This window comes from Pteronotus mesoamericanus, unplaced genomic scaffold (genome assembly GCF_021234165.1).
Source record: "Pteronotus mesoamericanus isolate MK-2021 breed Mesoamerican mustached bat unplaced genomic scaffold, CSHL_Meso_final contig_256, whole genome shotgun sequence".
Taxonomy (NCBI): Eukaryota; Metazoa; Chordata; class Mammalia; order Chiroptera; family Mormoopidae; genus Pteronotus; species Pteronotus mesoamericanus.
The window spans coordinates 5,384,739-5,528,917 of record NW_026555108.1 but is presented as its reverse complement, the minus strand read 5'-3'; the positions used below and the strand labels follow the sequence as shown (position 1 = coordinate 5,528,917).

The 144,179-nt window shown below is 42.2% G+C and overlaps 3 protein-coding genes, 1 non-coding gene and 1 pseudogene across 6 annotated transcripts; 3 read left to right on the top strand and 2 right to left on the bottom strand.

Moving 5' to 3' along the window:
* The first annotated feature begins 21,438 nt into the window (after positions 1-21,438).
* On the top strand, positions 21,439-21,652 carry LOC129071148 (small nucleolar RNA U3). The gene has a single exon (XR_008529215.1). It is a non-coding gene; the product is annotated as a small nucleolar RNA U3 (small nucleolar RNA).
* A 31,692-nt stretch (positions 21,653-53,344) lies between these two features.
* CXCR3 (C-X-C motif chemokine receptor 3) lies at positions 53,345-61,007 on the top strand (the record flags this gene model as incomplete). Its single annotated transcript, XM_054574219.1, has 2 exons — positions 53,345-53,401; positions 59,499-61,007. Coding segments are annotated over 2 exons (1,152 nt in total), but the record flags the coding sequence as incomplete, so codon positions are not given.
* A 2,451-nt stretch (positions 61,008-63,458) lies between these two features.
* On the bottom strand, positions 63,459-78,038 carry GCNA (germ cell nuclear acidic peptidase). Its single transcript, XM_054574236.1, has 10 exons — positions 77,899-78,038; positions 75,879-75,915; positions 74,054-74,322; positions 73,654-73,727; positions 70,947-72,077; positions 69,659-69,848; positions 66,601-66,745; positions 65,303-65,438; positions 64,012-64,216; positions 63,459-63,708 (listed from the first exon to the last, which is right to left on the bottom strand). The coding sequence occupies exons 1-10, from the start codon at positions 78,036-78,038 to the stop codon at positions 63,459-63,461; spliced, it is 2,577 nt and encodes an 858-aa protein (XP_054430211.1).
* Positions 78,039-86,920: 8,882 nt separating this feature from the next.
* On the bottom strand, positions 86,921-136,356 carry OGT (O-linked N-acetylglucosamine (GlcNAc) transferase). 3 transcript variants are annotated; one of them, XM_054574304.1, is made up of 22 exons: positions 136,034-136,355; positions 133,033-133,183; positions 131,748-131,991; positions 123,647-123,715; positions 120,266-120,382; positions 117,815-117,894; positions 117,051-117,246; positions 116,645-116,785; positions 115,193-115,293; positions 114,876-115,029; positions 114,684-114,785; positions 114,295-114,474; positions 113,001-113,159; positions 112,756-112,845; positions 107,709-107,834; positions 106,507-106,677; positions 106,274-106,390; positions 106,012-106,182; positions 104,030-104,182; positions 92,069-92,321; positions 91,707-91,830; positions 86,921-89,136 (listed from the first exon to the last, which is right to left on the bottom strand). In XM_054574304.1, the coding sequence occupies exons 1-22, from the start codon at positions 136,068-136,070 to the stop codon at positions 88,962-88,964; spliced, it is 3,111 nt and encodes a 1,036-aa protein (XP_054430279.1). In that variant the 5' UTR covers positions 136,071-136,355; the 3' UTR covers positions 86,921-88,961. The 3 variants fall into 3 exon arrangements, with proteins under 3 accessions (XP_054430279.1, XP_054430278.1, XP_054430280.1); XM_054574303.1 differs by having other exon boundaries at positions 133,033-133,213; positions 136,034-136,354; XM_054574305.1 differs by lacking the exons at positions 86,921-89,136; positions 91,707-91,830; positions 92,069-92,321 and having other exon boundaries at positions 103,496-104,182; positions 133,033-133,213; positions 136,034-136,356.
* Positions 136,157-140,141, top strand: LOC129071110 (suppressor of cytokine signaling 6-like; annotated as a pseudogene).
* Positions 140,142-144,179: the final 4,038 nt, after the last annotated feature.

Genomic DNA, 144,179 nt, shown 5'->3' with positions numbered 1-144,179 from the left:
TTAAGGGGTATGCAGAGCTTTCATCAGCTTCTCAAAGGAATCCTGTTATGGACTGAATTTCTTTGCACTAAAATTCCTATGTTGAAGCCCTAATCCTCAATATGACTGTATTGGAGGCAGGGCCTTTAGGGAGGTAATTAAGGTTAAATGAGGTCATAAGAGTAGGTCCCTAATCTGATAGGACTGGTGTCCTTATAACAAGAGGAAGAGATACCAAACTGATCTGTCTCTCCCCACCCGCCAATGCGCACACAGAGGAAATGCCATGTAAGGACATGACAAGAAGGTGGCCATCTGCAAGCCAAGAAAAGCACCCTCACCAGGAGTACAATCTGCTGGCACCTTGAGCTTAGATCTCTAGTACCCAGAACTGTGAGAAAATAAATTTTTGTTGTTTAAGCCACCCAACCTATGGTACTTTGTTTTGGCAGCCGAAACAAACTAATACAGGTTCCATAACCCAAAAAAGATTCAGAGCCACTGGAAACCCTGGACATTCATGTTTTACTGCAACTTATTTCTAGATATTTTTGCAGTCTACTTGAGTTTTTAACCTTTTATATACAACATATTTAACATTGTTGTGATTATAGTGCAGATACAAATTTGTTTTCCTTTTTCTGCTCAGAACTGCGCAGCATATTTATTATTGAAACACACTTCATTTTCTAATAGTGGCATAGCTCAGGTTTGGATCTATATAATCCCATAGACCAGAGTTTAAATCCTGATTCCACCACCTACTAGCTGTTTGTTCTTGGACAAGTTATCATATTTTGGGCATCATTTATAAAATAGAGATCTACCTCACATGGCTGTTATGAGAATCAAATGAAATCATGTATGTTGAGGGCCCAGCACGTAGTCGAGTTTCAACAGATATTAGTAGCTCTTATTGTTGTCATTGTTGAACATTTAAGTTATTATCGAGGTTTTTTTTTCTTTTTTTGCCATCAAGCTAAATTTCTTTTTTTTTTTACATTCTATTTTTTAAATTTGTATTGAATTTATTGGAGTGACATTGGTTAATAAAATTATATAGTTTTTAAGTGTATGATTCTATAATACATCATCTACATACTATATTGTATGTTCACCACCCAAAGTCAAGTCTCATTCCATCACCATTTATCCTCTCTTTACCCTTTAAATATAGTACATGTTATCAAAATGCGTTTTCAGTGACCAATTCTAAATCTTTCACAAGCACACTCTACTCTGGTTCTTTTGATTAAACTCCCTTCAATAGTTGTATCTTTTCAGTTTCCCAACATAAGACAATTTTCATTAATCTATGAAATGCAACAGATGCTGCTTTTCAAAAAAGAGGGAGGCCAAGCCCTGGCCAGGTAGCTCAGTTGGTTGGCCCATCACACTGTGCACTAAAAGGTTGCTGGTTCAATTCCTGGTCAGGGAACACACCTAGGTTTCAGGTTTGATCCCTGGTTGGGGCATTCACAAAGGGTTTTGTTTATTTATTTTTAGAGAGAGGGGAAGGGAGGGAGAAAGAGAGGCAGAGAAACATCGACTGATTGCCTCTTATATGCACCCCAACTGGGGACCATACCTGCAACCCAGGCATGTGCCCTGACTGGGAATCAAACCAGCAACCTTTTACTTTGCGGAACAACACCCAAGCAACTGAGCCACACCGGTAAGGACTAATTTTTTTTAATTAATTTTTGCTACCACTTATGCAATCCCTAGTAACCCAGATCCTAACATGAAAAACTCATTCTTTCAGTAAAGCAATAAAGATATGAATCCTTAGCTCTCATGCTGTATACTGATAACTCCCCCAGGAGATGGAGAAGACTCTTACAGCTTTGTGCACAAGTTTGTACATAGTGTCGTTTTACTTGAACCTCACTCAATGCACATAAGGAGTCACTAGGTACAAATTGGCCAGGAGTTTCTGCAGATAATGTTAGTGCAGGAAATATTTGAGAAGCCAGAACCTGAGTCTATTTCTTTGCCTTTATTGCAGATAAAATTTTTTATCACAACATTGATTTGGATTTGGATTTTATTTTTTATTTGCCATTGAATAAATACTTAATGTCCATCTTATAAGGGGAGCTCATATAAGTATAAAGCTTGTATTTACAACTCAAAAAATGCTAATTTTATTACATTCTTTTTCATATCCTCAGAAGTTGATTTTGTTTTTCATGATGTTCTTATTTTGCACTAGATAAATCACTCTTTGACATTATGTTCTGCTGGGCCTAGCAGTGAAATCTGAGTATCATCTTTCCCACCTAAAAGTATCCAAATGCTTTATATGAATATATTTACAACAAATATAAACATGGGCAGGAGAGCTGAATCAGTTGACCAGTCTTCTTTGGCCCTTATCTTCTCTTCCTCTGTGCTACTTTAAAAGAAGGTATGAAGGCTGAAGCTCAGGCAGCCATCTTATTAAGGTTAAATAACATTCTAACATTGTGTTAGCACAAATACAAAAGGAGCCTGGATTTCAGAAAACATCGTGAAGATATCATTTCAGCCTTTGGTTGCCCATCTTCAGACTCCCTTTGAGGCAAAAAAAAAAAAACCCAAACAACATTAACCTAATTTGTTTAAGCCACTGTTTTTGAAGTCCCAATTACTGGAGCTAAATTCATATTCTAACTTATTTAGAATTTGTTACCTCAAAGTTGGAACTGCAAGTTATAGAATCTAAATTTTTCTGCTTGGCTGAATAGAGAGAGCTGGGCTTGGAACCATAATGGTAAAGCCATGGCAGACTGGAATGTGTCACCCTTAGTTTTGTGGTAGTGAAGCATGTGGTCAAATTGTTGCTTGTACTTTAGAAAGCAGACTCTGTACCCAACAAAGTTGTAGGTTAGGGCAGTGGGATTATTTTTCAGTTGCATTTGATTTTTAATATTTCTACATAGAAGGGAATATAATCCAGGAGGTTACAGGGGGAGAGATAGAGATGAAGAAAGAGATAGAGACAGAGAAATTTAAAAAACTATGGTACATATACACAATGGAATACTACGCAGCAGAAAGAAAAAAAGAACTACTACACTTCGCGACAGCATGGATGGAACTCGAGAGCATTATGCTAAGCGAAATAAGCCAGGGAGCGAAAGACAAATACCATATGATCTCACCTATAAGCAGAACCTAACCAACAATACAAAGATGCAAGGAAAATAAGACCAGCAACACTGAAAGGAAAAGAAATCAACAGAGACAAGAGGGAAGGAGGGAGGAGGGCGGGGAAAAGGAAGGGAAGGGGAAAGTCAAGGAACATATAGCAAGGACTCATGGACAAAACCAAAGAAGAGCTGAGGGAGGGATGGGAGGGAGGGGGCAAGGGAAAGTGGTGGGGGGTAGGCAGAGAGAAATGTATTCGAAAAAATAAATTAAAATTAAATTTAAAAAAAAAGAGGTTATCTTGATCCCCAAGGCTCCCCACTACTGCCCTTATACAGCAATCTTAGGTACAGGGTCTCACTCCAGCAAGGCTGGGAAACTTTTTCAAATAAGCAAAAGTGGAGGGGGTTCATTACCACTAGACCTGCTCTACAGATGTGCTAAAGTGAGTCCTTCAAGTTGAAAGAAATGGATGATAAAGAGTAAAATGAAGCCATGTGGAAATATGAGATTCTCTGGTAAAGGTAAACAGATAGACAAATATAATAATACATACTATAGTAATTTTGGTGCATAGAATTAAGTGACAAAAACATAAAAATAACTATAAACCTATGTTAATAGTTATACGATATATAAAGATGTATTGCACCAACCAAAAAGGGTGGAGCTGTAAAGAAGTAGAGTTTTCAGAGACTCAAGATGGTGGAGGAGTGAGTGGAAGTCACACTGACCTCCTCCCAGGACCCGCCTGGAATTACAACTAAATTGTGGAAAAATCACCTGGAACAAACAACTGAACAATAGTGAGAGAGGATCCTTGTAACCTCGGAATCAGAAGAATCGGCTTTAGCGCAATCTAACTGGTAAGGACTGCGGTACAGACCTGAGAAGGTGGGCGGGGCACCCACGGGCAGAAGCTCCAGAAGGATATTGAAATGGCCAGTTGGATCCCCCTGAGAAGAGTAGAGTCTAAACCAAAAGTGGGGATCTCTAGCCCACAGCACCAGAGCCCAAAAAGTACACAGAATACAGCCAGCTGCAAAAAGCGGCAGGGTTGCTTTACCAGAGACAGGCAGCTAGAGATGCAAAGATCCTTCTATAGGGCCAACGCAAAATTTTTATTTGCAGCCACTTACCCTGGTCTCTGGCAAAGACAGAGGCAGAGTGGGTTAGAGATGCCTGGGGAGAGACTGAGGAAGTGGGCTTTGGGGAGAGAACTGAGAGAGTAGCTGGCGGGATCTCAGTGCTGACTCATCCCCCATGCAGCAGCAGCCACCTTGCTCAGGCAGAGACACTTCCCCTGAGTGGCACCAGCGTCAAAAGACCAAATAGCCCCACCCCCAGATGGGAATCCAACCTGCCCCTTGCTGTCTAAGCTGCCTGCTGAGTGCAGAGTGGCAGCCACAGACAGTAAATCCCTGGCAAAAGGGGGCACAGAGAGGTCTGGCGACACCTGAGGAGAGACTGTGGATGGAGGCTTTGGGGAGAGAATGGAGACAGAAGCCGGTGGGATCTTAGTGAGGACTCCTCCCCAACATGACAGCAGCATGAAAAGACCCAATAACCCTACCCCCAGGAGGGACTCCGCCCCACCCTGAGCTGTCTAAGGCGCCCTGCTGAGTGCAGAGTGAATAGATTAACAGCTGAAGGAGACAGCCACAACAGTAGATTCCTGGAAGTCTCAAACAGACTCCCTAACGTTGGACAGGGTCAACATCTGACATCATCAGAGGCAGATCCAGAAAGTAAAAACAGCGATCTCCAATCATAGAAGTTCACACCACAAAGTCAGGAATCAGGACATATCAATTTAAGAAGCAGAAGCAAAAGAGAAGTCTCACAAATAATGGGAAGATAAAGAAATAGGCCCCACTCAAAGGGAAAGGAAGAATCCCCAGAAAGAGAACTAAATGAAATCGAGGCAAGTAAACGATCAGATATTGAGTTCCAAACAACAGTTTTAAGGAAGCTCAATGAGCTCAGTGGGCTCAGAGAGGATTATCAAAATCTACAGGGAAACTACGAGGAACTTACTGCAAACTATGTCAGCATGAAAAAGGACATAGAAACTATCAACAAGACACAAGACAAAATGAATACAGTTTCTGAATTGAAGAACACAATAGAAGGAATCAAAAGCAGGCTCGATGAAGCTGAGGATCAAATCAGTGAGATGGAGGACAAGGGAGAAAAAAGCCCCCAGAAAGAGCAAGAAAATGAAGAGACTCAAAAAGAATAAAGAGGCATTGAGAGAAATGTAGGACAACTTGAAACATAATAATATCAGTATAATAGGGATACCAGAAGGAGAAGAGGATGAGGAAGGGATAGAGAACCTGTTTGAAAAAGTCATGGTGGAAAACTTCCCCAATTGGAGGAGAGGAAAAGTCACACAAGTCCAGGCAGCACAGAGGGTCCCATTCAAGGGGAACCCAATGAGGCCCACTCCAAGACACATCATCATTAAAATGGCAAATATCAAAGACAAACAGAGAATCCTAAAGCAAACAAGGGAGAAAGAGGTAGTAACATATCAGGAAGCCCCGATACGGCTAGCAGCTGACTTCTCAACAGAAACACTGCAAGCCAGAAGGGAATGGCAAGAAATATTCCAAGTCATGAAAAGCAAAGGCCTGCAACCAAGACTGCTCTACCGAGCAAGGCCCTCAATTAAAGGGGAAGGTGAAATAAGGAGTTTCCCGGACAAAATAAAGCTAAAAGAATACACCTCCACCAAACCACCCCTCAAAATATGCTAAAGGGACTGCTTTAAGATGAAGAAAAAGTTTCTATGAATACCCAGTTCCTTTCAGAGTCACCAATACTTGATATTACCAATATTCTTAATACACCTTAATCTGATTGTAACAATGATGTTATTTTAATTCTTCCTTTAATATCTGTTGAAACTAAACTTGTTTTAGCATATTTCTTGCTTATCTATTATTTTTTTAATAAAAGCTTTAAATGACTTTTTGGTATTCTTTACCCATTTATTGATTAAAGGTTTGTAGGACTTTTTTCCCTAAAAAAAAAAAAAAAAAACAAGAAACAAGAAACAAAAAACCTATTAACCATGTTTTAGATGTGTTGCAAACACTTCTCTATTCTATTCCTTGTCCTTTAACTTTTTTATATGTATATTACTATATAGTTAAATGTTTAATATAGTCATATTGTCAATATTTACTTTATAGCTTCTGTGGTTGAATATTTTACTTCAGGTCATGAAAAATATTAGTTCTATTTTCTTCTAAAACTCCTTAGATTCTACATATTGATTTTTAACTCACCTGAATATTTCTTGTATAATGTGTGAAATAGGGCTCTATATTTGTTTTATTTCAAGTAATAGTGGTCCATGCACCTTATTGGTTGAATAAGCCTTATTTTACCCATTAACTTGAAATATCAACTTAATCATACATATATTAATCAGATATATATGTTTGTCTCTAGAATTTTCATTATATTTCATTGATCTACTTGATTATTTCTGTGGTGTCATGTTGGTTTAATTACTGAGACTTTATAATGGTTTTAAATTTTTAAAAATATTTTATAATTAACTTTGACATTTAAAAAATAAATAAAATCAATCTGCATTTAAGAAAGAAAGAAAGAGAGAGAGATGGAATTCCTACCTTTTGTGACAACCTGGATGGAACTGGAGAATATTAAGCTAAGTGAAATAAGCCAGTTGATGAAAGACAATTACCATATGATCTCACCTATACGTGGGCTCTATTCAACAAAATAAACTAATGAACAAAATAAACCACAGGCACAGAAACATGGAGCAGACTGAAAGTGACCAGAGGGGAGGGGGAAAGAGGACAATGGTGGAAAGAAGGGGAAGGTCCTAGACAAAGAACATGTATGAATGACCCATGGACATGGGCCACAGAGTGGGAATTGACTGTGGGAGCGGGGGGGGGGGGTGGGATGGGTGGAGGGGGGTAAAGGGGGAAAAATCGAGACAACTGTAATAGAATAAACATGATTTATAAATAAATTTTAAAAAGAAAAAGAAAAAAAGAAGTAGAGTTTTCATGTGTAATTGAAGCTGTTTTTATCAATTTAAAATGGAATGTTATAACTTTAAGATGTTTGTAATTTCAGTGGCAACCATAGAGAAGATAGCTACAGAATATACACAAAAGGAAATTAGAATGAATCGAAGCATATCACTATAATAAATATAATCAACAAAACACAAAGGCAGGCAATAAGAAGAAAGGATGGACAAAAAATCTACCAGATATATGGAAAAACAATTAACAAAATGGCAATAGTAAGCCTTTTCCTACCAATAATTACTTTAAATGCAAATTAATTAAACTCACTAATCATAAGACATGGATTTGCTAAATAGATAAAAGTAAAATAGACTCCAACTGCAAGCTGTCTGCAAGAAACTCACTTTAGATGTAAGGACACAAGTAGGCTGAAAATGAAAAAATGCAAATGATATTCCAGGCAAATGGCACCAAAAGAGAGCAAGAGTGGCTATACTAATATCAGACAAAATGGACCTTAAATGAAAAAAGTAACAACAGGTCAAAAATATTATATAATATTAAAAGGGTCAATACCCCAAAAAATATAACAATTAGGAACATTTATATGCTAAACCTTGGAGATTCTAAATATAAGAGGGAAACTTTGACATAATAGAAGGAAAAAATAAACTGTAACACAATCATAGTAGAAGATTGCAATAACACAGTTTTAATAATGGACAAACAACCAGACAGAAATTCAAAAAAGAAAAGACCTAACAATGCTGTATGGAATATTCCTTTTTTTTTTTTTTTTTTTTTTTTGAATCTCAGGGAAGTTATTTCTTTTTTTTTTTAATTAATTAATTTATTTTTTCAAATACATTTGTCTCTGCCTACCCCCCACCACTTTCCCTTGCCCCCTCCCTCAACTCTTCCCCTTTGGTTTTGTCCATGAGTTCCTTGACTTTCCCCTTCCCTTCCTTTTCCCCGCCCCGCCTCCCTCCTTCCCTCTTGTCTCTGTTGCTTTCTTTTCCTTTCAGTGTTGCTGGTCTTATTTTCCTTGCATCTTTGTTTTGTTGGTTAGGTTCCGCTTATAGGTGAGATCATATGGTATTTGTCTTTCGCTCCCTGGCTTATTTCGCTTAGTATAATGCTCTCGAGTTCCATCCATGCTGTCGCGAAGTTTAGTAGTTCTGTTTTTCTTTCTGCTGCATAGTATTCCATTGTGTAAATGTACCATAACTTTTCGATCCAGTCATCTACTGATGGGCATATAGGTTGCTTCCAACACTTGGCTATTGTAAATTGTGCTGCTATGAACATTGGGGTGCATAGGTTCTTTTGAATCGGTGTTTTGGTGTTCTTAGGGTATAGTCCCAGCAGGGGAATCACTGGATCGAAAGGCAATTCCATTTTCAGCTTTGTGAGGCAATTCCACACTGCTTTCCACAGTGGCTGCACCAGTCTGCATTCCCACCAACAGTGGACTAGGGTTCCCTTTTGTCCACAGCCTCGCCAGCACCTGTTGTTCGTGGATCTGTTTCTGATGGCCATTCTGACCGGGGTGAGGTGGTACCTCATGGTGGTTTTGATCTGCATTTCTCTGATGGCTAGTGAGGCTGAGCATCCTTTCAAATGCCTCTGGGCCCCCTGTATCTCCTCTTTGGAAAAGCGTCTGCCCAGGTCCTTTGCCCATTTTTTTATTGGATCGTTTGTCGTCTTGGAGTGGAGTTGAGTGAGTTCTTTATATATCTTGGAGATCAAACCTCTATCTGATGTATCATTAGCGAATGTATCTTCCCATACAGTTGGCTCCCTTTTCATTTTGCTGATGTTTTCTTTAGCCATGCAGAAGCTTCTTATTTTGATGAGGTCCCACTTGTTTATTCTTTCCTTTATGTCCTTGCTTTAGGAGACATATCAGTGAAAAAATTGCTGCGTGGGATATCTGAGTTTCCTGCCAGTGTTCTCCTCTAGGACTTTTATGGTGTTGCGGCTTATATTTAAGTCTTTTCTCCATCTTGAGTTTATTTTTGTGTATGGTGTCAGCGGATGATCCAATTTCAATTTTTTGCATGTAGCCGTCCAACTCTCCCAACACCATTTGTTGAAGAGGCTATTATTGCTCCATTTTATGCTTCTGCCCCCTTTGTCAAATATTAGTTGCCCGTATAGACCTGGACTTATTTCTGGGCTTTCTATTCTGTTCCACTGGTCAATGGATCTGTTCTTGTGCCAGTACCAGATTGTTTTGAGTATAGTGGCTTTGTAGTAGAGTTTGATGTCTGGTATTGTGATCCCTCCTACTTTGTGTTTCTTTCTCAAAATTGCTGCAGCTATTCGGGGTCGTTAAAGGTTCCATATAAATTATTGAAATGTCTGTTCTATTTCTATGAAATACGTCATTGGTATCTTAATAGGGATTGCATTGAATCTATAAATTGCTTTGGGTAGTATGGACATTTTGATGATATTAATTCTTCCAATCCATGAGCACGGTATATGCTTCCATGTATTTGTGTCTTCCTTCATTTCTTTCTTCAATGTTGTATAGTTTTCTGCGTACAGGTCTTTTACCTCCTTGGTTAAATTTATTCCTAGGTACTTTATTTTTCTTCTTGCTATATCGAATGGTATTTTTTTCTGATTTCTTCTTCTATTTCATTGCTGGTGTACTAATATGGAATATTCTTTAGGGTAGGTTACATGTTAGGCTACAAAACAAATCTTAACAAATTCAAGAAAACTAAAATCATACAAAGTATATTTTCTGACCACCATGGAATGAAACCAGAAAGCAATTGCACAAAGATGTAATATGTAATAATTTAACACATATGTAATAATTTAACAACACACTCTTAAACAACTAATGAGTTAAAGAAAAAGTCACAGGAAAAATTAGAAAATACCTTGAGACAGTAGAAAATGCCTTGAGACAGAAGAAAATGAAAGCACAACATACCAAAACTTATCAGATATAGTGAAAGCAATTCTAAGAGATTGTAACTATAAATGCATACATAGAAAACAAAAATATTTCAAATCAACAATGTAACTTTACACTTCAAGGAACTAGAAGAAACACCAACTAAACCCAAAGCTAGCAGAAGAAAGGAAATAATAATGATTAAATCAGAGATAAAAAGAAAGATAAAATAGGAAAAAAAACAACAGAAAAAATCAACACAACTAAGATTTGTTTTTTTTAAGATAAACAGAATTATCAAATACTTAGCTAAATTAACTAAGAAAACAGATAAAAAGACTCAAATAACTCTAATCAGAAATGAAAGAGGGTGCATTACTACAAATGCCACAGAAATAAAGGATTATAAGAGAATACTTTGAACAATTGCATGCCAAGAAATTAGATAACCTAGAAGAAATGGATAAATCCTAGAAACACACAACCTACCAAGAAGAGATAGAAAGCCTGACAGACCAATACAAAATAAGGAAATTGAATCAGTAATCAAAAACCTCCCAATAACAACCAAAAGAAGATTAGGGACAGAGCTTTACTGGCAATTTACAAAACATGTAAAGAAGAATTAACACCAATTTTTCTCAAACTCTTCCAAAAAAATGGAAGAGGGAATACTTCTAAACTCATTTTGTGAGGCCAGCATTAGCCTGATGCTGAAGCCAGACAAAGACAACACAAGAAAAAGAAAACTGCATATAAGTTTCCCAGATGAATATATGTGCAAAAATCCTCAACAAAATACCAGCAAAATGAATTCAACAGCACATTAAAGGGATTATATACCATGGCCATGTTGAGTTTATCTTTTGGATGCAAGGATAACATACAAAAATCAATCAATGTGATACAGCACATTAGCAGAATGAAAGATAAATATCACATGATCATATCAATCGATGCATAAATAGCCTTTGAAAAATTTAGCATCTTTTCCTGATAAAAAAAAAAACACTGAAAAAACCAGGCATAGAAAGAAATTTCCTCAACATAATAAAGACCATATATGAAAAGCCCACAGCTAACATTGTACTCAATGGTGAAAAACTGAAAGCTTTTCCTCTAAGATAAGGAACAAGACAAAGATGTCCACTCTTACCACTTCTATTCAACATAGTGCTGGAAGTTTTAGCCAGAGCAGTTAGGTAAGAAAAACAAATAAAAGGCATCCAAATCATAAAGAAATTAAATTATCTCTATTTGCAAATGGCATAATCTTGTAAGTAGAAAACCCTAAAGATTACATACACACATGTACACACAAACCTGTTAGAACTAATAAAAAAAATTCAAGAAAATTGTAGGACACGAAAATCAACACAAAAATCAGTTGCATTTCCTTTTTTTTTTGTTTTTTTTAATTTTATTTTAATTTATTTTTTCAAATACATTTGTCTCTGCCTCCCCCCCACCACTTTCCCTTGCCCCCTCCCTCCCTCAGCTCTTCCCCTTTGGTTTTGTCCATGAGTCCTTGCTATATGTTCCTCGACTTTCCCCTTCCCTTCCTTGTCCCAGCCCCCCCTCCCTCCTTCTCTCTTGTCTCTGTTGCTTTCTTTTCCTTTCAGTGTTGCTGGTCTTATTTTCCTTGCATCTTTGTATTGTTGGTTAGGTTCCACTTATAGGTGAGATCATATGGTATTTGTCTTTCGCCCCCTGGCTTATTTCGCTTAGCATAATGCTCTCGAGTTCCATCCATGCTGTCGCGAAGTTTAGTAGTTCTTTTTTTCTTTCTGCTGCGTAGTATTTCATTGAGTATATGTACCATAACTTTTTGCATTTCTATACACTAATAATGAACAATTTGAAAAGGAAATTAAGAAAATTCCATTTACAATAGCATCAAAAAGAATAAAATATTTAGGAATAAACTTGAGCAAGGAGTTGAAAGACTTGTACACTGAAAACTACAAAAATTGATTAAAGAAATTTTAAAAAGACACCAACAAATACAAAAGCACCTGTGTACATGAATTAGAAGATAATATTGTTTAAAGGTCCATACTACCTGTGATGGTTAGTTTTATGTGTCACCTTGACTGGGCCACAGAGTGCCTAGATATTTGGTAAAACATTACATTGGATTGTGTGGCCCAGATGGTACAAAATGGCTAACCTGGAATATCCTAATACCCACTTCACCTAATCTATTTTTAGCCCAATGATCTGGACTCTATTTTTCAGCTAATATCCAATGAGGAAGGAAGTTTTGCCACTAGACCAAACCAAGTCATACCAGATGAAGGGATTTCATTAACTTCCTTGTAAAAACAAACAAACATTATTCTGGGTGTTTCTGTAAGGATGTTTTGATGAGGTTAACATTTAAATCAACAAATTGAGTAAAGCAGATCCATCCTCCCTAATATGGGTGGGCCTCATTCAATAGGTTGAAGTTCTGAATAGAACAAAAAAGCTGAACTTTCTTACAGTAAGAAATTTCTCCTGCACAAAAACCTTTGGACTGGGACATCAGCTTCTTTTTCTGCCTTCAGACTCAACTGAAACGTTGGCTCCCCAGGTCCTTCTAACTTGGACTAGAACTAAACCATTGGTTCCCTTGTGTGTCAAGCTTCCCAACTCACCTTTAAAGTCTTGATATTTACCAGCGCCTTGATTGCAGGAGGCATTTCCTTATCATAAATCATATGTATGTACACACACGCACACACACATTCTATTGATTCTGCTTCTTTGGTGAACCCTGACTAGTACACTACCCAAAGTGATCATAGATTGAATACAATCCTTATCAAAATCCCAATGGCATTTTTTTACAGAAATAGATAAATTTATCCCAAAATTTTTATGGAATCTCAAAAGGTTACATAAAAAACAAAAAGAACAAAATTGGAGAACTCACACATCATGATCTCAAAACATATTACAATGTTACAGTAATCAAAATGGTGTTGTACTGGCATACTGACAGGCAAATAGACCAGTGGAATATAATAGAGAGTTCAGAAATAAACCCTCATGTATAATGCCAACTACTAAATGGGAAAAGGATAGTATCTTCCACAGTGTTGAGAAAATGGATGTTCACATGCAAAAGAATGAAGTTGTACCTTTACTATATACCATATCAAAAATTAACTAAGAATAAACTGAATACCTAAAAATACATGTAAATTTATGTAAGACCTAAAAATGTAAAACTCTTAGAAGAAAACACAGAAGAATAGCTTCATGGCATTAGGCTTAGCTATAAAAGCAAAAATAGATGAATGAAGGTGCCTCAAACTTTAAAAGTTTTGTGTAGCAAAAAACAATCAATAGAGTAAAAAGGCAACATACAGAATGGGAGAAAATACTTCCAAATTATATATCAGATAAGGGGTTAATATCTAAAATGTATAAAGAACTCCTAAAACTCAATAACAACAACAAAAATCAAATAACCCAATTTAAAAGTGGTCAAAGGATATGAATAGATGTTTTTCCAAAATGATATACAAATGGCCGTGAAGCACATGACAAAATGCTCAGTGTCACCAATTATCAGAAAAATGCAAATCAAAACCACAATGACATAGATGGAGAACAGAATGACAGCTGGGTTGGGTCGAGGAGGTTAGGGGGTGGAGGGATTGAGCAAAAAGGTAAAAGGACTCATGGACATGGATGACAGTGAGGTGATTGCTGGGGGTTGGGGGTTATAAGAGTACTAAGTGGTAAAGGAAAAAATACAATAAATACAAAAAAATGCAGTAATCCAGAGGGATTTCCCAACTGTGAAAGTCCCCTCTGAGGAGCACAAGACTCCCCAGCCCAGAGCACCAGAGCCAGGCTGTGAAAATCAGCAGGGATTCTGTCCACCAGGGTAAAACAGGAGTCTGCTAGAGACACAGATGCCCTCTTAAAGGGTGGACACAGAGAATCTCCTTTGAAACCACTCACCCTGGCCTCCATTGGAAGGAAGGTGGCTCTGAGTGGACTAGAGTCAAAGAAGGAGAGACTGAGTTGTGTGGATCCAAGGACAATGTTCAAGGAACAATCACCAAGGTCCTTGTGCTAAGTCCCTCTCATGCACACAGCAGACATCATCTCTCTTAGGTCCAGCACTCCCCTCCATGTAGCATCAGCCTGGGGAAATGCACTAGTCCCACCCTCTAGATTACCTGTGGCTCTGCCTTTATGAGCTTATACCCTATGGAGGAGTCAGCTGGCTGCGGCCAGCCTGGGCCCATGATGCAGACTTTCTTGGAGGGTCCTTGAAGAGGTCCTGGCAGTCTCAGAGGGTATCAAAGACAGGCATAACAAGACTGAGTTGTGTGACTCTGGAGCAGGGGCTATTTCCCCTTACATGCCTTACCAGCACCACCATTCTTGTGCAAAGCCCTCCCTTTACATGGCCAAACCTTGATTTGTTTTGGCTTGATTATCTCTGCTGACCTCACCCTGATGACTTTCTGAGACCCTGCCCCACCACTAAGGTCCATAGTCCCCTAGCAGGTGGTAGCTGGCCTTGATGTATCCTGAGAATTTTGTTAAGTGGACTGAGACCCAGCACTGGCACTGAGTTTGAATCTGTGTCAACATGGTAAACACAACTAATCCATGACTGGCAACTCACCGAGAACCTGCCTCAAACAACTCGAATACTGACAGAGGATCTTTCAATGACTAAGCCTAACAAGCTGCCAGAAAGTGGAGGCAAATCTCAGGATGCCTTGGGCCTTTTGCTTACCTGCCCCCAGGTACACTGCTGGTGAAAGCCGGTCTTGGGTATGCAGGTTCACCCATCCCATATAAACCCAGGCCTACCAGAGGCAGCCACAAACTGTATATTGTTTTGTAGCTCAGAAGAGGTCTAGCCCAGTGCCAGTCACAGAAAGCATCTGGTATTAACCTGCACCAGAGCTCCTCCCCAAAGACCCCAAAACCAACACACCCAGTGGCAAGCCTCAAACCACATCAGAACAAGATCCAATTAGTTCCACAAGCAGCATACCCAAAAGGACATCTCAGCAGGCATCAGGCCCTACAGGGACAAATTCTATTTCATGGTGTCAGCCCCTGAACAGAAGCTTGTATACTATGTTTGGGGTCTGTCGTCATAGTCAGCCAGTCAACCTAAACCACAGATGGGTCAATAGCAATCAAGACTCAACTACAAAGGAGGACACACAAGATCCACACAAAGGACATTCCTGAAGCACTTAGCTCAGGTGAACAAGGGAGAGAGAGTGCACCACTGAGCTCCACAGTACACCTGCTACATAAGGCCACTATACCAAGACTGGGAGACATAGAAAATCTACATAATACATAGAAACAAACACAGAGAGACAGTCAAAATGAGGAGACAAGAAACATGTTCCAAATGAAAGAACAGGAAAAATGTCCACAAAAAAAAAGAACTAAGTAAAATGGAGCATGATATTTCCAGATACAGAGTTCAAAACAATGGTTATAAGGATGTTCAAGGAACTTAAGAGAAGTATGGATGAACCTAGTGAGGACTTAAACAGACAGTAATCATAAAATAGGACATAGAAACCATTAGAAAAAGTCAGAAATGAAGAATACAATATCTAAAATGAAAAATCCACTAGAAGTAATAAAATGTGAGGTTAGATGAAACAAAGGATCAAATCAGTGATTTGAAAGACCAAGTAGCAGAAAATACCCAATCACAGCAGCAAAAAATAAAACAATTTTTTTAAATATGTATAGTTTAAGGGGCTTCTGGGACAACATGAAGCATAACAACATCCACATCACAGGGCTACCAGAAGGGAAAATGAGAGAGAGCAAGGGATTGAGAACCTATTTGAAGAAATAATGACTGAAAACCTTCCTAACTTGGTGAAGGAAAAAGACACACAAGTCCAGAAAGTACAGAGTCTCAAACAACATGAATCCAACAAGATCCAAACCAAGACGCATCATAATTAAAATGTCAAAGATTAAAGATAAAGAGAGAATTTTAAAACCAGTGAAAAACAGTAAGTTACCTAAAAAGGAGCTCCCATAAAACTGTCAGTTCATTTCTCAACAGAAACATTTCAGGACAGAAGGGATTGCACAAAATAATCAAAGTAATGGAAATCAAGAATCTACAATCGAGACTGCTCTATCCAGCAAAGCTATCATTTAGAATCAAAGGACAGATAAAGAGCTTCCCAAACAAGAAAAAGCTAAAGGAGTTCATTACCACTAAACCAGTATTACAAGAAATGTTAAATGGACTTATTTAAGAAGAAAGAAAAAAAGAGGAACATAGTTATAAAGAATAAAATAGCAATAAATATGTAATTATCAATAATCATTTTAAATATAAATGGATTAAGTTCTCCCATCAAAAGATATGATACCTGAATGAATAAGAAATTAAGACCATACACACAAGGTCTGTCCAGAAAAATTCCAGCCATTGTTACTATAACTCCAACAGTTTACATGACTTTGATGTAACCTCGCTGCCAAGGAGAGTGGCCTGGAATGCACATGTATGAAAAATGATGACTTTGCTATACTAGTCAGTGGGGGTGGTAGACACTGTTGAGTGAGCACGTGTACTCCATGGCCATTGCACTCAAAATGACAGCGAGCAGAGCAACAAGCCTGCATCAAATTTTGCATTAAGCTTGAACATTTCTCCATGGAAACTATTCACATAATTCAGAAGGCCACAGCTATGGGCAGCTGGTGATTGGCAGCTTCAGCACAACATGCCCACTCATGTATCACATCTTGTGCAGAGCTTTTTAGTTAAACATCAAATCACCCAGGTGACTTAGCCTCCCTATAGCCCAGATTTGGCACCCTGCAACTTCTGGCTCTTCCCAATCTAAAATCACCTTTGAAAGGGAAGAGATTTCAGGCTGTTGATGAGATTCAGGAAAATATGACAGGGCAGTTGATGGCAATTGGGAGAACTGTGTGAGGTCCCAAGGTGCCTACTCTGAAGGGGACTGAGGTGTCATTGTCTTTTGTACAATGTTTCTTGTATCTTCTTCAATCATTTTCTCTATTTTTCATATTACATGGCTGAATACTGTCTGGACAGACCTTGTATACTGTCTACAAAAGACATACCTCACAACGAAAGGCACACAGACTAAAAGTAAAGGGCTGGAAAAAGCTATTCCATGCAAATAGAAATGAAAAAAAAAGCTGAGGTTGCAATACTTATACAAAATATACATTAAAACAAGGGCTATAGTAAGAGACAAAGAAGGACACTACATAATGATAAACAGAACAATCCAACAAGAAGATATTATCCTTGTATACATTTATGCACTGAACATAGGAGCATATAAATATATAAAACAAACATTGATAGATATAAAAGGAGAAATTGACCATAACACAGTCGTAGCAGGGGAATTTCGCACCTCATTGATTTCACTGGATGATGTTCCAGACAGAAAATCAACAAGGAAACAGCAACCTTAAATGACACACTACACCAGATGGATTTAATTGGTATTTTCAGAGTATTTCACTGTAAAGCAGCAGAAATACACTATTTTCAAGTGCACATGGAATGTTCTCTAGGATAGACCATATGATAGGACACACAAAAAATCTCAATAAATTTAAAAAGTTTGAAATTTAAAAAGTTAAAAAGTCAGAACTTGATACCAATACAGGCCTACCTCAAGAAGCAAGAAGTTGATGACATGATGCTGTATATAGAAAACCCTAAATATTCCACAAAAAAACTATTAGTATTGATAAATAAATTCAGTAAATTAGCAGAGTAAAAAATATATACCCAGAAATAAGTTGCTTTTTTTTTTTTTCAGAGAAAGTAAGGTGCAGAGGGAGCAGGGAGAGAAAGAGAGACCCTGACCAGACATTGGACCTGCAATCTTTTGGTGTACAAGAGGAGATGATGTTCCAACCAACTGAGCAACTGAGTCATCTGGCCAGGGCAGTTGCATTTTTATACACTAATAATGAACTATCAGAAAGGGAAACTAAGAAAACAATCCTATTTACAACTGCATCAAAAAATCCCTAGGAATAAATTTAACCAAGAAGGTAAAAGACCTGCACTTGGAAAATTATAAGACACTGAAGAAAGAAACTGAAAAAGATACAAATAAATAAAAATATATACTGTGCTCATGCATAGGAAAATTTAACATCATTAAAATGCCCATAATACCCAAAGCAGTCTATATATTCAATGCAATTCCTATCAATATACCAATGGTGTATTTCACAGAACTAAAACAAATATTCCAAAAATTTATATGGAACTACAAAAGACCACAAATAGCTACAGCAATCTCGAGAAAGAAGAACAAAGTTGTAGGAATCATGCTACCAGATATCAAACTATACTACAATGCCACAGTAATCAAAACAGCATGATACTGGCATAAAAACTGACATACAAATCAATGAAACAGAATAGAGAGCCCAGAAATAAACCCAAGCTTTTACTGGTCAATTAATTTTTGACAAAAGAAGCAAAGAACACAATGGGGTAAAAATAGTCTATTCAATAAATGCTGTTGAGAAAACTGGGCAAATACATGCAAAGAAATAAAACTATACCATCTTCTTACACCATACGCAAGAATAAACTGAAAATAGATTTAAGAATTAAATGTTAAATTTGAAACCATAAAAATCCTAGAAGAAAACACAAGTAGTAAAATTTGGGGCATTTCTCATAGCAATGTTTTTTTCTGATATATCACCTCGGGCAAGGGAAACAAAAGAAAAAATAAACAAATGGGACTATATCAAACTATAAGTTTTTGCTCAGCAAAGAAATCCATCAAAAAAAAATGAAAGGAAAAACCACTGAATGGGAGAACATATTCACCAATGATACATTTGATTAATGGTTAATAGCCAAAATTTATAAAGGACTTATAAAAACTCAACACCGAAAAAAATCCAATTAAAAAATCCAAAGACCTTGGACAGACACTTCTCCATAGAGGACATACAGATGGGAAACAGACATATGAAAAGATGCTCAATGTCACTAATCATCAGGGAAATGCAAATTAAAGCCACAATGAGATATTGCATCACACCTGTCAGAATGCCCATCATCAATAAATCAACAAAGAACAAACATTGGCAAGGATGTGGAGAAAAGGGAGCCTTCATGCATTGTTGGTGGGAATGCAGACTGCTGCAGCCACTGTGGGAAACGGTATGGAGTTTCCTCAAAAAACTAAAAATGGAACGAACTGCCTTATGACCCTGTGATTCTACTTCTGGGAATATATCTGAAGAAACATGAAACACTAATTTGCAAGAATATGTTACCAAATGGAGGTTTGGCTGCCCACCACAACATAAGCCTATACTCATGAAACAGGTGCAGGTGAAAAGGAAAGAACTTTATTCAGGTGCCAGAAACCTGAGAACGTGGCAGACTTTTGTCCTAAAGATCATCTTAACATGTTAATCAAGCTGGTGGCTTTTATAAGGAGAGGAAAGGGAAGTTGGGGCATGCAGGCTGTGTTCTCGCTGGTTCAGCATATTGAATCCTTCTGCATAAGCTGAATTCTTTTGGTCGGTCAACTTCCATCCAGATAGAAACTGGAAGTGCTGGTCCCTGCAGAGTACTAAAATAGAAGTTGTAAGCAAAAGTTTTGTTCCTGTTTATGTTCCAACAGGCTTGTGAATTTATTAGTGCATTTAATTCTGGTTGGTATAAAGTTATATGGATATTATATGTTCTTCTACTCTGTTACAAATATTAGCACCCCTATGTTCATTGCAGCATTATTTACAATAGCTAAGATTTGGAAGCAGCCCAAGTGCCCATCAGTAGATGGGTGGATAAAAAAAAGCTGTGGTCCATTTATCCAAGGGAATGTTCCTTGGCCATAAAAAAAAAGAAGGAAATCTTACCCTTTGTGACAGCATGGATGGTTCCAGTGAACATTATGCTAAGTGAAATAAGCCAGTCAAAGAAAGACAAGTACCACATGATTTTACTCATATATGGGATCTAATGAAAAAAATAAACTAACAAACAAGATAAAGACAGAGTCATAGAAAATAAACTGACAGCTGTCAGAGGGGAGGGAGGTTGAAGGGTTGAGTGAAAAAGGTGAAGGGATTAAGCAAAAAAATAAATAAATAAACAACCTCATAGACACAGACAACAGTACTGCAATGACAAGATGGAAAGGGGGTGGGGGGAAGTAGTCTTTTAGTGCTTCGGTAAAGAGGGGCAGTAAATGGTGATGGAAGGAGACAACTTGGGCTGGTGAATACACAATACTATATACAGATGATATATTATAGAATTGTACACCTGAAACCTACATAATTTTATTAACCCATGTCACCACAACAAATTCAGTTAAAAAGTAAATAAAAAAGGAAGAAGGGATTATGAGGAAAAAATAAAATTAAATGTGCAGTGACAAAAATAGGGCCACTGTCAACAAGCACTGGCACACACCACTTCCCACATGTATACTTCTACAACTACTAAAACAGCAAGGCATAAAAAGCAAACAATGGCACCAAGTCTATTAAATTTAACCATCATCCTGCCCCCGGTCTCTTTCAACCATAACTTCACTTCTGACTGTTATAACCGCCATTTCTTACAAAGGATGGCACCACTCCCATCTTCTAATGGAATGAATCTTTTGCTAGTAACATACATATTTCCCATCACATTAAAGAAAATAAAACACAATAAGAATAAATGGCAATAAGAATACTGCAGTTGGTTAGAGTTACCAGGTTTGCAAGAATAAATCTATATTTTGTCCCAAAAATATTTTTAAACTTTAATATTTTGGAAATAAAAATATTCTTAACTTTAAAAAAACAAGAAAAATTTGAAATAAACAATATAAACTTACACCTAAAGAAACTAGAAAAAGAACAACAAGCAAAACCCAAAGTGAGCAGAAGGAAGGAAATAATAAAGATCAGAGTGGAAATAAACAAAATAGAGTCTAAAAAACAATACAAAAGATCAATGAAACCAAGAGCTGCTCTTTAAAAAGATAAACAAGGTTGATATACGTTTAACCAGACTCATCAAGATAAAAAGAAAGAGGACCAAATAAATAAAATAAAAAATAAATGGGAAAAAAGGAAAAAAGTGAAAGGATTATGAAGTGCAAACTGGTAGTTACAGAACAGCCATAAGGACGTAAAATACAGCATAGGAAACAGAGTAGCCAAAGAACTTAATATGCATGACCCATAGACATGGACAGACGTGTGGGGGTTGCCTGAGAGACTAGGGGAGCTGGATAGAGAGGGGCAAAGGGGGAAAAATTGGAACAACTGTAATAACATAAACAATAAAATATAATTTAAAAAAAGAAGTAACAACTGACTCCACAGAAACACAAAGGATTATAAGAAAATATTACAAAGACTATCTTTTCAGGGATCATTTCTATAGTTTGTTACTAGAGAAGTTTCTCTAAACTTGTAGAGCACCCAAAACCACAAGGAGGAGGCACAGTGTTCTCTCCTGAGCATGAAGCCGGGTTTTGGTGTTGCTTTTGCAGCTGCTAATAGCCATTGATAATCGTTCTTTTCTTCCTTTGGAAGAGTAAGAGGGAGGGAATGCAGTCTGAGTAGTACTAATAGTAATAATAATGAAAAAAATACTGCAAACTACTATATACTAACAAGTCGGACAATTGGGAAGAAATGGATAAGTTCCTAGAAACATACAATCTTCCAAAACTGAATCAATAAACAGAAAATCTGAACAGATTGATTACAACTAACAAAATTGAAGCATTAATTTAAAAAAAAAACAAACCTCCCAGCATGCTCTGGCCAGTGTGGCTCAGTTGGTTGAAGTGTTGTGCTATAAACTGAAAGGTTGCAGGTTTGATTCCCAGTCAGGGCACATATCTAGATTGTAAGTTCAATTCCCAGTTGGAGCACTTACAGGAAGCAACCAATCAATGTTTCTCTCTCTTATCCATGTCTCTGTCTCTGTCTCTGTATCTCTGTATCTCTGTCTCTCTGTCTCTCTCTCCCCCCACCTCCTTTCCTTTCCTCCCTCTAAAAGAAATTTTAAAAAACATTCTTAGGTGAGAATAAAAAGAAAACCTCCCAGCAAAAAAGTTCTAGACTGAATGGCCTCACAGGTAAATTTTATCACAAATTCAAAGAAAAACTAACACGTATCCTTCTTAAACTATTCCAAAAAAAAATCAAGAGGAGGGAAGACTTCTAAGCTCATTTTACAAGGCCAGCATTATCCTAATTCCAAAATCAGATAAAGGCACTACAAAGAAAGAAAATCATAGGCCAATGTCCCTGATGAACATAAATGCAAAAATCCTCAACAGAATATCAACAAACCAGATCCAGCAATACATTAAAAAGATAATACACTATGACCAAGAGGGAACTGTTCCTGGGATCCAAGGATAGCCACAAATCAATTAATGTGATACATGATATAAACAAAATGATGGATAAAAGTCATATTATCGTATCAATAGATGCAGAAAGAGCATTTGACAAAATCCACCACCAATTTATGATAAATACTGTCAGCAAAATGGAAATACAGGGAACATATTTCAACATAATAAAAGCCATATATGACAAACCCACAGCCAACCTCATACTCAATGAGCAAAAACTACATGTGTTTCCTTTAAGATCAGGAACAAGACAGGGATGCTCGCTTTCATCACTCCTATTCAACATGGTACTGGAAGTCTTAGCCACAGCAATCAGACCAAAAGAAGAAATAAAAAGCATACAAATTAGAAAACATGAAGTAAAACTATTTTTTTCCACATAACATGATACTATATATAAAAACCCTAAAGATTTCACCACCAAAAAACTACCGCTAGTAAATAAATTCAGTAAAATAGCAGGATACAAAATAAATATTCAGAAATCGTTTGCATTTTTATACACCAATAATAAACTATCAGAAAGGGAAACTAAGAAAACAATCTCACTTACAAATGTATTTAGAAAAAAAGCCCTGGCAAGGTAGTTTAGTTGCTTGGAATGTAATCCTGCACATCAAAAAAAGGTTTTGTTTGTTTTGTTTGTTTGTTTGTTTGTTTTTTAATTTATTTTCTTTTTAAATACATTTGTCTCTGCCTCCCCCCCACCACTTTCCCTTGCCCCCTCCCTCCTTCCCTCCCTCAGCTCTTCCCCTTTGGTTTTGTCCATGAGTCCTTGCTATATGTTCCTTGACTTTCCCCTTCCCTTCCTTGTCCCCACACCCCCTCCCTCCTTCCCTCTTGTCTCTGTTGCTTTCTTTTCCTTTCAGTGTTACTGGTCTTATTTTCCTTGCATCTTTGTTTTGTTGGTTAGGTTCCGCTTATAGGTGAGATCATATGGTATTTGTCTTTCGCTCCCTGGCTTATTTCGCTTAGTATAATGCTCTCGAGTTCCATCCATGCTGTCGTGAAGTTTAGTAGTTCTGTTTTTCTTTCTGCTGCGTAGTATTCCATTGTGTAAATGTACCATAACTTTTCGATCCAGTCATCTACTGATGGGCATATAGGTTGCTTCCAACACTTGGCTATTGTAAATTGTGCTGCTATGAACATTGGGGTGCATAGGTTCTTTTGAATCGGCGTTTTGGTGTTCTTAGGGTATAGTCCCAGCAGGGGAATCACTGGATCGAAAGGCAGTTCCATTTTCAGCTTTGTGAGGCAATTCCACACTGCTTTCCACAGTGGCTGCACCAGTCTGCATTCCCACCAACAGTGGACTAGGGTTCCCTTTTGTCCACAGCCTCGCCAGCACCTGTGGTTTGTTGATCTGTTTATGATGGCCATTCTGGCCGGTGTGAGGTGGTACCTCATGGTGGTTTTGATCTGCATTTCTCTGATGGCTAGTGATGCTGAGCATCCTTTCAAATGCCTCTGGGCCCTCTGTATCTCCTCCTTAGAAAAGCATCTGCCCAGTTCCTTTGCCCATTCAAAAAAAGGCTTTGGATTCAATTGTAGTTGGGGCACATACCTAGGTTGTGGGCCTGACCCCTGGTCAGGGCACGTACAGAAGGCAACCAATTGATCTCTCCCCCCCTCCCCCGGCAAACCGGTGAACATATCCTCAAGTGAGTATTAAAAAATAATAATAAATAAGGTAAATAAATAAATAAATTAAATCCCGATGAATAAATGTAACCAAGAAGGTAAAAGACCTGTACTTGGAAAATTATACAACACTGAAGGAAGAAATTGAAAAACATACAAATCAGTGGAAGCATATACTGTGTTCACAGACAGGGAGAATTAACATCACTAAAATGTCCATACTACCCAAAGTAATCTACAGATTTAACACAATTTCTATCAAAATACCAATGGCATATTTCACAGAACTAGAAAGGATAATCCAAAAATTTATATGGAACTACACAAGACCCCAAATAGCCACAGCAATCTTGAAAAAGAAGGATAAAGTTGCTGAATGACACACTGAATCAAAGAGACTTAACTGACATATATAGAACCTTACATCCCAAAGAAGAAAAACACACATTCTTTTCAAATGCTCATGGCAGTTTTTCAAAGATAGACCACATGATAGGACACAAAGCAAACCTCAGAAAATTCAGGAAAATTGAAATAATACCAAACTTTTTCTCGGACCACAAGGGTTTGAAACTGGAAATCAACCTCAAAGAGAAACTTCAAAAACCTGCAAACGCATGGAGACTGAACAGTAGACTATTAAACAATGAATGGGTCAATAACGAGATCAAAGAAGAAATCAAAACATTCCTGGAAACAAATGAAAATGAACAGACAACAGTCCAAAACCTACAGGACACAGCAAAGGCGGTCCTGAGAGGGAAGTTCATAGCAATACAGGCTTACCTACAAAAGATAAAGAAACATTTCAAATAAAAGACCTAACACTACAACTTCAAGAACTGGAGAAACAACAACAAATAAATCCCAGAGCAAGTAGAAGGAAGGAAATAGTCAAGATTAGAGCAGAACTGAATGACATGGAGGTGAAAAGAACAATTCAGAGGATCAACCAATCCAGAAGCTGGTTCTTTGAAAAGATAAATAAAATGGACAAGCCTTTAAGCAGACTCATCAAGAAAAAAACGGAAAAGACCCAAATTAATAATATCAGAAACGAAAGAGGAGAAATAACAACTGATACCACAGAAATACAAAGGATTGTCAGAAACTACTATGAACAATTATATGCCAAGAAATTTGAAAATCTTGATGAAATGGACACATTTTTAGAAAAGTATAATCTTCCAACACTGAAGGAGGAAGAAACAGAAAGCTTGAACAGACCGATAACAGCTGGGGAAATTGAAGCAGTCATCCAGAAACTCCCAGCACACAAAAGCCCAGGGCCAGATGGTTTCACAGGAGAATTTTACAAAACATTTAAGGAAGAGCTAACCCCTGTCGTTCTCAGACTATTCCAAAAAATCCAAGAGGAGGAAAGACTCCCAGACTCTTTCTATGAGGCCAGCATCACCCTGATCCAAAACCAGATAAAGACCCTACAAAGAAAGAAAACTACAGGCTAATTTCGCTGATGAACATAGACGCTAAAATCCTCAACAAAATATTGGCAAACCGCATCCAGCAATACGTTAAAAAGATTATCCACCACGATCAAGTGGGATTCATCCCAGGGATGCAGGGATGGTTCAATATACGCAAATCAGTAAACGTGATACATCACATAAATAAAAGAAAAGACAAAAACCACATGATCATCTCGATAGACATAGGAAAAGCATTCGATAAGGTACAGCACCCATTTATGATCAAAACACTCAGCAAAATGGGAATAAATGGGGCATTCCTGAACGTAATAAAGGCCATATATGAAAAACCTACAGCCAATATCATACTCAATGGGTAAAAACTGAAAGCTTTCCCACTAAGATCGGGAACACGACAAGGATGTCCGCTCTCACCGCTTCTTTTCAACATTGTATTGGAAGTCCTAGCCACAGCGGTCAGATACGATAAAGAGATAAAAGGCTTCCAAATAGGAAAGGAGGAAGTAAAGCTATCATTGTTTGCAGATGACATGATAGTGTACATAGAGAACCCTGTAGACTCTACCAAAAAACTCCTCAACCTAATAAGTGAATTTAGCAAAACAGCAGGATAAAAAGTCAACATTCAGAAATCAAAGGCATTTTTGTACACCAGCAAAGAAATAGAAGAAGAAGAAATCAGAGAAAAAATACCATTCGATATAGCAAGAAGAAAAATAAAGTACCTAGGAATAAATTTAACCAAGGAGGTAAAAGACCTGTACGCAGAAAACTATACAACATTGAAGAAAGAAATGAAGGAAGACACAAATACATGGAAGCATATACCGTGCTCATGGATTGGAAGAATTAATATCATCAAAATGTCCATACTACCCAAAGCAATTTATAGATTCAATGCAATCCCTATTAAGATACCAATGACGTATTTCATAGAAATAGAACAGACATTTCAATAATTTATATGGAACCATTAACGACCCCGAATAGCTGCAGCAATTTTGAGAAAGAAACACAAAGTAGGAGGGATCACAATACCGGACATCAAACTGTACTGCAAAGCCACTATACTCAAAACAATCTGGTACTGGCACAAGAACATATCCATTGATCAGTGGAACAGAATAGAAAGCCCAGAAATAAGCCCAGGTCTGTACGGGCAACTAATATTTGACAAAGGGGGCAGAAGCATAAAATGGAGCCATAATAGCCTCTTCAACAAATGGTGTTGGGAGAGTTGGATGGCTACATGCAAAAAATTGAAATTGGATCATCCGCTGACACCATACACAAAAATAAACTCAAGATGGAGAAAAGACTTAAATATAAGCCGCAACACCATAAAAGTCCTAGAGGAGAACACTGGCAGGAAACTCAGATATCCCACGCAGCAATTTTTTCACTGATATGTCTCCTAAAGCAAGGGACATAAAGGAAAGAATAAACAAGTGGGACCTCATCAAAATAAGAAGCTTCTGCATGGCTAAAGAAAACATTAGCAAAATGAAAAGGGAGCCAACTGTATGGGAAGATACATTCGCTAATGATACATCAGATAGAGGTTTGATCTCCAAGATATATAAAGAACTCACTCAACTCCACTCCAAGACGACAAACGATCCAATAAAAAAATGGGCAAAGGACCTGGGCAGACGCTTTTCCAAGGAGGAGATACAGGGGGCCCAGAGGCATTTGAAAGGATGCTCAGCCTCACTAGCCATCAGAGAAATGCAGATCAAAACCACCATGAGGTACCACCTCACCCCAGTCAGAATGGCCATCATAAACAGATCAACAAACCACAGGTGCTGGCGAGGCTGTGGACAAAAGGGAACCCTAGTCCACTGTTGGTGGGAATGCAGACTGGTGCAGCCACTGTGGAAAGCAGTGTGGAATTGCCTCACAAAGCTGAAAATGGAACTGCCTTTCGATCCAGTGATTCCCCCTGCTGGGACTATACCCTAAGAACACCAAAACGCCGATTCAAAAGAACCTATGCACCCCAATGTTCATAGCAGCACAATTTACAATAGCCAAGTGTTGGAAGCAACCTATATGCCCATCAGTAGATGACTGGATCGAAAAGTTATGGTACATTTACACAATGGAATACTATGCAGCAGAAAGAAAAACAGAACTACTAAACTTCGCGACAGCATGGATGGAACTCGAGAGCATTATACTAAGCGAAATAAGCCAGGGAGCGAAAGACAAATACCATATGATCTCACCTATAAGCGGAACCTAACCAACAAAACAAAGATGCAAGGAAAATAAGACCAGCAACACTGAAAGGAAAAGAAAGCAACAGAGACAAGAGGGAAGGAGGGAGGGGGTGCGGGGACAAGGAAGAGAAGGGGAAAGTCAAGGAACATATAGCAAGGACTCATGGACAAAACCAAAGGGGAAGAGTTGAGGGAGCGGGCAAGGGAAAGTGGTGGGGGGAAGGCAGAGACAAATGTATTTGAAAAAATAAATAAATAAATATTTTTTTAAAAAAAAGAAGAATAAAGTTGGAGGCATCATGCTACCTGATATTAAACTATACTATATCAAAATAGCATGGTACTGGCATAAAAACCAGATATATAGATCAATGGAATAGAGTAGAGAGCCCAGAAATAAACCCACGCCTAAATGGTCAATTCATGTTTAACTAGGGAGACAAGAACATACAATGGAGTAAAGATAGTCTATTGAATAAATGGTGTTGGGAAAACTGGACAGATACGTGTAAAAAATGAAACGACCACTTTCTTACACCAGATACAAGAATAAACTCGAACTGGACTAAAGACTTAGTGTAAGACTGGAAACAGTAATTCAAATGAATATACACACCCCTATATTCATTGCAGCATTATTTACAATAGCCAAGAGGTGGAAGCAACCAAAGTGCACACCAATGAATGAATGAATGAGTGAAATGTAGTTTATACATATAGTGGAATATTATTCAGCCTTATAAAAGAAGAAAATCTTGTTATATGCTACACTATGGATGAATTTTGGGGACATTATACAAAGTAAATAAGCCATTCGCAAAACAACCAATAGTGCATGATTTCACTTATTCCAGGTATCTGAAGTAGTCAAGTTCATAGAAACAGAAAGTAGAATGGTGGCTATCAGAGGATGGAGGGAGAGGGAAAGGGAATTTGTTATTTAATAGATATAAAGTTTCAGATTTGTTAAATGGAAATTTTTGGAGATCTGTTTCACAACAATGTGAATATATTTAACATTACCGAAGTGTGCATTTAAAAATTATCAAGAGCTCTGGTTGGTGTGGCTCAGTGGATTGAGCGCTGGACTGTGAACCAGAAAATCACCGGTTTGTTACCCAGTCAGGGCACATGCTTGGGTTATGGGCTGGGTCCCCGGGGGGGTGGGGCGTGTGAGAAGCAACCACACATTGATGTTTCTCTTCCTCTCTTTCTCCCTCCCTTCCCCTCTGTCTAAAAATAAATAAATAAATAAATAAAATTTTTAAAAAATTATTAAGCATAATTTTTTATACTTAAAGAAAGGAGATTGCAGTATAGCCCCTGGCTTGAATTGGGGCACAGATTAGACAGGGAATCTAGTGAGGGGGCTGTGACAATTGTCCCCAGGAGAGATGCTAAGGGCTTGGACCAGGACAAATGGTATGGAATGGAGATGAGGTGAGGTTTTCAAGAAATGGTTAGGAAGTAACACTGCCAGTAGTTTAGGGAAGGTGGGAAAAGTCAGAGGTGACTAAGATTTTGAACCTGGGTGACTACAATAATAATGATGCCATTAACAAATACGTAACTCAGGAAAAGAAAATGATTTGAGGTGACAAGTTCTGTTTTGAACACAGTGAACTTGAGGAGTACCTGGGATAGCAAAGTATAGATGTCTTATAGGCAATTGGAAACGCAAGTGGGAAATTCAGCAGACTTCCCTTCAAAGAGGTTGAAGTTGGAGGTGTCAAGTGGGGGTTTTCTACTTAGAGGTGGTGGTTGAAAGCAGGGGTCACCTATAGCCCACACACCAAATCAAACCCACAACCTGTTTTTATAGAGCTTGTGAGTTTAAAAATAATTTTTCCATAAGTACCTACAAAATTGCCTTGATTTTGCCTCTTGGTCCACAAAGCCTAATATATTTATTCTCTGTCTTTTGAGGAAAAAATGTGCCAACTCTAGGTCGAACCCATGAGAGTAAAGGTGCTTACCAAGGGAGTGGTCTTAGAATCGAGGGTATCTGAGTTTGTTATATGCTGAGGAAGAGGAGATGTAGAAAGAAAAACTGAAGAGACAAATTACAGAGGAGAAAGGCCTGTGGGAGACTCTATGCAGTAGGAGATAGGGTGCCCATTAGAGGAGACTGTAGGCAAGGAAGGGGGTGATTCTTCTTCAGCCAGGACAAGAGGACATCAGGGAGAAGCAGACCAGATTTTCAGTGAGGAGAGTGCTCCCATAGCATTGGAGGAAATGACTTCTTCTGAAAATTTGGACATTTGGAAGCTAAAACAGTAAGCAGAGAGTTGTCCTGGCCTGGCAGCCATCCAGAAAAAGGGAGTGTGGAAATTCAAGGTGGCAGTGAGAGCATGGCTAGCCAAGGGGTTCTGGCTTGTGAGAGAGGTGGCTGAAATCAGACCAAGGTGGTCTGGGAGAATGAGGATGGCTTGAGGGCCTAGAAGCCACGCTAAAAATAAGTGACTTGGGCAGAAAGAATAAAATGGAAAGAACCAGGGGTTATACTCAGAAAAGAGGATTTCCAAGTTTAAACTCTTGAAAGTGAAACTCTGAATGAAGGAGGCATCCTAGGTGTGATTAAATGTGTGGGAGGCTGAGTAACAGTAGATATGGAGCTTACTGAAATCGAAAAGAACAGTTAAGTGGCCTCATTTCTTCCTCATCACATGCCTGGGAACTAAAAGATGAAGAGACAGAGACACTGAGAGGTGAAGTAGCCAGTCCAAAGGCATGACACTAGGAAATGGCAGACTTGACATTTGAACTCAGATCTGTAACTCTGCTATCCAGTTGACCATGTCATGGAAGAGAGCTGCTGCTTTTCTGTCACTAGGGAGAGAGTCAAACGATGGCATGGGAAGAGGAGGACGATGTCCTCCAGGTGAAGGCACAAAGTTAGTTTGAACAGTGGAAAGGGAATAAGGAGGGTTCATCTGTAGGACCAGCTTCCTAAATTAGGGGCTGGATTTTTATGTCTCTTGTTTTGGGCCACTTTTAACTAAAGTGCATAACTGGAGGCTATTATTGGTATGTAGCATATGACAATTTGAAGAGCACTTTCACTTCTTTATTTACCTTCATGACAGTCTCTGAGGGTAGCAATTATTATTATTCTGCTCATTTTCCTGAGAAGAAACAGCAGCTCAGACGCTGATTTGTCCATGATGGCACAGGGAGTCACAGATGTGGGCAAGCCATCTGATATTGTGTTCTTCCATTAAGCCATCTAAGTGAATGTTGAATTTACTGCCCCCCCCACCATCCCTCTGTGGTTGAAGAAATCTCCAGCTCCAGCCCCTTCAGCCTGAGGAGATTGAGACCAGAAGGAGATGGTCTGAAAGAATGAGGAGCCCCATGTGCCTGAAACCATATCCCTGGAGAGAACTATTGAGAATTTTACAAAATGGCAGAAATAGTTAGTAACAGGCACAGCATGTACTTTCAAAGAACTCATCAGTGGAGGAGAAAGAATTGTTTTTCAAATTACAATCCAGTATGCTAATTTTCATTCCATACTGGTGCACACTGCTCTGTGAGAGGCCAAAGGAGAAGCAGTTACTACTACATTGTGCATTCAAGGCCAGCTTCTGAAAGGAGCAGCTTCCTGATAGATAAGGAGGTAAATGTGTCAGGGCAGAGCAGGGGTAACAGCATGCACAGTGGCACAGAAAGGAGTGCTGACCCATTTGGTGAACCTAGCGGCATGCTTGGAAAGTGGGGTGGTTTTTAAGGAGCCAGTAATGGAGGTCTTGTGTGGCAAGCTCAGAGCATCAGCCTACATATAAGAGTGGGCAAAAGTAGGTCTACAGTTGCATTGTGATATTCTTTTTGAGTTGATAAAGCTACTGTAATAATCATAAGCTGAATGTCTTTTTCCATGTAAATAGCTGTAAACCTACTTTTGCCCTCCCCTGTGCAGAGGGAAGTGGAGAAGAGCATTGTTGAGTTTTGAAGAGGGAGGTGATATAACTGGGTTTATATTCTGAGCAATCTCTCTATAGATTGGCAAGAGTGGGCACAGGAAAATCAGATAGGAGGCTGTCACAGTGGGCCATGTGATAGATGCCAGCTTGAACCAGGAGGAAGCCTAGAAAGGAGGAAAGTTATTTGAGAACATCCTTGTATGTATATTTTTGAGCACTCGTGCTGTGGGGAGTGCTAAATCACAGAAGTTGTGCTTGTTTACTGGAAACTTCCCAATTGTTCTCCAAAAGGGCTGGCCAGTTTATGTGAGAAATGTTCTTTAGAGCACCCCAACTATTTTTTCATCTACCTATAATGATATTTCATATAAACTGTTCCATGGAGGACATTGTATTCTCTGATTGTGGGTAAAGAAAACCAAAGCTTCATTTTAAGCATGTGATGTCCTATGTAACCATATGGCTCCCTTTTGCCTTCTTTCATACTATGCCCAAGCTCTTCAGCAGACTGAAAGTTGTGTTTCTTTCTTGTTACTATTCCCAAACCGTAATCTAGGCATGGAAGAAATATTGCCTCTTTATCGCTTTTATAGATCAATTAATTTCAATTCTGTACCCCATCTTGGCAGTGTTGGGAAATTCTGCCTGAGTCATTCTTGCAGTTGCTGCCTCCGTGAGATCAAGACTAGGTCTTGGAAACTTCCACGGTTCCAGACATCTGGTTATCGGTTGTCTGGAGGATGAAAGTTGCCATTCAGCTAGTCATCGTCCCCTGTCCATTGCTGCTCTGTGGGAAGCTGAGGAAATCTGTCAGACGGCTGGAAACCCTGTTATATCTGGATGAACCTGAGAGGGCGGGCCACTCCACTTTGGGAAATTACCAGCTCCTCAGCGCACTACTAGGAAGCAAGGTCAAGGAACCCATAGTCTTCACTCTCCTCCCTTTACCAGGGTGATGGAGGGTGGGACTAGAACAGGTAGCCCACTTCTGGCCCTGGCCACATGAGAATTTCCCTATGCATCATGGTCCTGAACTCAGCTATTAGAAATCAATGTCATTTCCTTGCCTTCCAATCCATTCAAAGCCAAGTCTTAGCTAGAGACAAGTACCGATAGTTGCTGGGCCTACAAATGCATCATTCTTCCAGGCAAATGGCAGGACTGCACTGCCAGTCCCCACTGAAGTTAGAAGTGGCCATGAGGCTTGCTCTGGCAAGTGAGGCTTTAGGAGATAATGTGCAATTCATCACATTCTCATCCCACTGCTACAGTGACCATGAGAGCACGTGCCAAGATAGGGTCACCAGTAGCCTGGGTCTTTGGGTGACTACAGTGAGCCACGCTCTCGCCAAGCACTGCTGAACATCTAATGTGAGTGGAAAATAAAGATCTGTTTAGTTAACCTTCTAGGGTTGGGGGATTTTTTCATTATCACAACATAGCCTTGTTTAGCCTATACTGGCAAACCTGGTCTTACCTGGAGCGCTCTTTCCTAGTCAACCTCTTTATTCATGTGGCCACAAGAGGTGGAGCCTGAACTTCCTCACTTTAGGCAAGAACTTGTACAACATGGACTCTGGCCCCAGCCTCATGCCCTTTGCCTCACTTGACTCCAACTGACCTGTGCTTTCCCGTGGTCTACTCTGGAATACTGTATTGGTCAGAATGCTTTTCACTGTGAGTAAAACAAGTAAGTGATAAGGATTTTTATTCTCTCATTTCATAAATCCAGAGTGGTCCCAGGGTTTATTCAGGAGCACAAAGACTTCAGGTTTGCTAAGCATGTTCACGTTTGTTCTCAGGTTTGTCACATCAGAGCTGTAAGACAGCTGCTTTATACAGCCATGTTCAAAGACAAGAAGCTGGAGTGTGGGTGGGAGAGGACACTCCTCACCAAGTTCTCTTTTAAAGCAGGAAGCCCCCTTTCCTGAGGCCACCCAGCCAATTTTTCCTTATGCATCATGGTCCTGAACTCAGCCATTGCACCTGGCTACTCCTACCTGCAAGGGAGGCTTGGAAAATGAGTACCTGGTATTTCCAACCTGTGTTGTGTGAGAAAGTCTCTTCCAGCGGGAAAGAAGGGGAGGAGCATGGACATCAGGCAGACAACCAACAGTCTTCCAGAACCACCATCTGCCCAAGCTTCATCTGGCCTGCTTCTCCACAGGAGCATCTTCAACTGGACATCCTGCTCCCTCTCACACAAGAAGTGACCCCTTGATTCATTCCGAGGTGTAGGTTTGCTTATTCTGCTCCTTTCTACACTGCTGGTGAGATGACCATCTGGGTTATGGCATACCTGAGCCACAAAATGGAATGTGACTTGTAGTTGAAACACTACTTGAAAGTTTAATGGAAGTCCGTAGAGAATTTTGATTCCTCTAACTTTTGTGATTGCTACAGGGGCTAGCATTCCATTGAGGTAAGCAAGAAAGTTAGGGTTACTTTGAGGAGGTTTCCCATACACACAAAGGCGTTTTCAAAAGTGTCATGCAAAGTGTTGATGAGGTACTTGGTGCCTACATGTCTGGTAGTAGCAGAGGGGGAGGTGGAAGAAATGAGGACAATACCGCTTGTAAAAAACTTGCTTCTCAGGCCTAGCCTGGACAGGGAATTCCAGGCAGAAACTTGCTTACCTATTTCTCCCTCCAGCTCCTCCTGGGGGCTGTAGTAGTAATGTTGAGGAATAAATGTGCCTTATTGGAGACCAGGGTGTCAGGAAGGCTTAGGAGGTGGGACACAGACAAGGAGAGGAGAGGGACCACCCCACAACATCTTCCTTTGGCCATAAACAGGCATAAATGTCACTCAGTCAGAGGAGTCCAACCATCTGGCTCAGGGTCAGTGTAGGGGTACTTGTGCAAGATAAAGAGAAAGCTTTCTCCATGAGGGTCTTTACTAGTGGGCCCAGTCCAAGCTCCTGAGGAGGGCAAATGGCCAGTTCACAGGATAGCTAGGGCTTTTGGAGATAGAAAGGTGGACGACAAGGCAACTGCTTCTTTGGAGGCCACCTAGCCCAACCAATGAGTGGGATTTGTGTCAAGCCAGCATTTGAATCCTGCTCTGCCACTGACCTGCTGTGTGATCCTTTCTGAACCTCATTTTCCTCTCCTGCAACATTATTCACAATAGCTCAAAGTTGGAAGCAACCCAAATGTCCATTGATGGATAAATAGATAAATGAAGTATAGTATATCTATATGAGGAATACTATTCAGCTTTAAAAAGGAAGGAAATCATCAGTGAGTCCCAAACAAGATAAACCCAAATATGCTCACACCAAGACACATCATAATTAAAATGGTAAAAGGTAAAGAAAAGAGAGAACCTTAAAGGCAGCAACAGAGAGACAGTTAGTTCCCTACAAGGGAGCTCCCATAAGGCTCTCAGCTGATTTTCCCAACAGAAACTTTGAAGGCCAGAAGGGATTGGCAAAAAATATTCAAAGTGATGAAAAGCAAGGACCACCCTGGCTGGTGTGGCTCAGATGGTTGGAGCATCATCCCATACACCGAAAGTTTGTAAATTTGACTCTTGGTCAGGGCACATCCAAGGAGGAACCCCTCAAAAGCCAGAATTTATTTCTAAAAATTGTGTATTTATTCTTACATGTTTAAACTTCAGTCACCTTCAAAGTGCTCTCCATTTGATGCAATACACCCATTGAGACACTTTTTCCACTGCTCGAAACAGTTTTTGAACTCTTCAATTTTGATGCTTTTTAGTGCTTCTGCTAATCTTTGTTTCACCTCTTCCACATCATCAAAATCTTTCCTTTTGAGGAATTTTCATCTGGGGAAACAAGAACAAGTCAGTCAGGGTGAGATCCGGTGAATAGGGAAGGTCGGGCAACAGGGTCATGCCATTTTTTGGTCAAAAACTGCGGAACACTCAGCATGATGTCAGTAGGTACACTAGTAAATCATCCATAATGAAATGTGTGGATGTGTTGAACGAGTCTTTAGAAAAATTCACTGAAACCGAATGTAGTACCTCACAACAACACCAGCAGGTACATTGGTACATACAGATGGGTTCCTAGAACACTCACCTAGCAGAGGAAACCTGTACTACAAGGGTCCCACCCTCCACAAGATAATTCCTGTTTTGGGGGGTCCCCCCTCATACCTATGTTGCAGGTTCAATCCCCAGGCCGAGAAACCTGCAATAGGTAACCAATCACTGTTTCTCTCTCACAGCAATGTTTCTCTCCCTGCTCCCATGTCTTTCTCTCTCTCTAAAAGCAATTCTTTTAAAAAATGTCTTTGGGTAAAGATAAAAATTTTTTTTTTTAAAAAAAGCAAGGACCTACAACCAATATTACTCTACCTAACAAAGGTATCATTTAGAATCAAAGGACAGATAAGAGAGCTCCCCAGACAAGAAAAAACTAAAAGAGTTCACCACCACCAAACCAGTATTACATGAAATATTAAAGGGTTTCTTGAAGAAGAAGAAGAAGAAGAAGAAGAAGAAGAAGAAGAAGAAGAAGAAGAAGAAGAAGAAGAAGAAGAAGAAGAAGGAGGAGGAGGAGGAGGAGGAGGAGGAGGAGGAGGAGGAGGAGGAGGAGGAGGAGGAGGAGGAGGAGGAGAAGGAGAAGGAGGAGAAGGAGAAGGAGGAGGAGAAGGAAAAGGAGAAGGAAAAGGAGAAGAAGGAGAAGAAGGAGAAGGAGAAGAAGGAGAAGAAGGAGAAGGAGAAAATCGAAAATAGGAACAACAAAATGGTAAAAAAAAAAAAAAAAAAAAAAAAACCCCAAAACAAAACCAGAAACATATTTATGAACAGCTGAAGCTAAGAAACAAAATGAACAAGCCAAACAGACACACAATCATACATACAGAGAATATTTTGATGGTGGCCAGATAGGAAGGTGGTTGGGAGGACGGGCAAAAAAGATGAAAGGATTAAGAAGTACAAATTTGTTGTTACAAAATAGTCATGAAGATGCAAGGTACAACATAGGGACTACAGTCGATAATATTCTATTAATTATGTGTGGTGTCAGATGGGTGCAAGATTTATCAGGATGATCACTTGGTAATTTATATAATGTCTAATCACTGGGGTGTACATCTGAAACTGATATATTGTATGTCAATTGTAATTGAAAAAATTTTTAATTTTTTTAAAAAGAGGCTCCAGACAGCTTCACTGCCCTTTCACCACATGAAGCTATAGCAAGATGACTAACTATAATCAAGAGGTGGATCCTTACCAGACATTTAATCTGCCAGCATGTTGATCTTGGGCTTCCCAGCCTTCAGATCTACGAGAAATAAATTTCTGTCGTTGATAAAAAAAAAAGGAAGGAAATCATATCATATGCTACCACATGAAGAACCTTAAAGACATTATGCTACATGAACGAAACCAGACACAAAAGGGCAAATGCTGCATGACTCTAGTTATATGAAGTCTCTGAAGTAGTCAAATGCATAGAAACAGGAAGTAGAATGGTGCTTTCCAGGGGCTGTAGGGGGAGGCGGAATGGGTGTTAATGTTGAATGGCTACAGAAGTTCAGTTGAGGAAGATGAATAGAGTTCTTGAGATGGATGATGGTGATGGTTGCACAAACTTGTGACTATATTTAATGCCACTGAACTTAACACATAAAAATGGTTAAGATGTGAAACTTCAAGTTATGTAAATTTTGCCACAATTTATAACAATTGCATGCCAGCTACCAAAGTAAAAGCCCTTACATTAAAATAATGTGTCTAAATTAAATGACTCAAACAAAGGGTCTGATTCCATGTTGACATACAGTTCTTACTCTATCCAATAACTGTAGGGGAGAGAAGGCTTAGAGGCAGAGATAAAATGTAATAAATAGTGTATTCTTCCTGATATTTATAATAATTCAAAATAATGTAGACCTTTAAAGTTTAGAAAAAGCAGCTTCAAAGACATGTCCCATTTTATCCTTTCAATATACTGAAATGATTTGGGATTTTGAGGTTAATGTGATATTCTACATGTGAAGAATACATTGCCTATCATAAACATGTATCTATGATTCCTCATCCAAAAATGGTTAAGATAGTAAGTTTTGTTATATATACTTGCCACAATTTTTTAATATATATTTTATTGATTATGTTCTTACAATTGTCCCATGTCTTTCTCTCCTCATTCCCCTCCACTCTGCACCATCCCTCTTCCCAGCATTCCCCCCATTAGTTCATGGCCATGGGTCATAATATAAATTCCTTGGCTTCTCCATTTCCTATATAATCTTAACCTCCTCTTGCCTATTTTGTACCTGCTATTTATGTTGCTTACTCCCTGTACCTTTTCCTCCATTCTTCCCCCTCCCCTCTGATCTCCATTTATATGGTTCTCTTCCTGTTCTAGTTGTTTGCTTAGTTTGGTTTGGTTTTTGCCTTAGGTTCAGTTGTTGCTAATTGTGTTTGTCATCATTTTACTGTTCATAGTTTTTGATCTTCTTCTTTTTCTTAGATAAGTCCCTTGAACATTTCACGTAAGAGGGCTTGGGGATGATGAACTCTTTTAACTTTATCTTCTCTGGGAAGCACTTTATCTGCCTTTCCATACTAAATGATAGCTTTGCTGGAGAGAGTAATCTAGGTTGTAGGTCCTTGCTTTCCTGACGTTGAATACTTCTTGCCAGCCCCTTCTTGCCTGCAAGGTTTCTTTGGAGAAATCAGCTGATAGTCTTATGGGAACTCCTTTGCAGGTAACTGCCTCCTTTTCTCTTGCTGCTTTTAAGATTCTCTCCTTATCTTTAATCTTGCATAATGTAATTATGATGTGCCTTGGTGTGTACTTCCTGGAGTCCAACTTCTTTGAGACTCTCTGAGCTTTCTGGATCTCCTGGAAGTCAATTTCCTTGGCCAGATTAGGGAAATTCTCCTTCATTATTTTTTCAAATACGTTTTCAATTTCTTGCTCTTCCTCTTCTCCTTCTGGCGCCCCTATGATTCAGATGTTGGAACATTTAAAGTTGTTCCAGAGGTTCCCAAGCCTCTCCTCATTGTTTTGAATTCTTTTTTCTTCCTTCTGTTCTGGTCAAATGTTTATCTCTTCCTTCTGCTCCCAGTCGTTGATTTGAGTCCTGGTTTCCTTCCCTTTCCTGTTGGTTCCCTGTATATTTTTCTTTATTTCACTTTGCATAGCCTTCGCTTTTTCCTCCATTTTGCAATCAACCAATTCAGTAGCATCCAGATCAACAGTGTTTTGAACTATGCATCTGATAGGTTGGCCATCTGTTCATCACTTAGTTCTATTTTTGGAGCTTTGATCTGTTCTTTCATTTGGGCCACATTTCTTTGCCTCAGCACACCTGTTATGTTGGGAGGGGCAGAGCCTTAGGTATTTGCCAGGGTGGGGCAACCCAGATCGCTGTGTTGTGACACTGTGTGTTGGGGAGGGGTCTGAAAAGGAACAATGCCTCTTGCTCGGGTCTCGGCCAGCTTTCAGTCACTTCCTCCACTACCCACAAGCAAATTGGGCCCTTCTAGTGATTTCTGGGTGTGTGTGTTTGATGTAAGTTCTAGGACCCCGTGGGTCTCTCCAACAAACTCTCCTGTGAGGCTGGAAGTTTCTCCTACTGCTGCAATCCCCACAGGTTTTTACCTCCAGAGGTTTTGAGGCTTTATTTTCCCACACTGGAACCCTGAATTGCGCAGTCTGTCTCGCTCCCCAGCTGTTTCTCCCAGTTTATCTGCATGCAAAGTTGGGACTGCCTGGTCCTCCAGCCTCCACCTTGACACGAGTCCTCTCTGCGCCAGCTACCCTTCTCTGCCCCTCCCACCAGTCTGGATGAATGTTTCTTATTTAGTTCCTTGGTTGTCAGACTTCCATACAGTTTTATTTTCTGGCAGTTCTGGTTGTTTTTTGTTTTTAAATTTGTTGTCCTTCTTTTGGTTGTGTGAGGAGGCAAAGTATATCTACCTAGGCCTCCATCTTGGCCAGAAGTCTCTTGCCACAATTTTTTAAAGATTTTATTTATTTATTTTTAGAGAGGGGGAAGGGAGGGAGGAGGAGAGAAACATCGATGTGTGAGAGAAACATCAATGAGCTGCCTCTCACATGCACACCAACCAGGGACCAGCCTGCAACTCAGACATATGCCCTGACCAGGATTCACACCAGTGATGTTTCACTTTGTAGGATGATGCTCAACCAACTGAGCCATTATAATAATGCTTGCCTGGCCCTGGCTGGTGTGGCTCAGTGGATTGAGTGCCCACCTGTGAACCAAAGGGTCGCCAGTTCAATTCCCAATCAGGGCATATGCCTGGGTTGTGGTCCAGGTTCCCAGTAGGGGGTGTGTGAGAGGCAACCACACATTGATGTTACCCTCTGTTCCTCCCTTACCCTCTCTCTAAAATATATACATATAAAATCTTTTTAAAAAATAATGCCTGCCTGGCTTATCTCCTCAGGGAGCTGGGCAGGAGGGCGGGGTCGGGATGGGGGGAGTGGCTTAGAGATATATGGATAAGAACAACTTAGATAAAACCCTGTAGAAAAAGGAAAGAGGATTCCTTTTTGGAAGCCCCAACCTCAAAAAGGTTTAGTCCACCCTTTGTGAAGTCTCATAGCAGTTAGCTTGAACTTCAATGTATGTTTAATACTTTGGCACCAAAAGCATTTGGCCCATCCCAAAGGCCAACTTCTGTATCCATCAGGGAGCCAGCAGAATTGCCATAGACATCCCCCTTCCCACTGCAGTCATATCATGACAGGGTTGCCCCCTCCTGCTGGGCCAGAGGGGAGCAGATCAGTGGGCCAAGACCAAGGGCTTTTCCCTTTTTTATTCAATAAGCAACACCTTCTCTTTCTTCCTGGCAACTCTTAGCAGCTGGTTTCCTATGTACCTCCAGCCTTGGCCCTGTAGTCTCCCTGTTGGGGCTGAGGCTCTTAAACATTAGTGGCTCTAGAGATGTTTCCTGCGTTCTCTCTTCACTTCAAACTTGCTGAGCACCACCCCCATACCACCCTCCATAGGTAGCCAGTGTTCCTGACACATGCACATTTGTTATTATCTCACTGAGATGGTCAAGAGGGGTAATTATTGATGTCAACATTATGAACTTTGTTACTACTCTTAAAGATAATGTTCATTAACAGCTGTATTTTGAAATTCTCATTGCCTCAACACTATTGTCTAGCAGTTTTCCATTCTTGCTATGCATGACAACTACTTGTAGGGCTCTTAAAAACCATCCATGCCCCGACACCCTCTCTGGCCTAATTAAACAAGAAGCACAGCACATTCATTACTTTCCATCAGGCGTAATTATCTCTCCATGTCTTTGTACTAGTGGGACCCAGTCCTTGATGCACAAAAAGAATCATTAAGAGAGTTTAGTCAATATTCATCTCATGTCTCCCATCCTGAGGGCCTGACAATGTTAGTGCTTTTTAAATTTCAAGAAGTTGTTTCTTTCTGTACTCTACCCCTATCTCTACCCCCATTCTTTCTAAAAGCTCATTTTTCTCAAATCACCATTTATCAAAGTGTATTCTGCAGTGATAATAGGGGAATTGGAGAGAATAGGGTAGGGGAATTGGGGGGAAATAAGGTAGTAACTGTGGATGGCTTATAGTGGCTCCCGAAGATCTGTCCAGTGCGAGACCCCAGAACCTGTGAATATTATCTTATTTGCAACACAGCGTTTACAGATATGATTAACTTAAAGATCTTGAGATGATGAGATTAACCTAGATTATCTGGGCCCTAAATGCCATCACAAGTGTACTTATAAGAGAAATACAGAGGGAGAGGGAACACACAAAAGGCAGGGAGGCCACATGAAGACAGAGGCAGAAATTGGAGTGATACGGTCACAAGCCAAGGCATGCTGGCTAGCAGCTACCATAAGCTGGGAGAGGCAAAGAATGGACTCTCCCCTAGAGTTATGGAGGGAGTGTGGCCTTGCTAACACCTTGATTTTGGACTTCTGGTCTTTAGAACTGTGAGAGAATGGATTTCTGTTGTTTAATTTGTTATGGCAGCCTGAGAAAGATGTTACAGTGACCAAATGAGTCTGGTGACTCTTGTCTTTTCAACAGAACTTCTTGAAAACTTTTCTATCCTGATAGGCATTGTTTCCCAAACACAGGCCCTAGACAGGTGCTATCCAGAAACCATGGGGTTCTAGGTCATATGCTAGTCATCAGCTATGACACAAACTCACAGCACAAGTTGTATGCATGGAAAATCTTTATGCATGAATGAATAATCTACTTCCTTCAGAATCTACTATCCACTCAGTAAATATTTATGAGCACCTCCTATGTATCAGAAATGATACAAGGCATTGGGTATATAGTGATTTTAAAAACCAAAATCATCTTTCTTGTAAAAGTATGTTCTAGTGGAATAACCAATAAACAAATAAACAGCAGATGGTGATGAATGTTCTGAAGAATATAAAGCAAGCTAAAGGGATAGAGAAGGGTGGGGTTAACTACATTCAAGTTGATGTTAGAAAATGCGCAGCATTGCGCCTTTTACCAAAGTAATTTACCAAAATTAATCTCATGTAATCCTCTCAACAACAATTTCTTCTTTTTATTTTTAAATATGTTTATTCTATTACAGTTGTCTCAATTTTCCCCCTTTGCCCTCTTCCACCCATCCCACCACCACCCCCTTCCCCACTCCCACAGTCAATTCCCTCTCTGTTGTCCATGTCCACGGGTCATTCATATATATTCTTTGTTTAGTCCCTTCTTTCCACCATTGTCCTCCTTCCTCATCCCCTCTGGTCACTTTCAGTCTGCTCCATGTTTCCATGCCTGTGGTTTATTTTGTTTGTTAGTTCATTTTGTTGAATAGATTCTGCTTATAGGCAAGATCATATGGTATTTGTCTTGCACAGACTGGCTTATTTCACTTAGCATAATATTCTCCAGTTTCATCCATGTTATCACAAAAGATAGGAGTTCCTTCTTTCTTTCATTTTTTTAAATGCAGATTGTTTTCATTTATTTATTTTTTAAGTGTCAAAATCCATTATAAAATATTTAAAAAATTAAATCCATTATGAAGTCTCAGCATTAAAACAACATGACACCAGCACAGAAATAAACAAGTAGATCAATGAGATAAAATGAGTGTTCTAGAAACAAACATATATATCTGTTTAACAATGTAATATATAATTAAATTGATATTTCAAATCAATGGGGAAAATAAGGCTTTTTCAACAAATAAGGTGCATGGACAATTACTACTTGAAGTAAAACAAATAAAGAGCCCTATTTTACACATTATACAAGAAATATTCAGGTGAGTTAAAAATCAATATGTAAAATCTAAGGAGTTTTAGGAGAAAATACAAAATAATATTTTTCTTACCCTGAAGTAACATATTGAAACCCAGAAGCTATAAAGTAAAATATTGAGTATATAACTATATTGAAAATTTAAGACTATAAAGTAATATACCTACAAAAAAAAGTTAAAGGACAAGTAATAGAATAGGAAAGTATTTGGGACACATCTAAAAAAGGGTTAATAGAAAACAAATCAAGATGATGGAGAAGTGAGTGGAAGTAACACTGACTTCCTCCCAGGACCAACCTGGAATTACAACAAAATTGCGAGAAATCACCTGGAACAAACAACTGAACAAGAGTGAGAGAGGAGCCTTGTAACCTCGGAGACAAAAGAATCTGCTTTAGCGCAATCTAACTGGTAAGGAGTGTGGTACAGACCTGAGAAGGCGGGCGGGGCGCCTACGGGTGGCAGCACCAGAATGGTATTGAAACAGCCAATTGGATTCTCCTGAGAAGAGTGGGGTCTAAACCAAAACTGGGGATCTCTAGCCCACAGCACCAGAGCCCAAAAAGTGCACAGAAAACAGCAGCTGCAAAAAGCGGCAGGGTTGCTCTTTGCCAGAGACAAGCGGCTGGCGACCCAAAGAACCATTTAAAGGCCCAACGCAAAATTTTTATTTGCAGCCACTTACCCTGGTATCTGGCAAAGATGGAGGCAGAGTGGGCTAGAGATGCCTGGGGAGAGACTGGGGAAGGGGACTTTGGGGAGAGAACTGAGAGAATAGCTGGCAGGATCTTGGTGCTGACTCATCTCCCATGCAGCAGCAATCATCTTGCTCAGGCAGAGACCATGCCCCCTGAATGGCACCTGCGACAAAGAACCCAATAGCCCTGCCCCAAGATGGGATTCCAACCTGCCCCTTGCTGTCTAAGCTGCCTGCTGAGTGCAGAGTGGCAGCCACAGACAGTAAATCCCTGGCGAAAGGGGGCACAGAGAGGTCTGGCAAAACTCGAGGAGAGACTGAGGATGGAGGCTTTGGGGAGAGAACGGAGAGAGTAGCCGGCAGGATCCCAGTGAGGACTCCTCCCCCATACAGCAGCAGCATGAGAGGACCCAGTAACCCCGCCCCCAGGAGGGACTCCACCCCGCCTTGAGCTGTCTAAGGTGCCCTGCTGAGTGCAGAGAGAATAGATTAACAGCTGAAGGAGACAGCCACAAATAGTAGATTACTGGAAGTCTCGAAAAGACTCCCTAACGTTGGATAGGGTCAACATCTGACATCTGACATGTTGACTCTGAAAGGAACTGGGTATTCATAGCAACTTTTTGTTCATCTTAAAGCAGTCCCTTTAGCGTATTTTGCAGTGCTGGTTTGGTGGAGGTGTATTCTTTTAGCCTTCTTTTGTCTGGGAAACTCCTTATTTCACCTTCCCCTTTAATTGAGGGCCTTGCTCGGTAGAGCAGTCTTGGTTGGAGGTCTTTGCTTTTCATGACTTGGAATATTTCTTGCCATTCCCTTCTGGCTTGCAGTGTTTCTGTTGAGAAGTCAGCTGCTAGCCTTACCGGGGCTCCCTGATATGTTACTACCTCTTTCTCCCTTGCTGCATTTATGATTATCTCTTTGTCTTTGATATTTGCCATTTTAATGATGATGTGCCTTGGAGTGGGCCTCACTGGGCTCCTATTGCATGGGACCCTCTGTGCTTCCTGGACTTGTGTGACTTTTTCTCTCCTCCAATTGGGGAAGTTTTCCACCATGACTTTTTCAAACAGGTTCTCTATCCCTTCCTCATCCTCTTCTCCTTCTGGTATCCCTATTATACAGATATTATTACATTTCAGGTTGCCCTGCATTTCCCTCAATGCCTCTTTATTCTTTGTGAGTCTCTTTTCATTTTCTTGCCCTTTCTGCGGGTTTTTTTCTCCCTTGTCCTCCAGCTCGCTGGTTCGATCCTCAGCTTCATCGAGCCTGCTTTTGATTCCTTCTATTGTGTTCTTCAATTCAGAAATTGTATTCTTCATTTCCTCTTGTCTCTTATTGATAGTTTCTATGTCCTTTTTCATGCTGACATAGTTTGCAGTAAGTTCCTCGTAGTTTCCCTGTAGTTTTTGGTAATCCTCTCTGAGCCCACTGAGCTCATTGAGCTTCCTTAAAACTGTTGTTTGGAACTGAATATCTAATAGTTTACTTGCCTCTCTTTCATCTAGTTCTCTTTCTGGGGATTCCTCCTTTCCTTTTGACTTGGGGTGTATTTGCCTTCCCATTATTTGTGAGACTCTTCTCTTTTGCTTCTCCTTCTGAAATTGATCTCTCTTGGTTTCCTAACTTTGTGGCGTGAGCTTCTATTGGAGGAGACTGCTGTTTTTTCTTTCTGGATCTGCTTCTGCTGATGTCAGATTTTGTCCCTGTCTGATCTTAGGCAGTCTGTTCGAGACTTCCAGGAATCTGTCTCTGGCTGTCTCCTTTGGCTGTTAATCTAGTCATTCTGCATTCAGCAAGCCAGATTAGAACGTTCATTATATTTCACAGCTTAGACACCACAGGGTGGGGCAGACTCCCTCCTGGAGGTGGGGTTTTTGGGTCCTCTCACACTGCTGCCTCTCAGGGGAATGGTGTGCCTGAGCCAGATGGCTGCTGCCATATGGGGGAAGAGTCAGCACCGGGATCCCGCCAGCTACTCTCTCCATTCTCTCCCCAAAGCCTCCATCTCCAGTCTCTCCTTAAGTGTCACTAGACCACTCTGCACCACCTTTATCCAGGGATCTACTGTCTGTGGCTGCCACTCTTTACTCAGCAGTCAGGCTTTAGCACTACTGGGCCAGGGCCGAATCCCTCCTGGGGGTGGGGCTTTTGTGTCCTCTCACTGTGTTTCCACTCAAGGGAAATGTCTCTGCCTGAGCAAGGTGGCTGCTGCCGCATGGGGGATGAGTCAGCACCGAGATCCTGCCAGCTATTCTCTCAGTTCTCTCCCCAAATCCTCCTTCCCCAGTCTCTCCTCAGGCATCTCTAGCCCACTCTACCCCCACTCTTGCCAGAGCCCAGGGTAAGTGGCTGCAAATTAAAATTTATGAGTTGGCCCTTTAAACGGCTCTTTGCATCTCCAGCCGCCTGTCTCTGGCAGAGAGCAAACAATCCTGATAGGCATTGTTTCCCAAACAATGCTGCTTTTTTTTAGCAGCTGGCTGTTATTTGTATTTTGGGGGCTCTCGTGCTGTAGGCTGGAGATCCCCACTTATGGTTTTGGCCCCACTCCTCATGGGGATCCAACTGGCCGTCTCCATATTCTTCTGGTGCTGTCACCTGTGGGTGCCCCACCTGACTTCTCGAGTCTCTACCACACTCCTTACCAGTTAGGTTGTACTAAAGCTGATTCTTCTGTCTGTCCAAGGTTATAAGGCTCTTCTCTCACTGTTGTACAGTTGTTTGTTCCAGGTGATTTCTCCACAATTTAGTTGTAATTCCAGGTCGGTCCTGGGAGGAGGTCAGTGTGACTTCCACTCACTCCTCCACCATCTTGATTCTCTCCCAATTTCATCTTTATCATATGAGGTAGGTATTATCTCCGCTTGGCAGATGAGGAAATTGAGGCTCAGAGAATTGAAGTGATTTTGCCAAATTATACAGCTATTAAGTGGCTAACATAGGATTGAAGCCCAAGCCTGTTGGACACCCAACAGAGCTCATTTACTACTACCATGCTACACAGTTCCTGCATTCAGTTGGACTCCCATTGTGATCCTCAGACAGCCAAACGAATTGGCCTTCTTTGGCCTTTCTATACTTGTTCAATGATTCCCAGTGAAATGAATGGTTCTGAGGGTGAGAAGGTTGGATGCAGGAAATCAGATGGCAAAGGATACTCTTAGCCAGAGACTTGCCCTGCATAATTACTTCACTGTATTTCTATGTTTGGAAGGTAGGCATAGGGTACTGAAATTTCCTGCTTCCTCCTCTGGGTCTTCTCACCTCTCCTTTCTGTTCTGTCCTATCACAGACCTTCAAGGCAGAGTCACAGGGACTCACTAGAGGCATTCTGGGCTGGGGGTAGCCATGAGGTCCAGCTAAAGGGACTTTTTTGCCTTCATAGCTCTGAGATGCACCTCTGAGTCCTGAAAGGTGTATAGGGCTTGAGTAGAGACCAGCCAAGCAGTGGGAACTTGCCACATGCTTGCAACAGCATGTGGCCCAGTTTGGCTAGAATATAATATGCACAAAGCAGAGTGGAGAATCAGGCTGGGCAGGAGGCTGAGCCAGATTTTGGAAGGCCTAGAAGGCAGGCCAGGAAAACAGCCTCCATCCCCTGGGCTGGTATTTGCCAAAATATGTCTCGCAAACCACTCATGTTTAGGAATAGTAATAGCAGTGACATGAAGGCAGGTTGTGTCAGAAGGTAAAGGCTCCTTGTCAATAAGATGGAGTTGAAAGAGACTAAACAGATCCCTTTTATGCCAGACTTCCCAAACCTGACATGAGGGCAGAGAAAGAGCAGAGAGGCCACAATGGATGCCATCCTCATGGCAAAAATACATGGAGACTCACTAGAGCAGACTAGGCTGGGGCTAGCCAATCAGTGCTGTGGATTCCATCTCTAAATCACCTTCTCTCTCCCTACCCAAGCACCCCGACTTCAGGTAACACTGTCCGTCCTTCTAACTTTATTCCCTGAACCTACTGGCCTCCAAACTATGTCCTTTCTTCCAGCTCCTCCCCTCACCCCGCCCTCTCCATTCTCCCCAACCATCACATCCTGTGCCTCTCTTCCATATGCAAGCACTTCTCTAGCTACTCTACAAGCTACAATAATATATAAATACTTGGGATAGTTATGTGAAAGACCACTATTCACTAGCAAATATGCAAAAATATAATTCATGCGAGTTCCACAGACGGTTTGTCCTAAGCCATCCTCCAAAAACTGTAGCATCTTTTAAAAAATGTCATTTGGTTTTTTTAGACCCAGACAAGCTCAGCTTTGAACTTTACAGTACTATTGGTTTCCATGGTAACTCTCCCTCTGTCCTGACTCCTGTCCTTCATCTTCTATCCTGACAGCCAACTGTGGAATGGCTGAAGAGCTCCCTTGTTCCAGGAAAGGCCCAGCCCCTGCACCAGCTCGACCAATCTGAACCTTGCTTGGGGATTTGCATAATGAACAGCACACCCTGGCCAGGCCCAGTGTGGGGGAGGGGGAGCCTGAGCGGTTTTAGACTCCTCTGCTCCTCTTAAATTCACATAAATGCCTTTTCAAACCCAGACAGTAGAGCAGGGTGGTTAAGAGTGTGGACTTTAAGCCAGGCTGCTTGTTTTGAAATCCAGACTCTGTCACTTATTAGCTGTTTAACTGTGAGCAACCTACTTAACTTATTTGAGTCTTTCTCCTCCTTATGTTTTGTTTTTGGTCCTCACCCCAGGACATTTTTTCATTGCTTTTATAGAGAAAGGGAGAGAGAGAAATATCGATGTGAGAGAGAAGCATTGATTGGCTGCCTCCTGTATGCGCTGCAACAGGAGAGCCTATGCACCCTTGGACTATACTGGTGATCAAACCGGCAATCTAGGCATGTGCCCTGACTAGGCATTGAACCCGCAACCCTTTGGTTCTGGGATGACACACCAACCAAATGAGCCACACCAGCCAGGGCTGTCTCCTCATCTTTAAAATAGAAATAAAAATGGAACCTACCGCAAAAGATTGTTAGGAAGATATGTATGTGTTAAAGTGTTTCAAACAACACCTGGCACATAGTGAGTCCTATGTAAGCATTACTGATTAAGATTATTGTTTTTTTGCCCGTCTGTCACATTATCCACAGACATTTTGGCTGAGTCAGCTATTAATCAGTATTCTGTGAGTGAGGTACCTGTGGTTATCACAGGGGAAAGCAGGTTTTCAATTCGATGTCTCCACAAGCTCCTATTAAGTCCAGCTTCTCGGTCCAGCCCATTTTGCACATGCAGCACAGAGTACATAGCCCACCCACCTGGGTTCAGCATCTAAAAAGGCCTTCCCACTCCATTACCCCTGAAGGCTTGGGCACAGGACTCAAAGTGACATTCAGGTTGCACAGCCAAAGGTATCAGCACTTTGACTAATTCTGTAGCTGAAACTGGGCCCAGGCTTAGACTTTCTGGTTTGAGGTGTGCTACCTCAGTGCAAATGAAGCTGGCCCATGGGTGTCCCTAGTCTTGAGGAAGACCTCAGCAGCCACAGTGAGAAGAGTGGCTACCAATTCATATAGAGCACTGACCACGTGCCAGGCATTGTTCTGAGTATCTTTACATATATGGGCGGATCAACTCTTTTCATCCAAAAAGGGAAACCAAAGCACAGAACAATGACACAAACTGCAAAGTCACACAAGTTACACTTCAGAGCCAGGAATGCAACTTGGACGGCCTGCTCCAGAGTCCATGTGCTTATCCACTCTGCCACACTGCCTCACATGGGGCCGGGCCAGCTCTGGCCAGACAAGCACCTGTGCCTGTGCCTGAGCAGTTCACTTGGTGCCTAGTTGGGGAAATAGGAGCTCATCACTAATAGGAGGCAGGGCTCAGGCCACGGAAGGTCTGCGCAGGACATTGTGGACAAAGCCCCTAAGACCAACATTGCATCCTAGTGGGACTTCAGGAAATTTGTTTGGATGGCTGAGAAATCTTCCAGGAGGCTGGAGAGTCTAAGCAGCTAGAGTCCAGATTGAAGCCCATCATCAAGGGGCTTCATGCAAGGTCCTGGGAGGGCAGCTTAGAACACAACTAGGTACCTCCCAAGACAAGGACCCATAGAGAGATGCTCCTCAGCAACTTTCACTCAGTGGAGTACCTTTGGGGTGGGCATTGCAGTTTCTGGGGTACACCTTTTCTTCGTCGAGGGATCCCAGAAGCAGCCAAGAACAGCAGTGCAGACTGACTACTGCTCAGGGACAGTGACCTTCCTGGCAGGGACTTCCCTGGCTTTACAGGCCCACTTCTGTTTGGGATAAAGTACTCCAGGCTGTCAACGTTGGGTCAAGATGGAAGCATGGGTAAACATTGCTCACCTTCTCACACAACCACAGAAATAATTACAACTAAACTACAAAACACATATCGCCCAGAATCATTGGCAAATCAATCTGTATGGAAGTCTAACAACTAAGGAATTAAAGGGGTCACATTCACCCAAATGGGTAGGAGGAGCAGACGCATGGAGAGGCATAGAGAAACATGGAGAGGCATAGAGAAACATGGAGAAGCATAAAGAAGTGGAGTGGCATGGAGAGGCACAGAGATGCAGAATGAGTAGTCCCACACCCACATGTGGTGGATAAAAATTGGGAGGGATATCTCAGGAATGAGGGATCCCACCCTGACAGAAGACCACCCAGCCCAGGGTTCCAGTGCCAGGAAGATAAGTCCCCATAACTTCTGGCTGTAAAAATCAGTGGGGATTGTAGCAGTGGAAGAAACAGAAGGATTCTCAGGTGTCTCCTCTTAAAGGGTCCACAAGGAACTTAGGACTTAGTCAGACTCACTCCCTCTGGACTCCAGCACTAGGGCAGCAGCTGGAAGGGCACCAGTGGCATACAGGGAGAAACTGAAGGGTCTGGCATCAGGGCAAGTGCTGGGAGACAGCTTCCTCCATGACAAAACTTCAGAGGCCAGGCAGAGGCATTGTCCTCTTTCTGAGCCCTCCCTCACACAGAGCCACAAAGCAGCTACACCATACCGGAGACTCCATCAACCTGGTTCACATGGGTTGCCCTGCCCATCCAATTTACACATGTGCTTTTCTACAATAGGCCACACTACTAAGACAGGGATTCAAAGCAGCTTTACCTAATATGTAGGAAAAAACACAGGGAGGCTGCCAAAAATGAGGAGAAAATGAAATACGGCCCAAATGAAAGAACAGAACAAAACTCCAGAAAAAGAACTAAACAAAATGGAGACAAGCAATCTAACAGATCAGAGTTCAAAACACTGGTTATTAGGCTTCTCAAGGAACTCATTAGGTACTTCAACAGCATAAAAAAGACCCAGGCAGAAATGAAGGTTACACTAAGTGAAATAAAGAAAAAATTACAGGGAACCAACAGTGGAGTAGGTGAAGCTGAGAATCAATCAAATCAATGATTTGGAACATAAGAAAGAGAAAAACATTCAATCAGAACAGCAAGAATAAAAAAAGAATCTCCCCTTCCCCCCCTAAAAAAAAACAAAGATAGGCTAAGGAACGTCTGGGACAACTTCAAACATGCCAACATTCAAATCATAAGGGTGCTGGAAGAAGAGAAAAAGCAAGAAATTGAAAACCTATTTGAAAACAATAATGAAAGAAAAATTCCCTAATTTGGTGAAGGAAATAGACATACAAGCCCAGGAAGCACAAAGAGTCCCAAACAAGTTGGACCCAAAGAGGACCACACCAAGACACATCATAATTAAAATACCAAAGGTTAATGATAAAGAGAGAATCTTACAAGCAGCAAGAGGAAAGAAGAGGGTTACCTGCAGGGGAATCCCCATAAGACTGTCAGCTGATTTCTTGAAAGAAACCTTGCAGGCAAGAAGGGACTGGCAAGAAGTATCCAAAGTGATGAAAGGCAAGGACGTATAACCTAGATGACTCTACCCAGCAAAGATATCATTTAGAATGTAAGGAGAGATAAAGTGCTTCCCAGATAAAGTAAAGCTAAAGGAGTTCATCATTACCAAGCCCTTATTATATGAAATATTAAAGGGACTTATTTAAGAAAAAGAAGATCAAAACTATGAACATTAAAATGGCAATAAATACATAACTATCAGCAATTGAATCTAAAAAACAAAGTAAGCAAACAAGCAGAACAGAAACAGAATCATAGATATGGAGATCATTTGGAGGGTTATCAGTTGGGAGGGGGAAGGGGGAGAATGGGGGAAAAGGTACGGGGATTAAGAAGTACAAATTGGTAGGTACAGAATAGACAGGGGGATGTGAAGAACAGAATAGGAAATGGAAAAGCCAAAGAATTTATATGCATGACCATGGACATGAACTAAGGGAGGGGGATTACCAGAGGGAAGGGAGGTACCAGGCGGAGGGGGGCAAAGGGAGAAAAATTGGGACAACTGTAATAACATAATTAATAAAATATATTTTTAAAAAAAGAACTTCAGGCTCTCAGCTCTTGACACCCTCTAAAGGACACAAGCCCCAATCCCTTCTCTTCAGCCAGTCTGAGCCAAGGATGGGTTCACCCCAAGAGCCTCAGGCACAGCCTATATTCTCTGAGCAGCCCTGAGTGGCTCGGAGAAGGAGCTCTTGGGCTGTTAATGCCTTCCAACCGGTGAGCAGGCAGAAGTTCCCTTCCAGGCTCAAGGTCTGCAGGGAAAGTCAGGAGGAACTCGAGGCTGAGGGGTTGGAGGTAGCTAGTGGGAAAAGAGATCAGCCCAGGAGTCCAGAAGCAAAGTGAGCCTGGTGGGAGGACAGGTAGGGACTGAACTATTCCCAGAGGCCTCAGACAGGGACCATTTGTTCCCAGGCAGCCTTCTCTCCATCTTCTCTTCAAGGCCTCTAAGATGGTCCTGGGAATAGTATCTGACAACAAACCCGTTGTGCATGAGAGAGATTCTTTCAGTAACTGTTATTTTGATGTAATTTCAAATTTGCACAAAAGTTGCAAGAATAATACAAAGAACTCTGTTATACCCTTTCCCCATATCACCAGCTGTTAGCACGGTTCCCCATTTGTACATCCTCTCATTTTGCACATTTTCCAAGTCACACAGAACTAACTTGCCAATGTGATAGCCCTTTATCCCTAAATACTTCAATGTGTATGTCCTGCACACAACGACATTCTTTTACATTGTCAAAATTAACAAAATAGCATGGATCTAAGGTTTTTATCTAATCCCTATGCTAGAGTCAAATGTTACCAATTGTCCCAGTTTGTTAGCTTAATTTTAATTTCCTTTCTGATGGCTGTACATGAATATAATCTCCATATAAAACATTACAGACAGGCCAAAGCAGCCCCCCATGAAAACTACCCTCCACCCTGGTCCCTCTAACTGTAGCAGGCATTACAGCTAACAGGAAGAACACGAGGTCTCTGACACTTGCTGGCTATGTGGCTTTGAGCAAATTTCTTAAACTTCCTGCATTTCTGTCATCTGTAAAACAGGAAGGAATGCTAATAGTAACAAGGTCATAGCTACTACATAGTTATGGGTAGTAAATGAATTCATTCCAGTAAAGCTCTTAGAATAGCATCCAGCACATAGTTAAGTAATCAGTAAATGTCAGCCGTTATTTTTATCCTGTTTGACTTCACTCCATGGGGCAACTGCAGGGAATGTTAACAAGCAAACGTCGGACCTGACAATGACTTCCTTTCCAGGGGTGACCCAGCTGAGCGGTGCAGGAAGACAGCCTCCTCCTGTTCACTGTGGGAGCAACTGGGACTCAAGTATCCATCAAGGTCAGGCTTCCATAATCAGATCTTTGGGCACTGGCAATGTTGCTACATGTACCTCTGGGGCATTTGGACAGGCCCTAGTGGAGGTAGAGTCCCAGGCACAGGGTGGAATGGGAACAGATGCACACCCAGCCCAGAGGTAGGAGAGTGCCCCAGCCAGGCCTTCAGGAGCTGACGTGGGATGGGCTGGAGACTTCTAGGAGCATTACAGACTGTCCTGGAGGAAGGGGGGTATTGCAAAAAGGGCATGGCACTCAGCAGATGTTTGCTTGGTCCTCCAGGCCCCTTATCCTAGAAATTCTGACATTTCTTCTCCTTGGTGAGCGAGGAGGAGCAGCGCAAACAAAATGGGGATGTGGTGATGTTTACCTCTATGACATAAAATGACATTAAGCTTCCTCTGTGACCCAACACAAGATGCCTGGTTGGGGCCATGTGGTGAGCTTGGTGTGGCTTCTGAAAGAACCAGTCCTTGGACTACGGTATTCTTGCACGGGGCAGGTGGGGATCTCCACCCTAGCAGTTAGTATAGCACATTAGAACGCAGCCTGGATGGGGATCTTGCCCGAATCCCTACTGACTGGTTAGCCTGGGACAAGTCTCTTCACCACTCTTAGCCTCCACCTCCATTCTTCAAAATGGGTACAGTAGCCTCTGCCTCCCCAGGAGGCTGCAGGTTTAAAAGAGATCATGTGTACGGAAGTTAGGGTTTGCTGAGTGGAAGCTCTTTTTTTATTAAACAGTTTCCAGGCACTTCTGGGGACAGGATGAGAGGAACGTCATGGTGCTTGGTGGCAGGGTGTGGGTCTCGAACTACTCTCCAATCTCCTCTGCCTTCCTGCTCTCGCATGTACCTTCTTTTCCAAGAACTCTGACTGCCCCTGGGCTGACAAGCTCGTCCTGACTTCCTTGCCTTGGCGCCTGCTGTTCCCACAGCCTGAATTGCCTTGTCTCCCTTTGCCACATGACAAATGGCAGTAACATCCTCCTCCCCTGGTCCCAAAAAGAGTGAGAGCCCCATAGCTTGGGAACTCACCCCCATGGGCCTGATCTTCCTAGGCCCCAGCTCATGGCCTCAGCACTTAGAAAGATCTTGCCTCCCAGTAAGACTTGGAGCTGCAGGAAGCAGGGCGCAGGAGAGGGTGGCCCCCAGTTCCCGGGTCCCTGGTGACTAAAGCTCTCCTTCTCTTGGGAAATTTGGGGCCTAGAAGGAGGTCTAGAGGCCCAGCCTAGTCTGGGGCAGACCCCCACCCCTGCCTGGAGCCCGGACTCTGGTTAATTTCATGAAAGGAAGTCTCTGCCTCAGCGTAAGCCACTGCCTGAGCCCCACAGAAGCTTGGGCCTCCCTGGGTCCGCTGCTCAGACAGCCGGGGGCCAGTGGCTGAGTCCAGGGGCTTTGGACGCTGCCTCCGGAGTCATTCCAGGGACCTACAAGACAGGCTGTGAGGTCACAGACACTGAGAGTCAGGAGGAGGAAATGGCCCCCTTCCCTGGCTGGTCTGACTGACGCTGTGGAGGCCCTCCTTCCTGTGAGGGGCTGGGCCCAGGGCTCAGACCTCCTAGCCTCCAATCTCCCAAACCACAGCCCAAAGGTGTGAAAGAAAGAAAAAAAACAGGGGGAAGGGTGGCAGAGAACAGACAGGTGCATACTTCACACCTTGACCGCAGGTTGGTCCTGAGCAGCTTCACTCTGACTAACTTCCTCCTCAAGCTTCCCCAGAGGCTGCTCAGAAGGGCAGAAGCAAGAAGCACATGAGCCCTCTATCAGAACTCAGAGTTCAGACTCCTGGCTAGATATGTCTCCCCAAAGGCTATGCCTGCCTTTGACCTCGTCTCGGGCTGCTTGGGACAGGAAAGGACCAAATTAGAGGGGCAGACAAGGGCTTGCCTTGGCACCATGACACAGACACCTTACAATACACCTGGGCTGGGAAAGACTGCCGAAGCCCACCACGCGGCTGCCATTTTGAGGCCTAGGCAGGAACAAAACTGCTGATCACTGGACCCATAGCCTCTGCCAGATACCTCCCACATGTTGTGGTCCACAGAGCAGCCCAATCAATCACACATGCACTCTCTTTATCCCTCCTTTCCAGATGAGGAAACCAAGGAAGGGAGGTGAAATTGTTTGCCTGAGATTATGCAGCTGGGAAGCCAGAGAATTAGGCTGGGACTGGCCAAACCATCCCAGCTCGGGTGAGCAACAGCCGTTCTGGATGAGCCACCCTCGGGACAAAGCCATGCCTGCTGGCCCCATGGGGTAGCACAGCCTGTCCCAGGGCATCCTGAACACGAAGGCTCCCAGGGACTCCAGGTCTTTAGCCAATGTCCCTCCCACTCAGCATTCTCATCTGTGCACCTGCAAAGTGCAAAAGCCTATACCACAGGCCTTACAGCCTTGGTTGCCTCAAATTATCTTATAAAAACCCTGCTGAGGAGACCAGCTCAAAACAGTTATGTCATTTGTCCAAGGTCACACAGCTTAACAAGAGTGGAGTCAGAGCTGGAGCCAGACAAGTTCAACATTCTTCGCACCGCATCATGGCCACACAGCCAAGCGGCCACACAGGGAACAGCTCTCTGAACCTTTGCAAAACTCTTGCCTGACGTGCTCTCATTTCTCCTTCCCAGCAGCCCGGGAAGGTGGGAACCATTGTCCCCATCTGGCAAACAAGGAGACTGGGGCCCAGGGAGGAGACCAGGGGTCCCTAGGCTGATATGCCACATGCACCAGTAACATTGCAACATATATTTGGAGGACCTAGAGAGGGTTGTCAACCTCTGCCAACAAGAGATGCTTCCAAAACTCTCAGCTATTTCCAGCATCTTCTCATAAGGAAAATATCTTTTTAATACAAAAAAGGGGATGAAGGACAAACTTGAAGACTAGCAGACCTTCCTTCAGGTTGAACAAATAGAGCCTTTTTGCTTTTCTCCTTTCTCTCATGCGTAGAAGCCCAGCAAATGGAAACTGTTCATGCACCAGCATTAGGAAGCTGTGGTCCTAGCTCCCACAGCTCCTCCTCCCCTGACAGTCAGTCTCTTGCCAAGTCCCTCCTGACCTCCATGCCTTCTGGAACCCTTCCAGTCCCTTCCACTGACACTGCTCCTGACCTCGTCCAGGCCCTCGATTCCGCCTGGCCTGGCCCGTGTAGGTGACAAGCTGTTTGGAGCAAGATAGTCACACACACAAGATGGGGAAGGGCTTTGGGACTTTACCAGTAAGTTTGAACTAAATCTCAAGCCTTAGGCTGGAGGCTCTTGTGAAGTGCTCTAACTAAAAAGCAGACTCCAAGGCAGTGGGCTAGCATTGCCTCTGTGTCCCATTTTCATCTGAGGGAAGCGAGGGAAAGAGGAAACTTTTTGGGAAAGGCAAGTTAAGGGCCACCTTTTTCCGCTGATAATGAGAACAGAGTGATAAGGAGGGGGGAGGAGGGCAGGGCAGAGCTGAGGGCAAGGTGAGGAGCAGAACTCCCCACGGTGCATAGCCAAAAAGGGACTGACCGGCTCCACAAATGTATACAACTTCTCAAAATCAGGAGGTCCCCATGTCCTCCTCTCCTTCCCCAGTCCCTTTCTTCTTGCTCCAGTAGGAACTACGCTCATGAACTTGTGGTATCACCAGCCCCTCTTTTAGACTTCTAGAACAAACCACTGTATCCAAAACAACTCAGTATTGTTATGTGTGTGTGGTTTTTAGAATTTGCGTAAGCAGTGTATAACTCTACACAATATTCTGTAAGTCACCTCTTCTACCGTGTGGTCACTGGCTATTTTAGATATATGCATGGTAAAATATAGAGCTTTAGTTCACTGCACTTTAGCTGCATGAATATAACATAATGTATCTATTTTTAAAAAACAAAACAAAAAACTGCCCTGGCTGGTGTGACTCAGTTGGTTGGAGAATCGTGCCATAAAACAAATGGTGATAGGTTCGATCCCTGGTCCGGGCACATACCCAGGTTGTGGGTTCAATCCCCAGCTGGGGCACATATGAGAAGGCAACCAATCGATGTTTCTCTCTCTCATCAATGTTTCTCTCTCTTTCTCTCCCTTCCTCTCTCTCTAAAGGCAATAAAAAAATGCCCTCAGGTGAGGGGAAAAATTAAAAATGAAAAATAAAATAAGAAAACTAAAGGCAGTGTGATGAGTGGTAAAAGGAGTCAGACAGCCATGGGTTCAGTCTTAGCACCCATCTGGTGATTAGTCATTAGGATAACTCCCACCTGACAAGAGAGCTGTGTGATTGGAATGAGATAGTGACAGAGAAAGCACCAAAAGCAACATCTGGCACATAGCAAGGTCATTACTAGTAATACCCCATCCTTGCCCCTGTTGATTAGCAAGAAGGGGCAATAGTAAAGGACTAGATTGAATGTAATCAATTTCTTTGAAACACTTTAATTCTTTCAAGAAGGGCAGTGTCCTTTACAGACTTAACATGTTTAGCGATCCAGTCTACAATCAGGCAAAAATGAACTCCAGCCAAGGATGAATGAGCACAAGTTCTCATTTATTTGAGCATTGGCTACAGTGGTGCAGGAGAAGCAGTTCTTTCCCCGGCGGCAGGCAGGGCTGTCCTTCATTCACTTCCCCACTGCGGTTTTCCCCTCAGACCAGTTCCCTGGGAGACCCTGCCTCAGCCCTTCCTGAGGCCTCAGCCTTTCTAGCCCCAGGCAGCTTCCCTGGCCAGGAGAATGACTGGGATGGGAGCTCCCTGGCATTGGCTCTAGAGAAGTCTAGCATAGATAAGCCCATGGAACAGGTGGCAGTCGAAAAACACGCGAAACCCTCACTTCCTCTGTGAAGCTCAGGTTCCCAACCACAAGCCTGAGGCAGAGTGGTAGGTAACACACGCCTAGCAGCTGGTGCACCAGTCCAGCCATGCTCCCGGAGGTAAGTACCACTGTCCGGCCGGGCCAGGGCACTGTCAGTGTGGAGAGTCCAGGACAGTAGGGGACTGGCTGGGCTGGCCCATGAGCCAGCACCAGCAGAGGGTTGGATGAGTTGGTAGAGAATGCAGCGCTTGTGTGGAAGGGGCACCAGATGGGGAATCGAGAGCCTACTGTGGCCACTGACTTGTGCCAGTGACCACTGGTAAGTCACTTCCCTCTCTGGCTGGTGCCTCACCTGCAAAATGCAGGAGGTAGAGGATCATCCTTGACCTCCTCCAAGGTGCCTTTCAGCTCTGACTTGGAACTTTGACTCCTCTGTGCTGGGTTGAACTGGCCATGGGGAGGCCTGCAGCTCTGGGGTAATTTGTGGGAGAAAGGGAGGACTATTTCTGCTAGAGCTTGGTGGAAGAGCCCCCCGTGGGTGTCAGTCCTTGGTGTAAGGGAGGGAAAGGAGGGGTAGAAAGCATGCAAGGAGGATACGGTGACTTATAGAGGGATCCCATGGGGAGCAGGAAGTTGGGGTCCCCAGACAAGGGCTAAGGAGGGAAGAGGAGGGCTGGTGACTGGGAGAGGGGACAGTGGCGTGGTGCCTGGGAAGGAAATTAGTGGAACTAGGCATGACCAGGACACTGAGAACAGCAAGCCTTGAAGGGAGAGAAAGGAGGAAGAGGTGGGGGACGGGGACGGCTCTTGGCACAGGAGGAAAGCTTTCATCCGGAATCCCTGGGCTAAAGGGATGGCCCGAAGGGTGAGTGAGAATCAGCCTTTGAGAGGGAGTTACTTCCCAGTGCCAAGGCTGGGCAGATGGCATTTAGGAGGCGTGGTCTTGGAATAAAGGTGGGGACAATTACAGGGTGTGGCCCTGGCCTCAGGGCTTGTCTTACTGTAGAGCCGCTTCTAGAAAGGCTCTTCAGCCCTGGCTGGTGTGGTTCCGTGGACTTGGCACCGGCCTGTGAGCCAAGGGGTTCCTGGTTCCATTCCCAGTCAGGGCGCGTGCCTGGGATGCAGGCCAGATTCCTAGTTGGAGGCGTGTGGGAGACAACCGATCAATGTTTCTCTTTCGCGCTTTCTCCCTCTCTTCCCCTCTCTCTAAAAATAAATAAATAAAATCTTTTAAAAGAAAAGTAAGGCTCCTCAGACTAAACTTAGGAAGCAGCTTGTTTATAGGGTCTCTTCCTCCTTCCCTCCCTCTCTCTCCACAGATCAGTGAACGCCTTGTGTACCTAGGCTCTGACACTGCCCTGTTGCTGGAAAACTATAGCTCTTCCGACTATGGAGGAGAAAACGAGAGCGACTTCTGCTGTGACTCACCACCCTGCCCACAAGACTTCAGCCTGAAGTTTGACCAGGCCTTCCTGCCAGTCCTCTACAGCCTCCTCTTTGTGCTGGGGCTGCTGGGCAATGGTGCTGTGGCAGCTGTGCTGCTGAGCCAGCGGGCAGCCCTAAGCAGCACCGACACCTTCCTGCTCCACCTGGCTGTGGCCGACGCCCTGCTGGTGCTAACCCTCCCCCTCTGGGCAGTGGATGCTGCGTTGGAGTGGGTTTTCGGCTCTGAGCTCTGCAAACTGGCAGGTGCCCTCTTCAACATCAACTTCTATGCAGGGGCCCTCCTGCTGGCCTGCATCAGCTTTGATCGGTACCTGAGCATAGTGCATGCCACGCAGCTCTACCGCCGGGGGCCTCCCACCCGCGTGGCCCTCACTTGTGTAGTTGTCTGGGGGCTCTGTCTGATCTTTGCCCTCCCTGACTTCATCTTTCTGTCGGCCGACCGTGACTTCCGCCTCAATGTCACCCAGTGCCAGTACAACTTCCCACAGGTGGGCCGCACAGCTCTGCGCCTACTGCAGCTGGTGGCTGGGTTCCTGCTGCCCCTGATGGTCATGGCCTACTGCTATGCCCGCATCCTCACTGTGCTGCTGGTCTCCAGAGGCCAGCGGCGGCAGCGAGCCATGCGGCTGGTGGTGGTGGTAGTGGTGGCCTTTGCCCTCTGCTGGACCCCCTACCACCTGGTGGTGCTGGTAGACATCCTCATGAACATGGGGGCCTTGGCCCGCAACTGTAGCCGAGAAAACCATGTGGACGTGGCCAAGTCTGTCACGTCTGGACTGGGCTATATGCACTGCTGCCTCAACCCACTGCTCTATGCCTTTGTGGGTGTCAAGTTCCGAGAGCGGATGTGGATGCTACTTCTACGCCTGGGCTGCCCTGGCCAGGGTGGGCACCAGCGGCAGCTGTCATCTTCCCGCCGGGATTCATCCTGGTCTGAGACCACAGAGGCCTCCTTCCAGGGCTTGTGAGGCTGGGCTGGGGGCAAGCCTTTCACCACATAGCCTGACTCCCCGCCTCAATTCCAGGCTCCTCCTTCCCTCTGCCCAGGGTCTGGCTCCCCAGGTGCATATTCCTGGCATTTCCTGACAGCCCCAGCACCTCCAGGTCTCCCAGGGGGTACCCTCCTGACTCCAGGGACTTCATTGCTCCTTAGTCACCAAAGCTCCATCCTGCAAATTCAGAGTTGGCTGCCTTCAGGCCCTTCTTCCTTTGGCTGCCCAGAGCCCCACCACCCTCCTTATCCAGTAACTAGGCCTTGGCCTTCCCCATGTGCAAGGAGCTTGAGGCACACGGCATGGTGGAAGCTGACCCTGTGGGGTCTTGGCCCAAACCTCCAGCCCAGCAGTGACTAGCTATGGTCCCTAAGACCTCTGTATTTGCTCACTTTTATGTCTAAAATTCTGCTTAAAACTTTTCAATAAACAAGAATATCAGTACCAAGGTGTGCTAATAGTGCATCATTCCAGCCCGCCCTGCCCGGGCTGCTTCTCCTTGCCTGTGCCTGGGACTGTGAAAACCAGTGTTGCCTGTGTTAATGTTCATTTGTGGCCTGCTCTCTACCATCCTGGGCACTCCTGTCACTCGCAGGGAAGCACCAGGTACATGGGTACAGGGTAAGCAGTCAACCATCTGGCTGGATGCCACGTGGGCATGCTTTGAGGGAGGGACCTTCAGACATAAGAAAGACATGGTCCCTGCACTCCAGAAGCCGAGGATGTGGTGAGATGTAACACCCCGCAACCTACACCATGAGGCAAACATGTGGCACACACAGCAAACCTGGGCTCAGAGCACTGTGGCTGGAGCCATTTGGAAAGGCTTCCTGAAGACAAGATGAGCAGACCTGAAAGGGCAAGTGGTATTTCCAAGGGCAAAGAGAAGGAAAGGCGGTGTTTCCAGGCAGAAGCAAAGGTGGGAAGGCTGAAAACAGCAATGCTTCCTGGAGGAATTAGAAGTGGTCCCAATAGACTAAAGGATTCAGGAGGGGAAGGGCTGAACGCAAAACTTAAAGTTAGTTTGGGGTCAGGTGATGGTATTCTAGAGGCCAATTAGGTGTTTGTGGTTATTCAGGTTATAGGTAATGCAGGCTTTTACTAGTGAAATGGCAGTGCAATGGAAGACAGGCAATGAGATCAGATAATGAGCCAATGATCATTAGTGCAAAGGCTCCCTGGAGGCATGGGTGGGCTGTGAGCAGCATTTTCCCACTGCTGAGGATAGGGTGGAAGTGAGTGGAAGAAATGCCCAGGACTCCCCAGAAAGGCAGGTTGACAGGGTTACTGAGTTCAGACAGAGACCCGGCCCCTCCCTTTGTAGAGGTGGAACCACTGCACTGTCAGCTCGCCCTAAGTCAGCAGCCTGCCATGATCCAGTCTCACAGGCCAGCTGGGCCTTCACTGAGGCCGCAGATATGGCTGGAGGTGGGACTTCAGAGGAGAGACCCAAGGATCTCACTGGAAAGGCTTGTACCACCACCCTATGTACACACCCAATCCCATCTAGACTGGTGCTGAGACTTCCATTTGTGGTCACTGAAGGAAAACTGAGCACCTACAAAATGAAGGATGGAAGGAGAGACAATGACAGAACATATCCAGCCTCTAAAAAGAGGAGTGATGCGAGACCGGCAAAGATGTGCCCACACTCTAGTCCCCAGAACTCTGGAAGATGTCAGTTACTTTATGTGGCAAAGGGAACTGAGGATGTTCACCAGTTGACCTGCAAAGAAGCTGCTCCTGGATGATCCAGGTGGGCCCAGCGTCATCACATGGGCCCTTAAAGGTGAAAGAGGGAGGCAGGAGAGTCAGAGAAACAGATGTTGCTGGCTTTGGAGATGAAGGGGCCACAAACCAGGGGCTGCAGGAAGCCTCTAGAAGCTGGAAAAGACAAATAAATGGCTCCTCCCCCCGCCTTGGGGCCTCCACAGAGGAACACAGCCCTGCCCACCTGGATTACAGCTGAGTGAGGTCTGCTACCACTCCCCACCTACACAGTTGTAAATCAATATGCATGTCACTAAGCTTGTGGTTAGATGTTAGCACACCAAAAGGCAACAAATACAACACTGATTCCACCCATATCCCAGATAGGTCCCAGAGGTGGGGAGGATGCTGAAAACCTGAGTAGTCACAAGAATCAGAGGACCCAAAGTGGAGAATGCTTTTCCCTGCACGTGCATGAGAGCTTCAGATGCCCAGGGTCCTGGACAGAAGACCCGATGGCTTGTTCTGCTCTTGGCACAGACTGTCAACGAACAGACTTTGCTAAATAGTGAATTGCAGAAAACACTTTATTTCATGAACAATTACATTGGCTCAGATAGCAAAAGTAAATTCATGAAATATGAATTCTATTTCTAGTCAAGTTTAACAGGTTTCATCTGCCAACAGCCCTTGTTTTGAAACACTACCTTTAAGCATGTTCATTTTGCAGAGTTACTCCCATTCTCTCAACTGGCCACTCTCAAAAAATCTAATTTGCTTTTGCATTTTGTTTTACACTTCACAACTACAGAGCATAAGTATGTTCCACACATCACAACTACAGAACATAAGTATGTTCTACATATCACAATTACAGAGTATAAGTATGTTCTATAAATCACAACTATGGAGAATAAGAAAGACATAAGGTGGGTCCAAAGGACCTCCAAGTAGAGTCAAGGGTACAAAGTGCTAAGCGATAGAATACTTGGTTAAAGAACAATCATTAACAATATAAAACTTTATAAAAAGGATTTAAATTCTAATATTTGTAACTTCTTAGAAACAAAGATATTTTTCTAAAACTTCCTAAGCAGAGGACTTGGCTCACACAGATACCCTCTCATAAACTTAAAGGGTGTTGTTTTTCTTGCAGATGAAATAATCCTTGCTGAGCTGTCTCATCACATCCCCGTGGGTTACTTCTTTCATCGCCTGCCTGACGATTTTGTAATGCTGCTGCACATACTTGGCAAAGGGTCTAACATGCGGCTTGATGGGGGTTCCATCCTTGCGAGTTAACGGCAGCAGGACCAGAGGGCCCTTGCATAAGGTACAGGTATGGCGCTCGGTGTTCAGCGATTTGGAGTAGCGGCCAATCCTAAAGAGGAAAGCAATACCACACAGCAAAGGGTCAGTCACTGTAACCGGGCCTCTTCTCCAAACTGCTGGCCTTGGGCCCAAAGCCAGACTTTTCTGGGGGTTCTCAGAGAGTGGGGCACCAAAGCAGCGGCAGTGGTCAGGTCGGCTCAGAGTAGGAGCAATTGGAGAAAAGAGGACATGGAAAGGAGTAGAGAAGTTTTATTTACTTCTCAAGTCAGACAGCCAATAAAATCACTGAAGAGCAACTTGGAGGCCATAGTACAAAACATCACTGGGAAAAGTCTGAGGAGAAGGGTCTTACCTGGCTTTGCACTGAGTGCACTCATAGTAAATCTTATAGTTAATCTTGTAGTTATGGCAACGGGTGACCAAAGGCAGCTCTGGGTGCACCATGTTGCATTTCTTGGCATAGTACTTCCATGTGTGACCGTGCGAAGCACGGATGCCATTCAGCAGCCATGAGGCTGCATGGCAGAGTTCGTGGGCCAAGGTATCCCGGATTCGGTCTTGGGAGAGGAATAAAAAGAAACCATGAGCACTTCAACCAACTCCCTTCGAGTCACTACCCAACCAGCCCTGGACTCCACCTCACCAAACAGAAAGCCATCATAGATAAGTATAGGCAGAGGCAGGAGTGAGTGTTATATTCCCAAGGTTCTGAAAGTAAATTTCCTACCCACTTCCAACCAGTACGGTCAATACGGAGAACCTGGAGTGGGTGGGTGGGTGTTTTCGGAGCAGCTCCAACCTGCTTATCTTTTTGTGGGATATCACTAACAGAACCACATCTGGCCCAGACTGGCTTTCCGCTCTCCAGACTAAGCAGACAGAATGGGGAGCGATCACCAGTGCCATGAGATTTGGTTAAAAGAAACACCATGGAGAAACTAGGATCTCAGGTGGGCCCTTAACAGTGGACTAGATTTGCAAAATTAGGAAAGCCATTCTAGGTGTGAACAATGCAAACAAAGGTGGAGGCATGGGGTCCATTCTGAAAGCCAGTGGGAAGCCAGCATCATGGGACCACAGGCTAATGGTGGCGCTTTGGGAGTCAAGACTGGCCGAGAGGCGAGAGGCCTAGGGGTGAACTAGGATGGCCCTGAAAGCCAGGCTCCAGGTTATAGCCAGCCCGAGGTTTCTTAGCAGGAAAGCAATGCAGTGTACAGGAGACTGAACACGGCTGGGAGAGGAGGAAGGTGATGAGGGCCCATACCTGGGCAGAGGCAAAGGCGGAGGAAGAATAGTGATAGGAGAGTCATTATGAAGATTTGGTGATGGGCTAGACAGATATAGGCAACCTGGAACCTTGGTTACTGGGAGAATGGAGCTGCTGCCGCTGGCGTCAGGGAGCTGTGAAGAGAAAGCGAGGCCTACTAGAAAGATAGACAAGTGAGACTGCCAGAGATGGTGAGACATCCAATAATAGTGTTCTCTAAGCAACACACAGTAGGCCTGTGCACCCAGGAATGACAGGCGGAGCTGTGCTGCAGGTTGCCAGAGAATACCAGCACCTAAGCATAACTCAACAGGCTCAACTCAACTTGTCAGAAGAAAAGAGCCCATCAGGACAACTGCCATGCTCCTGCCATTACCTGCAGAGTCACAGACTTTCAGAGAAATATCAATCTTAGTGTAGCGCTGTCCCAGGTTAGACAATTGGCCAGAGCTGCACAAACCAGCAGTTCTCAGCATCTTCTTATTCCAGCGGATATCCAGTTTCTCTGGCAGCTGAGAAACACAAGCAAACAGTGAGTCAGAAAGCAGTTGTAAACGTGCCAGAAAAATGTTAACTAGGGAGTTTTGCAAATCGAAACATTCTGGGGAGAATAAAAGCCAAGCCGAGGCCCAGGTAAGGACAACCAGCAGGCCATCAGGACACAAGGGGGACCACTCAGAGAACCCTGGACCGCAGGCAAGATCTGTGCTCCCTGGCACAGAGACCGAGTCAGGGGTGGCCAAGGAGAGCCTAGTGATGGGGATGTGATCTGTGTATGAGAGTGCCATGGCACAACTGAAAACACAACTGGGAACTTAAGGTTCCACACATCAGTCATCAGATGTGACATCAGGAAGGGCACCGAAGTATAGGGAACCTTTAGAATAGAACTTTCCCTGCAGAGGTGATCAAGTCTGAAAAACACAATGACCAAAGGGTCTGTCTCTCTGCCTCCAGGTTCTTTCCAATCTAGTCCGTACCCCTGCTTCTGCCAGGTTAGTTTCTTTCATTAGCCACTCCATATCACGTCCCTGTGCAGCAGGGTCTACTGATCTCAATTTAAGTTCCTCCAAGCTGATTCCCAAGGCCCTCCATGATCTAGTCCTACACCATCTAAAAAAAGTTAACGTGTATGGCTGACTATGTCACCAGTCGTGTTCTAGGCCCTTCAGGTGTATTCACTTACCTGAGCCAAAGAATAATTCTATGAAGTCAGAGGTACTATGATTGTCCCCATTTTACAGACAAGAGAAGTGAGACCAAGAGGACTTAAGTCACTCGGCCATGGTCACAGTATTCTTCAAGAGGAACCCCCTCTTCCAGATAGTCAAACCTCAACATGTGCCCTCTACTCTATCACTGTTTTTATTTCTCCACTTACCATTTTTCAAGAACCAGAACCAGTCTCACTTCCTCCAAGCAGTCCTATTTCCTGACCACACAGGCTCTCAGCAATATCCCCCTCTGCTGATCTCCCGTAGCAGTAAGTCTGTACTGCACATTATAATCCACAAACATTCTTTCTTTCACATAAGCACGTCTTATCTCCCCACCTAAACTGACACTTCTCAAGGACAGGAAATACGCCGTTAGCACATCTGCACACCTCACAACACCCAAGAGTGATGGGCATACAATAGGTACACTCAATAAGGGCTTCGCCATTGATATTACCTTTTTATTAAAGACAGTGTTGTTGAACAGGTCATACAGTCTCCTGACCAGTTCATCTTTATTTTTCTTGAACTTCCTTCCAGAATACTCCTTTGACTTTTCAATGTCACGCAAAAAACATCCAGGTATGTTGCAATTAAGGTTCCTAGAAAAGGAAATTCAAATGAATCTTGTATGGCTCAACAAATACATAGAAGAAATGCATACATACAGGGCAAGAGAGACTTAGAAAACCTGCTGGTCCCTCCTCCTTCCAGATCCTTATATGTGAGTGTTTCCCAAGGTTCTATTTATAGCCTTTTTCTCTTCACTCCTTGCATATCGTCAGAGATGTGAAGCCCATGGTTTCAACCTCAACAGGAGTGATCCCACACCTACATCTTCAGTCTCCATCTCTCTCCTGAGATACAGTTCTGAGTTTACAATGAATTGTCTGATGCAATTTTCCAACTGATTGACGTGAGCATGTCTCCAGCTCAATGTGTTTAATGATCCAACTTGGGTTCTAACAGGCCGAAAACCTCAAAGACATTTCTTAATTCATTTCTCCCTTACCCTATAGCCAATTATGCACAAAGACAAACCACTGTCTCCTTCCCACCACCTTGTCCATCCCGCCCCTCCTTTCAGCCTCAGTCACCACCCTATATCAAGTTCCTTTCCTCCCCTTTATGCGAGATATGACAGCATTCCTCTGTCTTCCTTGCTTCCAGGCTCTTTTTCTTCTAACAGGACCCACAAACATACCTCCAGATTAATTTTCCTCGGCCATGTCCCAATTATGTCCCACTGACTTGGCCTGGTGATCAAGTCCCAGGTCAAGCTAGTCCCGATTTCTATTTCCAGCTGCCATTCCCACTCTGGCCAAAGTGGGCCACTCAAACATGCCCCTGGATGGGAACTGTGATTGCCCACAGTTCCTTCAGGCCTTGGTACTACCTATTTGCCCAAGGCCTAGAATGGCCACATCTTCACCAAGAACAACTACCTGTGTGGCACTTTATAATTTGCCAAGAACTTCCTTTTGCACTGTGACAACCAATCCTCACAACCACCCTCCAAAGCAACCATCACCAGTCATGATCTCTACTTTACAGATAAGGAAACTGAAGCTCAAAGGTTGTAACTTACCCAAAGTTCACAGAAACACAGTCTTCTGACCCCAATCTCATGGTCTTTCCATTAGACCACTATTGCTGCCCCTCCTTTCAAGGCCCAATTCAAATGCACAAAGAATAGTGCTCCACACATAAAGGACTCACACTTGCAATAACTATTTATTGAAACTAAAGTACTTTTATCTTGGATGGAACACTCCACAAGTCCAAAGAGATGAACCACAGAGCTGGAAAGATAAAACAGGAGCAAACACAGGGAAGTGAGTTTTTGACTTAACAGGACACTCATTAACCCGTAAGCCAGAAAATAAACCCTGTGTGAGGTGGCTGGGGTGGAGAGAGGGAAAAAGCATCTGGTCAGACAAACACAGCTAAAGGAAGGCCTTTCATCCCAAAGCCTAATATGACTAGCATTTCTGCAACAAGTTACTTAATTATAAAAGCAAATTTGCATTAGGAGAGGTGGTAGATGAAGACCTGAACCATCTGCAGACCTCAGCAGAGAACAAGACCCTGCATGTGTTTGTGCACACATCAAGCAGGCCTTGCGGCTTAGCACACCTTTACCTCAATGTCTGTGCCACTGTACTACAGGCTGAGCATCTCCACATCAGAGGAGTCAACAAAGCCCCACATGGAAACATCAGACACTATGACCAGTAAGCAGCCTCCACAGGAACAATGCTAAGCACAACAGGAAGCCTACAGACTGAAACAGGAAGTCCCAAGGCAACAGGGAGCAGTCCAGACAAGCTAGCCTACTTTGCATGATGCAGAGGACAATGTCAAAGGGGCAGCTTTCTTATTTGTCAGGCTCTTCAGTCAAGCAACCTGGGAGTGACCCAAATCACACATTCCTATAGGCAAAACAGCTTAGATATGTATCTAGGAATCCAAAGGAGAAATTTTGCTCAAAGGGGAGGCATCTTAATAGAGAACAAGCCAATCTGCTGTTAGCTGGCTCACCCGGTGAGGAGAGCAAAGCCAGAGCCTCTCTGCTCAGGCCCAAGTTGCTCTGTTGCCCAGCGCTTGACACATCATTCTTCTCCCATTCAGATGCATTGATGGACCCAAAATACAGGTTAAAAAAATAAACAGACAATCCTTCAAGTATTTTCCTTCTCTTGTAAGGTAATTAAGAGCTAAGTATATATTACTCCTGAATGCAATTAAAAACAAATAAAGAAAATTCTGCTTACTACATTGTGTTATTAAGGGAAAAAAAGTGAGAGGTTCCTGGAACCTAAATGAGAAAAATGTATTAATTCCTTGCTTCCTCTAAGTGTTAGCATGTCTTTGGTCTAAATGGCCTGTTATTTTTGGTATCAATTTTATATAGCTTAATAAAAATAATGGAACTATAAACAATCTATTTCACCCAAATGTCTAATGAAGCTTGAAAAACTTGCAAGCACACAAACAAGTAGTGAGAGTAACTGAGTTCATCCAAAGCACCAGAAAAACCTGGAAGACAATCCTGACTTTGCTCTCCCTCCGATTCCAGTGGGTTGGAACAACACGTCCGTTCTGCCTTCTCACCATTGCCGTTGCGTTTGCTTTGCTTTAGGGCAAACTGGTGGCCATGAGGCTGAAGAAAAAGAGTATCTTGTTTGGTTACACAACACTCTTTAACCCAAGTTAAAGGGCAAAGGAAACCTCAGAGTCCAGGGCTGCTGTGGGGGCAAAACAGCTCCGGTTGCCCAGGGAACTGCAGGGGTCTTTGCCCAGCTCTGGTAGGGGAAAGCGAGAAGGGGAGAGGCAGGGAGCAGCCACAGCCTCCTCCTGCTTATGCCTTCCCAATTCAGGGATGGGAACTTTGTCCACCTCCTCCACCAGGTTCCTTCACCCCCCTGAATCCCCTGACTCGTGCCCAGTGGGCTGCTTAACATCTGACAATCAGGCAACCAATTCCTGTTTGGCTGAACACAAGCAGTACATACCCTGGCTCATGCCGGTGAGATGGCTGTTGAGATTTCACTGCTCGGGGTTTCCTCTTTGGAGGCTGAACCTGCTTTGTCTTCGAAGGCTGAGCCCGCTTTCTCTTCAAAGGCTCAGCTGGCTGAGCCCGCTTTCTCTTCGAAGGCTGCTGATTTCCCTCCAAAGGCCGAGCCCGCTTTTGTCCTCTAACAGCTGAAGAAATAACAGTTGAAGAGATACCAATTCATTTGTTCCCTGAAAAGTGGTCCTATCAAGCAACTAGCAGAAACCCAGGAGCAGCCCCCACAGCCAAGTCCAGAGCAACATCTACAAGCGACAACTGTCTGAAGCCTGCATGCTGCTCTCAGTCAGCATGAATGATTTTACAGCCGTGATGCAGAGCTGCCAGCGGAATAAGCTGGGTAGGACTCTATCACAGGCCCTGAGACCTATAATGAAGTCACAGGAGCAAGCATGCAGGTTAGACTGCAAGGGTAACTAAGGCGTGAGCAGTGTAAGTAGCATGGCCTCTCTCACACATGTGCTCTGAGCAAAGTGGCTCCTGTCCTAGGAAGTACCTTCACCAACAGGAAAGCCAAATATTCCCACCATTGTCTAGCACCTGCACTGCCGGTGGCTCTAGCCAGAGGCTTACGTGTCAGTAATGTGCATTCATTTATTTAAAATATTTATTAAGCATCTGTTATGTGCCAAACACCACACTAGACCTTGGGAGAGACTGAAAGACCAGTAACTGTCCTTCAATCAAGAGGCTCACCGTCTACTGGGGGGACAGATTCAGACATGAGTGCTTTAGTAGAGGCAGGGCCAAAGAACTGTGAGAACCCAGGAGAGAGGAGCAACTCTGACAGCTTCCTACAGGAAGCGACAACTGGGCTGGGGCCTCAGAAAAATGGGATATCCTCAGGACAGAGGTCAGGGAGAAAGCACTCTAGGCAGATGGAATGGTGAATGCTAAGACTTGGGCATTCCCACCCCCGCCCCCTACTCCTAGAAAGATCATCATTGGGATGGTGGCCTCCCTTGGCTACCAGGCAGCTGCGGAAATGGCACAGGGCTGGTAGGCAGGAGAGGCAGGCCTGACAAGACAGACAGATTCAGGACAAAGGGCAAGGCAGGCACAGCTGGCACACTAGGTGAGCCAGGCACGTCCCGCAGGGGGTCAGGGGACAGGGATACTTGGGTTGACCAGCTTACCGGGTATCACACATATATTTTTGGTTTTACATTTCCTTTTCCTTGGTTGGTCCACCACAGGTAGAAGCTCTCCATCAGCTGGCCTCTTCCTACCTGAAATCCCTAGTTTAGCCTTAAACTCTTTCAGTGGCTGGCAGAGATCTCCACCAGTATCCGATGAATCGCGTGGGGGGTCAGCAACCTGCATCGTCTCCTTTTTGGCTGAGGGGCTTTGGCCCCCGACAGATGAATCGCGTGGGGGGTCAGCAACCTGCATCACCTCCTTTTCAGCTGAGGGGCTTTGGCCCCCGACAGATGAATCGCGTGGGGGGACAGTAACCTGTATTGTCTCCTTTTTAGCTGAGGGGCTTTGGCCCCCGACAGATGAATCGCGTGGGGGGTCAGCAACCTGCATCACCTCCTTTTTAGCTGAGGGGCTTTGGCCCCTGACAGATGAATCGCGTGGGGGGTCAGCAAATGGCATCACTTCCTTTTTGGCTGAGGGGCTTTGGCCCCTGACAGATGAATCGTGTGGGGGGTCAGCAAACGGCATCATCTCCTTTTTGGCTAAGGGACTTTGGCCCCCGACAGATGAATCGCATGGGGGGACAGTAACCTGCATCACCTCCTTTTTGGCTGAGGGACTTTGGCCCCCGACAGATGAATCACGTGGGGGGTCAGCAAACAGCATCACCTCCTTTTTGGCTGAGGGACTTTGGCCCCCGACAGATGAATCGCATGGGAGGACAGTGACCTGCATCATCTCCTTTTTAGCTGAGGGGCTTTGACCCCCGACAGATGAATCGCGTGGGGGGACAGTAACCTGCATCGTCTCCTTTTTGGCTGAGGGACTTTGGCCCCTGAAAGATGAATCGCGTGGGGGGTCAGCAAACGGCATCACCTCCTTTCTAGCTGAGGGGCTTTGGCCCCCGACAGATGAATCGCATGGGAGGACAGTAACCTGCATCGTCTCCTTTTTAGCTGAGGGGCTTTGGCCCCCGACAGATGAATCGCGTGGGGGGACTGTAAGCTGCATCGTCCCCTTTTTAGCTGAGGGAGTTTGGCCCTCATCTGATGAACTGTCTTCTATTACCACAGGACCCTCCATTGGACCCTTCACAGGACCCTTCACAGGACCCTTCACAGGACCCTCCACATCACTAGCATCATCATCACTGATAACTATTGGCAACTCCTGGGACTTAGGCTTCTCCTGAGTATCAGAAAGCACTTCCACAATCTCATCTGAAATTTAAGAGGCACAATCACATATAAGCAGACGTCCTCCACCCCCACCCCCCAGACATTCAGCCAGATTATTGAGCAGAAATTAAACAAGCAGGGAACTGTGGCATAGGAATCACATTTAAGAATTAGTTAGTTTAGATTATTTTCCCCTCTATTAGTTTTTTACTTTACAGAGAGCAGCGACAGATAAAATAGCAATCCAAGCCCAGTGGCAATTTTCAAACATTCTCTGAACAGCACAATGTAAGTGCTCAGAGGCTCCCTAACACAGCAGCTCTGCAGACTTGTATATTTCCCATCGAGTTCAATTTCTATTAATTTAAAGGACTATCCTTTCATTTGAGATTGGGGGTCTCATGAAACTTTCAATGCTTTTTACTTTATGAAATTACAGTGATAGTAGATGATAGTTGGAGTGCATTTCCATCATCATACAAATTAAAAATAGGCAATTGTATGTTTGCTACCAAAATTTCATTTTCTCACAAGTCCCTAAGTGCAAAGTGCTCAGAACCACTGATGTAAGATGGAGGAGTTAAGTCCTGACGGCAGCACTGGGGGGCCCTGGGAACATTCGCAAGGTCCTCCTTTGCCCTCAGGTGAAGGTCCCCTCTGCATTGCAGCACCTGGACCCTCTTGTTGTTCAGGCACAGCCAGAGAGAAGGAGGAAGAAACAAAATTCGAGTGGACAGGTGGTGAAACAGCAGGCTAGGGTTCTAAGCCACCCCTCCTTCCGCTGCTCTGCTACCCCAGCTTAGCTAGGAAACACCAGCCAACGGTAGCTCTTGGGTAGTGACCAAAGAAGTAGCCAGTACTTTAACTAGGCACCTATGTATCATGGCCTACCCCTTGTACTAAGCAAAGATGAGTAAAATACCATCCCTGATGCTTAAGGAGCTCCTAGTCCTCCTACATTTCACACCCACTGCAGAGGTTCCGAGCCAGAGTTAAAGCTCCACACCTCCCAGAAGGTTAAAAGGACTCCTGACTCCAAAGAGGCAAGGATTTGCTACGGGAAACAAGATGTGAAAAAAAAAAGGAATCTCTAGAAAGTACCCAGGGAATGGCAAAAGGCAAGGATAAGGAGCTAGATGGAGAAAGCATGGTTCCCCTAGAAGTCACCTGCTGGCCCACGGTCATCACCCACCCATCTCCCTCAGACAGGAAGAAGGAGCCCGTGCCTCTCTCACTCCTCTTTCTTCCTCTTTGTCACTCCCACGGATAGAGGAGGAAGAAAGGCGGAAGAGGGAGGAGAAGGGCAGCCTGCCTTCATTCTTCTCAGTCTCTGGACTTGACTTTCTTCCCTCTGATCCCTTGACATAGTGCTACGTAGCTGAGAACTGGACTGAGAGAAATGCCTGGGTCTGAGGCAGCAGCAGGAACAGTCGCGCCTGTGTCAGGAAATCTACCAACGGCTGTGAGCATCCAGCCACGTCCACGCCCGGCACACAGGAGGAAAGAAATGGTGCAGAACACAATGCTGGCTGACTTATCCTGAAATGCCTGTGTGTGACGGACCAGCCTGCAGAGCTCAGCTGCTTCCCTAAGGTTGTGGTATACTTGCCTTCGTTACCAGTTTTCGGGGGATTAGCTTGCTCTTTCCCGGGGAGCTGTTCATTATCCGAATCCAAGTCAATCACTTCGGTGCTGAGGGATGAGATAGGGACACATCAATGAAAAGCATGAATGACACATTCTTTTCATGACATTTTCTACCTTTTCTACACTGACCGGCATCGTTTCTTAAACGTTGTGTTCATTTGTTTTCCTGCAGCGACTCTATTCAACTACTCAGTCATTATTCCTGACTTTCCATCTTTCTACTCAATCTTTCCATCTGCCTCAATCCTTTCAAAAGGAGGTGACTGTCAAGTACTCAGAGTAAAATGAGCAGCCAGAGGGTTATGCATTCAAACACTTCAGGTGCAGGGGGAAATTGTTTAGGGAAACATCATGTTAACTGTCACTTTTACCAACATTGAGATCCAGCTACCCAAGAAGGGCGGAGGGCAGGTTTCTCCACGGTGCCGGCAGCCAGCACCGCTGCCCTACTTGACAGACCGCTCTGGTGGGAGTCAGCCTCAAGAGCACCCCTACGCCACCCAGGGTGCTGGTGCCACGCAAGCACCCCTCGGGGCCCCTCATTCTCAGTGGGCCCTGGTGCTTGGGTCAGAGGTTCTAGAAGGTTGGAATTCGCCACCTCTCTGTATTTCCCAAATAGTGTACAGTAAGCCTGATACTCCTTTATGAGGAGGACAGCTGGAGGGCCTGTCTACACCTGTTACAGATATGAGTCTGTCCATCTGTTTCCACCACATTACCACTTTTAAGCCACCAAGTTGACAGGCCTTTGCTATCCTGTTGACCTTAAAATTCTCTTTTCTTACCCTGACTGATGTGGCTCAATGGACTGAATGCCAGCCTGCAAACCAAAGGGTCACTGATTCGATTCCCAGTCAGGGCACATGCCTGGGTTGTGGGCTAGGTCCCCAGTGGGGGGCCTGCGAAAGGCAACCACATATGGATGTTTCCCTCTCTTTCTCCCTCCCTTCCCCTCTCTCTGAAAATAAATAAAATCTTTTTAAAAATTCTCTTTTCTTGATTTCCAGAATACTGTTCTGTTTTCAGTTCTCTTCCCACCTTTCCACCCACTCCTTCTCACTCCTTTCCCTCAACTCTATCCCCAGAGTTTAGCCACAGCCCTTTCATACCCATCCGATCAGTCCCTTGGGATATTGGGTAAGCATTATCTTTCTGCCAGCCCAACTCATTCTAGCCTATCCAACTTTGCTTCTGACTCTTAGCTCCTCAGTTCCAACTTCCTACCTGGATGTCCTGTGTGTAGGGACAATTTTTCATCCGCATGCACAGGAATAGCCCTCCCAACTGTTGATCAATGGCATCTGTTCTGACCACTGTGGCAGCCATCCTGCCTAAGCCCTGTCTGTACTCTATGGTTGGTAAATGTTTTGAGCATCAGCCCTGCCTACAGGCCCCTTAATTTTACCATGCCCCAAACTGAACTCATCACTTTCCTCCCCAAATCCACCCTTCCTACAGTATCCTATAGAGAGAAGCCGCCCAGCACTGAACCAAGATCTGTAGGCACTCTTGGCAGGCCCCTTTTAAGACACATTTTCTATACATATTTAGTCTAGTAGAGGCAGGAAGAAACCAATTTTTCTATTTAAAAATGGGATACTTTTTCATTTATCAAGGACTTTAGTATGTATAGTACTATAAACCACACTACTTCTAAGGATCCATGATAAACTATTTAAAATATAAAATTCAAGTGTGATAACTCATCGGACTCTTGGATTTCCTTGACTCTACTTACTATATCCACTAGAAAGCTGGAGTTAAAATGTGTTCCACATTGTAACTGGTTCTATCTCTGAAAGCTTCATTTCTCAGGATATCCGAAGCTACACTTCCTGCAATGTTACTTACCCAGAGTTTAAGAAAGAGCAAGAACAACAATCAGAGATCCACTGCCTGTTATTCCCATCATAATAAAGCTCTTCCACCAATTCTTGAAAAAGAGAAAAAAAAGAAACAAAACTCTTGCACTAACCCAAGAGTAAAAACTGATCAGCACCTATGTAGTGGAGACTAGAAGAGATGGTTCAGAGACATTTTGAAGAAGAATCTGACCAATAGATAATGGGCCGGAATTAAGGAATCTAATATTTTGAACCTGGTTGTGAGTTCACAGAGAAAAAGTGATGTCTATTCTGACATCTTACCTGAAACATTGTTCCATAAGGAAGGTCAAATTTCACTAATTCTACTCACCACACGTTCCTCCTCCGCGTGATCCTTCTGGCCACCACTAAATCAGAGAAAGAAAGAGGGCATCAGAAAGCACCTGCAGCATGGCAAAATTTGCTTACCCATGTTTTTAACTCCCTAAAACCAAAGTCCAGAAATTGCAGCTGTTTAAAATTTGTGGTGGACTCGTATATTTCCCATGAGAGACAGAGAGGAAATCAAAATAAGGAGACCTAGACTGAAAAGGGTCGAGGAAGAAAATTAGAAAAGGAGCATGAGGAACTTCCTGAGACAGCCCTACAAGAGACAGACCCAGCTCACACCCAATTTCCCAAATCACATTTCGGTCATCTCCACAAAGGCATGGTTAAATTACATTTTAAAATGCAAATTATTGTTTTCAGTGCAGTCTACTTACAGAACTCAATTTCTTCATCACTGCTTGAGTCCAAAACAATGCTATAGCAAAAATAAAACAGATATTGTTTTAAAGGAAAACGACATTGTAAGCAACCGAATGTCAAAAATATCAAATGAGGAGAACCCCCAATCATAGTTTCTGAAGTGCAAATTGGTTTTAAGGGCTTATGAAATTCAGATCACAATAGGGGAACAAAGAAAAATTGAAGTAACTCGCTGTTTATTAGAGAATCGAACACAAGGAAAGAACATTATTTGAGTATCATTAGGTATCAGTGAGAAGCCTGTTTTCTGCGTAGTGATTTCTTTCTATTTAAAGATATAAAAGTGATTTCTGCCCTGGCCAATGTGCCTCAACTGGTTAGAGCATCATCCCATAACCGAAGGGTTGTTGGTTCAACTCCCCATCAGGATACATGCTGAGGTTGCGGGTTGATCCCTGGTCCAGGTGCATACGGGAGGCAACCAACCAATGCTTCTCTCTTGCATTGATGTTTCCCTCTCTCTCCTTTCCTCTCTCTCTAAAAGCAATAAAAAAAATGTCCTGGGGCGAGGAGAAAAAAAATAAAGATATAAAAGTGAATTCTGAGAAAGGAGCCACAGGGGAAAGGACTTATGGGTGAAGAGAACACAGTGAAAAATGAAAAGGGCAAAATAACAAGGAGGACATCTCCAGGAACTTTACTGCTTGAAGAGACTACTATGAGTGCTACCACTGGAACTTCGCTAGAAAGGGGAAGCAAAGGGAACTAACAAGACATTGAGATTAATAAACTGGGGAACATAAGCCTGTTTGCTTGCTAGCCAGGAAGCTAAAGCTTCACACCCCAGGGGATCATAGCATTGCTCCGCCAAGGAGATTAACACCCCTCACTTCCCCTCTGCAGAACCGGACTGTTCAGGGGCACGGGAGGAGGCGCCAGACCAAAGAGGCCTGTCAGTCTCACTAGGGATTGTAAACCCATCCAAAGTCCGCAGAAGTTTGGGAAGTTGATTTCCAAACTTTTGAAAAAGCACCTGGTCTGTCCCAAACCCATGCTCCTGGTTATAATCCCTGGGGGAAAAAAGAAACACTCTCTTTTTCTTGCCCACCCAGTGATGCACTCACCGCACGCACTCGTGCGGTCTCTCTCTATAGCTGTGTGGCCACAGCAGCTGCTATGGACTCATGTGGACTCTGCCACTGGAGCAGCTGGGAATAAGCTAAGCTGCCTGGATGGGGACTGAGACCGCTTAGCAGCCGCCTGCAGGTTCCTAAGGGCTAAGCTATGACATAAAGCAGAAACTCTGGACACTGGCTTTTCTGTTGACCCTACTGAGGACAAGACTGAACCTTTTCCACTGTGGGACAGAAAGAGATGGGACATTGGAAATCCAGACGGCCTCTATTTCCGCACGAATAAAGCATACACACCACAGTCTCCCATGCGTGCGTCCTTGAAATGCTTTCCTTGTGATCCCATGCAAGAACCTAATTCCCACCCACAACGTCAGGCCTACTATCTAGGCAAACAGACAAACGCTGGAGTCCACTTCTTGGTGAACAAACAAAGGGTGATTTCAAAACTGCAACTGCTCCCTGCCCGGAGCTATGATGTTAGGGCCTCTGGCTTCTCTGCCTCACAATTTGCCAGGGCCCTCGTACTCATTCTTCCCCACCTGGTGGTGGCCCAAGGTGAGGCCAAAGCACACCAGATAGCAGCCGACCGGATAGCCCATCATCAGCCATGCACGATATAGATCCAAAATCCAGCCTGAAGTCATGCTGCAATAAGCATACTTCAGTGCTGAAACCAGCTACATCCTAGGACCTAATCATAGGTCACCTTAGCATTAGTTCTCATGACAGAACTCACAGAAGACACCAAAAGCACTAAAGAAGGTGAACCTAATAGTTATAGGGGCTTACATGCCTTTATATGGCTTTACATAATATTTATAAGGTTTATGAAATAGTCACAAGGTTTACAAATGAAAAGGTAGCCTTAACCACTTCTTGGGAGACTTTTATTTTAGCCTTGAGGTTGATTACAGGACTGATTGGGTGGATACCTTTTCAGTCTTTCAAGACACATGCTGGCTCTCTCCCCTAATTAAATTTCCTATTCATTTATTCATCACTGTACACTGGACTTACTAGGTAGTAGGCTTCAAGCTGTTTTTTTTTGTTTTTTAAATTAAGAAAAAACAGTTTTTGCTAGGTGTAAGGTTTCCCAGGTTTTGCTCAAAATGTGACCTCGGTTACCTCAAAACCTACTATTAATAAATAGCACTGTACATGAACTAAACCACATACTTCAACTATTTTCTGTGTTATGCACAAACACACACATTTTTTTAGAAGTCAGGCAAAAAGAACAAAGGATTAGAAACATGACACAAAAAACTAGACAACAGAGTCCTAGCTGGTGTGGCTCAGCTGAGTTGGGTGTTGAACCGCAAAGCAAAAGGTCACTGGTTTAATTCCCTGTCAGGGCAAATCCTGGGTCTAAATCTAAACAACAAAATAAATCACAAACAAAACAGAAACAGATTCATAGATACCGAGAACAGACTGACAGTTGTCGGGGGGAGGGATGCTGGGGAACTAGGCGAAAGAGGTGAAGATATTAAGAAGTACATATTGTTAGTCACAAAACAGTCACAGGGATGTCAAGTACAGCGTAGGGCATATAATCACTAATATTGTAATAACTGTGTATGGTGCCAGGTGGGGACTGGAAGCATCAGGGGGAGCACTTTGTAAAGGATATGACTGCCTAACCACCATGCTGTACACCTGAAACTAATACAAAATAATACTGAATGTAAGCCGGCATTGACAAATAAAATTTAAAGTTCTTTAAAAAATGAAACAAAAAAGCTTGGCCTAAAAAATAAAGTACCAATTAGACTTTGGTGGATCAATGAAGGCCAGTCCCCCGCCCTTTGCGTGATCTATTTCAGTAGCACTTGGGCCCTCAAACTGCCAAAACCCCCCTTACTCTGTGAATGACCTTGTCTCCTAAGTCACTGGGAAAATAGAAACAATCAGACAGGAATGCTCTCATCCTCCCGCCAACAAACCTACAGACCTATCTGTTAATGACACCCGACTCCCGGCCCTCTCTATTCTCAACAAGAGCATAGCATTCCCACCACTATCTGAGCCCAAGCCCTCCCTTGTCTTTGGATCTCGTCTCCCTCTCACCTCCTCAAGGATTTTGCTCCTGCAATTTTCTGTGCTGCATTATTGACCCCTCTCTCCTGGTTCTTTGTTCCACTATCCCTAGACCCCATGTCCCCCAAATTCACATGTCTAGCATTGAACTCTCCACTGAAATCCAGCTATCTGCATAGCATCTTGGATACTACTAAGTATTTAGAACGTAACATGGCCAACACAGAGCTCCTGATTCCCTCCCTCAGTCCTGTTCCTATACCAGTCTTACCCATCTCAGTCAGTGGTACCCCCATCTACCCAGTAACACAAACCAAAAACCTAGGAGTCATCCTTGACTTGTATCTTTCACCTCCCACATCCAATCCAAGAGCAAGACCTGTTGGCTCTACCTCTAGAGTAAACTTCACCTAAGACATTATTAATATGTACCTCCAAGAAAGAAAAAAACACTGCCAAGCGATGACATGCTATCAAACATATAATATATCCCAATTTCAGAAATGCTGAAAATGTGAAAACATGCCTCAGAATTGACATACTACAGTATAGCCTATATTCACACGAACCTCTGCAACCCCACTATTACTGTCCTACTCTAAACTACTGTCACTTCTCACCAAACTTCTGCAACTCTAGCACTTGGGCCTCCGTTTTAAAAGAACTATTTATCTCATAGGGCTATTGGGAAAATTAAGATAATGTCTGCCCTCCTTCAGGACTGTGGACTGCTCCCCCATCCTCTTTACACTTTACTGTATTACATTTTACCACACTATACTGTAACTGCCCGTCTACATGTTTCTATCTTCCATCCTAGACAGTAAACCACACAAGGATTTGGTAGTATATCTGACTGAGGGTCACACAGAGAGCTAGGATTTTACCTTGTGCATTTTTTAAAATCACACACATTCATTCTTTTTAGTTGAATACTGCCAACAAGCATCTTCATGCATTCAGTTACTTTCATAAATTAGATTTTCCCAAAATTGAGTCCCCAAAGTCCAATTACTCAATCAAAAGTATGGCCAATTTTATAGCTCTCGGCACATTTACTTAATCGTTTCCGAGGCATGTGATTCAGTTTACAATGTCAGCAGCATTGCTATGACAGAATTCAGTATTTTGAACTTGCACATTTAAAAGGTAAGTAACTTTTAAGTTAGCATTTCTTCTTATTACTTAAGATGTTTGTTTGCTGCATTCTTTTGCTAAGCTCCCCCATTTTAATGACTATCACAAAATAATGTGTACCAGTTTTGTGACTGATAAAAGCCACTGAAAAGAGTGAGGAAGAGGAACGCTTTGTGCCTGTTCTTTCCACAGTCCTACTCCCTAGAGATAAACAATGTATTTTATTTATTCTTTTAGAAAGTTCTTAAGCATGTGCACATACCAGCACAAGTGCACACAACTTTTCTTTTTACTCCTCACCCAAGGATATATTTATTGATTTTAGAGAGAGAATATGCAGGGGAGAGATAGAGACAGACAGATAGGGAGGGAGGGAGGGACGAGAGAGTGAAACATCGATTGGTTGCTTCCCATATGCGCCCTGACAGGGCATCTAACCCACAACCTTTCGGCAGACAGGACAAAGTTCCAACCAACTGAGCCACCTGGCCAGGGCCATGCAACTTATTCTGTGTGCGCGCGCACATACACACACACAAGTATTATGCTACATGAGTTGCTCTGCAGCTTGCGGTTTTTCACTTGGTATACCTTAGTAGTCTGTCCATTATCAGTACATATAGCTCTTGTCACATTTTTTGCATGAACCTCAATTTATTCACTCATATACCCTTAGGACATTTATGCTTCTTCCCCATTAGTGGTACCACAAACAATGCTGCAGTGAATATCCCTGTATGTATTCATCTGTGTACTCATAATTAAGCCATATGTCCTTCTTCCACTGAAATGAACAAAGACCAAAACAATCTGTGTACGTCTGCAGATGATTAAATGAACATGAATTACCGGGAGAAGGGATAGGGGAAAAGGGGAACAAAGTCTAGAGAAAATAAGAGTGAACTACAAAAAGAGCATGTATGATATGACCACATTTATGCACTTACAGGAGTACATGTATACAGAAATTAAATTGTTCTAAAAGAAAAAGTCCTGGTAATAGAATTATTGGGTTAAAAAAAAACATGGACATTTAAAATTTTGATAGTGCCAGACTGCCCTCCAAAAAGGTTGCACCAATTTATATCCCCACCATGACTGCAGGAAATTGCCTTTTTCCCTACAAATTGGCCAATTCTGGGTATGATCCAACTTTTAAAAATCTGTACCAATCTAAAATATAAAAAATTGTATCTCATTTAATAAAAGTTTTCATTTCTTTAAATAGAATTAAAAGTTGAATAAATTTTAATGTCTATAGGCCATTTGTATTTTTTCCTGAGAATTATCTTCTTTCACACCTTTTTATCCATTTTTTTTCTTTTATTGATTCTAGAGAGAGGAGAAGGGAGGGAGAAAGAGGGAAACAGCGATGTGAGAGAGGAACATCGATCAGCCACCTCTTGCATGTGCCCCAACCTGGAATCAAATCCACGACCCCCTGGCTTGCAGGACAACACCAAACCAACTGAGCCACACCAACCAGGGCATATATCTTTTAATCCATTTTCTATTTGTTTTTTCACCTTCTTAAAATTATTGGTATGTAGCCCTGGCTGGTGTGGCTCAGTTTGTTGGAGTGTTGTCCAATAACCAAAAGGTTGTGGGTTCAATTCCTGGTCAGGGCACATGCCTGGGTTGCAGGTTTGATCCCTGGTCTAAACACGTGTGATCAGCAGTCCTGGCATGTACGGAAGGCGGCCAATCGATGCTTCACTATCACATTGATGTTTCTCTCTCTCCCTTTCTATCTCAAACGCAATGAAAAAGTGTCCTCAGGTAAGGATAAAAATAAATAAGTTAATAAAGAAATGAATCAATAAAATTACTGATAAACATTCTTTGTAGATTAAGGAAAATAGCAAATATTTTGTATCTTATCATTTTTATGATTTTGTTTAATATCAAACTTAGAAAGACCTTCTCTAGTCCAAAATTATTAGAAACAAAATCCACCTATATTTTCAAATATTTTAAATGGTTTCAATTTTTATTTTAAAATATTTCATCCATGTATAATTTGTTTTGGTATAAGAATTGTAAGGTATGAATCCAATTCTTATTTTTTCCCAAATGGTCAGCCAATTATCTCCAAATTATTTGCTGATTAATCTATCTTTTCCTCACTAGTTTGAAATGCCATTTTTATCATGAACTAAATTTTTTAAAGTATTTGAATCTATTTCCAGACTCTGTGTTCTGTGGTTTCTATATTCTCTCATATTATATACTTACTTGCTTGTCTGTGAAGGAGGAAAACAGGGCAGTGTCCCAGGAGAAGACTTAGAGGAGATAAGATCTCTTAAAATACTGTACCTCCTTCCCGCGGAGGAGAATATTACATGTGTATACCTCTAGAGGGCTACACTATGAATGGGGTGGAAGTAACATAAGGACAGGTTTCAAGTTCTTCAGCATGAAGAAAATTTCAGAAATTACCCTGTATACATATTCAACAATGCCATTGTGTTACTTAATAGTTGTGCGTTCCTGGCCACTTAACAGAGATGTGATATAGAGCGGTGGTCCCCAACCTTTTTGGCATCAGGGACCGGTTTGGTGGAAGACAATTGTTCCATAGATGGGGGGTGGGGGTGGGGGGGGATGGAGGCAGGAGGCATATCTCAGGCGGTAATGCGAGCCAAGCTTCCCACGCTGGCCTCTCGCTGCGTGGCCTGGTTCCTAACAGGCCACGACCAGTACCAGTCCGTGGCCTGGAGGCTGGGGATCCCAGATAGAGAGTATTAATGTATTGGGTAGGAGGTTGGATTCCTGTTATTCTAAGATCCCTTTTATAATCCTCATTTTATAACTAACCAAGTTATACACTCTACAGACTCAGAATAAAAATTTTTTTAAGAAGTTACTGAGAAAGTCGTTTTGCTAACAGAGTAGGACTAAACTAAGAGAAGAGGGAATTTTTCAAATCTCACCAAACATCCTTAGCCTTTGATCGGCCACCTGGTTTTCTGGACATGTTCTTGCCTGTAGTCAAGACAAAGATACATTGTGCATTTGTCTTTGAGCAGCTTTTTCACTCTAATCTCATAGCAAAACTTTGCTCCAGGATATGAGAAGTATTTAAATTTCTTTGTTGCAAAATGCCTGCACGGAGAAAACTGCTGACGAGGAGCAGCACGTCCTTCTCCAACCTTGCCCCCATCAATGAGGAAGCCCAAAGCACCTGATATTGTCACCGCAACCGCCACGTGCTACGGAGATGTGCAAGGAGGACGATTCTCCTCCTTACATTCCTCCACATTGTGAGGTTTTCGGGTGCACTAACCCCTACTCGGTCTCCCACCCAGTGCTCTTTCCCCCAATTTTACCCCCCATACCAGCCCTCCACTCTCCCAAGAACTTTACTTCCCTTATTCCTGCCTCCATCTCAAGAAGTCTACCTATAAAGCTTTGAACCTTCTAACTTCCCCCACCCCTTAAACAGACCAGACCACCACACCCCCGCCACACCTCTAGCCAACCACAACCTTCCCACTCCGGCTTTCCCCCTGCAGCCAACCAGGCCTCAAACTCCACTCACCCCGCCCATGATCCCACCCCCCTGCTTCCGCCTCTCCTCATCAGGAGAGCTTACACTGGGAAGCCTAGACCCCTCCCCCACTACCCAATCAGGCCTCGAATCTTCCACTCACCCTGCCCATAACCACCAGCCGCCACCCCTGCTCTCCCCCCCACCCCACCCCCCGCCTTCTGCCTCTCCTCATCAGGAGAGCTGATGCTGGGAAGCCTAGACCCCTCCCCCACCCCACTTCCAGCCAATCAGGCTTAAACTCCTTCACTCATCCAACTTGCCCATGCCCCTCCTTGTACCTCTCCTCATGAAGAGAGCTTCCACTGAGGCCTAGATCCCTCCCCCACTCCCGTCTCCCACCTCCAACGGTCTCGCATTACCCGGGCCCGCCTTACATCCACTTCTAACCGGATTAGGCATCGACCCCCCCACCCTGAATTCCACCCCCCGGTTGCCATCTTGGCCAGCCAGCCTTCCATCGACCACCTGCACACACTGTCCACCTTCCCCCCCAACCCCGACTCACGCCTCACTCCCCGAGCCGAGCCGTTTTTCCACCGTTCAGCCCAAGTACCAGACCCTCCCCACAGCTTCATGCCACCTCCTAGGTCTACTCTCTCAGGCTCCCACTGGCGCCGCCAACACCGCTCCCCACCCCTGCCCCCCACACATTCCCCATCTTTAATTTAGCGGAGTTAGTACCACTACAAAAAAACAAGCCCCCCTTCTTCTGAAAGCCCTTTTTTAAAAGTGGAAACAGACAAAACGTTTTGCCAGAATCTCCATCCCATGGTTCGTGGATGATCAGTGCCCAGGGTGTACCGCGATCCTGAATTAAGTCTGCTCAGCTAGGGTGTTTTCAAGGTCATTTCCCTTTCAGTACCCATCTCAGCCCCTTTAGTCACCTACCTTCTTCTGCCGCGTCTGGAGTAGCCGACTGCCACTCAGCTCCCACCTCGGCTGGAGGCTGAGATCCCAAGCGGTGAAAAAGGACCGCAGTCCTTTGGGCGCAAGCTTTTATAGAGCCCGCCTGAGCGGGAGGTAGTATCCTGCGTGTTCCCGCCTCCCGTACCCACCTATCACAGTCCACTATCACGACTTGGTTGTGAGGCAGATTTGAACTTCGCGCTCTGAATTCAAATTTGCAACAATCTTTGTGCTTCTCATCCCGTCCGGGAGGTACTCCTTAGCCGTCCCGAAAGCGCCATTTTCTGCAGAGCTCCGAGCCCCCAGTTCATTTCTGTTTGCTTGGCAATCCCTAAATTAACTTTCCGGGTGACAGGAGAAAACTGAGCTGAATCCTCCCAAAGTTTCTCCATCCTTATGAGGACTTGGACAGGCGAGCCCAGTCCGTTCCTTACTTGAACTGCTGGAACCTCTGAGGCTGTCCGCTTGCCCTCCAAAGTACTCGGCGCCGGCGGGGAGGGCACCTAGACCCCTAGATAAGAGCAAAGCAGCAACCCAGCAGTGTTTGGCAACACTGACGTTTGCTTCCAAAAGCCTCCGAACCCAGGAGATAAAGAGGAGTTGGTTACTTGAAGTTTTTTGGCACTCGCTCCAAGCACACTGAGAAAAACGGGAAGCAAACACTTTCTAGATTGTGCCCGTTTCTCTGGAAGGCACCTATACATTTCATACTTGAACCATCTGGCCAACAGAATACAAATACCACGTCCCAGCATTTAAAGATATCAGTAACATTGGTTTATTTCATGCTAGGCACTGCTCCTAGTGCTTGGTGCACATTTAATCCTTACAGCACTTGAAAAAGCAGGCAACGCGGGCACTCTCGCTTCACAGTGATCGCATCCATGGCTGGAGAGTTGGCAGAGCTGGGATTCCAACCCCAGAAAACAGTAGTACCAAAACCTAAACTCTTTAGCACCGAACTGCCTACATATATAAAAGTGCTTTGAGTTGAGAGGGAATTGGATAAAAGATGCTTATCATTACCATCTTATCTCTTGAACAAACTCGCAACTTTGCCTCACTACACGCCTATTCTATAAAAAACAGGGGTTAGGGAACTGTGTGCCTCGGGGGCTTGGGCGATGAAGCTGAAATGTTAGCTGCAGTTAATATTAAGAGCCATGTGCTTCAAGTAACGAGTGGGTTAGAATTGGAATCAAATCTTAAATTACACATGTTTATTCAAGGTGCACAAGCAATTCCTTTAATAACTAATGCAGATTTCTAACAGACAGAAGAGGGTGGGAGTGAGAACTTTTATGAGTAGGTTACTGGACACATTTCTTCCCCCACTATCTTTTAGGAAACAAACTAATCCACGTTAGGGTTTTGAGGGCCACAATCCACGGAAGTCAGGAGGTAAACTACCCGAAATTTTATTGACAAGGATTCTCACTTATCTCTCTGAGAAAACGGGCAGCTAAATAAACAGCCTGTTCTGGTCCCTGATGCGCTGCTATTTGTTTTGGTTCCCTCCCTCATACCAGTGGCCGAGTTCAACCACTGCACAGAGCAGAAAGGAAATGGCCACCAAAAGAAAGACCACAAGCAAAACAGGAACAAGCATGAATGGGTGTGCTGGGAGAGGGAGGCTTTGTCATCTTAAAGGGTCATGTGCCAGGCCCACCCTCCACCACACTGGGCTGAGAAAACTAAATAATTCTTAGTATCATAACCGCCCTAGGGAAATCCGGTCGTTTGTAGTTATGAGCTGTTCAAAAGTGGGTTTCGTCATTGGATGACCAAATCATTCCATCCAACACTCAATCTAACAGAACACAAACTACATCAGCCATGTTAAGGGCAAATCATTCATTTATTATTTAAAGATCACAAGACAACACCTGATTTCTGTAGCACGATTTAAATGTTTTACTTTTTTCATAAAGCATAGCATAATAGAAAAAACAATTCGTTTCCGGTAATATCTATATCTCTATTCATAATTAAGTCTTCCATAGACATGTTACCTGGAAACCAAAGCCTGTTACAATAAGCAAAGCTTTAACCAGAGCGGCTACTTTTCGTGCCAGGAAAAAAAGTCATCCCTATAGGAGGAATGATGTGCTATGTCAGAGGGCTGGAAGGCCACAGCCTAGAGGGCACTCGAAGTATATCATCCTATTCCACGTTAAGTAGTTTCGTGAATTGCAAATATCATTTTATCTGCAACCATGCTGGCGACCTTTAACTAATATTTCAATCAGGTAAAAAATAAATTAAGAAATTCCCTAAAGTGATGTTCCTTGATTCACGCTGTTAAAAGATACACAGTTCATTAACACATAATTCTGGCTAAGAATTATACTTGAGACTCCTTGCTCAGATTTTGGTTAACAGTAAGACTTTCAGAAATTCAAGTTCTTATTAATAATTTGTCAGCTAGGATACATTCAAGCATCAGCTGCAACTACAGAATAGGTACACTGCCTCAGTGCTTTGGAAAGACACTATAATCTAGAACACTACTAGCAGACAAAAATTTATCTGTTACTGGATAGCGTTAAGTGCAGTACAGCAAGACAAAACATATATTCTACGTTGGTTTAAGCCTCGAGTCCTCAATCCTTTGTTGAAATTCAGTGATTTTATTCCTACGGTTTAAAAATCAAGCTCCAGGTGGCCTAAAGTCGAATTTTTACTCCACGCCAAACAGCAGCACCGTTCACCACTGCTGAGGCTGAGTATACACAGACTTCAGGACCAAGTTCACAAGACAGTTATTACATAATTCCCTAGAAGGTCTGAAAATCAATGATTCCTATACACAGCTGGTCCTTCAGTGCTTTTTACCTATGACATGTTTTTGATGAAAGTTATTTAATGTAGTCACAAATAACTGTAACTTACTCATCAAATATTTGAATACTTATACTTACCTGGGAGTTCATTTCTGCTGACAGAAATAGGAAGAACAGGACCCACTTAAAAAAAAAAGCAAACCTTAGAAAGGAAGGTAAAAAATCTTATCACACACTATCACTCTGGCAACAGCATAAAGGGGCAGTCAAAGAAGGTAAAACACTGTTGAAATAGGTGAAAACTAAGTCAAAAAATCAGTACTATTATCATCAATGACAGTACCACAACTATGCCCTTCATAATTAATAATCACTCCTATGAATTTTCATTTGGCACCAGATGATGTGTTTTAGAGAAACACTCTGGGATGTTCTGCATCAGACTTGGTTTTGTTAGCTGCATTACAGGAGAAATTTTAAAGTAGGGGGAGGGGAAGGAAATGGACCAGAAAAAAAATTCTGAGTCATCTAAACCAACAAAGCACTGATAGCTCCAAACATTAGGTCAGACACTCAAACGACTGATATAGGCTCAAGTGGTTTATAAAACCTATAAAAAGACTACACCAGCAAAGTTCCCATTAATCTGTCGAGTTCCGAAACTAAAACAAGGAGCAACATTTTAGCCTAAAACCTTATCTCAAGAGAATCATATATACTTCACATGAATAAAAACACCTGAAACCAAACATTTTTAAAAGCTCCAATACCCAAAATATAAAGAAAAAATTAATTCAGAAGACTCAATCAAGCCACGGAATCACAAGAACGGCTGGACAGTCTAGATCTCCCCTCCACACTAACCATCCCGTGGAAGACCAAGGGAGAGCAGACCTTCCAGACCTATGCACCACCTGGTTGCTGCAAAATTCTATGGAGGTTCCTTGGAGAACAGCAGTTTTCATCTCTTGGGTCTCTCCCTATCACGCACGAAGCAACTCCGGCTGTGCTATTCTATGATCATCATTTGTCATCCATCTGTAACATGATGCTATACAGATATAAGTAAAAAGTCCGTTTTCGAGTTCCCGTTCCCCCGCAGGTTGAGGCTCAGGTAGAGGGCTAATTCTCCTGTGCACAGTCTTTAGTTAGGCCGACTCAGTGACTTCAACAGGCTTAATCATGTGATCGGGTTTGTTGCCAGCTGCATAATGCTCCCACATCTGTAGATAGAGCCGCTCTAGTTCCATTGTGTATTGTTTGGTGTTGAACAGAGGGCTAGATATTCTCTGTTTCCAGACTTTGCCACGAATTTTCTTCAGGCTGAGGAATTTAAAGAGAGAAAAAGAGAGAGAGCGCCAAGTTTACCAACAGAGCAGAAAATCAGAACTAGCCCCACTAAATACCTAGTCATCTTTGGTAAAATGCGTGACGAAACTTCACGTGACCTCAACGCCGAAAAAGGGTCACACCTAACATAATGCTAACATTTATACTTGAGTTCACATCTCCTGAAAAATTTAGTTCTTTCTTAAATAAGTATATCCAGGAGACACCATACTTTTTTCTATTTCATCTCATTTCTACCTTTAAAATATAATATGCCTACCCCTATGGGCTACTGGTTAGAATGTAGACTGCTTACCCTCTTGGGAAGCAATTTAGTAATGTGTATATTCAGAACCTTAAATGTTCATAACCCTCTGACAATCAAAAACACTTTTAAATCTATTCAGAAGAAACAGTCAGAGATGCAGATACACCTGGCCATGCAAAGATGTTCGCTGAAGCACCATTTACAATAGCTAAGGTACATACACAAGATATTCGGTTTACTAATACCAAATATTAAATATAAACTCTAATTGAAAAAAATGTTTAGGAAAAGAAGCAACAACGAAAATAAAAAGTGGCTTTAATGTTTGTTGTGACGGAACTAGTGAAATGGGTGTGTATATCTATCGCTGTTGGCCTCATCCCAACCATGACCTTATTCATGCCACCTTCCAAATAAAAATACTTCTGTGCTCCATTTCTTGTAAGTTCTGTATGTCAATATAAGAATGGCTAAGCTGTGGTACATCCATACATGAACTACTGCTCAGCAATAAAAAGGAATGAATACTGAAGGAGCCAACAACAGGGATGAATCCCAAAATGTTTCGCCAAGTGAAAGAAGGCTTCAAGAGTACATGCTGTGTGGGTTCCATCTTTTATCATAAAATTAATTTATAGCGGGGAAAAATTCAGAAAAGCGGTTGCCTGAGGGCTGCTGAGGGGACTGAATGAGAAGAGGCATGAAGGACTTTCTGGAATGATGGTAGTGTTCTGTATCTTGTTAAGGGTTTGGGTTATAAAGGTATTTCTCAAAACTACTGTAAGATTTGTACGTTCCACTGCATATAAAGTTTGCCTCGAAAGAAAAAAAGAAAGAAATATTAAACTGTAGTTAATGATGTCCACATTCTGAAGTATTTGGGGAGAAGAGTACTGGTATCTGCAATTTACTTCAAAATGTATCAAATATTTAAGATGACTGCTAGATGGATACGGAAATAAATAGATGGACAGATATGTAATAAAGCGAGCACAGTAAATGTAAGTGGTGGAATCTAGACAGTAGGTATATATGTTTACTATAAAACTAATATTTTCCTTACAATATATTGACAAAAAGTATTGCATGAAATCAACTACGTTCCAAAAAATTTTTTAAAAGACACTGCATTTTATGCTATAGCTATCTCTGGGATGATGGACATGAATCTTCATTTTTTTAATCCCAGGGCTCAAAATTTGCTCTCATTTTCCTTAGATGTATATGCTATTCAATGGAGAAAATTATGAAAATACTGGACATCTGCTGAATGCTTACTACGTACCAAAAGCTGCTGCGTTTTACGTGAAACACCTTTTTAATCCTCCCATCTCTGCAAGGTAGGTACTATCACCCATCCCCGTTTTGCAGATGGAAAAACCAAGGCACAGAGACACTACCGGCCATTTTCCCGAAGTCACAAGCTTGTGACTGGATTCGAATTTAGGCAATCTGACTTAAAGAGGGCGCTTCCTTAAGCTCCCATGTAATATGCTACTTCTTAGAAAAACGCACCCACACAAAAATAACCCATAACGCCCAAAGAAAAATCTCAGTGAAGAGAGAAACACTTCCCCATTGTATGAGGAAAGCATCATGTATCTAAGCATCACCCCTCTTAATCCTACCCCTTTGGGGCATTTAAGTTATGCTTCTTTCTTTCTTATGCTGTAGTGGAAATGTGGCATTATTAGGGTCAAAGCTCTGGCTTTTGAAAAAAGAATCTTATAACTTTGAGGAAGGGTTGTACCAATTTACTCACCAATGTATGAAAAGGCCAGCACCTCAATGCTCCCTCATCATAGGTATCATATTAAAAATCGTTTGTTTGATAGGCAAATAATGGGTATGCCTCAATGTTATTTTAATTTACATTTCTACTACAGGTTGAAACTTTGTCCTGTTAACCATTTGTATTTCTACTTCAGTGAGTTGTCTGGTGATTTCCTTGTTTATTTTCCTATTAAGGGACTTAAAATGTAACTGTGCTTCAGTCTTTATATAGCCAGGCTATTAATATTTGACATGAAAAAAAGATTTTTTTCTTATTATTTGCCTTTTAGTTTTTTTCAGTTACTTTCATTCAGCTATTTAAATCTTTAGGTAGTAAAACCTACCCATCACTCCATTTATGAAAGTTTATAGAGTTCTTCTCCCATCCAGAGATCATACAACTAATTCACCTATTTATATTACCCTTACTTTATCATTTCATTTTATAGCACCTATGTTCTCTTAAAAGTTTCCTGATTCCTTTCACTTTATATATGATTTGTTCATGGAAAAGTTTACTTACTATTCTAGGTCAGTTCCCAGTTTCACAGCTATATCTTCATATTCTTGTCTATTTTTAGCAATAAGCTCAAGACAACCTAAACAAGTGAGCTGGGAAGCTGCTACTCGAGAAGCCAGAGTTTCTCCTGGAAGAAAAAAGATAAAAATTGCTCATCTGAGAATACAAACAGCACATGGTTATTAATTTTATGTTAAGTACCCACAGGACACAGATGAGGGGGGTGGAGCCAAGTGCTTGGAGCAACTCTCAGTTTTTTTTTTATCATCCTCCCGTAGTACACACAGTTTCACCTGGAATTATGCCCCCTTAAAGGACATTCTAAAAATGACAAGGAAGATTCCAATGATTTAGCTGCAACTTACCTGGCATAGTCACCATGGGTGTCCCAGCCCACAGGACATCCATGCCGGTGGTGTGCCCGTTACAGAGCGGGGTGTCCAAGCAGACATCTGCCAGCTGGCCTCTCCTGACATGTTCCTCTTTAGGGGCAACAGGTGAGAAAATGATACGGTTCTGGGGAAGGCCCATGTTTTGTGCATACTGTTGGATATTAGGTTCTCCTACTGCTGGAAAACGCAACAGCCACAGCACACTATTGGGAACACGCTTCAGTATCTAAAACAGGGAAAAGAGTAGTTATTAACAGCAGCTCTCCCCTTCTCAAGAAAGGCTCCTATGTATCTCTAATAGTTCAACCACATTCTATTCTTCTCACCCAGATAGCAGCTTACTATGAACTTTTTTTTTTCCTCCACAGAGATGAATTAGATCAACAGAATATCGGTTACTGTTCTACTAAGCTGTCTCCCAAGAGTTAGAAGAAAGAAGAGGGTCCTGGCAGGGTATCTCAGGTGGTTAGAGCATCGTCCCGATATGCCACGGTTGCAGGTTCAATCCCTGGTCAGCGCACACGTAAGAAGCAACCAATGAATGCCTAAGTGAGTGGAGCAACAAATCAATGTCTCCGTCTCTCTCCCAAACCAATAATTAAATAACAAAAGAAAAAAAAAAAAGAAAGAGGACACTGATGTAAGACACAAAACAAGATAGTAATTGGCCAAATCTGAGGCTGTTCTGTCCCGTGGGAACTGATACTGGCAGTGATTTTGTAGAGGAGATAGCAATTTTCCACTTCAAATTTTCATTCTCCAACCACAACACAACAGTTAGCTCGCACCTGCCTAACTTTATTTGTCTCATCCAGAACAGGTGTCAGCAGGCTTATTTTGTGAAGGCCCAGAGAGCAAATATTTTTGGCTTTCCAACCACATGGACTGCATGCTACCTTTAGGCTCAATTCCCTCCTTGTTGCTGGAAGACACCCATAGTCAACATGTAAACAAGCAGGCACGGTTGTGAGTCAACAAGATTTTGTTTACAAAAGCAGGCAGTGGGGCTGAATTTGACCCACAGGCCACAGTTTGCCAACCCCCGATTTAAGTCTACATCTATTCAGTGTGCCTCACACGCTCACCATCCCCGCTCTGAGAGCCATAGGAACAGGTGATATTTCAGAATTTGGAGTATTTCAGCTTTTTAGGAAGTTGTACAGTGCACGTGTAGTACATCACACCCTCAGCAGCAACTCCCTGTAAACAAACACATCGGTATTTCTGCATCGAGATGCAGGAATAGTCACACTAAATGGAATAAACAAAACAACCATCAATAGAGGAGTGCAGGTAGTTTGTGCTGCCAAATACATTTGCCACAGATGTTGGGACAAATCTTTTTAGTTATCAGATTCTTTTTCAACTTTTGGAAAGTGAAGATTAAGGGAGAGTAAACCTGCATTCATCTGCTTCCTCTTCTCCTCCACCCTCCCTTCTCCAAAGAAAAAAACATTACCAAATGGACATTAATCAGAAAAGAAACCAACCAAGAATCATCTCCATTTTACTTCTCTAGAATAAGAGCAAATTAGAGATACCAAAGGTTAGAACCTTTAGAGGTCCTACTTATGCAAGCTGGTCTGAGGAGCTAAAAGGTACTGGCATAAATTGATTCCTCCCTGGTTCTAGGTCTACAATATTGCGAGGATGTTAAACATGGGCGAGTAAGCATGACAACTTTTGCTATCAGTTTAAATCGTAGGTTGGCAAACCACAGCCTGTGAGCCAAATCTCGCATGTTGCCTGTTTACTGAAAATCAAGTTTTATTGGAACACACCCACACCCGTTCATTTACACAATGTCTACGGTGTTTTCCTGCTACGACGGCAGAGTTGAACAGATGTGACAGAGAGTATATGCATTGCAAAACTGACAATTTTAACCGTCTGGCCCTTCAAGAAAAAGTTTGCTGATCCCTGTTTTTGAATAGATACATTTAAAAGGTTCATAAGGTGTTATTTAGACACTGGCAGGAAAAATCAAAAATGGCTAGAAAACTTACAACTCTTGAAGATTCAAAATGAGCACAGCACATGGGAAGCTCAAGATAACAGAATAGGTAAATTCATTCCTCCTCCTCCAACCACATCAAAATTACAACTAAATTACAGAACGACTGTCACTGAGAACCACCTGAGGACTAGCTGATCAGAATTCCCATAACTAGGGATGGAAAGAAGCCACATCGGGACTGGCAGAAGGGGCAGAGACGTGGAGCAGGCAGGCCCCACACCCATGGTGTGGTGACTAAGATTAAGAAAGAAGAGGGTTATCTTGGCCGCGGAGGTCCCCCATAAGCAGCTCAGGGTCCCAGGCTCACACTAGGCCCCCCAGCCCAGCACACCAGTGATGAGAAGAAAAGTCCCCGTAACATGTCATTGTGAAAATGAAAGGGATTGTGTCCCAGACAAGGGCTGTAGGAGACTGAGACAGGCTGCTCGTAAAGGAGTAAAGGAGCTGTGTGAATTCACAAACTCACTCACTTGAAGCTCCAGGGCAAGGATGGCAGCTCGAGAAGCACCAGGGACACACGAGAACTAAACTGACTATCTTCATGGTGAGGGCTGGAGGGGCAGCGGCCAGGGCAACTCTGTCTGGGGACTGAAGCACTAGCGAGTATCACTGTCCCTTTGTTGAGCCCTCCTCCCCCCCAGCCAGCCCAATGGAGGCAGATGCTCAGTCTGTGCTCTCCTTTACCCTGGCTAACCGTGTCCATCCTGCCCCGGGGACTCCCTGAGAGCCTGCCCCAGCCAAGTCTCTTCCCCAGGCCCGAGCCTCTCCCAGCGGTTCCTCCACAGGAACGGTCTGCCTCGGCTAGCACTGCAGGCTCACTCAGAGGACCACCAGCCCCACAGGAGTGGTGGCTGTCCAAGGCTTGTGCTGCTGGCTTTCTCAAAGGCCCTCAAAATGCACAAAAGTAGCGGGCACCCTAGGCGCACGCCAACAGACTCTCTCCAAGGTCCACAAACCCCACACAAGCCGGGGCTGGCCTCAGCATAAATTATAACTCCTGCCGAGCAGCCCCGAATCTTGCACAAATGGCCTGTTTTCGGCCTGAATTAAGAGCCCCTCCCAAGAGGCTCCAGTGGCCAGCTTCAGAGTGCATCAACACCCCACCCAACCAGCTCCACAACAGACACACCCAAAGGGCAAAATCAGCTTGAATAAGAGTCCTGCAAAAGTGGCTCCAGCTGGTGTGGCTCAGTGGATTGAGTGCCAGCCTGTGAACCAAAGTGTTGCCAGTTCGATTCATGGCTGGGGTACATGCCTGGGTTGCGGGCCAGGTCCCCAGTAGGGGGCACACGGGGAGCGACCACACATTTGATGTTCCTCTCCCCCTCGTCCTCCCTCCCTTTCCCTCTCTAAAAAATAAAGAAAATCTTTAAAGTGACCCCTACCACATGAGGGGCCAGCCCCCCCCCACCGCCAACAACACGTCTGCGGTAGACAGGGCCAGACCACACAGCCAGGAAGGTCACCTGCACCTACTGCCCTATCAGCACCAATCTAGGTGACCGGGGAGATGGTGCCACTGAGCCCCACAAGACACTTTCTATATAAGGCCACTAGGTCAAGACTGAGAGACGGAACAGATCTACCTCATACACAGAAATAAACACAGGGAGGCAGCCAAAAGGAGGAGACAAAGAAACATATCCCAAATGGAAAAAAAAAAAAAAAAAGAAACAAGACACAACACCAAAAAAAGAACTAAATAAAGTGGAGGCAAGCGGTCTATCACATACGAAGTTCAAAACACTGTTTATAAAGATGCTCAACAAACTTAAGGGAAGGACAGATGAACCCAGTGAGAACTTAATAAGGTGACAGACACCATAAAAAAAGAACTAGTCAAAAATGAAAAATAAAGTAGCTGAAATGAAGACTACATTAGATGGAATAAAGAGCGCATCAGATGTAGCAGAAGACTGAAACAGCAATTTGGATGGCAAGGTAGTAGAAAACACCCAATCAGAACAGCAAAATGAAAAAAGAATTTTTAAAATGAGCATAGTTTAAGGGCCCACTGAGACAACACCAAGTATAACAATATTTGCATCATAGGGGCACCAAAAGGACAGGAGAGAGAGCAACAGATCGAGAACCTATTTGAAGAAATGATGACCAAAAACTTCCCTAATCTGGTAAAGGAAAACAACGCCCAAGTCCAGGAAGTGCAGAGTCCCGAACAAGATGGACTCAAAGAGGCCCATATCAAGACAGATCATAATTAAAATGGTAAAAGTTGCAGACAAATGGAGAATCATAAAAGCCTCAAAGAAAAGCAGTAAGTTACCTACAAGAGAGTTCTGATAAAACTGTCACCTGATTTCTCAACAGAAACAGTTTAGGCCAGAAGGGATTGGCAAGAAATACTCAAAGTGATGAAAAGATGATCCAAGATATCACTGGAGTAGATGGATGTTACACTCACCCGCCACCCCCCCCCCAGAACCAAACTAAAATTACAACTAAAACATAGAACAATCAGTCTGAATAACCAACTGAAGACTAGCTGGAGAGAAGTTTCAAAACAAAGAATTAACTGAAGAAGCCACATCAAGACTGGTAGGAAGGGTGGAGACCCAAAAAGGATTGGCCCCATTCCCACAAGTGGCAGCTGAGATTCCGGAAGGACATTTTAGCTGCACAGGTTCCCCCAGAAAGTGAGGAGTCTCAAACCCATGCTGGGCTCCCCAGCCTAGAGCACCAGAGCCAGGAAGAGGTGCCCACATAACATCTGCCTATGAAAAGCGTTAGGGATTTGGTCCGCCAGGGAAACACAGGAGTCCACTAGAGACTCAGGCACCCTCTTAATGTGCTAGTGCACAAAATTTTGTTTGCAGCCACTCACCCTGGGCTCCGGCGGAGGGAGGGTGGAGTAGACTAGAGTCGTGTCAGGAGAGACTGGGGTTTGTGGCTCTGGGGAAAGACCTGAAGAGACAGCCATCAGGATACCTGTGCTGAGTCCATCTCCCACACGGCAGACAACATTGTTCTTGGATGGAGCACTCCCCTCCTTACGGCATCAGCCTAGGGGGAATACATTAACGCCACGCTCTGGAATCCTGTTGCCCCACAATGTGGAGCTCACACCATGCTCAGGAGTCAGCTGCCTGGGCTGGTATGTAGAGATCCATGCAGACTCAGGGGATGTCAGTAACCGAGTTGTGCGGCTTTGAGGCAGGGGCCATTCTCCCCGTTTCCTCAGAACTTGACTGGCAGCACCTGCCCCACGTGGGAGACCTGCTAGCCCTACCCTCGGGGCTCGTGGAAGCCCCACCCTCCCGACTCCTGGCAGGCCCATCCTGCTGAGCGTGGGCTCATGGCATAATCTAGGACACACGGAGTTGTATGGCCCTATGACAGGGGTCATTTTTCCCTCACATGCCCAACCAGTGCAGAGCCTTACCTTCACACGGCCAAATCTTGGTCTGTCTGGGCCTGATAAACTGCTGGCCTCGCCCTGATGACTCCCGAAACTCTGCCCAACCACAAAGGTGAGCAGGCACCCAGCAGTGGTCAGCTAGATTGGTGTATCTGGCACTTTTGCTGTGTGGCCTCAGACCCAGCACTGGCATTGAGTTTGAACCTGTATTAATATGAACATCACTCACACCTACCTGGTGACTCACTGAGAATGTACCTCATGCAACTTGAGTACAGCCAGAGGCTCTTTCAGTGACTTAGCCTAAGAGGCAGATAACAGGTGGAGGCAGGCAGAGCTGGATCTAGGGGTGCCTTGGGCCTTTTGCTGACCTTCCCCCAGGCTCAGTGCTGGTGGAAGGTGGCCTTAGTGAGCAGGTTGGCCCTTCCAATGCACACCAAGGACCAGCAGAGGGAGCCACAAACTGTGGATCATTTTGTAGCCAGTCACAGGCAATGACTGAAACTAAGCTGCACCAGAGTCCCTGCCAAGAGGTCCCAAAAGAGACATACCCAGTGGCCACATTCAGACAATATCAGAGCAGGATCCAATTAGCTTCACAAGCAGCACATCCAAAGAAAGATCTCAGCAGGCACCAGATCCTGCTCAGGCAAAATCCACTTAGTGGTAGTCAGCAACTGAACAGCACCTCATACACTGTAGACAGGGTTGATCCTCAAGGTCAGCAAGCTGCTTGGTCCTCCCCACAAACGAACAGGCCAATAGCAGTTACGACTCAATCAAAACAGGAAGGACCACATAACCCACATAAGGCACATTCCTGGAGCACCCAGCTCAAGTGATCAGAGAGACTGCACCACTGGGTGCCACAGGACACTTACTACATAAGGCAATCCCACGAAGACTGGGAGTCAAAACAGGGCTATCTAATACATAAAAACAAACACAAAGAGGGAACCAAAATGGGGAGACAAAGAAACATGCCCCAGATGGAAGAATAGAAGAAATACCCAGGAAAAAAGCTAAATAAAAGGGAGGCAAGCAATTTACCAGATACAGAGTTCAAAACACGGGTTATAAGGATGCTCAAGGAATGTAGTGAGAACTTCAACAGCATGAAAAAGGACATAGAAACCATACAAAAGAACCAGTCAGAAATTAAGAATATATTATCTGAAATGAAGAATACCCTAGAAGGAATAAACCACAGGTTAGGTGAAGGAGAGGATCAAGTCAGCAATTTGGAAGACAAGGTAGCAGAAACACCTAATCTGAGCAGCAAAAAAAAGAAAAAGAAAAGGAAGAAAAAGTAAAAAACAAATGAGGACAGTTTAAGAGACCTTTGGGACAATATGAAGCATAATAACTTCTGCATTATAAAGGTACCAGAAGGAGAAGAGAGACAGCAAAGGATCGAGAACTTCCCTAACCTGATGAAGGAAAAAGACACACAAGTCCAGGAAGCGCACACAATCCCAAACAAAATAAACCTAACAAGGCCCATACCAAGACACATCATAATTAAAATGCAAAAGTTTGAAGACAAAAAGAAAATCTTAAAAACAGAGAAAAGCAGTTTATCACCTACAAGGGAGCGCCTATAAGAATGGCACCTGATTTCTCAAAGAAACGTGTCAGGCCGTAAGAAATAGCCATGAAATATTCAAAGTGATGAAAAGCAAGGACCTACAACCAACACAATTTTACCAAGTAAAAAATCATTTAAAATGCAAGAACAGCCCTAACTTGTACAGCTCAGTGGATTGAGTGCTGGCCTGTGAACCAAAGGTTTGCTGGTTCGATTCCCAATGTAGGGCACATGCCAGGGTTGTAGGCCAGGTCCCCAACAGAGCGCACATGAGATGCAACCACACATTGATGTTTCTCTCCCTTCTCTTTCTCCCTCCCTTCCCCTCTATCTAAAAATAAATAAAATCTGTAAAAAACAAACAAACACAAGAGCTCCTAAATATATGGAGCAAATATTGATGGACATAAAGGGAGATATGCCAACAAACTGACCATAATACAGTCATGGAAAGGGATTTTAACACCCCATTGACTTCTCTGGATAGATGTTCCCAAGAGAAAATCAACAAACAACAGCCTTAAATGTCACACTAGACCAGATGGATTTAATTGATATCTTCAGATCATTTCACCCCAAAGGAGTAGAATATCCATTCTTTTCAAGAGCACACGGAACATTTTCTAGGATAGACACATTAGGACACAAAACAAGTCTCAATAAATTTAAGAAGACTGAAATCTTATCAAGCATCTTCTCTGACCATAATGGTATGAAACTACAAATCAACCACAAGAAAAAAAAAACCCAAAAAACACACAAAGATATGGAGGCTGAATAACATGTTACTAAATAATGAATGGGTTAACAATGAGATCAAAGAAGAAATTTTTAAAAATACCTTGAAACAAATAAAAATGAGAAGAAAACAACTGAAAATTTATGGGACACAAAACCCAGTTCTGAGAGGGAAATCAACATTACAGGCCTACATCAAGGAAAAAGAAAAATCTCAAACAGTCTAACTTTACACTTCAGGGAATTTGAAAAAGAACAACAAACCAAATCCAAAGTTAGTAAAAGAAAGGATATATTAAAACTCGGAGCAGATACAAACAAAACAGGATTAAACAAACAATAAAAAAAAATCAATGAACCCACCCAGGCTGGTGTGGCTCAGTGAATTGGCGGTTCAATTCCCAGTCAGGGCACATGACTGGGTTGCGGGCCAGGTCCCCAGTAGGGGGCGCACAAGAGACAACCACATATTGATGTTTCTCTCCCTCACTCCTTCCTTTCCCCTCGATAAATAAATAAAATCTTAAAAAAAAAAATCAATGGCCCTGACTGGTATGGCTCAATGGATTGAGTGCCAGCCTGCGAACAGAAGGGTCACCGGCTTGTTTCCCAGTCAGGGCACATGCCTGAGTTGTGGTCCAGGTCCCCAGTAGGGGGCATGCAAAAGGCAACCACAAATTGATGTATCTCTTCCTCTCTTCTCCATCCCTTCCCCTCTCTGAAAATAAATAAATAAAGTTAGAAAAAATTTTTGGTCATTTAAAAACAATAAAATTAAAAAACTTAAAAAAGAAGAAAAAGAAATCAATGAATCCAACAGTTGGTTCTTTGAAAAGATAAACAAATTTGACAAACCTTTAACCAGTCATCAAGGAGAAAAGAGAGAGGACCCAAATAAATACAATTGGAAATCAAAGAGAAGTAATAAATGACACCACAGAAATATAAAGGACTGTTAGTAAATCTTACAAAGCAACATATGCCAACAAATTGGGACAATCTGAACAAAATGAATAAATTCCAAGAAGAAACATACAATCTTCCAAAACTGAATCATCATCAGAAAATCTGAATAGACCAATTACAATTAACGAAGTCAAACCAGCAATCAAAAAAATTCCCAGCAAATAAATGCCCTGGGAGAATGGTTTCACAGGTGAATTTTATCAAACATTCAAAAAAGAACTGAAACCTATCTTTCTCAAACTATTCCAAAACTTTCAAGAGGAGGTAAGATTCCCAAGCTCATTTTACAAGGCATTATCCTAATTCCAAAACCAGACAGATAAGATACTATAAAAGAAGAAAATTTATATAGGCTAATATCCCTGATGAACATAGACACTAAAATCCTCAATAAAATATTAGCAAACTGAATCCAGCAATTCATTAAAAAGATCATACACCATGGTTAAATGGGATTTATTCTGGGGATGCAAGGCTGTTACAATATCCACAAATTAACAAATGTGATATATAACAAACAAAATGAAGTATATCAGCCAGCCCTGGCTGGTGTGGCTCAGTGGATTGAGTGCCAGCCTGCAGAGCAAGGGGCCGCCAGCTCGATTCCCAGTCAGGGCACATGCCTGGGTTGCAGGCCAGATCCCCATGTGCAAGAGGCAACCACACATTGATGTTTCTCTCCCTCTTTTTCTCCCTCCCTTCCCCTCCAAAAATAAATAAATAATCTTTTTTTTTTTAATCACATGATCACATCAATGGATGCAGAAAAAGCATGTGATAAAATCCAGCACCCATTTCTGGTGAAAATTCTCAGCAAAGTGGAAACAGAGTGAATGTGCCTCAACATAATAAAGGCAATATATGACAACTCCACAGCTAACACCAGACTAAACAGGGAAAAACTAAAAGCATTTCCTTTAAGATCTGGAACAAGAGAGGGATGTCCACTTTCACGACTCTTAATCAACATAGTACTGGAAGTGCTAGCCACAGCAATCAGACAGGAAGTGGAAATGAAAGCCATACAAATTGTAAAGGAAGAAGTAAAGCTGTCATTATTTGCAGATGACTTGATACTGTATGTAGAGAACCCTAAAGATTACAAAAAGAAACTACTAGAACTGATAAATGAATTCAGTAAATTAGCAGTATACAAAATAAATATCTAGAAATCAGTTGCACTTTTATACACCAATAATGAACTACCAGGAAGAAAAACTAAGAAAACAATACCATTTATAATTGCATCAAAAAATAATAAAATACCTAGGAATGAATTTAACCAAGGATGTAAAAGGCCTGTGCTCGGAAAATTATAAGACACTGAAGAAAGAAAATCGAAGAAGGTACAAATAAGTGGAAGCATATACCATGTTCACAGACAGGTAAAATTAACATCATTAAAATGTCCACACTACCCAAAGCAATCTACAGATTCAATGTGATTCCTATTAAGATACCAATGGCATATTTCACAGAACTAGAACAACTATTCCAAAAATTTATACGGAACCACTAAAGACCCCAAATAGCCACAGCAATCTTGAAAAAGAAAAAGTTGGAGGAATCATGCTACCTAATAACATGCTATACTACAAGGCAATAATAATAAAAAGAGTGTGGTACTGGCATAAAGACACATAGATTAATGGAGCAGAATAGAGAGCCCAGAAATAAACCCACACCTTTCATGGTCAATTAATATTTGACAAATTAGTATTTGGCAAGAACATACACTGAGGTGAACACAGTATATTCCATGGATGGTGTGGGAGAAATTGGACAGATACATGCAAAAAAAAAATGAAACTAGACTACTTCCTCATACCAGATACAAGAATAAACTCAGACAATGAATTAAAGACTTAAATGTAAGTCCCGAAACAATAAAATTCATAGAGGAAAACATATGCAGTAAAATCTTGGACATTTCTCATAGCAACGTTTTCCTGATGATGAGCCTAACATAAGAAAAAAATAAACAAATAGGACCACATTAAACTAAAAAGTTTTTACACAGAGAAGGAAACCATCAACAAACAAAAAGACAACCTGCTAAATGAGAGAAGATATTTGCCAATGATATATCCAATAAGGGGTTAGTATCTACAATATGTTAAGGAACTCATCCAACTGAACACCAAAAACAAAAACAAAAAACCAAACAACCCAATTGAAAAATGGGCAGAGAACATAAACATGTATTTCTCCAAAGAGGACATACAGATGGCCAACAGACATATGAAAAGATGTTTAACATCACTAATCACAGGGGAAAATACAAATTAAAACCACAATGAGATATCACCTCACACCTGTCGGAATGGCCATCATCAATGAATCAACCAACAACAAGCATTGGTGCGGATGTGGAGAAAAGGGAACCCTTGCGCACTGCTGGCTGGGATTACAAATTGGTGCAGCCATTATAAAAAAACAGTATGGAGCTTCCTCAAAAATTTTAAAACAGAACTACCGCATGACCCAGCATTTCCACTTCTGAGTATTTATCCAAAGAAACCCCAAACACTAACTTGAAAATATATACGTACTTCTACGTTCAGTGCAGCACTATTTACAATAGCCAACACATGGAAGCAACCTAAGTGTTCACTGAAAGATGGCCCGATCAAGGTGTAGCACATATATAAAGTGGAGCATTACTAGGCCATGAGAAGGAATGAAATCTTGTAAATCTCATGGTTTGTGACAACATGGCTAGACCTAGAGGTTATTACGCTAAGTGAAATAAGTCAGAGACAGACAAGTATCGTATCGTTTCACTTATATGTGAGATCTATGGAACAGAATAAACCAACAGAACAGAAACTAACTCATAGGCACAGAGAACAAACGGATGGTCACCAGACGGAGGGGTGTTGCGGGAGTGGATGAAAAAGTTGTGAAAGGAATTAAGTAGTGCAAATTGCCATTTACAAAAATTGCCATGGGGGTGTAAAGCACAGCACAGGGAAAGTGGTCAATATCATAGTAACTATGTACGGTGGCAGATGAGTACTAGACTTAGCAGGGCTGATCGCTTTGTAAGGTACATAAACATCTCATCACCGTGTTGTACACATGAAATAATATTGTATGTTAACTCTAATTGGAAAATAATTTTTTTTAAAAAAGAAGACATGAGCACAGCGGCTCATGAATGCGTGTGGAAGCGGCCCCAGCAAGATGCCCTGTACACAGAATCTTCCCCAGTCTATCAATATTAATGTCAAATCTACTCATACTCACATTTGCCCACATCTGCAAAGTAGAAGGGTCAATTTTATACAACTGATTAAAGTTACAATACACAATGGCATCTTCTGGTAACCCGTACTGAGAACGTGTGGTTACAATAATGGTGCGGGGAACCTCCTCTCCAGTGGCAGCCTTATTGTTAATCTAGAACAAGAAAAAGCATACAATAATTATATTTAAGGTCACCATAGGCCAATATTTTTTAAGCAGTGACAAATCCTTAAGATGCAAAATGGTATGGCAATTAAGAGTCATGTATGTCCCTGAACTATAGTAAGAGAAAATTTTCATGACATATTAAGTTAAAAAGAAAAACGTTACATCATTACATTGATTTGTGGCGGGCGGTGGGGGGAGGAATATACTATGGAACCTCTCACTCCAGCCAAAAAGTTATCTTTAAAATCCTATTAATCCAACAGGAAGGTTTTGCTCATTCTTCTTTGTGAAGGAAATGTCCTTTTCTAAATCATACACACCCTTCAAGGCTAAACTTAAATTATTCCTCCAAATATTCTCTCTTCACACTGTCTCTCTTCGCACTGATTGTGACTTATTACTGAGCATCTATGTGCCCAATATAGTCTTATCTTGCAATTACCACACGCCTGAGTACTGCCTTATGTTGTTATGTAACTTATTTCTTGTGTGTAAGACCAGTTCATACATATGGGCATTGTGTTCTACACTCAAAATTTCTGTCACTGTGCATTTCAAAGCTATACTTTTTTTTTTTCATCAAATATGCTTGCTCACATGTCTGCTCTTACTGTTTCCAGTGCCAGGTAACCAGAGGGAAAAAGAACACAATACTGTCTTTTTAGCCCAAAACACACAGTGAGCGATTATTATCAGTTCCTTTACCTCCTACTAAGGAGCTGGCCTGTGAGCAAGGAATTCATTTTGAGCACTGTTGTTATAAAATGTTGTACAAGTAAAAAATTTTAACTCCTAAGAAGTCAGAGATCTTTGCCTTATGATCTCTTGACAGAGCTACATATTCATTTATTCTATATATTTATTGAGTGCATATTACATTACTGTGGCTAAGACACAGGTACTAAATTCAGTGGAGAATACAAAACCAGGAAATTATAATGTGGTATGCTATAAGATCTCAAATATTACAGAAGTTACAGTACACAACAACATCAGGGAAATCCAAATTAAAACCACAATGAGATAACATCTCATACTGGTCACAACGGCCATCGTCAGTAAGTCAGCAAACAAGTGCAAGCAAGGAAATGGGGAAAAGGAAACTCCCATGCATTGTTGGTGCAATTGTAAATTTACGCACCCACTGTGGAAAACAGTATGGAAGTTCCTCAAAAATTTAAAAATTTAACTACCATATGGCCCAGCAATCCCACTTCTGGATATTTAGCTGAAGAAATCTGAGGATAAAGACAGGGACAGATTCTTGGAGGAGCTCTCTGAACTGAAAGTCTTAAAGATGAGTAAGAGTTAACTAGGGAAAGGATGAGTTAGTTACAGAGCCAAGTTCACCACTGCTGAGTGAAGGAAGCCCCAGCAGGAAATAATGAGATATGAACACAGTAGACTCTCACTAGTGTAACCTGCTGGTTGAATCCAGACTTTTAAAATCACACAAACTGTCCAGGCTTAGTGTGGTTCAGTGGATTGAGCACCAGCCTGCGAACCAAAGGGTCGCTGGTTCGATTCCCAGTCTGGGCACATGCCTGGGTTGTGGGCCGGGTCCCTGGTGGGGGGCGCATGAGAGGCAACCACACATTGAGGTTTTTCTCCCTCTCTTCCTCTCTCTCTAAAAATAAATAAAAATAGTCTTTAAAAAAAATCAGACAAACCTATGTAAGATGCCAATTTCCACTGAACTCATTTCCTCATTATATAACAGGAATAATGATGCTTACCTGCTAGACTTACTATGAAATTTCAAGGAGATGAATGTGTACCTGGTGGTACATATTATGCTATTTTTCTCTTCTCACCTGGGTAGTTGCCAGTCCGTTGCTAATACTGAATCCATTAATTGTTATCTGAATTTGTCCTCTGTTAATCATTTCAATAACTGCTTCTGCAATAGTATTCATAGGAATAACTGGCATATTAAGAGCTGTATTACTGCTGTCTGCATTGTCTCCTCCGTCAGGACATTTCATCTTTAAAAAAATGGCACAAAGCGCATCATTAGGGAAAAGATCCCAAATGCAGTTAATTTTATTTCAATGACAACATTGATCAGGTTCTGACCTTGACAATTTTCACATCTGGTAAACTATCAAGAAATGCTTTGAGGTCAATGCCATTCAGAACAATCCGATTGTCATAGATGTGCCCGTTGGACTTGAAATCGATGACTGCCTTTTTCTAAATGGAAGGAAAAAAGTTTTAGACATGTCTTTTAGGATGTATAGAGACAACAGCAAGGAAACAAATAACTTCAGTTCTTTGCAATTCCCCCATAACATTGTTTTTCTGCCTACCTTCAGATGAGGAAACATATTAGCATGATCACCAATAAAGAAGGTATGGGGCATATAAGCTAGTTTCTCAGAATACTGCTCAGCAACTTCAGCTGGTGAAGTTTCCTGATCAGTGATGATATAATCCATGAAAAGCGCCCCACTTGTTCCAGGGTATCCCAGCCACATTGCCTAAAAGAAAAAAAAAATCAGAAGAAAAACTAAGAACCTTCATTCAAAGGATCCAAAATTAAATAAGTAAACACACAAGGACTGACTCCATTAAGCCAGGAGCAATCAAATAGTACGTTAGACTAACGTAAGTGCTAAAATTTGTTCTTCCAACTTACAAAACAGACAGAACAACTATAGAGGAAAGTAAAAGTAGGTTCACAGTTGTGAAGATGCAAAACACAGTTTATTCTTTTTTTTTTTTAATTCTCACCCAAGGATATGTTTATTGATTTGAGAGAGAGAAAGAGAAACGTTGACCAGTTGCCTCTCATACACACCCGGTCCAGGGACCAACACCACAGCCTAGGTGAGTGCCCTGACCAGGGATCAAACCACAACCTTTGGGTGTTCGAGATGATGCTCCAACTGAGCCACCTGGCCAGGGCCAGAGTTTATTCTTGTATTCTTATTTTTTAATTATTGTATTATTTATTTGTATTACAACTGTAAACTCCTTTTGCCCACCCCTGTATTTATACCCAACTACGGAATGTATGTCACTATATACATGTACTGTGAACATTGTGTTCTATACTCAAAATTCTCCACTCCTGTACACTTCAAAAACTACATTTTTTGCCCTGGCCAGGTGGCTCAGTTGGTTGGAGTGTCATCCCATACACCAAAAAGGTTGCAGGTTCAATCCCCAGTCAGAAAACATACCTAGGTTGCAGGTTTGATCCCCAGTCAGGGCACGTACGGGAAGGCAACCGATCCATGTTTTTCTCCCACATCAATGTTTCTCTTTCTCTCTCTCTCTCTCTCTATCACCCCCTCTCTCCCTTAACCCTCTCCCTCCCTCTTTCTAAAATCAATAAATGTATCTTTGAGTGAAGATTAAAACAACAACAAAAAAGAACTATACTTTTTTCCCCCTAAGTCAGACATGTTTGTTCTACTGTTTCCAATACCAGGTAACCAGAGGAAAAAAAACACATCACTGTCTTTTTAGCCCAATAAACATTGTGAGCAATCACTAATTCCTTTACCTGAATAGGAGCTGGCCTGAGAGCAAAGAGTTCATTTCGAGCACCCTTGGTATAACCATTCATATTTACAAGAATGTGTATACCATCCTGATGGATGCGATCAGCTGCTTTTCCATTGCATGGAATCTATGGAATAAAATAAGAACTCATTATGTATAATCTCGAACTAATTCAATTAGTTTTAATGACATCAAGAAGAATTCAGAGTCCTAGACGCAAAAGTGGTAAGAACACAAATTATACTAATGCAGGGTAAAGATACAGTTAAGTGCCATTAAAATGGGCCCAAAGCATTACAGAAACAGAATAAATTTGACCTGTGAACAATATGGGTTTGAACAGTGTGGGTCTTCTTAGGCACAGGTTTTTTTTCCCCAATAAATATATTGGAAAATTTTTTGGAGATATGTGATCATTTGGAAAAATTCACAGACAAATCACACAGCCTTGAACTACTGAAAAATTAAGAAAAAGTTATGCCAGGAATGCATTAAGATATATATATATATATATGTATATATATAAATAAAAGATACTGGTCCATTTTATCATACTCCCATAAAATGTACACAAATCTATTATAAAAGTTAAAACTAATCAAAATTTACACACTTACAAACCGTACATGATTTCATTTGCAGTTGAGAGAAATGTAAATAAACATAAAGATGGGGTATTAAATCATAACTGCATAAAATTATCTGTAGTATATAATGTACTACTATAATAATTTCACAACCACCTCCTGTTGCTATTGCAGTGAGCTGAACTGCAGCGAGTATCGGCCTAAAACGCCTTATGATGCTAATCATCTCTGCATGAGAAGTTCCCATCTCTAGTAAATTGCGTATGGCAGTCAAAAGTGATTTCTCACGGTTCTCGCATACTTTTCATCATGTTTGACGCAATACCTGAAACCTTGAATAGCACCAGGGGAGCTACAGAAAGTGCCACTAGTCATGCTGAAAGTGCTCCCAAGAAGCAGAGAAAAGTCCTGACACTATAAGAAAAAGTTAAATAGCTTGGTATGCACCACCAGACAGTGGTCTATAGCTGTAGTTGTCTGCCGTTTCAAGATACATGAATCCCGCATAGGGACCATTATAAAAAAAAAAGGGGGAGGTATTCGTGAAGTGTCTCTGCAGCTATGCCAGCAGCCTCAAAAACCTTGCACTTTTGTGAAGTGCCTGTATCTTGTATTGAAAGTGCAGCTTTTATGTGGGTGTTGAACTGTGATTCGAGAAAAAGTGGAGTCATTATAAGACAACCTAAAGCAAAAAGGTGAAGGATTTAAAGTTGAAGAATTTAATGCTAGCAAAGGATGGTGTGATAATTTTAGAAAGAGGCTTGACTTAAAAATAGCAAGGTAACAGGAGAAGGAGCTTCTGTCAACCAAGAGGCAGCAGAAGAATTCACAGACACCATTAAGAAAATGATTGAGCCCTGGCTGGTGTGGCCCAGTGGATTGAGTGCCAGCCTGCGAACCAAAGGGTCATAGGTTCAATTCTCATCAGGGCACAGCCCTGGGCTGCAGGCCAGGTCAGGTCCCCAGCAGGGGGCGCACAAGAAGCAACCACACACTGATGTTTCCCTTTTTCCCTCCCTTCCCCTGCCTAAAATAAATGAATAAATTCTTTTAAAAAAAAAAAGCAGTGTGCTTTTATTAAAAAGAGAATGATTGAGGAGAAGGAATACCTGCCTGAACACGTTTTTGATGCAGATAAAAGTACCCTAATCTGGGGAGCGGGGCGGCAGAGAAATGCCACAAAGGACATTTATTAATAAGGAAAAGAAGCGGGCACCAGGATTTAAGGCAGGAAAGGAGAGACTGACTCTGTTTTGTGCAAATGCAGCTGTGTCAGATCAGGGCTGCCCTTATCTATAAAGCTGCTAAGCATCCACCCCCACCCCCGCTCAGCACTGAAAGGAAAAGATAAACACCAGCTGGCAGCCTTTTGGTTTTACAAGACCTGGACAACAAGAATCCTAAGTACCTTGCCAGTAAGAAACTGCCTTTTAGGCTCCTTGGACAATGCCCCTGGCCACCCAGATCCCCAGTCCAACACTGAAAGTGTCAAAATGGACTTCTTGCCCCCAAACACAACACCTCTAATCCAGCCTCTAATCAGGGAGTCATAAGACCTTTAAGGCTCATCACACATGATACTTTATGGAAAGACTTGTCAACTCTATGAAAGAGAACCGCGACAGAGAACATCATGAAAGTCTGGCAGGATTACACCCCTGAAGATGTCATTGTTGGTAACAGGAAAAGCTGCGAAAGCCATCAAGCCTGAAACAATCAATTCCCGCTGCAGAAACTGTGACCAGATGTTGCGCATGACCTCACAGGGTTCACGACAGAGCCAATCAAGGAAATCATAAAAGAGATTGTGGATATTACCAAAAAGGGGGGGCGCTGAAGAGTTTCAAGATAGGGATCTTAGAGAAACTGAACCGCTGACAGCACCACACCAGAGGAATTAACAGAAGATGACTGGATGGAGATCAGGGCTTCCGAAGCAGTGCCAGACAATGAGGAAGAAACCAGGGAAGCAGCGCAAGAAAACAAACTGACATCAGGCAACCTGGCAGAAGGGTTCTGATTATTCAAGGCTGCTTTTGACTTCTTTTACGCCATGAGCCTTTCTACGATGCGTGCAATGAAACTAAAGCAAACAGTGGAAGAGGGGTTGATACCATTTAAAACATTTTGAGAGACATGAAAAAGCAAACACTGCAGACAGAAATCACAAATGTATTTCTGGAAAAGTTCTGAGTGTGCCTGCCTCTCCTGCCTCCTCTTCCACCCCTACCTCCGGTGACAGCAAAACCAACCCCTCCTCTTCCTCCTCCCCTGCCTACGCAACTTGAATCCGAGGACGAAGGCCTTTATGATGATCCACTTCCACTTAATGAACAGGAAATTACCTTGCCATACAGTTAATAATGGCAAGAACTGTATGAGTCATTTCTGTGTCATCATCTCCTACGTATTCATCAGTGCAGAACATCGTGTGCAAGACTTGTATGGAAGTGGTTAGCCTATCCTTAAATAGGTATAACGTACTATTTAATATTCAGTTAAAATGGTTTAGTTTTTACTGTTTTATAACTTTGTTTTGAAAGAATTACATTACCATACAGTATGCTTATCAGCCTATAATCACAGGGTTTTTTTTTTAAAATGTTCCCAATATTCTGTTATGAATGTGACTGTACTACTACATGCCACAAAAATTTTGTAACGATTCATTCATGAGCATATAGGCTAGGCTGCCATGAAGCAATCGTATCGATTACACTGGACTACCATAAAGCAATCATATTGCTGCTTCTTCATTACCAGTGCATGTATCACTATACTTGTAAATAAATGTATTTTTCATGTTATCTTTTCATTAGTGTTAGTAAAACATGTAACAGTGTTTTGAATGATGTGAGCCAATACTGAGATATGCTCTGACACATGATTCATCTTGTAAACAATGTTACAGTATTGATAAATACAGTTCAGTGCCATATATTTTCTCTCCACTATGACTTTCTTAACATTTTCTCTAGCTTACTTTACTGAAAGAATACAGTATATAATACATATGACATAAAAATGCGTTGACTATTTGTTATTAAAAAGGCTTCCAGTCAACAGTAGGCTATTAGCAGTTAAGTTTTGGGGGAGTCGACAGTTATACATGGGGGTTTTGGACCGCACGAGGGTCAGCATCCCTCACCCCTGCATTATTCAAGGGTCAACTGTACAGAAAAAGAAGAGTTTACTTCTAGACTGAATGTATGAATACGAAGGTCTCATAGAGGAGTTGGTATTTGAAATGGGCCTTCAAAGATGGATGGGAGTTAAAGGGAGTTGGACAGAATACACTCTCAGCAGAGAACGGTATGAATAAAGAACCAGAGTACGGTGTTATGGTAGGTTTAAAAAACGGCAAGTAGATCACTTCCATTTGGTACAGGGTATACATGAGGGTGGACAGTGGGTGAAAAGTAATGGCAAACAAGGTTGTAGCCAAACTTAGAAAGGTTGTGAAGGCCACGCTGAAGAGTTTAGGCTTCAGTCGATAAGTACTGAAGTCCTTGAAGATCTCAAAGGTAGACAGCAGTATGATTCTCAGTCACAAAGACTCCAACCCTACATCAAAAATGGTCATGGAGCTCTGGCTGGTGTATCTCAGTGGACTGTAGTGTTGGCCTGCAAAGCAAGGGGTCGCTGGTTCGATTCCAGTCAGGGCACATACCTGGCTGGCATGCCAAGTCCCCAGTAGGGGGCATGCAAGAGGCAACAATGAACTGATGTTTCTCTCCCTCTCTTTCTCCCTCCCTTCCCCTCTAAAAATAAATAAAATTTTTCAAAAACCTTTAAAAAATGGGCATGTACACTTCCAAAGCAACAGCTATATTGCAAATGTTGGTACATATTATGTATTAAGTGACAAGTCTCACAACCCTCCTGCTAGGACTTTAAAGACTCATACATGAATTACAAGATATACTATACATTTCATATCACTATTAGTCACCAAAGTGGCCAACAGTCTATACAAAAATAACCCTAGTCTACACCCTCAGCAAATTAACTGCCTCACAGGTTTCAATCTTAATTTAGCATAAAACGTATGCTCCTAGAAGAAATAGCACTAGAGCAAGTATAAAAATAAACCAAGAAACCAAAGGCCAAGGCCCATGAAAATAGATGAACCATTTTTAAATGGCCTATTTCTTCTCCCAAGCCACTGTTCTGTTCAATTTATTCAGTTAATATTAAGAATCCACTGCCACAAGCGCTGGCTCAATCCCCAGAAAAGTTCTATGTCCAAGCACAAATACACCACATTTCTATTCCATTTGCAACCTTGGCAAAATCATGCCTCTTATAAATGTAAATGATCAAGGAAATACGATCAAAGCAACTGCCCAGAGGTAGAAGCTGAAGTTAAATACCTGTCATGAAAAATACAAGCTATAGGCCAATGGTTTTAGTCACTATACGCTCAAATCAAAAAGGTGGCACTGTAAACGGTTCACGCACCTGAGAGAGATCGATGAAATGATTGGCTTCCGCCATCACCTTCACCCGGAAGTTTGTGCCATCATCTGGGCTCAGGGCATAACAGAACACCTGAAAGGCAGCACGTAATATATTTAATAACCTCGGCCCGAACCTTTCCAAAGGACTGCAGGCTTAACACCTAATGGTGCCAATAAAGCCACACTGTGGCTTTGTTTGGTTTGTTTTCTAAACAAATAGTGACTCTAGGGAAATGCAGGTCTTACCTCAAATTTATCAGGATTGTGCATGCCTGGAATAGACTGCATAAGGTGAGAAGTAGGATGATTCCCAAAGTCAGAACTCACATAGCCTACACGCAGCCGACCGTCACTGAGCTTCAAGTCCTTTGGATGTTCATATGGTGGTTTATGAAGGACATTAATCTACCAATGGAACCCAATGCTTGTTAGTCAAGTTGAGTATACATGCAAATTTTCATCTAGGAAAAAAAACCCAACTACGAACACAACACCAAACCTGCACCTCAGTCCTGTTGGGAATGGTTTGCCCAAAATACTTCATTTACTTCACACAGCCAGTTCAATGCAACCTTAACAGTTTATGTAACATACTTCAATACTTTCACCTGTTCCCTCAGAAATAGCCTCAACAAATCTAAACTTATAGGAAGGAGGCAGGGTAGACAGAGCATGACAAACTCTGCATTTTAGAAAATTCTGTAGGGAAGCATTTGGAAAAAAAAACAAAACAGAATTATACCTAGAAGTCCAGTATGTTCTGCCAACCAAGTTTCCACTTTTGATCAAATATGTAGTGTTCTAATTCTCCAAACTGAGTATAAAATACCACGCACTTTATTAAACATAGTTTTCTTTTTCTTTGAGTTTTCATTGACTTTATTGGGGTGACATCGGTTAATAAAATTATATAGGTTTCAGAGGTACACTTCCCTAATACATCATCTGTACGCTGTCTTGTGTGTTCACCACTCAAAGTCAAGTCTCCTATCGCCATTCATCGCCTTTTCCCCTCTTCTACGTCCCCCACCCCCTTCCTCTGGTAATCACCGTGCTGCAGAGTCCAGGAGTTGTTTTTTCTCCTTAATCCCTTCATCTATTTCACCCACCCTCTCATCCCCCTCCCCTCTGACAGCTGTCAGTCTGTTCTCTGTATCTATGAGCCTGTTTCTGTTTTGTTCTGTTCATTGGATGCAGCTGGAGAGTATTATGCTGAGTGAAATAAGCCCATCAAAGAAAGACACATACCATATGACTTCACTTACATGTCGAATCTAATGAACATTGCAGTTTTCAAATGAAAGGAAAACACCATGGGTCCACTGTTAGTGTTTCAGTTAAAAATTCCACCTCGTGGGGCGGCCTGGGTTCTAACTGACACAGGACACAATGAATGGGGCTCCCATGGCGGCTGACAGAGTTTGATGTCTCATCTTGGGTGGGGTTCACCTGATGATAACTTGCCAAGCAGCACATGTGATTCACGTAATTTCTGTATGTGTTTTACCTTACAACAAAGATTAAAGCAATAGACTCGCACCTTATCCAAGCAGAGGTTCCCGTGCCTCTCAGCAATAGCCTTCCTGAAGCCATGAGAGAGAGGATACAGCATACTATGATGAGGATGCACAGAGGGCAGCCTGTTCTTCTCTAGCTGGTCAGCCACAATGCTGACCAACTTCTTCATTCGCTCATCATAGTCTGTCCAATCACAGACAATCTAGAGGAGACAAAAGAAAAAAAAAAAGAAGTTATACAGACAACACTAACCCAGGATTTCACGTTTTATTTGTCTTTGGCCTAAAGTAGCATCAGTCAGATAACCTAGTCAACAACACTGGCTCCAGGCTGGCTTTGATTAATCCGGCACATAACAATACAAAAGTGATTACAACATGGCAAGCCAATCACTGGCCTGTTATTCTTTACCTGCAGGCAATGAGCCAAGTTGCAATAAGCATCAGGAAAATCAGGTTTCAGTTTCAGAGCAGTGCGGTAAGAAGCTATTGCTTCTGGAATATTTCCCGAATCCTGGAAATAAATCGAGGGGAGTGGTTAAAATTCTGCCGAAAAATCAAACACTAGGTGCTAGGATGCACGCAGTATAATAAACAGGAGTACCTTGTGAATAGAAGCCAGATTGCTGTGAGCATCTGCAAACGCAGGGTTAATCTGAATGGCTCGAGTGTAACACTGCAAGGCTCCCTGGACATCCTGCATCTCCTTTAGCGTGTTCCCCATGTTAGAGTAGGCGTCGGCAAAGGTGGGACTGATTCTAAAGGAGAGGACACGGGTTTCATTGATCAGATACAAAAACCTTTAACCCCCCTGCAATGTGAATTTAGTCTGTTGTTAACAAGAGTCATTTGAGCACATGCCAAATGCCAAATATGTAAAAATTTAAGAGAGAAAGCAAAAAAGAAGGTTGAGTCTCTTACCGGATAGCCTCCTTATAATGCATCAGAGCCTCCTGCAGCTTTCCCTGCTGCTGCAGTACACTTGCTAAATTTGAATGGGCAGCAGCAAACTCTGGGAAGACCTATAGAGTCAAGAAAACTGAGGTTCAAAAAAACTAAAATGGCAGTAATGACTTAACCACAAGAACTTTGCCCTTTTAAATACTTTTATACCCCTACAGTTCTCTATACTTTCCCCAAGCCCACTCATTCTTCAAAGATGAGTACCTTCAATTCTATTGGGTTGGCCAAAAAGTTCGTTTAGTTTTTTTCCATAGGATGGCTCTAGTAGTGCTTAGTTGTCTTTAACTTCATTCAAAACAATTTGTTAGCCCTGGCTGGTGTGGCTCAGTGGATTGAGTGCCGGCCTGCGAACCAAAGGGTCACCGGTTAGATTCCTAGTCAGGGCACAGGCCTGGATTTTGGGCCAAGTCCCCAGTAGGGGGCACATGAGGGGCAACCATACATTTGATGTTTCTTTTCCTCTCTTTCTCCATTCCTTCCCCTCTGAAAATAAAATCTTTAAAAATATCTTTAAAAAAACAATTTTGTTAGACTGTATTGTGACAGCTCTCATATCAGTGTACATTAAAAAAAACTAGTGAATTTTTGTGCAGCCATTTTAATATGGAAGATGAAAGAAGATATGCAACATTTTTCAGCATAAGTTTCATTATTTCAAGAAAGGTAAAAACCCAACTAAAATGCAAAAAAAAAAAAGATGTGCAGTGTATGGAGAAGGTGTTGTGATGGATTGAACGTGTCAAAGTGGTTTGTGGAGTTTCTTGGTACTATTGACATTTTGGCCAAGTAATTCTTTGCTGTGGGGCTGTCTTATGCATTGGAAGATGTTTAGCAGCACCCCTGGCCTCTACCCACTAGCAGGCAATAGAGTAAGATAACCGACATACTCAAAATGTCCAAATCAATAAAGTTATTGGTGAAAATGAAAAATGCATCTTTTATTTTATGGAAAAAACTAAACGGACTCTCTGGCCTACCCCAGACCTCTTTATTTTATACCTCTCCTTCTTTCAAAACATGAGATATACCTTTCTTCATCTGAGTTTATGCTGATCACTCCAGCTTCTCTCTCTTCTGAAATCTCTGGCTTCCAAGCTCCTACCACACCTACCAACCACTATTACAGCCACGAGGCACTGAAATGATATATTTATTGGTAACTTCTCTTGAACTGTAGCTTACTGTTCAATTTTTCTGTGCAGATCTCATTAGTCCATACATTAACAAAGTCAATGTAGGAATTTTCTTAAATGTCACAGGACCTCACCCGTACCTTAGGTATTCGATTACTGGTTCAATGACTGAGTCAACCACTGTTTTTACAAAAGAGGTGGTTAACATGGCAAACTTAACTGCCCTCCCTCCGCTATCACATACACTAAACACCCAGCCCCATCACCCTCAACTTACTTCTAATGCTTTACGATACAAGCGAACTGCCTCTTCAATGTTTCCCTGTTCTCGTTTGATGTTGGCTAGGTTATTCAGCGAGTCGGCATGGGTGGGACACAGCCGGAGAGCTGTGTTATAACAATCTTCTGCTTCAGCAACCTAGGAAACAAAGCAAAGTATTCAAAACCTATACAGATGAATCACTGAACCACCACTGATACTGTTCTAACAATTGCTTAGTTTAAGCGTAGTGAAACCTTAGTTAAGATTCCAGAAAAGAGGTATTTTTTGCTATTCTTCCTCTCAACCAAAACTCCGAAGGAGAACAATTTACCACCACAATACTTAATATAATATGTACAAAAAGACTTTTCTTTTAAATCATACCAGGAAACAAAGAAATAGACTGAATAAAAATCCTTACACTGCCCTTCTCTTTGAGAGCATTGGCTAGGTTGCAGTAAGCGTCTGGGAAATGTGGTTGCAGTTCAATAGCTCGCCTGTAGGTGTCTATTGCCAGATCTATTAGGCCTTGCTCATAGTATACACAAGCCAGGTTGCCGTGCACCACTGCGTGATTTGGACTCAAGCTTAGAGCACGAAGGTAAGCTGCCACAGCTCTGTAAATAAAAACACACACACACAAAATGCAACTAACTTTTAATGGATGCTTTGTTACAACTAATTCATGCTATACTATACCTAAGTATATCAATTAATTGTAATTAGTTACAATTAATTCATGCTATAGTATAATTAACCTTGAATCAAAATTGCACCTTTACAAAAATATAGTTCTCCACTGAATATTTCTATTCCCACATAAGAAATAGGCTTTCTTTTGGACAACTCAAAAGTTAAAAGTCTGGATTTACTTAGCTTTCTGAATCAGATCAAAGGAGTAAGTTAGTCTAAAAAATAACCATTTCAACATTTGTCCAATAAATAAAATTTCAACTGCACTCTGAACGAGGATAATGGCTTTGTGGGAAGCCAACAATCAAGTCAGGCAACAATACCTATAAATAAAAGGTAACAAAAAAGCAGGCCTGATCAGGGAAAACCAACGTACTAGAAAAGGAGAATGTATTTCAGTAGACCGTTGTCAGTTCATAATTTCAGTCTAAACTCTCAAGTGTCATTACAACAAAGACTCAAGAAATGTTATCAAGTAGACCATTCTCTCACCTGTCAAAAATCCGTGCCTCTTTCAAGACATTTCCTAAATTGATATAAGCATCCAGAAAATTGGGATCGAGAGTGACAGCCTGAAAGGTACAAGACAGTTGCTTAGAGCAAGTTAAAGTTTCAGATTAACTTCCCAATTACAATTTTTTATTGAGATCATTTTAGACCTCCAATTACATTTTCTAGTACATTAAGATGTTATTTCATTTTTAAAATGCAATAATTTTAGTGCCTACTCGTTACTCACAAATCTCAATGTTATCAAAATAACTTCTCATGTAATATAAGAGCAAAATGTGTCCTGAAGGGCAAAATTTTTCATTGGGTCTATTCCAGTTTCATTGAGCTGAGTACTTCTAATGGTTGGCCTTATTAATGATTAATCAGCCTAATTCTTCTAAAACATAATAGCAGGAAGCAGCAGCAAACTCTAACTGAAAAAGAATATATATGCCTCAGTAACTACAAGTGTATACTCAGTAAGACCTTAGTAAGCTATGTAATTAGAGTTGTATACTCAGTAAGATACATTACGTCAAGGAGAAACTAACCATTAAACAGCTGCACCCAGACAGTTCTGAAGTTGTCTTAAAAGTATGGCCAGACATATCTAGAGCAGCAATTTTCAACCTTGGCAGTGTATTAAGAATTTGCCCCCTAAAAGGTGTCCGGCCTTCATCATAGGCCAGTTACATTAGATCCTTTGAGAATGGGGTCAGGACATCCGTATCTTTTATAAGCTCATGTACAACCAAGGTAGGCAATCACTGAGCAAGAGAGGTGCCGTAACTGTGAACTCTAACTGGAACACTGGAAAGGTAAAGGTAGTAACTGTGAACACGTTCAAGATTCAGAAAGAATGCTTCTTCTTCTCTTAGACGGCAACTCTACCGTAAAGACAGCATGATGCTGTTGTGGAATTGTGCACCTGAAACCTGTATAATTTTGTTAACCACTGTCACTCCAGTAAATTCAATAAAAGCGGAGGGAGCATAATGTACTTAACTTAGATTGACTCTAGTCATAGATGTCCACCCTCAAAACTTCAAATGTTTTGTTACGACAACTTTCAAACACATACAAAAGCAGAGGACTAGAACAAACGCCCAGGTCTCCGTTATCCAGCTTCAACAGTTAAATCACATTCAGTCTTATTCGGTCTATATTCCAGTCTAACTCCCCCTCTTCCCAGAATACTTTGAAGCTAACCCCAGACATAGCAGTCCATCTGAAAATATTTCAAAATGTATCTCAGGGACTAGGCAGAATACGTTTTTCTCCCAACATAACCGCAATACCAATATCACACCTATGAAACTGACAGCAATTCCTTAATATCAAACATCCATTCACTAGTGCAATTCCTTGTCAACTTTGACTCAGGATCCAAGTGAGACCCATCCAATTTGTCAACATGACTTTGTCAGTTTCCTTTAATCTTTTAAAGGTTTCATTTAAATCTCCTTTTTATTCCTGTAATTTGAAGAAATCAAATCCCTCTCCTATACAGCTTCCCATGGATCAGATTTTGCTGATTACATCCCTACGGTGTCCTTTAACACGTTTCTTTGTCCTATGTATTTTCCATAAATTGGTAGCTAGAACTACAGGCTTAATCCAGTTTGGGTTCTTTTCTTTTTTGCACGGCTACTTCCCTGGTGGAATTGTTCACTTCTATCACAAGGTACATAATGTCTGATTTGTCTCTTTTTTGCCACCGATGGATTCCTAAATCTATTCACGGTGATACTCTCATTCTATCATTCCTTCTTCATTTATTAGCTGGAATACTTTTATATAGAGAAACTTTCCCCTATCAACTACTGGATTACCCTGAGCGAGGACGTGTACTTTATTCTTCCATTTTCACCCAGTTTTCAAAATGAGTTGCTCCTTATCTTCCAAAGGTGATCAATGAATTCCTTCTGAGTATAATCATGAATTCATGGATTTTAATATATTTGACAAGTTTCAATATATTTCAGTTATTTTTTCCTACTGATGCTCAAGTCCCATCTTTAGCCAGTGGAAGCCTCTTCCAGTTGCCTCCTAAGTCTTTTTTTTTTTTTTTTACACAATAAACGGTAATATATCAAAGCTTCCTTGCTTTCTGGTATGACACTCCAGATTGATTAATTTCTGGTAAAGTATCCCAGGTTAATTTTGTTCATTCCCTGCCCTAGATCTGGAATCAGCCTTTTCACCAAGCCCTGTTTCTTTACAATAAAACTGCCTATTTTTTAAAGAGGATTTTTTATTACTAAAATACATTTTCAGTGCAAAACTGGAAACTGCCATATAATATACCATCTGGCAAATGCTGTAGTAGTATTGTCAAAGAAGCAAAGATATTATGTGACTGGTTAAGTAAAGTCCTATTATTTAGTTCCAGTGAAAACATCTTGCACACATGAGCACTTCATAATGCCAATTGTTAATTTAATGACTAACCTTTTCAAAATGATGAATTGCAAGCCAAATTTCTCCTTGTGCATTGAAAACACAGCCAAGATTACTCCAAGCTACTGCAAAGTTCGGTTGCGTCTCAATTGCTTTCAAATAACATGCCTTAGGAGGGGTTAATGAAAGAAGATGGGAGGGAAAGGAGGTAAAGGGAAAGGGGAAAATTTGTAAAGGGAAAAAAAAAGATTGGGGGAGGGGAAGAAGGTGATATCATTATTCCTTCTCTGACCAGCCAAAAGTGACCCTGCAGCATAGGCTCGCTTGCGCCAAAACTAAAGCGCTGCCACAGCTGGCTGCTCCTGCGCCTGCGCCACCAGAACCCAAGTGCAAACCACCATGTTCAGTTCTGCCAACCAGTGACCAACCCTTATACTGGGACTTATTGGGGAAGTCAGTTGCCTTAAGCCTCTATGCTAGACTTCTCTTACCTGAACACCTAACTTGTTATGTTTGCAAGTGGTATCTACAGGGCGCCACTTGAGGCCAAGTTTTCCCACCACCCCGCCAACCCCAGTTTCCCAAAGTGTGTTCTCCGAGGTGTTAACAGGCATCACTGGAAAAGAGGATTTTGTGATCAAATAAATTAGAAAAACAGATTTCTTTACTACAGGACTTCCCTAAGCCTTTAATAGTATATACAGGGTTCCCTGATCTCAGCTGACCGTGGACCTCTTCCTTCACTGGGCATTTTATTAGAATGCGTACTATGAAACACATTTTGGGAAATGCTGCCCTAAACCGTAATGTTCCTCACTAACATCAAAAGTATACTACTGAGGAGAAAAAAAGTGTTCCTGCCAAGCCAGATATAAACCCAGGGCATAAGTTACATCCTTACAATGCCCCTATCTCCCAAGGGGTGATGAGGCTGAAACCTCCTATGACAGGATTGCACCTAGGTTGAGGTCCCTGTAATGCGAGCGCAAACATCGCTGGCGCAACCTAACAGCATCGCACTGCGCAATCGCTGCGAACTGCTGCGCTACGTAGAACACCCCTAGACGCAGCAAACGGCCAACCAGATCCATTAATCTACTAGACAGGCCCATAGAGAATATTTGCTTAATGAGATTAGCTGGACTTGAGGTACGTTAAAACCCAATTTTATCCAAAAAGGCTACAGAATAGGGCTGAGGGAGCCAGTCAATCAGATTACTCATCTAGTCAACCGTTCACAGGGGCTCATTCGCACGCATTGCGCGTTAACGCTGCGCAGCCTTTGCGCTACTGCAGGGTCACAGCGCATCATCAGAAGAGCAGAATGCTGCAATCCAAACAAAGAAGAAAAAAGGAAAAAAATGAACAACAAGAAGAGTTAGAAGCTTTTACTAGTAAATTATCTAATAATTTTAATATCAATTAACTTTTACTTATCTTTGACAGAATTGTGGCTATAGTTTAAAACATTCTCTTACATAACTTGCTTGTAAATAAAATTATTTTAAGCTGTTTCTGAAGCCACAAGACAGAAGATTCAGGCATGGAGGCAAATTGTTTTGCTGTGGCAGTTACAAACCCGTTACCATATTTCTCATCATGTGACTTTTCGGTGCGTTCCTTGCTGGAAGAGGAGGAGGTGTGTGTCTGCCCTAGATCCAGGCCTCGAGCTCCCTTCAGCGAGGCACCTTACGCATGGAATAGGAGGTTTCACCCACCTGAAACCTTCTAAATACAATATCAATGGTGAAAAACCAAAAACAAGAGAGAAAATAAAAACAAGATCATTAGTAAAAGTTCAACAAAGCAATTGAAATTCTTTGGATGTCTATTACATATGGGAATGAGGACAGTCTCAAGTCTGTAACATGGGAAACATGCAGAAGGGAGAGGGTTAATCAGGGCTATTGCATACAGCAGGGATTTTTGCTGGAAGAAAGGCTCTTCATTTTCTACAAAGGCAACATAATTTTGCTTCCATCTACTAGGAATATGCTGGCTTGAATTTTCAAATGCACTGATTACAAAAGAAATACATTGCATTTCACTCAAGAGTATTTTCTTGTTCACTAGTTCTCACAAAAACAGAATAACATTTTTCAAACTAGGTGTCTCCAGAGCTCTGAAATAAAGAAGTCAGCAACCTAAGGCAGGCGCAATGTCTCAGCCTAAACCGATCTCTAAAGCTGCAGTGAAGTGCAATTCATGTTAGCTGTCCGCTTGGTGGGGTGACAATTAATAGGAGCTTATCAAATATTTGTTCTATAAATTACCAATTGGATTTAGCAGCTAAGATTGAGATCAATCACTACAATTCATTAGCTGGAAACCTACATAAGGTTAATCCAAAGTGTCAGCAGAATTTAAGAGCTATGCACTTAAAACTAGTGCCTTTGAACATGAGACGGTGCTAAAAAGCCTTCCTCCTCCCTGGATGAAGCAAACAGACAGCTACGCTGCGCATACACTCCACGCATTAGCATGCGCGTGGGGCTCAGAGCAACAGGTGGGAGTTTCAGAAGCATTCTGGTTTCTCCCCACTCCTCACCCCTGCAGCGCGGTTGCGTAAGGTGGCTTGTAACAAGACAATTTCATTTATAAATTTAATTTAAAATTATACCAAATGCTTTAATAACCCAACCTGGTGTTCAAATTCATTATTTGGAAACACAGAATGCTAAAAGCCACCTTTCCACTTTGGCAAGTTTTCTTTCGATCAGTCCATTTCCCAAACAAACCAGCTTTGTCCTGACTTTTTTTTTTTTAAGGAGGTGGGGTGGGGAGGAGTAAAAGGAGGAAGTAAAGAAGAAAAGAAGGCAGACAACTAGGATTGGAAAAGAGGAAAAAGGAACTTGGAGGAGGGAGTGGGGACAAGAAGGGGCAGGATGTTCCAATTATTTAATTTGCAATCATTTTAACAGCCTTTCTTCCACTGTAAAAAGGGTGAGGAAGATGAAGGGAGGAAGGTTAAATAAGAATTTAAATGCCAGTATTACAGGGTAACATTTGGATGAAGTTCTTCTCCACTTACAAGCCACAAAGGACTTAGAAGAGCAGCATTTTCAATGGCACCTGCATCATAAGGCGTCTTGAGCCAAATCACAGGCGCTCTGCTTGTCACCAGCAGGCAAGCCTCAGATTTGAAGGAATGTTATTTATTCCCACATAAGATCATGTCGGAGCCCATTGTTACAAAGATGATCTAGCTCAGCAGAAAGGCTCCAAGACGTTCAGGTTCTTGCTTTACCCCCAGATTTAGAACAGATATGCCAAAGCCTGGCCCTGCTCTAGTCTGAGGCGATTCATGCCGTCAGCTTTCCTCAGTTTCTTAGGACTGTTTTGTGAAGACAGCTCAATGAAGAGTTGAAGACTTGGCAAAAAGTACAAGTTTTCATAACACTGATGTTTAAATGTGTTCTAGCAAACACCTACCTTGGCTTCTTCCAAGCGACCCAGGGCTTTGAGCAGGTTCCCCAGGTCACTGCGAACACAGTACAAATCCTAGAAACCCAGAGACAGTGGCATTAGTTATATTTTCTCAACCAAAAACAGCTTGAAGTAATTTTATGCATCCAGCTTCCTGCCATTTGATTCTGTCAACTAAAGCCACTGCTTGACAAATGGCAGAACCACAATCCCTTACCCTCAATTTCAAATTCCAAAAAATTCCAAACACTCATTTGATGATTAGGCCCGACCTGAACTGGCATAAAGTTATTTATATACTTTCCTGAGCCCGCTTGGTGTGAGTACTCATACCTCTTTTTTTGCAGAAACATAAATTTGTTTCACTGCCCCAGGTGCTGCTCCAGACCTACCTAGGAGTTCTCTATATGGTATTACCATCTCTCTAAAGTCCTAAAAATTCTGAATTTTGAAATGCATTTGATCCCAGTAGTTTCAGGTAAAAAAAAAAACTATGGGCCTTACTACAGCTTCTCCTCCCCCCAAATGTTAGTCATGTTTATAAAAAAAAAACCCCAAATGTTTGTTCGACTACTTTGCTCATGGTTATAATGAATCACTCCTATATCAAAAGCCAAAAATTTTCCATAGCAAAAGAGAGTATTTAGCCATGATTAGCTATCAGCAAACCTAGCCCTAGGCTGTCAGGCATATTTTAAAAACCTGACTTCAGCCTTGGCTGGTATGGCTCAGTGGACTGAGTGCTGGCCTGCAAACCAAAAGGTCACAGGTTCAATTCCCAGTCAGGGCACATGCCTGGGTTGCAGGCCAGGTCCCTGGTAGGGTCCCGCGAGAGGCAACCACACATTGATGTTTCTCTCCCTCTCTTTCTCCTTCCCTTCCCCTCTGTCTAAAAATAAATAAAATCCTTTAAAATTTTTTTATTCATTTACTTTTACTAATAAATAAAAATTTACTAGTAAATAATTTTCTTACTAATAAATAAATAATGTACTAGTAAATAAATAAATAATTGAATTACTAGTAAGTTAATTTACTAGAATCGAACCGGTGACCTTTTGGTTTGCAGGCCAGCGCTCAATCCACTGACGCATACCAACCAGGGCTAAAAGTAAATAAATAAAATTTTTCTAAAAAAAAATAAGAATAAATATCTGACTTCATTTCAGTTAGAAAGAAGGATTACCATCCAACCAAAGCTTCAATCCTGGAACCCGCCACCAGGTTACTCATTAGTATTAAGTGCCATGGGAGCTGAGGAGGTGAATGATGAAAGCAGTTGGCTCTCCCTTTTATTAGCAGCACTATTGTGTTGCTAGTCATCTGACTCACCAGTCCATTCATCAGTATGAAAAGACACGTCATCAGAACAGTGAATTTAAATTTCTATACAACCCTTTTCCGCCTTTGTCAGTCAAATCGATCAGTAAACAAGCAGAGACAATGGCAACTGAGAGTATAGGCTTATCATTGCAAACTGTTCCCTGGGTGGAAGGGCTTTATATTAGGGCCTAGAAAGTGAAATCCTGTCAATTGTGCCAACATATCATCACATATATTATTCTATGTGCAACTGTATTAGAACCAGGTGGTTCATTTTAACGATAAACAGCTTTTGTGATGGTATGTTATCATCCATCAGGTGAACCAAAAGTCAGCCAGCAAATACTCTCCAACAATAATCACCCAAGGAGCTTTCACCTTTTATCCTTTATGGGTCAGATACTGTCTCATACTATAATCCACAATTTTTCCCCCCACACATCTCCCCAATTCCTGACAAAGTATTATACACACAGTAAGCATTCAAATATTTAAAAGTGGCACCTGCATGGCAAATTTAAACAGCAGAGCAGACAGAGGGCAAGTCAGATGTGCTCCAGCAGGCCAGGAAAAAAAAAGCAAGCGTTCAGCCCTGGCTGGTGTGGCTCAGTGGATTGAGTGCTGGCCTGAGAATCGTAAGGTCACCAGTTCGATTCCCAGCCAGGGCACATGCCTGGGTTGCAAGCCAGGTCCCCAGCTTGGGGCAAGCGAGAATCTCACACATTGATGTTTCTCTCCCTGTCTTTCTCCCTCCCTTCCCCTAAATAAATAAAATCAAAAGAAAGAAAATGTTCATGTGAACTACCTACAGAGCAGGGCATGTGGTTAGAACTGCAGACAGCCTCTAGGATTTAAGAGCTGTCCCCCATTGACAGCTAGCAGGAAAAGGGAACCTCTGTTCTATAGCTGTAAGAAAATGAATCCTGTCAATAGTGGTGATCTTGGAAGAGGACCCAAGCCTGAGATGAGTACACCTGGCCAACACATTCATTTCAGTCATTTCAGCCAGAGATCTGGAGCGGAAAATCTAGCCACACTGTGCCCAGACTTATAAAAACTGTAAGTAAGAACATCCGTACTGTTTTTAAGACACTATTTGTGATAACTTTTGAGACCACAATAGGAAACCAAACACTTATGCTATTCATGAATTTTAGGGGCTCCTTAAAAAACAAAACAAAACAAACAAAAAGAAAAAAGCAGCAGAGCACCTGGCTGGTGTGGCTCAGTGGATTGAGTGCTTGCCTGCAAGCCAAAGTGTTACCGGTTCAATTCCCAGTCAGGGCACATGCCTGGGTTGCGGGTCAGGTTCTCAGTAGGGGACACGTGAGAGGCAACATTGATGTTTCTCTCCCTCTCTTTCTCCCTCCCTTCCCCTCTGTCTAAAAATAAAATAAATAAAATCTTTAAAAAAATAAGCAGCAGAGCAGAGAAGAATAAAAATACATGGTTTCCTGCAGTGTAGCTGTACAGAACACCCTATGGTTAGCCATACTGGGTCAGTTCCATGATCTACCCCACCCATCTGTCCATCAAGCAATGACTGGTGTTTTGAGAGAGAATGGCTGCCTCCACTGACATCAAGCACAAAAAGCTAGTATTAATACTAATTCTCAAAACATTATAGATATCATTGATCTTATGACAGACTTATCCTCCCCTCATGAGTCTATGTACTTTTTAATCCTCTTGATACTCTCGGAAGTAATGAATTCTATTATCTCAATACCTACTTTGTATGATTTTCTCTACACTTTAAGGGCTAACCTGTTTTTGCAAACCATGCCTGAACAATCTATTCTGTTCATACCAGCTCCTACTATACCCGATTATCGTGGTTATACATAGCTTTGGACTTTTACCAATTCCTATGTCTTTTCTGAGCCATAATAATCAGAAGTCTTGCAATAATTCTCCAACAGTGACCCTAATGGGCTATACATCATCATAGCCAACTGTCGCATAATTTTACCCTCTAGTTTCTATAAACTCTTGGATGACTGCCACCCCGGCCCTGACAGTGTATCTATCTATATTCAGTTATATCATCTAGATCCATTACAGCGGACTAAATCAAGTTAGCACAACGACTAGAGTTAAAAATAGATTATCTTCACGATCACTATCAGATAATCAATAAGGCAGTTTTACAAAAAAGGTCAAACATACCATACTAAATATAAACTAAATTTAACAGTGCAATCTGATTCGCCCATTCAAGGACTCAAATCTTCTGCATGAACAGTTAATTTCTAGAAAAGTCAAGAATCCCACTACCCTCCCAGAAGATCAAAACCTAAGATAGAAATTGTTTCATTTGTCAACTCAAAACAATGTCTGCTGAGAGAATATGTTTCTTTTTTTCATAACTTTTGAAAGATTTTATTTACTTTTTAGAGAGAGAAGGGAGAAAGAGAGGGAAAGAAACATCCATGTGGAAGAGATACATCAATCAGTTACCTCTTGCACAAGACCTGACCCGCAACCAAGGCATGTGCCCCGACCAGGAGTCGACAGGCAACTCTTCGGTTCGCAGGCTGGTGCTCAATTGACAGCCAAACCAGCCAGGGTGAGAATACCTCCATTCCTAGGTTAATACCTTTTATGCAAACCTTTATTCAATTCAGTATCATACCTGGAACTGTACAGAAAAGAGACTAACAGAATCCTTAACCCTAGAGGGGATTACAATCTATGTGGAAAGACAAGGCACGTAAGTATTAAATGCCCACACAGTGGTAAAGAAGTAATTTTAGAGAAGTAAATGAACTCAAAAAAGAAACTTAAACTGGGCCTTAAAGGATGAGTAGGACTTTGACAAAGGAGGAGGGCACTGTAGACAAGGGGAAAAAGTATGAATAAAGATAATGAGATGGAAATGAGTAAGAATTTCCTGTACATCCACCCCTCCTAAGATAGCATCTACTTCCTGCCGTTCCTCCTTGAACTCTCCCACCCCACCGTCACCATCTATTAAATACATATACACATGCATATGAAGTAAAATCAGGTTGGTAAAACCCCACAGTTCTTAACTGCCTCTTAAATTAAATTCAAACTCCTCAGTCTCTCTATTCTTTCTAAATCTTCCAATTGACTCTCCGCTACTCCGCTCACTTCTTGTTACTACTTGACTCACCACTTCAGCCAAGGAAGTCGACTTGCTATTTGCCTTCCTACAGAACGCTTAGGTTATAAGCACCCACTCAAGAAAAACGCTCTGATTAATACTCTCCAACAATAATCACCCAAGGAGCTTACACCTTTTATCCTTTATGGGTCAGATCCTGTCTCATATTCTAATCCACGACTCGCCCCCCAACACATCTCCCCAATTCCTAACAATAAGCACCCAAATATTTAAATAGGACTCTTGCATGGCAAATTTAAACAGCAGAGCAGAGAGGAATAGAAATATATGGCTTCCTGCAGTGTAGCTGTATACTTGAGGCTAGCATGTCACTTGAAGCTAGTGACAGTAGTAATTAACATGATATTAACACATGACAGTCAGGATGTCCATAACTCTCAGTGCATCCACAATCAAATCAGAAGCAATGGTTCAATGACCTATAGACCCAGAAACAGGGCTCCTTAGAGAAACTCAGGATTACAGATAGACGTTTTACACACAATTTGTAAGAGGGATTGCCAGGTATGGGCAGTGCTAGTGAGCCACTGTGTGGAAAATTACCAGCTACAATAGCACCTTCAAATACGATGGACTAAAATTTCAGTGAAATTATACATTAAATCATCCATCATTGCAAGAGACAATTTATAACGCAAAAATATGAAAGGTATAAGTCACAGAATAACTTATAAATTGACATACCATTAGCTTAAAAAGATAAACACCACTGAAAACAGGTTACCAAGAACACTACCATAACATTTTACTTTACACTGCTCCAAAACCAAAACAACCTGAGTTTCTTTAAATATTTTCATAGAATGCAAACTACATCTATAATTCAGGCCAACAACGCACTGCCAGCAAGAGCACAAATGAGGAACAGATTCAAGATTCTGCCACTACCGAACCGACAAAGGAATTTCACAGTAAATATAGTTAAGACTGGATATCCTGAAACGCACTAAAACATGCTCGCTATGGTATATTTAGGGGAAATCCAGGCAGTTTGCACAATCCTTTTTTCATTCTTACTGGTAAAGACAGAGAAATAAAGCAGCACTTGCCACGAGTAGAAACAGAACCAGATGGGCATGCATAGCTATTCAATGCCTTCAAGGGGCAGTACCATGATTTATTTTAGCACTATCTTCTTTGGAAGGACATAATGATAAGCTTCCTGTTAAGAGGTTAGGTGTGGGAAACCATGGTTCTGTCTCCCACTTCAGTTTTCCCTCCTCCTCATACTCCTCTGGTTTGGTACCCTCTGAGCAGCAATGGCTGCTGCCCTGCTCCACACGGAGGTAACTGGAAACCTGAGACAAGGGGATCAGAGTTCAAGACGTTTGGAGCCACAGCCACGTAAGAGGGCACAAGTGAGCTGCCACTCAATCAGCAAGTGAAGGGTGAAACCGACCCTGATTAATAAAGGGAAAGAATTTCACTGTGACAACTAAGCGCACAAGTGAGCCCTGAGCCTTGGCAAGAACAGGGTCCAAGCCCCAGTGGCAGCACATACAACAGGATTCTTTAAAACTTTTTGTTGGTAACTAGTTGGATGCTAATGTTAATACAAATGACAAAGTGCACTCAAATTTACATATAGAGGGTCCGGCACAAATAACGCCCCTTTTTATTACAAAATCATAAGCATGTAATTCTGTAACATAACAATATCACACTCAAGCACACCAAATGACATTTTAGGTGAAACGGTCAAATGGAAACTATAAATTATTACACCCATATTATTGCCCTACCAACCACACTCAAGCAGGCCTTACTTCTGCCGGATCCTGTATATGCATTGAGTAGCTCTGAAAAATACATAAGAAATTGGTTTCATGGAAACCAACAAAGCTTGGAGACTTCTCACTGTCTCCATACAAAAAGCAATAAAAAGAAAAATTGTGCCCTGGCCAGTGTGGCTCAGTTGGTTGGAGCATCTTCCTGTAAACCAAAAGGCTGCGGGTTCTTTTTCCAAAGTACATGTCTAGGTTGCGGGTTCAATCCCCGTCAGGGCACAGGAGAGAGGCAGCTGATCCATATTTCTCTCTCATATCAACGTTTCTCTCCCTCTGTTTCTTTCTAAGACCAATAAGCATGTCCCTGGGTGAGGATAAAAAATTTTAACTTTACACTCTCAAAATTAACTGAAAAGCCCTGGCTGGTGTGGCTCAGTTAACTGAATGCCGGCCTGCGAACCAAAGGGTCACCGGTTCGATTCCCAGTCAGGGCACAGGCCTGGGTTGTGGGCTGAGTCTGCAATAGAGGGCACGCAAGAGGCAAGGACACATTAATGTTTCTCTTCCTCTCTCCCTCCCTTTCCCTCTCTAAAAATAAATAAAATCTTTTAAAAATGTTTAAAAAATTAAGTGAAAAAATAATTGTTAATAGATGTCATGAGAAAAAGTGATTTCAGATCTTTCCACAAACTACTATGCCAAGCTTCAGTTTCCTAACCTGTAAAATGGAGATTAAGGGAGAGCAGGAAATGCTTGGTGCTTTTCAAACTGTGCTCAGGGGCTGCCATGAGGGGTACACACCCTCCGGGCAGGACATCCCCATTTTATGCTTTATTTCTTCTCTCTTGAATGTTTGCTTTCTACATATTCAGGCTCAGTATTTAATACTCCCTTCACCATTACTAGCTGTGTGATCCCCTCCCCCCACAATTACAGAACCCCTGAGTCTGGTTTGTTTGTTTTTTTTTAATTGGTAAACCTGAAAATACCACCTATTTTGAATGCTCATTGTGAGCTATAAGACCAACATCTGAAGCAATTGCCGCAGTGTCTCGAACACAAAGTAGACTTTCAATAAATGGGAACTGTTAACACTTCATTACTAACCACTTCCAGGGTTGCTGCAAAACTGAATGTGGGCAACACAGCTTGGAAATGCATTCTTAAGCTTTTCTGGATTCCTTCCATCCCTCTCTTTATCACTTATCTTTTAAGTTTCTATGTACCTTCTATCCCTAACCTCATCAAAAGTTCTGAGGGAAAAGTCTTACTCTTGTGTATCTTTCAGAGTCTCTACACAACGTGAACTTAATGTCTGCCTGCCAGTTCGGTCTCACCTGTTCTCCAGAAAATATCTGCAATTTCAACCAAAAGAAAAATTAAGAAATATTCAAAAGCTTGGTATGGATACTATCACCTCAACTCTACCACTTCTAATTATGTTGAAAGAAAACAGAACAGAATATTGAGGAACAAATTGTGCAGCCTCATTTTCATGTCACTGATCCATGTCTTGTCATCTTGTTTTAACTGTTTTATATTACAGGGTAAGGCCCCTCATCCACTATTCCTTGAGAACCAATTAACTGTTGCAAACACCTATCAGAGTTTATCCAAATTTAATCAAAACAGCCCAAAAAACAATGTCACGTGTTCTGTACTTTCACAGGCAATATAAAAATCGACAGTTTCTTGCAATAAGGGTCATTTTTATGTTTTCTAGTATAACTTGCTAGATAAAACAAATTTTAAAAACCGTGATATAGACCTGATCAAAGCTATTTCACCATTTTAAGTAGACAAACATTTCTAAACTCTTAACTTTATTCCATGTCTGAAGTCTCAAACTATGTTTCCTTCTGGGCTTCTGTGAAGGGCAAATAATAACCACTAAAATTGTACTCACAGGATTGTACTGAAGAGCAGAGACGTAAGCTTGTACTGCCCCTTCCATGTCACCTGCTGCGACCAATGCTGCTGCCAGGTTGATATAACCATCGATGAAATCTGGCTTGAGACGCAATGCATGCCGGTAATGCTCAATGGCTTCCTGCAACTGTCCTCTTTCCTTGTACACATTCCCCAAATTCGAGTAGGCTTCTGCCAGAAGGGGGTTCTGTTTAATTGCCAGAGTGCTAAAGTGAGCAGATCTGGAAAAGGCGAAAAGCGTTGATGCAGGTGTACACAGGACCCTGTGCTATTGCTAATTATGTAACAATAACATTATTTTATAGCCCTGGCTGGTGAGGCTCAGTGGATTGAGTGCTGGCCTGCAAACCAAAGGGTCGCCAGTTTGATTCCCAGTCTAGGACACAGGCCTGGGTTGCAGACCAGGCCCCCAGTAGGGGGCACGCAAGAGGCAACCACACATTGATGTTTCTCTCTCTCCCTCCCTTCCCCTCTCTAAAAATTAATAAATAAAAATCTTTATAAAAAATATCTTTTAACTAGTGTACAGGAAAAGTTTTGGAAACAAAGTTTTTCAAAAGTGGAGGTAGTCCAGATTTCCAATTGGAACACTCTTTTTCCTTGAGATAAAAGTCTTACTAATTACTAGTCTTATTACCAAACTGCCGCATAGTAAGCCATGATCATTAAAATCAAGAATGAAAATGCTACATGCATGAGTCTCAGTTTCCATTTGTTGGTAAGACTTAATGATGCACATCTTTAAATGCCTAAATAAACCAGAATGACAATTTACTGAAAGAATAAGAACACAGATTCTCCCCCTTTTGATTACTTCAACTGATTAGCTAAAAGTAGCATATCATACTGTAATGAGTCTTTGCAACTAGAATCACATATGCACCTACCACAGCACATACGCCATTATTTCTGGGTATTCTGTCCCTCAAGATGACACATCTTACAAAAAGCGAGACTGGATGCTCCCATCTTTATACTAAGGATATTTTTTTATTACCTGAACAAAGTTAAGTAAGCAGCAGACTCAGGTGCAAAAATCTAGAAAAGGTCCCCAGTCATACTGATAACATCACCACCACCACCACAAAAGGAGGGAGAAAACCTGGCAGCTGGGCCCATCACAAGTGGACAAAACAGCAGATGTGCGTTGGTGGCTCAGGTGAAACCCATTGGAAACATTTCAAGTTCAAATATTTAAGTATCATTTTCAAGCTCAGCATCCAGAGGCAGCAATCACCAGAAGGTACCCCCACATCTCCTACCTGTCCAGCCTTCGACACTGGAAGTGTATAGACGAAAGTAATAAAAGCACACCAGTATTGTCTGGCTCTTGTCTCCAGAGCTGCATGCAGTGTCTTTCAGCTGCCTCAAAATCTCCTGCCTGATACTCTCGATGTGCCAACTCAGCTAACCCTTGGAAGGAAAGCATACGTTTCGTTGGTTCTGGAGAGTCATCAAAACATTTGAGGGAAGGAGGGGGGAAAACAAAAAGTTAGAAATGCAAACAAAAAAATGTAAAAACATGGCATATTAAACTTAAAAATGAAAACGCTTGAAACTATGTAAAGCACTAGAGTGTTCTGCACATTATTTATAACCCCCGGTTAACATCAGGTGCAGAATTGGCATTTTTAGAATTGATCCATTCACTTTCTTTCCCAGATTAGATAGAAATACTTGCTTTCAAATAAGATTACACTTCATGACCACAAATACTTTGTATTTACATTATAAATCAAAGGTAACATCTAAAGACTCATTAAACAGTATTCCTTATAGTTAACATATAGAAACAAAATATAAAATGTGATTTGTAAGGTCACAAATGTTTAATAATGTCAGAATAACCTACTGGGAAACTTAATACTTTGTCCCATGCTTTAGGTTGGATTTGGAGGCTGCAAGGGGGGGTGGGGTACTGGTAACAATCTATCTCTTAACCTGAGTGAGAATACAAGATGAGTTTTTTAACTGAAAATTACATTGATGCTTTCTTATACTTCACAATTTAATTTGTTTAAATTAAGGGCAACACTAGAAACAAGGTGCTATTTTTAAAACAGCTGTAAACAAGAGGAATTCATCTGTCAAGAGCCAAAATATTTAAAGGGATCATCAAACATTTTAAATAAAGACTCGAGATTATATTGCTTCTCTACCATCCAAAACCTATGATGAAACCAAATTTGCTAAATCCCACCCAAGGCGGTTTAACACTGTCCTTTTTCGAAAGGGCTCTGAAACTGACTAAAGTATTAAGACCTTATAAACAATGGTATATAAACCAAGCAGCCACCTACAACTGCGATGGTTTTTTGAAAGACTGTGAAAACACTAAAATATAAAACCATTTGATGCAGTGCAACAGAATGAATAATAAATGAAAGCACTTTGCTGTGTCTAAGTTATTTAACTCAGATACATAAAGATAAAGCTCACAGAGGGGAGGGGGGCAGGAAAAACCACCACACACCTAAGTCTGAACTGTAATAGTGTAACTTCAACAATGATACATTACTGGAATTTTACTCGATGGTTGTAATGGTAAACCATGTACAAATTACTTAAATTTTACCAAGGTCATAGTGACCAGCTCGAATTGGAACCAAGTTCCCCAATCATTAGACCTGGCAAGTGATCTGTATACTCAGGAAAGCAAAGTAAATTTCCTGAACAGAATACACAGCTGACCACTAGCACACGAGCAGAAAGGCTTGCATCCAAATCTGGGGGAGGTTATATCTGTAACATAAACTGGAAAATTACATTTCAGACAAGTCTCTAGAACTTCTTAGGCCCTTATTTTAACACATTGGTTTATCAACTTTTCGAAGCCACTTTATCTGTTTCAACACTTGAAATGACAACTCCCTCGAATAAAATAACATACATTAAAAAGGGCAAGCTAGTACAAACCTTCAATCTTAAAAAGTCCCTGGAAGGAAGGGGAACACTAATTATTAATCCCATTACCTACAATCATGGATAAAATACGACTGAAGATTCATCTATTACTGCGCAATGCCCAAACACAGTAAATAAAACTCCGGACACATCTCAACTGAGAATCAACAATAAAAAAGAATCTCATGGGAAACCTTAGAACTGCAGCCCAAACTGCCCCCCCCTCCCGCCCCAAATAGCCTCAATAGGGAAAGGCAGCTGAAGGACACTCCTATAATTTGGTTGTTTTCTTATTTTTAGTACCAAATGCTCTTGACTGAATTGTCTAAAAGGGCAACCGCCTTGCACTTGTGTAGCCAACACTCCAGTTGCTTTACAAACTCTTCAAGCAAGGATGAAAACTTAAAAAAAATACACGTCCTATGAATAAAGAGATACTGAGCTCAAGAATGGGGATGGAAGACCCAGAGGCGGCGGCGGATGAATACAGGGAGAAAGTAGCACAAAGCAACAATCCGGCCACGCAGGGTGGTCAACGCCAACGCACCGGCACCAGCACCAGTACCAGGGTGGCTTCGCCCCAAAGGTAGGAAGTGGACCGCTGGACTGGCAACCTCGCAAAGGAAAGGGTGTGGTTCCCCGAGGGAGAGGAGGGAGGGCCGGGTGGGAAATCCAGGCTGGGTGGAATTGGGCGCTGGCAGAAGGAACCCCTGGAAATTTCCAATCTAAATTGGGGCCGCTCAACCGAAGGAACACACCAGCAAAGCGCTGCCCAGCGGGGTGCTGCTCAATACCCCCTCGTCTCGAGGTGACTTGTAGCACACCGAGGAGCTTTTGCTCATTCTTGGGTGATGCAAAGTGAGGATATGATTACATCGGAATGGCACCCCCGCCCTAGACTGACAGAGGACCAAATCGGGCTAAGGAGAAAGGACTGGAGGGGGTGATGGAGGGGGTAATGAAGACCGGGATGAAAGGGGAGAAGAAGAGGGGGCTGTGAGCTGAATTAGGGGAGAAAACGGTAGCGAAGGAGAGTGAAAGGACAGGGATTCCAACGCAGTCCATTCCGAGACATTCTAAGCGTGCGCAGGTGACAGAAGCGTCCCGAGCGAGTGGAAAGCTAGTGCATTTGTGAGATTTTTTTAAAAAGCAAGAAAGGAAGCAAAAAGCAAAGAGGAGAAAATGTTTGCAGAGCAGACGACTATGCAAAACCGGATCAGATGCCTGTAGACGACGGAAAGCTCAGCAATGCCACTGATGTCATGGGGATGGCTGGAGGGAAGGTAGGGGGTGATGCAAGGCAGAGGACGGCGCGAGACCCCAACGGGGCATCTGCCAAGGTAAAAGGGACACCGATACCTGTGCTGTCGGCCACGTTGCCCACGGAAGACGCCATCTGGAGCTTCTTAAGGGAGAGCGAGAAGGGGGTGATTGAGTCCCGCTGTGCCGCCACTACTTGCAAGAGCGTTTCTAGAGGTAGCAATGACAGGGCAGCAGCCGTACCAGTACTCTGGCAGGCTTGAGCGGCGGCAGCACTTACAGGCTTCGAACCTTAGGAACTCTGGTTGCCCATCTACCTCTCACGGTCTTGAAATGGCGGCGACGACGGCTCCTCCACCGAAACAACACGGGCCGGAACTACTTTCTGTTACAATCAAGTACCAGTGCGGAAGGAGCGCGGCAACCAGCGCTACCTACAAAATGACTCGGGGCTCTTGGGTAACCTTCCGCGCAGGGCCCATTGCGACAAACAGGATTGTGTCCAGGGCGCAATGGAGTAACCCTGTCAACCCGAATTTGGGGTTAGGACACTGTCTCGGGTAGGAGTGTCCAAATTTCCCTTTTTTTTTAACAGTAAGGCGGAAGGTTGAAAAGAAATCGACACACGTGACCAACACATTTTTGCCCAAGTGGTGTAGTCTATTACCTAACCAAGAACGTAGATGTTAACATAAATGCCAAAGGCGTCTACAAAAGTTTAATCAACTTTATTCCTACAAACAAGACTGATTGGGTCAATTCTGAGCAACTAAATTTAACATGGTTATATTTCATAGACTGAACTTTGAAACGATGGGGGAGAAGGTTCCAATTTGAACACGTCTTAATTCTGACTTCAGCCATTGATTTTAAGCACTTGGATAAAAAAAAGAGTGGTCCTTTCACAAAGCCAAAGGTACTGAAACATCTCAGATTTTGACGATTCAGCCTGAAACCTCAGAATCGTGTTTGGCACTCAGATAGTTCTGCTCACAGTATTAAGACAACCGCTTCCTAACTCACGGACATACTGAGAATTTGCACTCCAAAGGCAGCCATAAAAATGTTAAAGGTAATTAATATTCGTCCAAATCCATGACTTTCTCCTGAGTGATGACTTCATTTTCATCAAATAGATTTACAAATCCTCACAATCGCTGATTTCATTTAGCTCAAGGCAGTGCAACAATGATAAATGAATTCACTTGCCGGTCTGCCTAAACCACGCCTCTAGATTGAATCGCAATTGCCTGCGCTTCCTTGAACAAATTAGTTCTGACGATCCTCTTGCAGTTTCAAGTCCACTATGTAGACACTTTGTCACATTAGCATTTATACCTCATCTCTTGTTCCAGAATGGTTTAAGGTAGTTCGCCATATCATCAAGAAATTATTATAAAGGACTTTTTATTTCAAAAAGTCCTTGATCTAGGAAAACAGGTCAGTGACTATTCAAAACGTTTTCATACTACCTAGCCATGTGACCACATTTTTTTTTAAAAAAGGCCTTTAATTGTGCTTTAATTTGTTTGAGACAGCTCACAAACTTAATCATGCGTATGAGCACCCAGAAAATTGCTGATATTGATGTTTTCCCCATCACATGAACTAACTCTCCTGGAAATTGGGCACTAACCTCTTCTCTTAATCTTACTTAACTGGTAAAGCATTTCCCACTCCCCTCTCATAAGTGCCCCCATGTGTGGTGAATAAACTCAGTTTTGTTTTTTTTTTTTTTAGAATAGACTTCTCAAATTCCAGTGGCAGATGTTTAGGCCATACTGATTAGTGGGGCTAGCTAATTAACTTAAAAATCTTGTTAAAAACCAGGTCCTGTTCCCAGTCAGGCAGGCTTGTGGTCCTTACCCTGGGAGAAGAGGCGGAGGATGTTATGACGCACATTGCTGCCGCGCAAGCTGGATGGCGGGGCTCACAGTGTAACCGAAGAGCCCCCGTTGGAGCCTCAAGAACCACCTCCAGGTCCCGTCTCGGAATAGCACCTGGATCCTTTAGTTTCCAGGAGTTACTTTAGCCAATCAAGTAACATTTGCATCTGTATATGCAAGGTACTGCGGGGGACACAAAAATCAAAGAAGAGATCTTTGCCCTCTAGGAAGTTGAAGCCCAATTAGGTACAAAAAGCCACTAGAGCATAAAACAGACCAATATCATTTAGGTGATAAAATACGTTAGTGTCTATAAATATCTCAGGGCGGGGGAAAGAGTCACGTCAGTCTGGAGGAGGGTGACGAAGAAGGCCGGTCCTGAGCATTGAAGGAGACGCTTTTGTGTGTCGTGTTTGACGCCGATTGTTTATCCCCCTCCGTTTTACGTGCAGCAAGTCGAAATTCTGAATCATCTGAAATCAATCAGCCGGTTCTTCAATCCCAGTTCCAAAGTTTGATACTGTAATAACACTACTAGTGGTGTATTCATTTTCTGTTACTGTGTAACAGATTACCGCACATTTAGAGGCTATAAACAGCTCCCATTAGGCAGCAGTCGCGCCCTCGCTGGGCGAGCGAGCGAGCGAGCGGGGACAAGCTCTGGCCGCTGTCGCTGCCGCCGCCGCCGCCGCCGCCGCCGCCGCCCCCGCCCCCGGAATATGGCTCCAAAGGTTAAATGAAACTGGAAAAATACGAGCATGTAGCACCGCAGCCTCTCCAGATGTTTGGAGCTAATATTCCAGAGAGATGCGTGACTCCGGATTAGGTAACTAGGTTTAACGAGGAAAATTAGTCCTCAAACCTTCTGGAAGTCTTTGAGCCTGAATAAAAGTAAAGAGCAAAACGGATTTCATGGTAGTGGAACAATCATCACTAGCCAGTGAATTTGGGGAGATCTCGATTCCTCATTTGGTAGCTGCTATGGTAAAGATATGGCCAGCTGTGACATCCACGGTGAAGATGAAAAAGGTGTAAAGTAATATCAAAGAGTGAAAGCCAAAGGGTGTATTTAAAAAGCAGCGTTCTTCAGAACAAAAGCAGAAAGGCAAAGGGAGCAGCACCCTCTGGGAGCTCGGCCGGATGGGGACAGCTCTCCTCTGTGGGCACCAATGGTGCTTCAAGATGTGAGAGCTCAAACTAAATAAAGTCCACTTCCATCACAGTCCTCACTAGCGTCCTACCCTTTGGCCTCTTGACCTACAAACTGAGGAGGCAATTATCAAAATGGAGGAGGCGGGAGCCGAAGCCCTACTCCGTGCCTCCAATCCAAGTCCAACACAGAACGATGTTCGAAAACACCGTTACCGTCTTCACCTGAAACGGAGTGGCAAGAACAAAGGAATTCATTCAGGAGTTCAGGGTCTCAGAATGGACACTTGCATGTTCACCTCCATGAACACGTGTTGGAGTTCTCGGACTTCTCAAGCCTGCGTTTGGCATTCTGTGCTGGCAGATGAGGGCATGTATCCTTTGGAAGGATCATCCAGCTATTTCCGGACAGCTGCTCTGGTGGAAGTTTCCGCAGTTGCTTCTCAAGTTGCAGAGGACTCTTTCTCCAAACACCATAGTCTGGTAGACCAGGACCTAGTCCTTTCCCCACAGATCTTCATGGATCACTGAATGGCTGGTTCATTGGCACCCCACGTGTCACATTACAGAGCCCAAGGGCGAGTCATGATGATGTCCCTCCACACTCTCCACGGCTACCTCCAATGCACAATAATAAAATCCAAAGGAACTTCAGTGCACTCCCGAATAGCACAGATGACCATGTGGCAGAAAGTATGTGCTACCATTTACATTTTTATCCTGAATCTGCTCCTGGGTTGCAAGAGTTTGACTCAATGGAAAGTAGTGGTCATGGGGTTGTGACAAGCCTTATGGAGGAGCTGAAAAAAAAAAAACACTTGCAAAATAAGAATAGAACTGGAGACCAACGACATCACATGCTGGGAGGTGGGGAAGTAGCTAGTAACCGTATGGTTCATTTCTTGTTCAGGATAGTTCTAATGACCGTTACTGTTTAAATTCACCCTAGAATTGAGCACTCAAACGGTAGGTTCCACTTTTGTAAACAACCAAGTGCTGATGGAAAATTCATTGATCTACTTAAACATCTAACCAAGGACTCTGAAAATAGAGCTTTCTGTTATGTAAGGTCTCAGTGGCCTGGATCTGCAATTTACCAATCAAGTATTACCGGCAGGTGCCATCTTTGCAGGACCTGCGTGCTTATACTGTATGGCAGTGTACCAGAATAGGCATTTCCAAGATGGCCTTTGCCAAAAAAATATGAAGGAGTGACAGAAGTATTAATGAAAGATCAGGAGAACCCTGCATTTTGCACTCTGGCTTCAAGAAAAAGACACTGAAATAGAGTTTACAAACTTTTATTGCGATGACAATCTTTTGTAACTGTTTCAGTTTTAAGGGAAAAGGGTAATCAGTTAGCTTATGGGTGGCAGAGTGGCAACGAGGTGTCAAGTTTATTTTTGGACCTTGAAGGAGGGAAGTCTTCAAGAGGTGTGAATTCTTTTCCATCGTACACAAAATAATCACAATGTGAATTTTATCACAATCTCCTTAATCCTTCCCCAAGTCTTTTTCTGCTTTGCACTGTGATTTTTATGCATTGAGAGCACATTTCATGTGTATTCAACTTGAACAAAACTTCTAAAATAAAAATTGCTGTCTCTTTAAATGGTTTATTTTCAAAGATAGTGTTGAAGAAACATACCCCTATTATAAAATGCTGAATTTGCATATACAGTGAAAATGGTTTTTTTGAAAATGATTTTTAACCTCATAACTTTAGAAATATTTAGAACTATGACTTGATTTAATCTTAGGTAATAGGATGCAGATCTGCAACATGTCTTTTTCAATACCTTCTTCTTAATTATTTTTAAGGTTGTGCTATTATTTTTGTTGTAACAAGTTGAAATTTTCCGTTGCCTTCATTTTCATCTACTGGTTGGTACATGTTTTAAATCGCCTAACATTATAAAATCTTAAGTAATTGTATACCACCAATTTTGAAATTGTTGCCTTTTGTGTCATTACACTACTATACAAATTGGCATAACATATCAAAGCCTATGGAACTAGAACTATTATTAAATAAATATTACACAATCTATGATAGCAATTTTTGTGTTATCTGTACTCTCCTTTGGCAAATGTTTTATCTCAACTTCAGCTTAGTCAACATTTTCTTGGGTAAACCTTGATTCTACAACTAATTTTCAGAAATGGATTGGGTTCTCTTGCAACATAAAGTTTTAAATTAACTTACATAAAAAAGAAAAAAATGTTTTGGATTGGCTTTGTGTTTTTCTTTAATATAGTAACTAGTAAAATATGCCCTCACCAAATACTCTAAGTTGAAAAAAGTGTGGAAATTACAAAGCATTAAGAAAAAATATTAAAACCACATCAGATACATGAAAGTCTTTTTACCTACCTTATATACCACCATTTTAAAACTTGTTTGTCAAGACAAATGTATTTGAATAAATAAATAAATAAATAAATAAATAAAACTTCTTTGTTTCTTTAAATTTAGCTAAGTCTTGAGTAATTTGGAATCATTAATCATTTTGGCTCTGATTCAGTAGTAGTCATGGGGAGGGTTGTTAGCCCTAATATTTTTTACTTATTTTGAAAAGCAGAGTGTTTAATCATTGCACAATGCTGTGATATTGTTTCAAGATTGCCCTGCCCAGAAAATGTTTCCAGTTACACAGCTTTACAGGAAAACATTTCAAATGACACATGTAATTCCAGATGTTTCTTTCTTTGTCACTTAGCTTTCTCTACCCTCATTTAAACACAAGGGTAAACGTCTTAAGTCAAAGTTATTGGCTTTGTCATTTAAACATCTGTATCCCACTTTTTTCTTTGTTCGTGCTTTTTTAAGGCCAAAATTGAGATACTACCAAGAAAAGGTACAAAGTATTTTTACTTAAAGGGGAAAAGTTACTTAATTTTGGTGGATCGTTGATTGTACCTGACTGTGGAGATTCCTCTTTCACTTTTTTTAAATCATGTATATTTTCATTTTTTAAAAGATTTTATTTATTTTCAGAGAGAGGAGAAGGGAGGGAGAAAGAGAGGGAGAGAAACATCGATGTGTGCGAAAAACATCAGTTGGCTACCTCTCACACACCCCCAACTGGGGACATGGCCTGCAACCCAGGCATGTGTCCTGACTGGGAATCGAACTGGTGATCTCTCGGTTCCCAGGCCAGTGCTCAATCCACTGAGCCACACCAGCCAGGGCCCCCCTTCACTTTCTGATACATTTTCACCTGGTAAGATGATATATGGAGAACATTGTAATAATATAATTTAAGCATTCAGTATAAGCTATTTGGATTAAGAATTATTACAGCATTGCAAACTCATTAAATTAATGCCAGACATTTAAACTACTCTTTTTACAAAGCTCCTTATTTTAAAACAATTTAGAATGTATCTTAGGTGAGTTAAAAGTCCTTGTGCATCTATATGGTACATGGCAGCTGTAGTCAGAGGGCCACTATATATTGATGATAATTGTTCAAATGACTTCTCTATGTTTCTTGAAGCATTTGCATGCACTACTTGCAAAAGCATGGTGCACAGAGGTCTTTGGATTGTCTGAAACCCATTTTATCATGTGTACATAGCTTCTTCCTCACATTTTCCTCATGCGCTACCATGTATGTAAGATCTAGCTATTTAGCATCAAGTTAAGATTGTTCTGAACTTCATCTAAATGTTTAAAAATGTTTATTTTGTGTTGTTTTGGAGGGTGAATGTTATATTGTTCTATTCAGAAAGCCAATTTTTTATATGCCTTGGTATGCCCATAATATAAAATACTTTAAAGAAATATACCCTATTATAGTGAAATCTGAAATTGTTAGGTTCTGATAGTGTATTGATAAAAATAAAAGCATTTGCCAAGAAATTGATTAAATTTGTAAACAAAAACAGGGCATTGCAATATGTTCTACTTTTGTATAGCAAGACAGGCATTTGACGTGGGTAGCAAACATAATGTGAATCTTTAACGTTATATGATAAACAGTCTGGTTGAAAGGGGAAAAAAATAAAACTTCATCATCTAGATTGATCTAATACATTGTGATTATATTTTTGGATGCTATAGACAATTTTGTTAAATAGTCTAATAAAGAACAATTTTCAGTTCCATAAATAACTTTAAATTTCTAAAATAAAGTGTCAGAATACTGGCAATCACAAATTTAGTTTCTTTTAATGCTTTTTTAATCCTGTAAAGAAAATTTTTTTGTAAACATCCTTTTTATTAATCAACTATGACATGGCAAAATGTGTAGTTGCTGTTTCTGAAAAGTGTTATAAACTCCACGTCTAAAGATGATGCAAAATTCTTTAAAAACATTTTTTCCTTTTATTCATTGATTTGAGAGACATTGATGTTCTGCTCAACCCACCTATGCATTCATTGTTTGATTCTTTGCTTCATAGTCTTATTTTTAAAAGATTTTTATTTATTTATAGAGAGAGGGAAAGGAAGGGAGAAAGAGAAGGAGAGAAACATCAATGTATGGTTGCCTCTCAAGCGCCCCCCACCAGGGACCTGGACCACAACCTGGGCACGTGCCCTGACTGGGAATCAAACCCAAGACCTTTTGCTTCACAGTCCGGTGCTCAATCCACTGAGCCACACCAGCCAGGGCCACTGTTTGATTCTTGCATGTGGCCTGACCAGGGATCAAACCCTCAACCTTAGCATATCAGGTGATGCTCTAACCAACTCAACTACCCAGCCAGGGTTGAGATGATGAAAAATTCTTATAGAATTTTATAGTAAGTATACATGTTGGGTTAAGGAAATTTTATAGTCATATGAAAGTGTCATGAAATTAATCCTTGCAGTTCAGGCTGCTGTAGTTTATACTTTTTCTGTATGTTTCAAGTGTGTACCATTTGTACTGAGAACCCCACAGAATGAATCATGCCAAGTGCACTGATTCTAATATATTGTTTGATTATAAACAAATAATGGTAACTTTTTGCACATTTCTGGAAATAAATTCTATAATAATTTATGTATCTGCCTCTAGATACGGTGTATCAATACAAATTTTAGTAAAACACACACGCACAACACACCCATTTATTTTCTCACAGTTTCCATGGATTAGAAATCCAGGCACAGGTTAACTGGGTCCTCTGCTCAAGGACCCATGGGCTAAAATGAAGGTGTCCACTAGGCTACAAACTCCTCTGAGGCTTAGAGACTTCTTCCAAACTCACGTGGTTGTAGC

Bases quoted from the DNA above. Each gene is read 5' to 3' on its own strand.
- GCNA (XM_054574236.1), bottom strand. From the start codon at position 78,038: ATGACTTCAGGCTGGATTTTGGATCTATATCGTGCATGGCTGATGATG. The intron at 75,916-77,898 runs GTGAGGCAGAGA...TCTCTGATTTAG, and splicing joins TACGAGGGCCCTGGCAAATT to TGGTGGCCAGAAGGATCACG. The intron at 69,849-70,946 runs GTAGGAAGAGGC...TTATTTCTTCAG, and splicing joins GGCTAAACTAGGGATTTCAG to CTGTTAGAGGACAAAAGCGG.
- OGT (XM_054574303.1), bottom strand. From the start codon at position 136,070: ATGGCGTCTTCCGTGGGCAACGTGGCCGACAGCACAG. The intron at 115,030-115,192 runs GTAAGAGACTCA...CCTCTCCTTTAG, and splicing joins CATTATAAGGAGGCTATCCG to AATCAGTCCCACCTTTGCCG. The intron at 114,475-114,683 runs GTAAAGAATAAC...TGTCTCCTCTAG, and splicing joins ACTTGGCTCATTGCCTGCAG to ATTGTCTGTGATTGGACAGA.